Raw genomic sequence first — 121,896 nt, forward strand, 5'->3', positions numbered from 1 at the left:
CAGGGAGAATGGAGAGGCAGCCAACGAGGCAGGACAGATCATGCTGCCACAAATATGCTCCTCCAGCTCGTCAGCCAGCCCACCAGGAGTCCTGAGCTCAGTTTGAGTCAATGCTCTTTAGACCCCTTTCTTCTTAGAAATTCACCAAGAGATTTTTGAGGGAGAAGTAACCCCTATGGAGTCCACTTAAAGGGCAACTCCATGATCTCAACTCAACTTACTTTCTCTAGGCTACTTTGGAAATCATTGCAACAAACGTTTGGAATCTTCCAGCATTTTTCTACATAGGTTACCGAGTGCTCTGTGTTTTACCCCAAGCCACAGCTGACAAGAAGAGCTACCGACAGCATACTAACTTGTTGTGTAGAGCTAAGAGTCTCTAGAAATCCCTTTGGTGCTTTTCAAAGCCATCTTTAGGGTGCAATAGAAAGGTTTGACAGCATTGAGTGAAACTGACCCTTTGCTCCCCTGCCAATAGTCAAGGCAGAGAGTTTCTGGAATAAGATCCTGAAGAGTGCTGCCACCATACCGAGTGGGCCTCAGCTCTAGCACCACCTCCTTTGCTGGAGGCCTACAGAGTTTGAAGAGGGCCGCTGCTAGCTCCTCCTGTAGCCCTGGCCCAACTGGCTCCCTGCTGCTTTTCCCTCCTACAAGGAACAGCCTTTCTTTCCCCCAAATTATACCCATCCTCTATGCCCTTTCAGTATATCAAGTGATTAGAGATCCCTGTTAGTGTAACTTTCGTTGTTGTTTAAAAATGTTTAATAAGAAGGACATTCCCTTTAAGAAAATCATCGCCCCCCCAGAAGTAGAAAACAATAGTAAGGGGACACCAATATGATTGAAGGCCAGAAAAGTGTGATGGGAGAAACAGCAGGAAAGAGAAAGAGCTGAAGAGAAGTGAACAGAAAGCTAAGAAAGGAAGCCACCTCCCCAAGGAAGATAATGGAGTCAGACCAGGGGCAGGTAGGAGCAGCCATCAGAAGAGAAGTCAGATCCAAGGAGACCTGCCACACTAAGGGCTGAAGATGTACTTTGATGGGCTTAGAATGGGCATGGGAAAGTTAGTCTTTGGCGGCAAACTGTAAGGCAGAGGCTGGAAAGACTGAGTTTGGAGGTTGAAAGAATACCAGTGTGGGAAATCCCCGAAGGCAGTTTCTTGCATTGGACTTGGCCATGTTGCTCCTCTTCTTTTTCTTCCCTTTCTGGTACCCTCAGGTTATTTGCACTATTCTCTGGTTCCCACTGCACAAGGGCAGACACTGAGCATGTACCTGAGAGGGCACAAAGCTTCCTTTCCAAATAAGGTTTAGCCTTTTATGGTCCTGAGCTGACCAATGGCAGGATTCACCTAATTCTGGATGCAAGGGCTACACCTCCGAGGCCAAGGGTCCTCCCCTTTGAGCTAGGTGTATAAAAGGTCAAGCAGAGAATCAATGTCCCCTTCCCACTCCTGAGGGTTCATGGGCCTACCTGTTTGACCCTACTCTGGCTTGACCAACAATGCCTTTCTTCCTTTTCTTATCTGGCCATGAAGACTACTGCTGCTGCTACTCTGCTCTGCTACTGCTGCTCTCTCAGGCCGGAGTGTTCTGCTCTTCATCCTTTGATGGACTGGATCTGATTTAACTGCCTGTTTCTTTTCCATAAAGTATCTTCAGGTTCCTTTGTCTTTCCAAGGCTAGGATTACTGCTAATTAAATTCAGACTACTGGGAGTGACTACAATCCTGGGAAATACTGGTTATGGTTGGGCTTAAAAAGCAAAAGTCTAAAGGGTGTGATATCACTGATAATTAAGCAAAAATTATTCTTGGAAGTTATATAAACATTTTTAAAACAGTAAAACTTAGGTAACAATATCCTTGCCAAACAAAAATTTTCACAAATTTTCTACAAAAATTGCAGAGCTACAATTCTAAAACAACAACGAAGGAGAAAAGGAGAACTAGATTAAAGTGTAGACTTCTTACATACATTTCCCCTTTTGTCTTTGTATTGTTATCTTGTTGCCCTTTCTTGAATTTGTGTGTGTGTGTGTGTGTGTGTGTTTGCATCAAGCAACTCTTGCCTTCTCCTCCCCACCTTGGGTCAGCTCCAGTCTTCTCACTTCTGCCTACAGACACTTCACAACATGTGCCCATACTATTTTTGCTGGCAGACATGAACTAAACATGGACCTGACATTCTTGCAGATTCAAATGAACAGTCTTGAGCATCTTCACTCTATGGGGTCCCATGTCCCATTCTGCTGTGAAGCCTCATTGTTCACTTAAGGGCATTCACTGATCGAAACATCTTGCCTGGGTCTAAAGGTGTATCATTAGCTGCCCTTCCAAATCACAAACTCATAGGATGATGGGGCTGAGGGTCACCTTAACTGCCTTCAGAGAGCACTTGTCATTCCAACCCTGAGTTCTCAACTTTTAATCACTGCTCCCTATAAACAGAAGCCTATTTTCCTCTAAGCAGTATTGGGAAAAAAGGTAAAGCAGGCAAAATGTCATCTTTGGTGTCCTCTTTCTAGAGAATATGCCCAGAGTCTCCTTGGCCTCTTTTTCACCTTTCTCCAGCTATCCTCTCTTCAGATCACAGTTTTAGACTGCAGCTACCCATCACCATAACTAGTACCACCTTCAATCTCTGCCTGTGGAAAATTTCCTCTCAGCCTCCTAGGTCCAGCTCAAATGCGACCTCCACTGACAGGCCTTTCTTGATGCCCAACCTGCATCTTTCTCTCTTCTGCAGCCCCAGTGACCTTTAGAATGGTATTTGCTATGGTACTTGGCATTTTCTACATTAGACAGTAAACTCCTTGAGGGCAGGACCCGTGTCTGATATATCTCAGGATCCCCTGCAAGGTTGAGCCCTGTGAACCCTTTCTGAGGCATGCAGAAAAGGCTAAGGAAGGAGGGAGGCTCTAACAATGATACAGTGTGCTCTGCTGGTAGCCTTGAGTGTGGAGTCTACCTCTTCCTAGGACTGGCCTCCCTCTTCCCTCCCTGTCTCAATCCCAGCCATTGCTGAAGGACATCTCTCTTTCACTGTCTTCAGCCAACTGTCACTGTGGAACAGAGTCCTCTGGGAAGGCTTCAGCTGTTAACAGCTTAGAATGTTGCTATTCCCAGAAGTCTTTGCACTGAAGAGAGGGAAAGATGGAGGTGGGGGCTTTGAAGGTGAGGGTGTGAGCCTTTACTCCTCAAAGCCATGTATGTTAGAGAATTTGGGCATGACAGGCTGGGCAAGTGAGGAATTTAGGGGACTGAGAGGGCTATTTATTGACACTCTTTCAATCACTGCCCCTTAGTATTCTGAGTGGGTTTCCTTCTCTCTATGCCTTTGGCTTTTTAAAAGGTGTATGCCCTGGCACTTAGCAGCCCTTAAATAGTAATCATTCTTAGTATTGTCATTACCAATAGATCAAGAATATCAACAAGACAGACAAGTGAAAACACAGAGCCCACCCTAAACACATGAGCATGTGGAGGTGCCAAGTAAGAGATGTAGATGGATTTTGTTAGGCAGAATTTCTGAAAAGAAGTTTCTGAAAGGAAGTATCTGCCTCCCTGGTGGTGGAAACAGTTTGAGCAAAGACAAGGAGGTGAAAACAGCAGGTTGTGTGTGCACAAGGGATGGCCAATGACTGGGGAGAGGCCCCTTCTAAGAGACTGACCAGTAGAGCTGGTTAGATGGCAGGAGGCAGTGGGAGGGGAGTGAGGGGCCAAGACGAAGGAGATATCATGAGGAATTCAACTGGAGTTGCAACCGCACGTGCTGGTGGGTCAATAAGAAGTCCCCTAGGAGCCGGAAGTTTCTAGGCTGAGAGTGAAGAGGTGGAACCTAGGCTCACCAGTGTGAGTGAATCTTGCAAAGGAGCAAGTATGAGGGAAAGGGAAGGGTGTGGGATGCAAGGGGTGTCCCAGTGGAAAGTGTTGGGGATGGGGGTGACAATAGAGCGATAGGAGTGGAACTTCTAGCTCTTCCAAGCTCACCAGTTACAGCAGAAAAATCCAGAAATATAAGGCCAGGAAGGAGGAGAATGTTGTTAGAAACCTAAAGTGTGCTCTACATGCAACTTTGTTTAAAATGAATATTGATGTGGTCTTTAGTTACTGATTTAAAAGATTAACATCTTCATTGTTTTTCTGGATTGGGAGATATATTGAGGGCTTGATAAATGTTGAGTTGAAGTTCCCACTTGGCCATCTCCCTGGTGCTTGGTTTGCATAAATATGAATATATCTCTTGCCTTGGGGGTGTTGCAAAAACCATTACTTTCTCCCAGTTCTTCTCTCTTTAGCTGCCAGCCAGGTAGGAAATATCACTGAATAAAGTCACCTTTCCATCTACCCACCATCACTTAGCTAATGATTAATGCACATTATTGAAGGGGGGTAAACCGTCCTTTGCAGGAGTGTAACTCTCTCCCTATTTTTTCCCAGTCCAACTCGTGTTAATGATGGTTTTCAGTGGGTAATGAGGTTATGAGGAATGTTTATTTCCTTTACATTTTATGCATTTTCCAAATATTCCTTAGTTAATTTCCTTGTTTTGAAGGAAGAAAAGCAGACTGGACATGACTGGAGTCATCACTCTTAGTCTTCCAAGAGAATCTCTGTAAGCCATGAGATTCCTAGTGGCATGACAATACCTCTGTGCCTCCTTTGAGAGAATATCCTTGGCATAATATTCAAGATTTTCAACTTACTTTTTTCAAGATGCATGAGCATAAACTCTACAAGGTAAACTTTAGGATTGCACTTCAAAATTGAGTGTTTACTAGTCCCCACATGGCTGGTTCTCTTCTTTCAATGTAATATCAACTCTTATAGGAAAATGTGACTTGGGAAGATTCCTAAGAATAAGGCATAACCTATACGACTTATGTCATATTTCTAGCATGAAAACTCAGCTAGTGGGGAGAGCAGTCGTATGGTTAGGACTGTCTCAAAACCAAATTCACCCAATACGAATTCACCCCGTGAACACTGCTGCTGCTCACCGCTCCACTTGTGCCCTCATCACTGCCTTCATGCCCCAGTGCTGGGCCAGCTGACGGCTCCCTCTACATCCCCACATACTCTCTGCTGGCCGACTGCTGGGCCTTGCTGTGGCCAGGGGGCCACATCACGATAAAGGCTGGGGAATGTAGAGTCACCTGCAGCCTGTTCTGCCAAAATATTCAGTGGAAGACTGAGCCACACTGACCTCGGACATGAGGAAAAGGGATGTGGTAGGTAGGATTCTAAGGTAATTCTTATCATTCTACCTCTCAGCCCCCAAGATTCCATCCCCTCACCACCATGCACATATCTGTGCTATCCCCCCACCCTTTGAGAATGAGCTGTGCTTAGTCACTCAGTCGTGTCCAACTCTTTGTGACCCCATGGACTGTAGCCCACCAGGCTCCTCTGTCCATGGAGATTCTCCAGACAAGAATACTGGAGGGGGTTGCCAGTGAGCAGGACTTAATGAATATGAGGGAATTTCACTCTTGTGATTATTACCTTGTATAACAAAGGGGATGTTGTAAATGAAGTCAATGACCCTAATCAGTTGACTTTGAGTTAATTTAAAGGGAGATTTCTCTGGGTGAGCCTGAATTAAGCAGGTGAACCCTTGAAAAGAGTCCAGGTTTTCGAAGTCAGAATGATTTCAAGCAGCTGAGATGCTCTTCTGTTGGCCTTGAAGAAGCAATCCTGTCATGTTGTTGAAAGGGCTACGTGAAAGTGAATAGCAGGTGGTTTCTGGGAGCTGAAACTGAATTCTTCCAACAAGTAGAGAGCTTGGAAGAGAAATCTAAGCTGTGGATGAGACTTCAACCCTGGCCAACACCTTGATTTCAGTATAAGCAGAGGACACAGCCAACTCATACATGGACTCCAGACCCATGCAAGAAAGATTTCTATTGTTTGAAGACACTAAGTTTGTGGTAATTTGTTATGTAGCAGTGGAAAACTAGTACAATCAGTAAAGGATGTCTTCTTACATCCTTGAAGACAGAGGAGAATGTAAGATCTAAAGTCCTTTGAGAAGCTTTGAAAGCAAAAGAGCATCCTTGCCAGCTAGAGTAATTCAGTGAGTGGTGCTGAAATATAAAATCAAGCAAAGAAGCCTCCCCCTCTTCCTAAGGATCCCTGAGGTAGGGGTTAAACCCATGTCTTTCCCTCTCATGAAGAAAGCTCAAGTAAGTGGTGCTGGCTGCTGGTCTCTGAGTTCTCCACCCAATAGGAGATTAGTGCAGAGGAGAGGATCCGGAGATGACATTTACACCCTGGGAAGGTATCAACAATGGGTTTCAGTCAAAGGCAAGCCCTTCACTTGTGTCTCTTGAAACTTGGAAAATTTCTTCCCTGAAATTTACTCATTTCCTAGGACTTTATTTCGTGTTGTGCATGCGTGCTAAGTCACTTCAGTTATGTCGGACTCTGTGACTCTATGGACCATAGCCTGACAGGCTCCTCTGTCCATGGGGTTCTCTTGACAAGAATACTGGAGTCGGTTTCCATTTCCTTCTCCAGGGGATCTTCCTGACCAAGGGATTGAACACATGTCTCTTACATCTCCTGCATTGGGGGCAGGTTCTTTACCACCAGCGCCTCCTGGGAAGCCCTTTCGTGCTGTTACTTGCTACCAAAGGCACAGAAACAAGTTCCACCGTTCTGTGGTGCATTTTTTTAAAAAATAAAAGCACAGCCAGTTTGCTTTTCCCCAAGAAGAGCCAGTATTTGGTTTTTCTTTCTTCTTCTTTAAAAAAAAATTTTGGAAGGGTGACACCAGTTTCTTTCAAACTGGTGAATCATTTCAATGTTTAAATAAAGGGTTCAGAGGGATTATTTCTTTAATACTGGGAATAATTAAGAGATTGTATAATATGCACAGGAAAGACAAATAGCTTTAAAAAGAAAACCCTTCATCTCTTTTTCTGATACCATCTCAAGGGCCCTAAGTCTCTACTAAAAACAATAAAACAGTCTAAGTGAAAAAGTTATCTTTAAATTTCAGATCTCTAGTAGATTGCGCAATAGAATATTTTTTTCATCTCCCTAATTTTATTTATTTTTTCTTTTTAATTGAAGGATAATTGCTTTACAGTGTGTGTTGGTTTCTGCCATACATCAACATGAATCAGCCATAGGTGTACATATGTCCCCTCCCTCCTGAACCTCCCTCCCACTTCCAACCCCATTGCATCCCTCTAGGTTGCCACAGAGCACCAGTTTGAGCTCCCTGAAACATAGAGCAAATTCCTTCTGGCTATCTTATTTTACATAGATACTTCCAGATGTCTAAGCTGGGTTTAGAAAAGGCAGAGGAACCAGAGATCAAATTGCCAACATTCACTGGATCATAGAGAAAGCAAGGGAATTCCAGAAAAACACCTGTCTCTGTTTCCTGACTATGCTAAAGCCTTTGACTGTGTGTATCACAACAAAATGTGGAAAATTTTTAAAGATGGGGATACCAGACCATGTAACCTACCTCCTGAGAAACCTGTATGCCAGTCAAGAAGCAACAGTTAGAACCTGGTATGGAACAACTGACTGGTTCAGGATTGAGAAAGGAGTACAGTAAGGCTGTTTATTGTCACCCTGTTTATTTAACGTATACACAGAGCACATCATGAGAAATGTCAGGCTGGATAAGTTACAAGCTGGAATCAAGATTGTGGAGAGAAATATCAACAACCTCAGAGGTAGATGATACCATTCTAAAGGCAGAAAGTGAAGAGGAACTAAAGAACTTTTGATGAGAGTGAAGAAGGAGAGTGAAAAAGCCAGCTTAAAGCTAAATGTTAAAAAAACAAAGATCTGGTCCCATTACTTCATAGGAAATAGAAGGGGAAAAGGTGGAAACAGTGACAGATTTCCTCTTCTTGGGCTCTAAAAAGCAGTGAAAGGAAAGACATCACTTTGCCGACAAAGATCCATACAGTCAAGGCTCTGGTCTTTCCAGTAGTCAGGTACATTGTGAGAGCTGGACCATAAAAAAGGCAGAGTGCCGAAGAATTGATGCTTCGGAACTGTGGTGCTGGAGAAGTCTCTTGACAGTCCCTTGGACAGCACGGTGATCAAACCAGTCAATCTTAAAGGAAATCAACCCCAAATACTCATTGGAAGGACTGATGCTGAAGCTCTGATACTTTGGCCATCTCATGCAAAGAGATGACTAATTGGAAAAGACCCCGATGCTGGGAAAGATTGAAGGCAGAAGGGGAAAAAGGCAACAGAGGATGAGATGGTTGTACGGCATCATCAATGCAATGAACTTGGGCAAGCTCCTGGAGATGGTGAGGGACAGGGAAGCCTGGTATTCTGCAGTCCATGGGGTCGCAAAGAGTTGGACATGACTTGGCGACTTAACAATAGCAATCTATTTTACATATGGTAATGTATATGTTTCCATGCTACTCTCTCCATGCATCCCACCCTCTCAATAGAATATTAAGTGCTGTTCTATTTTGTGAGAAAAGTATGTCACAGTGCTGCTATCACATCCACACGTGGAAACACATTTCAGATATACAGCGATCTAATTTCATGTGACATGAGGAGTCCAGACAAAGGTGTGATTGCAGAGGATGGGGAAATTGCTTAGAGACCAAGTGACCAACCTTGAGCCCAATCTTTAAAGGAAGGTTAATGTCCCATCAGTGATGAGGACTGAGAAGGAAGGGACCGCTGGTCCACGCAGGAAAAAGTTGGGAAGGTTGGAGGCGTCTAGGCATATTTGTGTAATATTAAGTGAACCAGTTATGTTGGAGGTGGAATTCATGGCAGGAAGTAGAAATGTCTGGAAAAGCAAGCAGCTATGGAAAGTTTTGGTTACTGAGTCTAGATCTTTCCTGTATGTAGTGGAAAGCCACTAAAGTCATTTGGATCCATCAAAAGCAAATGTTTTATGAAAATCCATGTTTAGCTGTGTTTGTCTGGATCGATGGCAGGGAGCCGATGGGGAATTTACAATGAAAGTGATAAAGACCTGGCCAAGGCAGTGGAAGGAGAGGAGAAGATAGTATTCAAAATACAATACACACACACACACACACACACACACACATACAAATTCAAAAAGCATGGTGCCTCTCTAGGGAATCTACTGGCGTCATAAGCCTTCAAAGGTTTTGGCTGGGACCCTGTTTGTTTGGTGCAGCCAAGTGGCCTAGGCAAACTTCTTTCTCTTTGCAGAGAAATATAATCATACATGGTCTTATTCTGACATTTTTACAGAATTAGCTCATGCCTAATTGAGAATTTCAGAGATTAAAAATTAGCCACATCAGGAACAGAGCATGGTAATGGTGTGAAAGGCTGCTTCCTCCAGGGCAAGTGTGAGCCAAGATTTAAAGATGCTCTTTGGGTCCAAACTGATGCTGAGAGATGCTGCTTGGGCCCTAAGTTTCCATAGGCTTCCACATATCTTCTTACTTGGCTCCCTGCTAACCTGTCAGTTTCTGGGTTTCCTGTTTCCTCCTCAAGAAATCTGTGTGATCAGCCCTAATGTTAGTTTCATTTTAATCCCTACCATTTTGACATTGTTCTTGCCTACATCTTCAGCAATCAGACTAAGGAGTCACCTACTGCTTAGGTGGATTGTACCTAGATTCTAGTGAAATGAAGAGACACTAAAGGTAAGAGCTAATTATCTGTTGAATACTTACAATGTACCAGCCCCTCTACTAGATGAACGTAAAGTGCTTAACAAGGTGTCTGGTACAGATGGGGCTCAATCAACATTCACTTCTTTTCTCCCTGTTATTAAATTATAGAGAGGGCATGAGATGGTGAAAAAAAAAAAGGAGCCAAAAGGGAGATGGGCAAGGAGAAGCCCTGTCTTGTCTGAATGCAACATGCAGGTAACCCCCACCCTCCTGGAGCAGGAGGAGAAGCTGCTCCTCACCAACCAGTTAGGAAGAAGAGAAGTCTTCCCCCTCTCAGAGCACCCAGCTCCCCTCTGAGCACTGAGGCCTGGGAGGAACTCAGAGGGATAACCCTGCTACTTTGCTACTTGCTGGCTGTCCTCTGTTCCCAAATCACCCTTCTGCTCAGAGGAAAGCGTCTTGGAAAATGAGCCCTCCTTTAGCTTAGCTTTTCTTCCTTTGTATAATAATAGGTTCTGATTTTTAAATTTTTTTAGAGAGGGTGATTAACACTTGCTTGAAGTATACTCCAAGGAGATCTAGATCTGAAGAAGCTGGGACGTGGCTTCCTAGCAGAATTCTTCCTCTTTTGTGAGCCTGTAGATCCCATTGTCAGGGGCAGAATATCTTTCTCCCAAAGTCCTCAAAATGACACACTTGTCACACAGAAGACTGCTATGGCTCTAGTAATGTGAGAAGGGAACATATTCAGACTGAATCTTAGATGCTGATGCAGTAGAGAAAATAGAACCCATACGCAGAAGACCTGGATTCTAGTCTATGGTTTTACTGCTTTAAGAGAAAATCATGTCACCCTTTGAGTCCTGGTCTCCTTGTGTACCACCTAAGAACCACAAATCTTGTCACAGTGTGGTAAGAATGGCAAGATAATCAGCACACTTGCTGATGTTTAGTACTTGTGCTAATTCAATGGTTGGCACCTATTCTTCCTCACATTTTTATCTCCTTTCCCAAATTCAATACTCTGGTCTTACTTTTATGTAGAAAGAGAAGGTAAGTTCTTTCAAAGAGAAAAGGCAGCAAGGCAGAGGCAGAGGGAGGGAGATGTTCATCTTCCTTACGAAGGATTATCTCCTTGGCAGGTGGCCTCCACTTCTCCCACTCTTTTTTTTTTTTTTTTTTAATATAATTGCACTCATCTCACACGCTAGTAAAGTAATGCTCAAAATTCTCCAAGCCAGGCTTCAGCAATATTTGAACCGTGAACTTCCAGATGTTCAAGCTGGTTTTAGAAAAGACAGAGGAACCAGAGATCAAATTGCCAACATCTGCTGGATCATGGAAAAAGCAAGAGAATTCCAGAAAAATATCTATTTCTGCTTTATTGACTATGCCAAAGCCTTTGACTGTGTGGATCACAATCAACTGTGGAAAATTCTGAAAGACATGGGAATACCAGACCACCTGACCTGCCTCTTGAGAAACCTTTATCCAGGTCAGGAAGCAACAGTTAGAACTGGACATGGAACAACAGACTGGTTCCAAATAGGAAAAGGGATATGTCAAGGCTGTATATTGTCACCCTGCTTATTTAACTTATATGCAGAGTACATCATGAGAAACACTGGGCTGAAAGAAGCACAAGCTGGAATCAAGATTGCTGGGAGAAATATCAATAACCTCAGATATGCAGATGACACCACCCTTATGGCAGAAAGTGAAGAGGAACTAGAAAGCCTCTTGATGAAAGTGAAAGTGGAGAGTGAAAAAGTTGGCTTAAAGCTCAACATTCAGAAAACAAAGATCATGGCATCTGGTCTCATCACTTCATGGGAAATAGATGGGGAAACAGTGGAAACACTGGCTGACTTTATTTTTGGGGGCTCCAAAATCACTGCAGATGGTGGTTGCAGCCATCAAATTAAAAGACGCTTACTCCTTGGAAGGAAAGTTATGACCAACCTAGATAGCATATTAAAAAGCAGAGACATTACTTTGCTAACAAAGGTCTGTCTAATCAAGGCTATGGTTATTCCAGTGGTCATGTATGGATGTGAGAGTTGGACTATAAAGAAAACTGAGCACCGAAGAATTGATGCTTTTGAACTGTGGTGTTGGAAAAGACCCTTGCAAGTCCCTTGGACTGCAAGAAGATCCAACCAGTCCATCCTAAAGGAGATCAGTCCTGAATAATCATTGGAAGGACTGATGTTGAAGCTGAAACTCCAATACTTTGGCCACCTGATGTGAAGAGGTGACTCATTGGAAAAGACCCTGATGCTGGGAAAGATTGAGGGCAGGAGGAGAAGGGGATGACAGAGGATGAGATGTTTGTATGGCATTACTGACTCAATGGACATGGGTTTGGGTGGACTCCAGGAGTTGGTGATGGACAGGGAGGCCTGGCATGCTGCGATTCATGGGGTCGCAAAGAGTCGGACACGACTGAGGGACTGAACTGAACTGAATATCTGATTCCATTCTTCTTCCATTTCAAGTACTACTTTGGAAACTCCCATGTCTTCATTTCCCTTTTGAGTTCTGGAACCCCAAACCAGGCTGTGTTCTCTAAGACTATATGTAGTGGACAAAAGGATTTCTATACAGAGTAATCTTGGCAGTTTGTAGAGTTCACAAAACTACAAGTAGTACTTTACATACTGTTTGATAGAAGTGCTTCGTGGTTGGTCCCCCCTAGAGGAGAGAAGCAATTAAAGATGTTTTCTAGAAAGGCAGAGCCCCAGAACAGGTGGGAAATGCTCTCTATGTATTGTGGTTTGGGGGCTAACAGGAGATCTTGAGAAAGAACTAAGTTTGGGTCCTAAATTTCTAGTCCACATTCCTGCTATTCCACTATACCATGAGCTCTTTGAGGGCAGGGGTCAAGTTTTAGGCATTTTTGTTTCCCCAGGATATAGCACATAGGGGCATATAAATACATCTTTGCCAAGTGAACATGTGCAATGAATATCTAGCCAAATAAGGCAGAAAACTTGGAGCCACAGACTCCTGGGAGCTGGCACCACCAGACTAAGGTATATAGGATCCCCAAATACAAGTTCTATCAGTGGGCAGCTACCAGTGACACTCAGGGGAGCACCAACAACAATAAAAAAGGATTCTATGTGTGCTACTAGACTTCTGGTTCCAACCAAATGGAGGAGACACATTGCACTCTCTCTCCCACATATTACAATTAAATACTCTGAACAAGATACCAAAAAAAAAAAAAAAAAAAAGGCAATTAACTGAGGACTCTGAAAAGTAGGTAAAAGCAAAAAGTCTGGGGGGAAAATAAAAATACGATGGATGATCAATATGATAGAAGCCAGTTTCTTGAAATTTTTTTCCTGGATTTGACCCGTCCATGACTGCTGTACAGTTACGAAACTGCATGGCAGTCATGGACAGCAGCAGCTCCAAGAAACAGCCCATTTTTCCGGTCAAATGATCTGAAAAATTGAACCCAATAATCCAGAGAGTGGGAGAAAACCCTGTTCTTTTTTCTCATTTTTTTTTCAGTTCAGTTCAGTTCAGTCGCTCAGTTGTGTCCGACTCTTTATGACCCCATGAATCGCAGCACGCCAGGCCTCCCTGTCCATCACCAACTCCTGGAGTTCACTCAGACTCACATCCGTCGAGTCAGTGATGCCATCCAGCCATCTCATCCTCTGTCGTCCCCTTCTCCTCCTGCCCCCAATCCCTCCCAGCATCAGAGTCTTCTCCAATGAGTCAACTCTTCGTATGAGGTGGCCAAAGTATTGGAGTTTCAGCTTTAGCATCATTCCTTCCAAAGAAATCCCAGGGCTGATCTCCTTCTAGCTCAGCCTGAAGGCCAGAGGCAGCTCCCAAACTGTCCTGCCACCACCATGCCAGCTGCTCAGGTACCTAAAAGCCCTGAGAGAAAACCTCTACCTCTGGATTGAGGAACTCAGAAAAATCCACATAATCCTATGATGGGAAGAGTATGAAGGTAGTCCTCATTTTTTCTCTTGTCACTTTGTTGTGATTTTAAGAAGACCCAGAGTCTCATTACATACCATACAAAATGTCCAGATTGCAATCTAAAATTACCCAACATGGTAAGAAGCAGAAAAATCTGACCATTTATCAAGGAAAAGACAAGATAATGTTGTAATTACTAGAAAAAATTTAAAGCAGCTATTATAACCATCCTTCATGATGTAAAGGTAAACACTTTTGTAAAGAATGGAATGCTAGAACTTCTCAGTAAAAAATCAAAAACAATTTTTTAAAAAGAAAAAGAACCAAATGGAAATTTTAAAACTGGGAAATACATGAAATAAAAATTCACTTGATAGGCTTAATACAGAAGGCGAAAGACAGAAGAAAGTATCAGTAGGCTGAAAGAGATAAATAGAAATTATTCAATCTGAAGAACAGAGAGAAAACGTTTGCAAAATAATGAATAGAACCTCAGGAATCTGTGGGAAGATATCAGATGGTCTAATATCCATGTCTTTGGCGTTCTCAAGAAAGAGGTTGGTAGAGAAAAAATATTTGGAAAAATAATAGCTGAAGATGTCCCCAATTTGGTGAAAGGCAGAAATTTACAGACTCTCCACAAACAGGATAAACTTAAAGAAAACTGAACATCCCTTCCTACCATTTTACCCACCAACACCCTCCTTCTTGCCTGCCTGGACCCTAAACACATCTAGAGTTCTTGACCCTGGTGTCAGGGAAAGAGCACATAAATATAAGACACTTGGGAGATGATTAATCCTGGCTCACTGACTCAAGTGTGAGACCCAGGAAAAACTAGGTCCCCTGCCTAGTCCTCAGTTCCTCATCTGGAAAATCTCAAGTTTGAGCTAAATGGTCTCCTAATTTCCCTTCCAGCTCTAAGATATCCATTAGCAGTTCTTATGTAGACTTTTCTATTCAAAAATGATAACATTATTTATCAAACCCAATGCTGTGAAACAAGAGACCATTGTCCTCCCACAAATTTTGCACCCTTTGTAATGACTGAAATGCATTGACTGTAATGGAGATGCTCATTGAACAGAACCAAAAGTGGAGTTTCAAAGCAACCAGAATGGAGGTCAACTTTCCCCAGCAGCTTCCTAACAGAATATCTCAAGCACTGTGGAAAGGCTGGAATTCATTGCAAAGGAAAGGAAGCGCCATAGGAAATATTCACTTCCAATAATTTCATTTCAAACATCAGCTTTTTCAGATGCTAAAAAATGGAATGGAATGTCCCCATTGCCTTGGATTCCCAGGGTAACATCAAGTCTGTCAGAAAACATTTAATTTACCACGTCTGTAAACACAGTGATAATACCACTGGGGTAGCATCTTACAGTTAATAGAATAGGTCTCATTTCACACATTTTCTCATTTCATCATCACAACCACCACCTTCTCAGGTAGTTGAGAGCAGTCACCTCCTGTTTTCTCAGAGAAAACAATCTGAGAGGTTTTACCCCAGACTATCCAGCACTAAGCTGGAGAAAGAGCCAACAGTCTGGCACCCAATTCTGTGCTCTTTTCCCACACCAACAATCAGAGGCCCGGGGCAATGCCAGAGTCAAGCTGTGAGCTACAGCTACTGGGAGCAGGGCCAGTTACCCCACTTTAGGAGGGCAGGATGTAGTAGATTAGATCCTCTGGGCTCATTCCTCCCAAGAGGAACACAGTGTTGAGAGTCAGCTCCAAGATATGCTGTCCCTTTCCCATCCTCTCATTTGCCTCCAGCCAGGCCGTTTGGCTGGGGAGGCTCTCTGGTATGAGACACACAGAGTTCTCCATCCCCCCACCCTGCATATGAAGGCTCTTTTGCAAAAGTCCAGTCTTCCCTCCCTCCAGTGCCTGTGAACGTGCTTGCTAAATCAAGCAGACTTGGGGATTGATGCTTGCTTCTTCAGGTTTTACCACTGAGGAGTTCTGAAGGGCTTTGCTGTGTGGCCTTGTCATCTGCTCCTCCTCACCATGGAATTCTGTCCCCTCGCATTCCTGCACATTCATTCAGCCTCCAGGCTGCATTGATGTGCTCAGAGGACTTCTTTCCCTCCCAGCATGAGCCATTTTCAGTTCATTTATTTCATTTCATTTTCAAGAAAAAAATACAAAGTAGTCTTCTTTGAGTGTGAATACTGAGTCATTGCACACTGTCATTTCAGAACAAAAAGAAGGACAAAAAGTCATTGCACACTGTCATTTCATCTAGCAAAGGAATAGACCTCCTCTTCTATGTTTTACCCTTAATGACTCATTCAATCTGAATCAAAGCTGAGTAGTCTTGGCTTTGGAATAGGAGACTGGTTGGGGGAGGAGGGGGGTGCAGCGAGTTGGAGGAGTGGAGTGTAGGCATCACATAAGCTGGGATCATGGGCCAAACCCCTGGAACCATATCCATGAGGCATGAAGAGAGCAGGGGGACTGAGAAAATAGAGTGTTTGAATGGTGCTATGCAAAGCCCTTGCTCATCTCTGGTCCTGGTTCTTCCCTCTACAAAAACTTCAAAAGGCTCACATGGGGGGGCTGGGAAAGGACCTCAGGCACACAACTCTTCTGTAACTATGTCCCTGGATCTGTGTGCTTTCTATGTGGGCACTGGAGTCTGGATTCAGGAAATGAGGTTTGATGCTCACCTGCTTAGGAAACTGGACAGGTAGAGAGAGGAAGTTTTGGTAACAGACTTAGGTCTGGATCCCACCTCTGTCTCTTCTTGGCTATGTGACCTTGGAATAAGTAAACTGAGTCTCAGTGTTTTTGTTTGTAAACAGGGAATAGTAGTACTTGTCTTGCTAAGCCCTTGTGAGGATAAAAATGTAACATTTGTGAAGTGCCTTAGCACAATGCTGCTGACGTTTTCTCTTGGACTTCCCTGACTCACAAACAGGACAGTGGGACAGAGGACAGTTTGGCTTGGTGTCTTTGGGCAGCCATTTAATCTCCCTCAATTTCTTCTTCAGTAAAAAGGGATAATATGTGCTTCATAAGAGGATCCTAAGCATTAGAAATGATGGCATGAAGAGTCCAGCACAGTTCTAGGGCACTGTGGCTCCTCAAGTGGTTGTAATTATTTACCTTAGAGATCACTGTCAGGGTCCAGTGCCCCTAGAAAGGGGTCCCTGGGAAGATTGCAGCAGCCCTTAGAACTAATATCAGAGGCTAGAGGCTGGGCCAAGACAGGAGATACCAGCAGATTTTGAGACAGAGTAGATGGGATCAGGGTGCCATCAGCTGGAGCCAGTACCCAGAGGTGTGGGGCAGGGTGCTCAGAGGGCAGGGTACCTGGCAGGACACTTGCCCCTACAGCCAGAGAGGCTGCTCCACACCCCTGGTTATGCAGCTGTGTCTTCCATAGTCTTGGGCTCAAGAAGTCTTTCTGCTGGGTCCGCAGGCCTCACTCAGAATGTAGGCTGCCAGACAGGCTTCTTTAGGGGTTTAGAAATCGTAATGCAACACCCAGGCATAGCACCTCTAACCATGGGGACCTGGATCACTACAAAAACCCACAAGCATAAAAGCATTCCTTTGGGGGAAGGAGGACCTTTTGTCTTTTTTTCTGGTAGAAACTGGGATCTATGGGATTTTGGTCATGCTGGGTTGTCTAATGATCCACAGACCCCTTGAGGTTCCAACACAAGGGGCCTTGGGATGCATGACGAACACTCTACAACTCTGAAAGAGCAATGAGATTCATCTCTCCAGTCCTTCCTTTCATCAAAAGTTTTGGCTGTACCCCCTGGAGGACCAGCTCTTTGTGGCTCTCCCAAGAAAACCACAACCAAACCATCTGCTTAAAAAAACACACAGTTCTATCTCAGTACTTCTACTTGCATCATTGTTCAGCCTGGAACATCCTCTCCATTCATCAAAATCCTACCTATACATAAGACCCAGCTCCAATCTCAACTCTTCCAAGAAGCCCTCTAATATCTTTTCAGCCCACAGCAGTTATCCTTGCCTTTAAATACAGTCATGCAACCATTTTTTTTTTTTTTTCTGGATAGCCCCCTATTCCATGGCTTTGTTAACACCTGCCTTTGTTTAACGTTTTTCTTTATGAATGTTGGTTTCCTCTATCTTTCCTTGTGTCTTACTTCCAATAGTCACCAAAGACCATTGGTTGTGCCTCTCAGCAACATCTCAAATCTATGGACTTCCATCCACCTCTCCAGGCCATTTTCTGGTTCAGGCCACCATCATTGCAACAGCCTCCTAAGTGGTCTCCCTACATCTAGACCTGGCCCTCCAATCCATTCTCTACCCTGAGGCTAGAGGACTCTTTCTAAAATACAACTATGCCACAAGCACTTGATCTCACTAGCCTCAAGATAAAATATAAACTCTCTAACAGGCCTTTCAAAGTCCAGCCCACCTTTCCAATCACATTTCTCAGTATTCCCCACCCCTCTCTTCCACCACCATCACAGAGGCCTGTCTTACTCTGGTCATGATAAATCCTTCTCAGCTCCTCATGCATACTTCTTTGGACATTCTATCTGGATCACTCTTCCTTTCCACCCTCCATGCACCTCACACAGCACTCAGTCTTCAATCTTCAGGCCTCCTCTTCAATGTTATCTCACCCACTAAGCCTTGACCCTCCCCCTAAAACCCCAGTCCAGGTGACATACCTGGAGGACCTTGTCCCCTCCCTCTCAGGGCACTTTTAATTCTGTTTTGTAGTTGCCTGTTCACTGGTCTGTGTCCTCCACTGGACTGTAAGCAGTTTCAGAGCAGGAAGCATGTCTGTACAGTTACTGTTGTATCCCCAGTCTTGGACCCAGCATCTACCTTTAGTAGAATCTCAATAAATAATTTTTTTTAACAGATGAATGAAAAGAAGACTGAATCTGTACATCCACATCTTCAAGGGCAGCAACCATTTCTTATGCTTCTCTTCAGGACCTCGTTCAGGACCCTGTGCATTCTAGGTACAAAGGAAAGGAGGTAATTATTTGCTGTGAGCGAAAAAGTCTCGTTATTTAAATAGCACACTTCTCCATTTCGTGAAGTTTCCCCCTCTCCAGATGGAAGGCTTTAACTACATTCCAGCAGGGATGCAGCTGACAACGCGGTGACCTAAATCTGCCTACAGGGGAACTAGACACGTAGCACCCCCAGCCAGGACTGGGAGACCCACAGAATTCAAGGCCTCTAGAAACAGAATAGGCCACTCCTCCACAGAGGAGCAGAAAAACCCTTGACAGAGTCCAGAAACTCACATTCTAGCCCTGGTTCCTTCCTTAATCATGGGACAACAGGCAAATTACTTCACCTCCCTGGAGTTCAGTTTCATCATTTGTAGAATGTAGAAAGGGAGAAGGGCCAATAATGTATCTTCACTTAGAACTCTGAATTATCATTCCATGAAAAACCATGTCACCACATTCTTACCTGAGGTGAAGAAGAATCAAGATGTTTCCAACCTAAAGATAAGGACACCCATACCATTTCAAACAAGGTGTTTTGTAATCATAATCTTATCTGTTGTATGAGGCTTTGAACTTGGTAGTGAGCTTTCATAACTTTCATTCTTTTAAGTAACTGACAGAGACAACCATATGGTATGTCAGTATCTCTTCCCTCCCTCTTCCCTATCAACTTTATTAGAAATAGCAATATGCTCACTTATAAAGAATATTCCCCAACCTCCCTTACAGCTAGAATGACCATGTGACTGAAGTTCTAGCCAACAAAATGATATGAGCAGAAGTCGCATATAGCATCCAGAACATATTCCTTAAGGGAGAGAAGACACCTTTTGTGCTTTTTCTCCTCTCTTTTATGCTGGATGAATGAGAATGAGATGACTAGGACTTGGCAGCCATAGTGTACCATGAGGTGATGTGCTAAGAATGTTGGAGCAGGAAGACAAAAGGAGCATTTGTTCCTGATTCCTGGAGCCATCATCCCGGCTCTAGGCCAATTCTGTTGGATCTCTTTTCCATAAGAGAGAAATAATTCCTATCTTGTTTAAGATACTATTTTTATTTTCCTGTCACATGTAAACAAACCTAATCCTGATTGATAAAATAATCATCTGTTTTATGAAAGATCCTGTACTATGTACTGTAGGGAATGCAGAGGTACATAAGATTTAGACACACAAGACTTAGGCAAGAAGCTTCTGTCTGGTATGAAGGAAAAATGAAGAAAGGTTAGGTTTTGCAGGTCCATGTGGGTATGAAAAGAATTTATGGGAGTCAAGACCAGAGAATGTAATGAAAGGAATTTGACTGCCAGGCCAAAGAGGTCGGATTTGATCCTATGACAGAGAAGTAGATGACCTTGCCCCCATTGCAAACAAAGAAATCCGTGCTTAGGTTACAGGACTTGCCTAAGGCCTCCCAGCCAGGAAGGGACAGAGTCAATCTCAATTCTCTTGACACTCACACCAGACACTCAGCCTGGTGTCATCCTGCAATTCTGTTCTGCATTTGAAAGGATCTGGAGCAGCAAGAGTAGAAATGGAGGTTCTACACTCTGACATAGCCAGGGAGTTGGAGTGTGCACTGCTCCAATCGCCTGCCCCCCCACCCCCCACCCTCCAGGAGAGAACTTAGGGAATTGCCAGAAATCTAGGAGCCAGACCTACCTTTAAATCTGAGGACTCTTTCTGGGCCCCCTGATTAGCCACCTCTGTGTGGCTACCATGGTGCTACCAGGGTGCTCCTTTACTGTGTAGTAAGCCCTTCCCCAAATGTCAGGTACAGCTCTGCCTGCTCTTTATACATTATCTGATTACTCTCATTTATTTGAACCTAATAAAGTTATAATGTCCATTCCTGTTTTACAGATGAAAATGAAGAAACAGAGGCTCAAGAAATAAAGTCGCCTATCCAATGTTGCTCAGTTGACGGCAAAGTTGAGGTAAAAAGCCATGTTTGTTCAACTCCATAGACCTGTTCTGAGCCCCACATTCTAACATCTCCCCAATCTCTGCCAAAGCATGGAACAGTCTCCTGTTCCTGCTCAGATTCCAAGGACTTACCTGGTTTGATGGGTTGACCAGCACTAAGAATCTCCTGCCAGATTCCAGTTGTGCTCACTCCACCTGCATCAGGAACCAGCATCCCATCCAGGAGTCACACCACCATGCTCTGCACCTGACCCCATGTGGATGAGGCATCTGCTAGAAGAGAGTGGGCCCACAGATGCCCAGTCCTCTGTGAGGGCTCTCAATTTTGTCTGGTCATGGGGCAGGGATATCGGAGTCCTCCCATTCTAGGTTCTAGAGTTCACAAATTCCAGCAAGCTGTTTCATTGGATCAGGGACACTTCGTTCTTTGTGTCCATCCTGTGACTGTCATGGTTAGAATGCATTTGTTCTGATTTGCACTGACATTCAGTCAATAAACAACTGGTCATTGGAACTGAATCTCCTATCACTGCCAGCATTTGCAAAGCTGAGTTTCATTTTGCTGATCATCCAGTGTGTGTCTCTCCAGTAATGTGGTATGTCCAGTGTTCCAACATGAACCGCATATTCCCCTAAGCTGACCACCCTGGCTTTCTTCTGGAAATTCCACCAGAAACACCCTGAGATACTGTAGCCTGCAGAGCTGAAGGCAACGGATAGACCTTGGTCCTTCTGCATCCACTGCCTAAGTATGAGGGACAAGCCCTATGCCAGGCTTTGCCCTAGGCCATCACATATCCACCCCGTTCTTGCCTTGCACAACCTCCCTTTCCTCTGTCCAAACAGTTGCTGTTTCTTTCCAAGCTCAGTCTAAGATTCTCACCTCTACACATGCTCCCCTAATCAGGCTGAAGACAGAATATGTTCACCTTATTTTACTATGACTAGATATATCAGTGATATATCAGACTTAGCCTAAGTCTAGCAGATTTTAATAGTTATTAATAGAATATTCATTCATTTCCTTATAAACACTATAATCAATATTCTTGTTCTCTCATGTACTACTTAAAGTATCTGAAATCATACATGAAAGAGTAATTTAAATTTGTTGAAGACAAAGCTTTCTCTTTATTTTTTAAAATATTTATTTTATATTGGAATATAGCTGATTAGCAATATTGTGGTAGTTTCAAGTGTACAGCAAAGTGATGCAGTTACACATATACATGTATCTATTCTTTTTTCATTTAGGTTATTACAGAGTATTGAGCAGAGTTCCCTGTGCTATATGGTAGGTCCTTATTGGTTATCTATTTTAAATATAGCAGTGTGTACATGTCAATCCCAAACTCCCAATCTATCCTTCCCCTCTACCCATACCCCCAGTATCTATAAATTCATTCTCTGTGAGTCTGTTTTTGTTTTGTAAATAAGTTCATTTGTATTATTTTAAATTAAATACCACATAAGAATGATTTCATATATTAGTCTTTGTCTGACTTACTTCACTTGGTATGATAATCTCCAGGTTCATCCATGTTGCTGAAAATGGCATTATTTCATTCTTTTTAATGGCTGAGTAATATTCTACTGTATAAATTTACCACATCTTCTTTATTCATTCATCTAATAATGAATATTTCTTCCATGTCTTGACTATTGTATACAACAATAAACATTGGGGTACATGTATCCTTTCAAACAATGTTTTTCTCTGAATATATACCCAGGAGTGGGATTGCTAGATTATACAGTAGCTCTATTTTTAGTTTTTTAAGGAACTTCCATAAGTTTTCGATAGTGGCTATACCAATTTACATTCCCACCAACAGTGTAGGAGGGTTCCCTTTTCCCCACACCCTCTCCAAACATTTATTTTTTATAGACTTTTTGATGATGGCCATTCTGACTGGTGTGAGATGATATCTTATTGTAATTTTGATTTACATTTCTCTAATAATTAGCAAAGAATCCTCAAACTACTGCACAATTGCACTTATCTCACACTCTAGTAAAGTAATGCTCAAAATTCTCCAAGCCAGACTTCAGCAATACGTGAACCATGAACTTCCTGATGTTCAAGCTGGTTTTAGAAGAGGCAGAGGAACCAGAGATCAAATTGCCAACATCCGCTGGATCATCGAAAAAGCAAGAGAGTTCCAGAAAAATATATATTTCTGCTTTACTGACTATGCCAAAGCCTTTGACTGTGTGGATCACAATAAACTGTGGAAAATTCTTCAAGAGATGGGAATACCAGATCACCTGACCTGCCTTTTGAGAAACCTATATGCAGGTCAGGAAGCAACAGTTAGAACTGGACATGGACCAACAGACTGGTTCCAAATAGGAAAAGGAGTAGTACATCAAGGCTGTATACTGTCACCCTGCTTATTTAACTTATATGCAGAGTACATCATGAGAAACGCTGGGCTGGAAGAAGCACAAGCTGGAATCAAGATTGCCGGGAGAAATATCAATAACCTCAGATATGCAGATGATACCACCTTTATGGCAGAAAGTGAAGAGGAACTAAAAAGCCTCTTGATAAAAGTGAAAGAGGACAGTGACAAAGTTGGCTTAAAGCTCAACATTCAGAAAACTAAGATATTGGCATCTGGTCCCATCACTTCTTGGGAAATAGATGGGAAAACAGTGGAAACAGTGTCAGACTTTATTTTGGGGGGCTCCAAAATCACTGTAGATGGTGATTGTGGCCATGAAATTAAAAGATGCTTACTCTTCGGAAGGAAAGTTATGACCAATGTAGATAGCATATTAAAAAGCGGAGACATTACTTTGCTAACAAAGGTCTGTCTAGTCAAAGCTATGGTTTTTCCAGTGGTCATGTATGGATGTGAAACTTGGACTGTGAAGAAAGCTGAGCACTGAAGGATTGATGCTTTTGAACTGTGGTATTGGAGAAGACTCTTGAGAGTCCCTTGGACTGCAAGGAGATCCAACCAGTCCATTCTAAAGGAGATCAGTCCTGGGTGTTCTTTGGAAGGACTGATGCTAAAGCTGAAACTCCAATACTTTGGCCACCTCATGTGAAGAGCTGACTCATTGGAAAAGACTAATGCTGGGAGGGATTGGGGCAGGAGGAGAATGGGACAACAGAGGATGAAATGGCTGGTTGGCATCACCAACTTGATGGACATGAGTTGGGGTGAACTCTGGGAGTTGGTGATGGACAGGGAGGCCTGGCATGCTGCAATTCATGGGATCGCAAAGAGTCGGACAAGACTGAGCTACTGAACTGAACTGAATAATTAGCAATGTTGAACATCTTTTCACGTGCCTCTTGGTCATGTGTATGTCTTCTTTGAAGAAATGTCTATTTAGATCTTCTGTTGGTTTTTTTGATTGTGTTGTTTGTTTATTTTAATATATATATGGAACTGCATGAGCTGTGTGTAAATTTTAGAGATTAATCACTTGTCGGTTGCTTTGTTTGCAAATATTTTCTCCCATTCTGTGGGTTGTCTTTTTGTTTTATTTATGGTTTCCTTTGCTATGCAAAAACTTTTGAGTTTAATTAGGTCCCACTTATTTATTTTTGTTTTTATTTCCATTACTCTAGGAAACAGATCCGGAGAAAGCAATGGCACCCCACTCCAGTACTCTTGCCTGGAAAATCCCATGGATGGAGGAGCCTGGTAGGCTGCAGTCCATGGGGTCGCACACGACTGAGCAACTTCACTTTCAGTTTTCACTTTCATGCAGTGGAGAAGGAAATGGCAACCCATTCCAGTGTTCTTGCCTAGAGAATCCCAGGGACGGGAGAGCCTGGTGGGCTGCTGTCTATGGGGTCGCACAGAGTTGGACACAACTGAAGCAACTTAGCAGCAGCAGCAGGAGACAGATCAAAAAAGATATTGCTGAGATTTATGTCAAATAGTATTCTGCCTCTCTTTTCCTCTAAGACTTTTATAGTATCTGGTCTTACATTTAGGTCTTTAATCCACTTTGAATTTATTTTTTATATGGCATTAAAGGATGTTCTAATTTCATATTTTTACATGTAGCTGTCCAGTTTTCCTAGCACCATTTATTGAAGAGACTGTCTTTTCTCCATTGTATAGTCTTGCCTCCTTTATTGTAGATTAATGGATCATAGGTGAGTGGGTTTGTTTCTGGGCTTTCTATCCTGTTCTGTTGATCTATATTTCTGTTTTAAATTTGTTCATAACAAGGTTTTCTGAAGATATAAGCAGATTTTGTCAGATGCAGAAGCACATACAATTCTCGCAAACACATGTTGTAGCATAGTCAAAATAATCATTAAACCTTGTCGACATTCTTAGAGTTTTAACACAATCCTTATAACCTCTCACTGTCACCAATAAGTGACAGCCAGTTAAGTAGCTGAATCCACATGATTAGCAAAGGCTTATTGCTTCATTGGCTACAGCAGTTTCAAGAAAATCATGCAGTAAATGTTTTGTATACAGCAATATGTTGCATTTATATACCCTTCTACACCCTGTTGCCTGGAAAATCCCATGGATGGAGGAGCCTCGTAGGCTGCAGTCCATGGGGTCGCTAAGAGTCGGACACGACTGAGCGACTTAACTTTCACTTTTCACTTTCATGCATTGGAGAAGGAAATGGCAACCTACTCCAGTGTTCTTGCCTGGAGAATCCCAGAGATGGGGGAGCCTGGTGGGCTGCTGTCTATTGGGTCGCACAGACTCGGACACGACTGAAGTGACTTAGAAGCAGCAGCAGCAGCAAACACCCTTTTACACCCAGCTGATGGGCACAAAAGGAACTCTGAAATCTGTACCCTGCACATGTACTAGCTTCTCTTTTAGCCAAGCAACAGCAGAGACTGGCCTAAGTAAGGCTGGGATCCAGGCCCAGTTTACCTCTTAATAGTGTGTGATCTCTAGTAGATCAACACTCTCTGAACCTTGGGTTTTTCATCTGCAAAATGGAAATGATACCAATGCTCACCTTATCTGAGGTTAATCAAGGATGAGAAATCCCTGATAGGCCATGAGCAACAATCAAAGGCCATGAAACAACAATCAAATACTAGTCATTTTTTTCACACACATTTACTTTTCATTTTTGCCCCTGTCAAATGATCTTCTCCCTCTGTGCAATGGCCCAGCTTCTTGGCCCGATCCTTTCTCACCACTCTGTCATGAGCCATTGTTCTTAAGTCTGGGAGCAAACTGGTTGTCTCTGGGGAGAAAAGGGCTAAAGGAAGGTAGTCAAGCCCCCGACGCCTCCACTGCCCATGAGCCCTCTCGCAGGCCCCAGCCACCTGACTCCCCGCAATACAAGTGTGTTTCCCAAACACCTGTGGAAGGAACCTCTGCCTCCACCCCAGCCCTGAGCTGAGTAAGCACTAGGGTGAGCAGAAGAGGCTTGTCATCTGGCTGAGGCCAGAAATCAGATGCACAGGTAAGCCACAGTCCCGAACAAAACAGCTCATGGTCAGGTGCCAAGGGAGTGAGATAAATAGACAGTCCCGGAGGCTCTGTTTGTGGACACTGGCAATTCTTGCAGCGCTCTGTGGCCCCAACAAGCTGAGAGACGCAATGTGCACCATCCGCCTCTTCCTCAGCCCCACTCTGGAGGCCCCCCTCTGCCCTGTCCCTTCATGACCCCACAGCCATCTCCCTCACTGGCCTATAGGAGCCACGAGGTCAGTCAGTGGACAGCTCCATTGCCACACATACCAGGCTGGACCCAGAGGCTGTCCCCAGTGAACGCCTACTGAACTGAGCAGATGGAAACAGAGCGGGTGGACAGCACCAGGGGCTCGTCCTCTGGCCTTGGAGGCCTGCCTGCAAAAGAGCGTGCAGGAGGGACCCTGTCCTGGGAAGGAGGTTGCCTAGGCTCTTGTGGGAGGAGCTCGCTAGAAGGAGAAAAAGGGAAATTCATCAATATCCCATGAATTACATTGAAAGCAACGCTGTTTAGAAAAGAAGCCTGGAAACTGAAATTCCTGAGAGCAGCAGCTAAGCCAGGGAGCACGCTACTCCCGTGTCAGAGGTGAGAGTGTAGAGCTGAGGCTCTATTCCTAAGTCCTGTCTGCAGGGCCTTCCTACTGCTGGCTGCCAGGGCTGCTTCCTGGACTGCAGGTGGACTGAGTGCTGCTTCCTGCCACCTTGCTGGGTTGGGGTGGGGCTCATCTGTGAGTTTGAAGGGCCCTGGCATTCTTGGAGAAAGGTGGCCTGCTCACCAGGCCCTATTCTTTCCTGACCTCCCGCCGAGAACAGATGAAGCTTTCTCTGAACTGTTCAGTCCCTTACCTGATTTGGAAGCATGAAGGGAATATTAAGAAAGAGAGCTACTGTATGCAGAAGCCTGTCTCTTTTGGTACTATATTTACAGAAAGGAACTGCTTTGGCTTTTAGAGTGAAGCATGATGTAAGTTTGTTGCTGCTATTGCTGCTGTTCACCACCCAAGCAGTAAAAACAAATTGAAAATACTAAAATGTCAATAACACTGTCAGATTGCTTTAAAATATATCATAGCCCCCCCCTCCCCACTTCAGCTGTCATTTTTTAAATCCTTGGAAGAATAGAGAACTTTGTGAGAGAAACTGTCATACTCTAATGCTTGACAACACGGTGTCCACCTTCGCTCTCCAAACTCTCCCATCGGGGCCTCGCAAATACCTTTAATTTCAACAGTTTGGGGTGAGACTAGCTCACTGTGTGGCCTTGGGCAAGTCCCTGATGTCAGGACCTCTAGGTTTCTCTTCCACTCTGGAGCCCCTTTCAGTTCCATGAGTCTTTAACTGGTGATCCCATTAGGAAACAATGCAGTTGCTAGAATTATGAGTCTTCAGGGAGCACAGTCCACTTCTGGCTGAACTGTTCCCAACACTGCCGCTTACACAGAGGTTCCAAACTTTCAAGCCTCAATAATGACTCCAGGGAATTCAGCTTTTTCTTCTGTACCAAATGACTGCCGGAACCACAGGGGCCCTGGACAGGCCTTAGCTGGACCAGCAGAAAGAAGGAAATTGACCTTCTGCCCTCCTCCCAAGCTCACTCTTTCAGTGGCCTCCTGGGCTGCCTCCTCTGGACCCCTCTTCACAGCCTCACCACCCCACAAATTCAGCCCCTTGGGCAGCCTACAATTGCCCAGTTTGTGGGGCTTCTCCGACCCTCTCCTCCCCTGACTGCTGAGAAACTCCTAGAGGATCTGCACTTAAGTGGGAAGGAGACTTCTAACTAACTCACACTCAGGTTCGATGTTTCCTCAGGAATGGAAATATGGATGTCTCATAGGAGAAAAAAAGCCATTACATTCCCACAGAAATCAATTTTGAAGAGTTGAATTTGAGGCATCAAAGATGAACCAAGAGAGGGAGATGTTTTGTGGCGCAGAAGGCTTCCAACACCAAATTTCTGGGTTTGGGTTTGGCTCTACCTTGTCTTTAAAAATTGTGTGCTCTTGGGAAATTTATCTAACCACTCTGAAATCTGACTTTTATGACCATAAAATAGCTCTGGAGCCTCTGACCTACGCCCACTCGATCATGTGAGAGCGCTTGCAAACAGTAAAGCTCAGCACAGACAGCATGTCGATGCCCCTCACCACTTCCTCCTGCGTGTCTGGAAGCGGCCCCCTCCTCAAGTCAGCTCTGCCACAGCTCTGCCACTCAGAAGCCCTGGGGAGGGAGAGATGCCAGCCAGCACTTTCCCTTCCAGCCTGCGGATAGTGCTCTGTCCCCTTCCCACCTTCTAATCCCTGTAGGGATCCTCCCACCACAAGAAAACGCCACAGGCAGGGTTTCTGGCTTGGGCTGTAACAGGGCAGCAGGAGACTGGCATGCAGGGCAGAAGAGAGGAGGGTCTGTGTTATGGATAAAACCCAGAGCATGTTTTTTTTTTTTTTTTTTAAACCAAGACAAGAATGTGGTCCTTCTGGCACTGTTTATAGCATCTCTCAGCCCCCTTGAAGACTGGGCAGCACTTCTTGGTGCTATTTTAAAATGAGGCAGCCCATGGAATGGGGCTATTCTCACACTTCTTTCAGTCAAAGGAAAGCCCTTCAACACCCAACATAATGGACACTCTCCTTATTTAAATGTAAACATTTCTCATAGTTTCCCCAAATCAGTATTTATAAATACTATTCTGGCAATTATTCTAGCTATTCCTAATTACCATTAGGTTTGTATGATGATAATGTGCTCCCATATAAGCTTGAAAATATTTCTAAAAATGCTAACAGAAATGAGTGAATTATTTTTTCTTAAAAAGCCAATTCATAGGACACTCAAATATTGAAAAGAGAGGTGCCATTATGTTTATTAAGCCACAGTCTGATGAAATTAAGTAATGCATGCTGGGTGACAAAGTCACACACTGATCAGAGCTGGGGGAGAACTCAGTTCTCCTAATCCACTCATGGCTGGTTGTGAATGAAACAGAAAATAATATAAACTAAAAGGTAATTATGAGCCCAAAAGATAAAAGGCCAATTCAAAGCTGTTTTAAAACAAACTAAACACTGATTTAAATCCAACAGTAAACAAACATATGGAAATTAAATTTAAATGAAAAAAAGCATAAGTGGGTAATGCAAGTTTCAGACAGACAGAGTAAACCCATTTCAGCTGTCCTCTGATGCAGTCTTTTCTTTTTTTTTTTTTTTTTTTTTTGATGCAGAGTCTTTACTGTCAGCTATCTGGATCTCTGTGGGTCATAATTCTGAGGAGGAAATGATTACTGGGAAAACAAAGGTCATAGGTAAAAAATACTGTAACAAAATTCTGGGTCTTGTCTTTGACACAAATTGAAGTCAGAAGTGAAGATGTAACCTCATTTTTGGTGAAAATGACCAGGAAAAATAAACAAAGAAAACAGTTCTTTCTCTGCTTCCCACAAAAGGGAATAAAATACCAAATAAACAAGAAAGACAAGTAATTAAGAAAACTCCTAAGCCCAGATAAACTGGCCCAGTTTGATTGGAGTGGGTGCACACTGCAAAGCCCTTAGAGTGATTCTGAAAAGCACGCTGAGGAGAGATGTGCTGTGGGTGCTTGTAAGAACTTGCAGCCTAAAGATGCTCACCTCCTTCACCATCTGCTTTCTCTGCTCTGTCTTCTTGTGCTCACAGCATGATGCTAAACCATGGGGCTTGTCTCATACTTACCCAACAAGTAACTAAGAGAATTCCTGAGTCTCCCTAGTCTCTCCCATTTGATTCAAGTAGGTGTCCAAATCAGGTTGCTATGGAGTAAGGACCGATTTTACTGAATGCGGTCAGCTCAATCCATAATTTACCTAGCATCTCCTAGCCATGGTTTCCAAGAGGCCAGAGGCAAAGCTCTTCTAGGAAAATGAAGAAAGAAAAAATCCATCTGCAGTAACTAAGTCAAATGGCCAGAACTCCTGGACAACAAAGAATAAGACAATAGCAAAACTAATAGGAACATGACATGGACCTTACAGTAAAAAAAAAACAAAACACAAAACTTGTTGGAATAAATCTCAACTGCAATGAAGTGTAAAACACAGCTAAAGCTTAATATTAAACTAGTAAATCCCAGGTATCTAAACTTTCATTTTTTTTTAATCAAAACTGTCTGAAGTTATGGGAAGTACCTAAAGAAAGGGCCCATGTACATAAGACAGCATTCAAACACAAAGGCACAGGGCTTTGGGAAGAGCCGGTATAATGAGGGGCTTTAAAGCTTGAGTGTCTTTCACTTCATGGCACATCTACCTCCGCCAATGCATCACTGTGAAATTCCTTCAAATAGTAGTTTACTGCATTTCACTGACTCGTAGACTTTTAACCTGGAAATATGAACTGGCTTGTCCATGGCCATATAGCTAGTTGGTGAAAAGTCAGAGATCAAGTCAGTCTCTTGAATCCAAATCTAGACCTGTGTTCCCTACACCCTCTACACCTCTAACTACTTTGTATACACTCCTAATCAGCCAAACTGGCTCAGGTTCTTGGTTTCAGGCAATCAATAACAGATCTTAGATATCTAGCATCTCAAAAGAATAAACACTTCTAGCATTCAGAAGTAAAGTAACCTCCGTGGAAGCTGGCAGGTGATATATGGCACCATATGTCACACTGGTGACAGCCCAGCTCTCTCTGGCTTGAGCTCATTGCTGTTCTCCATTTCTTCCAGAATCAGGTGCCAGGGCTAATTAAATTCCTGATTAAAGCCCAAGGCACCACTAGGGGTTTAGCTGGTGAGCTGGCTGGTTAGAAAGTACAAAACAGTCCCTTCTATTTTATTTCCACAGACACTAGGAATAAATTAGTAGAGCTATCCAATATTCCTTCCACCTGATAATACATCCACTTATTTATTCACTCATCCATTTATTCATTCAAAATTCTTTCATGAGTACCTTGGGACACAGGACACATCAACCTCTCCCCTCAAGGAATTTACAACTCATTTGAGGAGATATGAAATGAATCCATGAAAAGAAGTTAAAATGGAGCAAGTATAGGCAGATCAGGAAGGAAGAGAGAGGTTCCTTGAGGTGGAACTGATCCAGACAGCCTTCATGGAGGAGGCAGAGTCGATAAGCTCCTGGGAGTAACTAAGTAAGAAGCCCCTTGATCCTTCCATCCCTTGGTTAAATAAAGTAATATCTCAATGACACTAAGGAGCAGGACACATCAGCCACTTGCCTAGGGATTTGTTAATCTCTGAAGTTAGCCCAAAGTGAAAGATAATAACCTTATATTACGATCTTTCACTTTGGGCTGTGAGGACCCAGTATCCTCACTGTACAGGCCTCTTGGGGCCAGGCTTTTGACTGATGGATAGAGAAGCATTTCTTCAGGACACTGGATCACCTGGAATAGTGGCTCTCAGTAACATTAGATCTGATGCACTTTTTATAACAAATAATTTGTAACTCTCCCTTTCTCATACTCAAAGCCAAACCAGAGATAAAACAATCTGCCTATACACAAAATTTACCCTCTAAAATCCATAATTTCAAAAAAATATAGAATCATACATTCACTGCACTATATTCAAGGAACAAAGAAAAATAATTTATAGTAAAATGATAAGTACGTCAATACCTGAAAAAAAAAAAAGTGTACACAGCTACAACTGTAAGACCTAATGAGGAGTTGGATGTCTGCACCTATGTGCAGAATGACCATGGATTCAATATGTACGAACGCACACAGGTTCACGTGTGTTTTAAAGGCCACTCAACTACTGTGACTGGCATTGCCATTTGTAATATTATTTTCCAGAATGGTGAACAACCCTCAGTAAAGTTCTGAACAAAATTTACCATGTTCATCCAACCTTGCACTCCTGAGAAATTCAATGTGTGTTAAAGCTAAAAGCAAAAAACAAAACAAGCCCACCTTTGTGTTTATGTATAAAATGAAGTTGGAAGCTCAACCCTGATAGTTATGAATAAGATTTTCACAGACATGAACGTCCAGTTTGTTTGAAAGTCAAGTAAGATAGTCCCTTGTGGTGTAGACTGTCCTGACCGCTGCAGAACATCTGACATTTCTGCCCATGTCCACTAAGTGTCGGTGGCAACCCCCCATCATTGTGACAAATGCCTCCATAAATTCTAAAAATGCCTCTTAAGAGGTGGAACCACTTTCTCTGGGAAGTCTAAATTAGAGGGCAGGGGTGTATTGTGGGGGAGGGGTGTCTTCCAATAGCTAGAGTTAGGGATTTTCTGCTTACCCTATTGCCCTCTATGATGCTTAATTTTATGTGTCAACTTGACTGGGTCATGGGGTGCCTACTATTTGGCCAAATATTCTGGGTGATTCTATGAGTGTATTTTTGTTGCTGTTTTTCTTTCTTCTTTTTTTTTTTACTTGTCTTGAAATCGTTTATTATCAGGGAGGAGGAAGTTACAATAAATTGTCACAGAGTTGGTACACAAACATAAACTTTCTTCAGCATTAGTTATTTTTTTAATTGAAGTATAGTTAATTTTTAAATTTTTATTTTTTTTAACACCAAAAACATTTTGTATTGGGGTATAGAAAATTAACAATGTTGTGGCAGTTTCAGGTGAACAGTGAAGGGACTCAGTCATACATATACATGTATCCATTCTCCCCCAAACCTGTCTCTCATCCAGGCTGCCACATAGCATTGAACAGAGCTCCATGTGCTATGCAATAGGTTTTTGTGGGTTATCCATTTTAAATATAGCAGTGTGTACATGATCTTTCCAAAATCCATAACTATCCCATCCCCCTGAAAACCATGAGTTCATTTTCTAAGTCTGTGTGTCTCTTTCTGTTTTGTAAGTAAGTTCATTTGTATCTTTTTTTTTTTTAATTCCACATATAGGGATGTCATATGGTATTTCTCCTTTTCTGTCGGACTTACTTCACTCAGTATGACACTCTCTAGGTCCATCCATGTTGCTGCAATTGGCCTTATTTCATTCTTTTTAATGGATGAGTAATATTCCATTATATATATATATGTATGTATATATATATATACGTGTATATATATATATATACACACACACCACATCTTCTTTATCCATTCCTCTGTCGACGGACATTTAGATTGTTTCCATGTCTGGGCCGTTGTAAACAGTGCTACAGTGAACATTAGGGTGCATGTATCTTTTGGGTCATGTTTTTCTCTGGATATGTGCCCAGGAGTGGGATAGCAGGGATATATGGTAGCTCTATTTATTTAGTTATTTAAGGAACCTCCATACAGTTCTCTATGAGTGTATTTTTGGATGAGATTCCCATTTAAATCGGCTGAGTAAAGCAGATTGGCCTTCCTAATGGGGAGAGACCTCATCCAGTCTGTTTAAGTCCTGAATAGAGCAAAAAGGCTGGGACTCCCTGGGGTAAGAGAGAATTCCTCCTGCCTGTCTTCAAACTGAAATGACTTTTTCCTGCCTTAGGCCTCAAACTGAAACAAGGCTCTTCCTGGGTATCAAGCCTGCTGGCATTCAGAATGGAGCCACACCATCAGATTCCTGGTTCTCCAGCTTGGCAACACCCTGAGTAATCCATCAGCCTCCAAAATAACGTGAGTCAATTCCTTATAATAAATCTGTGTGTGTGTGTGTGCACATGTGTGTACGCACATGTGTGTATATAGACCATCTATGTATTATCTATACTTATCTATATACACATTATATTGGTTCTGTTTCTCTGAAGAGCCCTATGTAATACACTCCCACACAAGTCTGAGCCATGTCCTTGCCCTGGCCTGCCTCCTGCCTTCTGGTGCCTCCTTCCAGGGTGCCGGGCTCTCGCCATCGTAGCCCTTGGTCCACCCTAAGATACCCTGAAGCACTGTATCAGGAGGCTCCAACTGCAGCACACAGGACCCCACCCCAAACTCAGCATGAAGCAGGCAGTGGCAAACAGGAATAGGAGGGACAGCCAACAAGCAGCTTTTACAACTGATTGGCCCCCCGGGGCTTGGGCCCTTTTTCAGTATCTTCTTGGACACTCAGGTTTAGAGTGTTCTGTGAAACAGAGAGTACCTTTTCAGAAAGACATTGGTATTAGTAGTGTTTCCCAGGAGGCCAAGAAGGCTAGGACCAAAGACAGGAATTTTACAAGGTAGGCAGATATAGAGAACCCCTTCAAATACCACCTGGGATGAAGAAAGTTTCTCAAAGGCACACCCTCTCTCTCTGGGCAGAGGGAATGGCAATGTGAAAATTTGATTAGTTCCCCTTTAGTGACTGAATCTTGTGGTCAGGAAAGAAGGCTTCAGAAAGAAACTGTAGAAAGGGTATTTCATTTTATCAAGTATTTGTTCACTCATTCAAAAATGCGTTGAATGTCTCCTGCATGCCAGGCCTGCATTAAGTTCTGAGACTTTAATGATGAACAAGATGTAGCCCTACACTAAGAAGCTCACTGCCTGACAGGAAGATAGACAGGTAAAAAGGCAATTATAAAATGACGGGATGCACACCAGGAGAAGTAAACGCAATCACAGTGGAAGCATATAGTTGGGGCATTTATCCCTGCCAAGGATGAGGAGGTTTCCCCAGAGGGAATACCAGAGGTGAGATGTTCTGTTTATTAAAGTATAGTTGACATACAATATTTTGTTAGTTCCAGGTGTAAAGCGTAGTGATTCAGTATTTTTATACATTGTGAGAAGACTCTTGAGAGTCCCTTGGACTGCAAGGAGATCCAACCAGTCCATTCTGAAGGAGATCAGCCCTGGGATTTCTTTGGAAGGAATGATGCTAAAGCTGAAACTCCAGTACTTTGGCCACCTCATGTGAAGAGTTGACTCATTGGAAAAGATTCTGATGCTGGGAGGGATTGGGGGCAAGAGGAGAAGGGGACGACAGAGGATGAGATGGCTGGATGGCATCACTGACCCGATGGACGTGAGTCTCAGTGAACTCCAGGAGTTGGTGATGGACAGGGAGGCCTGGCGTGCTTCGATTTATGGGGTTGCAAAGAGTCAGACATGACTGAGCAACTGAACTGAACTGAAGGGAATAAAGCAGTAGGAGACTTGGGCAAAGTTTGGGTGTGAGTTTGAAGTCCCTATGGGCCTCCAGGTAGAGCCCATTGGTAGTTGACTTTGTGGGTCTAGAGCTCAAAAGAGAAGCATAGGCTACAGACAGAGTTTGAAAGTTTTCCATGGTAGGCAGTGGTCAAAAGCTTTGGAAGTAGATGAAGTCACCAAGAGAATCTGAGTCTATAGAGAGGATGTAAGGCAAAACCCAGGCTTTCCTGATGGCTTAGCAGGTAAAGAATCTGCCTGCAATACAGCAGACATGGGTTTGATCCCTGGGTCAGGAATATCCCCTAGAGTAGGAAATAGCAACCTGTTACAGTGTTCTTGCCTGAAAATTTCCATGGACAGAGGAGCCTGGTGGGCTACAGTCTAATGGGGTTAGTCCAATGTTGTTGCAAAGAGTTGGACAAGACTGAATGACTAAGCACGCACACAAGGCAAAATCCAGAAGTATACTGGCCATTGAGGTGAAAAGAAATTGAAGAGCAGTTGAAGGAGGTGAGAAAGAATGCTCAGAGAAATAGAAGGAAAACTAGAATAAAGTGATATCATGGAAACCAAGGGAGGAAGGAGGGACAAGAAGGAGGGAGTGAGTGGCCAAATGTTGCAGAGAGGTTGAGCAAGACTGACACTGAGGCAGAAAAGTATATGTTGTGTTTAGCAAACAAGTCATCGGTGACTTCTTTCTTTTATTTCACTTAATATTCATTACTTATTTCATCCCTCCCCCTATTTGCTTTGTATTAATTAGCTCAAGTTGCTGTTCATTTCTTTTATTTTCCTTCTTAGTTTGGGAGCTGTACCTTTCCATTCTACCAGCTGCCATCTCTTTTGTGTCACTCACAGGCAGACCCATTATATGAAGATGTGTTCAACTATTTTCTCCAAATTCACCATTCTCCTGCTATTTCTCTTCCTCTGCAGGATAAAATCTTTAGAATGCTTTCACTTCCCACTCTCACACAGCAACATGGGACCTGTGGCAAACTTTTACTTCCCCTCTTTCTCCTTTAGTACTTTTAGTTCCAGGCTATTATTAACATTTCCCTTGAAATATGTCTCTTCTATTTTGTGCAATTATATTACACATTCCTAAATGGACTATTATTATCCATCCAAATGTAACTAATTATATATTTTACAGATCCTTGTTCAACAGATTTTTTTCCCCCTTTCTATGCTATGTTATGCTAAGTCACTTCAGTCGTGTCTGACTCTGTGTTACCCCATAGACGGCAGCCACCAGGCTCCCCCGTCCCTGGGATTCTCCAGGCAAGAACACTGGAGTGGGTTGCCATTTCCTTCTCCAATGCATGAAAGTGAAAAGTGAAAGCGAAGTCACTCAGTCATGTCTGACTCTTAGCGACCCCATGGACTGCAGCCTGCCAGGCTCCTCCATCCATGGGATTTTCCAGGCAAAAGTACTGCACTGGGGTGCCATTGCCTTCTCCGTTTCCCCTTTCTATCCTCCCTCCATTCTGAAGCCTTTAAACTGATTCATTCATTGTTTGATTAGCTCTCTTCTTAATATCATTTTCTCTGATAAAAGATGTGGGTGACATGTCCTTTGATTTTTTGCATATCCTCAAATATATTTCTATCGCTCTGACAGGAGGGTAAGATCTTGCTACAGGATTCTCAGTACGCAGTATTTTTTTTCTGGTAATCCTCACATGATTCACTCTAGTCCTCTCTCTGCTTCAAGTGTCATAGAAAAGAAATTTGATGCCCTCATGATACTTCTTCCTCCGTAAGTAACTTGTACTTTCTTTCTGGAAGAGAACAAGCTTTTCTTTTTATTCTCAGACTTCAGGAATTTACCAAGCTATGACTCATTTGTCTTGCCCACAACTTACTGAAACCTTCCAATCAGCAGAGTTTAATTTAGCTTGGAAATTTTACTTCCTATTACTTAAAGTGTTAGTCGCTTAGTTGTGTCTGACTCTTTGTGACCCCATGGACCTCTTTTCCATCTACTTAATTTGCCTGCAGAGCTTGCCTTCTAGTTTCAGAAAGTCTTTTTGTGTTCAGTGCAATCTTTACATCCTAATCTTATTTTTAAAGTTATCAGTGTTCTCTATTGGCTTGGTTTCATGTAAGTCTCTTCTAAGAGTATTGCTGGGCCCCTTAGGTATTATGGTAGTCTTTCCTTTTGTCTGATCCCTGGGCTCAGTGCCAGATGCTAGGGAAGCTTAAGCAGCAGCAGCCCCACAAGTGGTGGGTATTAGTCCCCTTATCAAGGCCACAGGAGGAAGACTTTCATTCCCCAGTTTTCTCTCACTTCCTACTCTCAGGAACAAAGATAAACTCAGTACACCTGTATTTTTCCTCTCCCTCTCACCCAGCTGGTCCCTTTGCCAGGATACTGACTGGTGCCAGATACTAGTGCCTTCTTATGATCACAGAAGAAGGGGCAGTGTAGAGATCAGGTGCTCACATGCCCAGCTTTAAGAAAACAGTATGATTCCATTCGAGAAATCATTTCAGAGTGATATCTGAGATGGATATTACAGTAGAGAGACTTAGGCCCTCTTTCCTATTACAAAAACACCAATTCGGCAACAATTCATGGACAAAATTACCTCAGTGAGAAACCCAGAAGCCAACTGAAAATTTCATGTAAGCCAGACTTGCTGAAGCTAGTAAGGAAAGTCAAAACACCTGTTTGCAATCATTGTTATCCCAGTACAGTTCCATATGACCAAGAAGAGAAACCATAGCTCCAAGTTTCTCCTAGGAAGGAAAACAGCTGTTCCACATGTCCAGTGCCACAATCTTCTTTCAAGGGGGTACTCAGAGAACTGGCTTCTGTCTTGCCAGTCTTGGAGCTCTGACATGTCCAGCATAGTCTAATCACACAGGGGAGAACAGAGACAGCCATGTGGACTGGGAGATACCATGGCTTCTCCTCTCTATTTAGCACAGAGTGACCAAACAAAAAACATAGCTGCCTGATTCTCCTTGGCAAGGGAAAGAGTTGGCCCAGATTTCCAATACCACAACTTTTCCTGGGGCTCCCTGCAGGACTAGCTTCTAACTTGTTTGTCTTGGAACGTTGATGGGATCTGGCAAAATCTATCCAACTGGGGGCTAGTGAAAACAAAGACATAGATTTGAGCTGGCAGTCACCATCAGTTCAGTTCAGTTCAGTCGCTCAGTTGTGTCTGACTCTTTGCGACCCCATGAATTGCAGCACGTCAAGCCTCCCTGTCCATCACCAACTCCTGGAGTTCACCCAAACTCATGTCCATCAAGTCGGTGATGCCATCCAGCCATCTCATCCTCTGTCATCCCCTTCTCCTCCTGCCCCCAATCCCTCCCAGCATCAGAGTCTTTTCTAATGAGTCAACTCTTAGCATGAGGTGGCCAAAGTATTGGAGTTTCAGCTTTAGCATCAGTCCTTCCAAAGAACACCCAGGACTGATCTCCTTTAGAATGGACTGGTTGGATCTCCTTGCAGTCCAAGGGACTTGCAAGAGTCTTCTCCAACACCACAGTTCAAAAGCATCAATTCTTGGGTGCTCAGCTTTCTTCACAGTCCAACTTTCACATCCATACATGACTACTGGAAAAACCATAGCCTTGACTAGATGGACCTTTGTTGGCAAAGTAATGTCTCTGCCTTTTAATATGCTATCTAGGTTGGTCATAACTTTCCTTCCAAGGAGTAAGTGTCTTTTAATTTCATGGCTGCAATCACCATCTAAAGTGATTTTGGAGCCCCCCAAAATAAAGTCTGACACTATTTCCACTGTTTCCCCATCTATGTGCCATGAAGTGGTGCGTCCAGATGCCATGATCTTCGTTTTCTGAATGTTGAGCTTTAAGCCAACTTTTTCACTCTCCTCTTTCACTTTCATCAAGAAGCTTTTTGCATAGTACCCTTTCATGTTGCAGCATAGAGCAAGCAGTGTTTTTTTAAAAAAAAAAAACCTAGTTTCCAGATTCTCTTTAGGAAAGAAAAATGTTACACAGAGTGTCCAATAACCCTAGACATCTGCAGACTGCAAATAACAACAGAAGTGGACTAGCTTAGCATGAAAGACTGAGAGGCCCTCAGAACTGCTGGCCAGGCTAATTGGTGGGTGTCTCCTCCTATACAAGGCCACTCTACTTTGTCTAGCACAGACACTAACACAGAAAGTTGAGGAAAATAAAAAATCACGCAAAGATCTCCCAAACAAGGAAAAGACATAAATCTCCAGAAGATTACCCTAATGAAATGGAATTATATGATCCACGTGACAGAGAATTCAAAATAATGTCATAAAGATACTCACTGGGGTCAAGAGAACAATGCATGAACAAAATTATAATTTTATCAAAAAGGTAGAAAATATTTTAAAAGACCAAACAGAAGTCATGGAGTTGAAGAACACAATAACTAAATTGAACATTTTTCTTGAGGAATTCAGCAACTGACTGATTAAACAGAGAAAGGATCCATGAACTCAAAGACAAATCATTGAAAATAATTCAGTCAGGGGAGCAAAAGGAAAAGAGAAAGACTATAGAAACTTTAGGGACCTATGGGGCATCATAAAATAGACCAATAGCTGCATTGTGAGTATCCCAGAAAGAAAAAAGAGAGAATGGACTAGAAAGCTTATTCATAGAAATAATGACTGAACACTTAGCAAATATGGAGAAGGAAATAGACTTCTAGACCCAAGAAGCCCAAAGAACATTAAATATGATGAACCAAATTAAAAAAAAAAAACCCACATTGAGACTTAATCAAATTGTCAAAATTCAGACACAAAGAGAGAATTTTAAAAGCAACAAAGGAAAAGCAACTTGTCACATAGAAGGGAGCCACCAAAAAACAATCAGTGATTTCCCAGCAGAAAGCTTGCCAGCCAGAAGAGAATGGTATGACATATTCAAAGTGCTCAAAGGAAAAAAACTGCCAACCAAGAATTCTACACCTGGCAAACTATCTTTCAAACATGAAGGAAAGATAAAGAATTTCCAGACAAACCAAAGCTGAAGGAGTTCATCACTACTAGACTCTCCATACAAGAAATGCTAAAGGGAGTTCTTCAAATTAAAATAAAAGTGTCCTAAACAACAACACAATAGTATAAGAAATATGAAAACCTTGGTAAAGGTAAATACATACACAAATTCTGAATTTCTTGTTCCTGTAATGGTGGTAGGTAATTAATTTTTAATTCTAGTGTATACATTAAGAAACAAAAATACTAAAATAACTATAATTTTAAAATATTTTAAAAGATACATAACATGAACAGATGTAAATTGTGACAATAGTAACATAAGGAGGGATCAGGAGAAGTTACAGGGTGGAACTTCTGTATCTGATTGAATTTAAATTATTAGCTTAAAATAGACTCTGATAGCTATGAGATATTTTATGTAAGCCTCAAAGTAACCATAGACACAAAATACCTAAAGTTACACAAAAGAAAAATCAAGACATAGCAATACAAAAAAATCAACAAAATACAAAGTAAGACAGTAAGAGAGGAAAAGACAAGCAAAAGAATTACAAGACTATCAGAAAACAAGAAAATGGCCATAGAAAATCCTTCCCTATAAATAATTACTTTAAATGTAAATGGATTAAACTCCTCAATGAAAAGACATAGAGTGGCTAGTCAGATAAGAAAACAGCACCCAAATACCTGCTGTCTATAAGACACTCGATTTAGATTTAAGGACACACTTAAGCTGAAAAACAAGAGATAGAAAAAGGTATTCCATATAAATGGTAAACAAAAGAGAGCAGAAGTGGCTAATTTTATATCAGACAAAATAAACTTTAAGGCAAAAACTGTTACAAGAGACAAAGAAGTATATTACATAAAAGTGTCACTCTACCAGGAAGATAGATAGATATCACACATATACATACACACACATATACATAAACACACACTCAACATCAGAGCACTTCATCATATAAGTAAACATCAACAGAATGTTTACAACAACTGAATAGAGAACAATAAAAAATAGAATATTTCAATACCCCACTTTCAATAATGGATAGAACATTTAGACAGAAGATTGATAAGAAGACATACGACTGGAACAACACTATAGACCAAATGAACCTAACAGATATACACAGACTATTCTAGCCAACAGCAGAACACATTCTTCTCAATTATTCATTGAACTTTCTCCAGGACTGATCCATATTAGGTCACAAAACAAGCCTTAATAAATTTAAGAAGATTGTTACCTTTTCTGACCACAATGGAATGAAACTAGAAATCAGTACCAGAAGGAAAACTGTAAAATTCACAAGTGTGTTGAAGTGTGTTGAAACTAGTCAACACACTGTTAAGCAATAATAAGCTCAAAGAAGAGGTAAAAAAAAAAAATTAGAAAAATACTTCAAGACAAAAAAATACAACATGTGAAAGTGAAAGTCACTCAGTCGTGTCCAACTCTGTGACCCCATGGGAGTGGATAGCCATTCCCTTCTCCAGGGGTTCTTCCCAACCCAGGGATCGAACCCAGGTCTCCTGCACTGCAGGCAGATTCTTTGCCATCTGAGCCACCATACTGAAACATATAAGATGTAGCAAAAACAATACTAAAAGGGCATTTTATTGAGATAAATACACTACAAATGAAGAAAGATATTAAACACCCTAACTCTACAGCTCAAGAAAAAGAACAAACTAAGGTCAAAGTTAGCAAAAGAATGGAAATAATAAAGATTAGAGCAGAAATCAGAGAAGGCAATGGCACCCCACTCTAGTACTCTTGCCCGGAAAATCCCATGGACACAGGAGCCTGGTGGGCTGCTGTCCATGGGGTCGCTAAGAGTCAGACACGACTGAGCGACTTCACTTTCACTTTTCACTTTCATGCATTAGAGAAAGAAATGGCAACCCACTCCAGTGTTCTTGCCTGGAGAATCACAGGGATGGGGGAGCCTGATGGGCTGCCATCTATGGGGTCGCACAGAGTCGGACACGACTGAAGCGACTTAGCAGCAGCAGCAGCAGCAGAGCAGAAATAGAATATAAAAAATTAATAGAAAATAATGAAACTAAGAATTAGTTCTTTGAAAAGATAAACAAAACTGATAAACCCTTATGGCACCCCACTCCAGTACTCTTGCCTGGGAAATTCCATGGATGGAGGAGCCTGGTGGGCTGCAGTCCATGGGGTCGCTAAGAGTTGGACACGACTGAGCGACTTCAGTTTCACTTTTCACTTTCATGCTTTGGAGAAGGAAATGGCAACCCATTTCCAGTGTTCTTGCCTGGAGAATCCCAGGGACGGGGGAACCTGGTGGGCTTCCGTCTATGGGGTCGCACAGAGTCAGACACGACTGATGCGACTTAGCAGCAGCAGCAGCAGCAGACTAAGAAGAAAAGAAGACTCAAATAAAATCAGTAATGAAAGAGGGGACAGAACAACCCATGCCACAGAAATAAAAGGATTAAAAGAGACTGCTATGCATGATCATACACTGACAAACTGGATGACCTAGAAGAAACTGATAAGTTTCTAGAAATATACAATCTACCAAGACTGCATTATGAATATATAGAAAATATGAACAGACCTGTAACTCATACAGAGATTGAATCAGTAATCAAAAACCTTACAACAGAGAAAAGCCTAGGACTAGATGGCTTCATTGGTGAATTCTACCAAACATTTAAAGTAGTACTGGTGCCAATCCTGTTCAAAGTCTTCCAAAAGATTTAAAGGCGGGGGAGAGCAGTTCCGTATTCACTTTATGAGACTACCCTGATACCAAAAGGCAGACAAAACACCACAAAAAACAAAAAAACTGCAGGCTGACATCCCTGATAAATATAGATGTAAAAATCCTTACTATTAATAACAAATTTAATTCAACAGCACATTAAGATTATCATACACCATAACCAAATGGAATTTATCTCTGGGTTGTAACAATTTTTCAACAGATGAAAATCAATTAATGTGAGCCACATTAACAGAATAAAGGATAAAAATCACATGATTCTTGCAATAGATACAGAAAAATATTTGACAGATTCAATATTCTTTCATGATAAAAACTTCTCAACAAACTAGGAATAGCATAAAGGTACCTCAGTATAAAAAAGTCCATAAATGAGAAGCCCACAGCTAACACCATACTCAATATTGAAGAACTAAAGCTTTCCTTCCAAGATCAGGAACAAGGTAAGGATGCCTACGTTCACCACTTTTAGTCAACATAGTACACTACTGGAAGTCCTAGCCAAAGCAAATAGACAAGAAGAAGGAACAGAAGGCATCCAAACTGGAAGAAAAGAAGTAAATTTGTCCTTGTCTGCAGACAACATGATTTTATAAATAGAAAACCCTATACGCTCCATTAAAAAAAAAACAACAACTGTTAGAATAAACAAATTCAGTAAAGTTGTAAAATACCAAAATCAGTTGTGTTTCTATACACTAACAACAAACTATTTGCAAAAGAAATTAAGAAAACAATTCCTTTACCACAGCACCAAAAAGTTAAAAGTCTTTTTATTAAGGAAGTAAAAGGCTTACATACTTAAAACTACAAAACTGACAACAACAACAACAACAAAAAATCAAAGAAAATATGCACAAATGGAAAGACAGTTTGTGGTCATGGATAACAAAACTTAATATTTTTAAAATGTCCATACTACCCAAAGTATCTACAGATTCAATACAATCCCTATTTAAATCTCAATGGCAACTTTTTTTTTTTCCAGAGATAGGATAAGCAATTCTAAAATTCACACGAACCAACAAAAGACCATGAATAGCCAAATCAATCTTGAGAAAGAACAACATAGCTGGAGGCATCACACTTCCTGATTTCAACATATATTTCAAAACTGTAGTAATCAAAACAGTATGGTACTGGCATAAAGACAGAAATATAGACAATGAACCAGAATAGGGAACCCAGAAATAAATTCATGCATGTATAATCAACTGATCTTTGACAAGGGTGCTAAGAATACATAAAGAGAAAAGGATAGTCTCTTCAACAAATGGTGTTGAGAAAACTGGATATAAATATTAAAAAGAATGAAATTGGACCCTCAAACACAAAAATTAACTCAAAATGGATTAGAGACTTAAATGTAAGACCTAAAATTCTACAACTTCTAGAAGGCAATATAGTGGAAATCCTTCATGACATTGGTCTTGGTAATGGTTCCATGGATCTAACATAAAAAGCATAGGCAAAAATAGATAAGTGAGACTACATCCCACTAAATAGCTTCTGCACAGCAAAAGAAACAATAAACAGAGTAAAAAGATGACATGCTGCTGCTGCTGCTGCTAAGTCGCTTCAGTCGTGTCCGACTCTGTGCGACCCCATGACGGCAGCCCACCAGGCTCCCCCGTCCCTGGGATTCTCCAGGCAAGAACAATGGAGTGGGTCACAATTTTCTTAGGGAGTGGTAAAAAGTATTTGCAAACCATATATCTGATAAGAGGTTAATCTCCAAAATATATAATGAACTCCTACAATTCAATAGCACAAAAACTATTAATAACCCGATTAAAGAAATGGGCTAACTGCTTGAGTAGACATTTCTTCAAAGAATATATACATATGCCAATATATACATATGGCCAGCAGGTATATGAAAAACTGCTTAATGTCACTAATCATTATGAAAATGCAAATCTAAACCATAATGAGATATCATTTCACACTGGCTATCATCAAAAAAGCAAAAGTCAACAGTGTTGGTGAGGATGTAGAGAAATTGAAACCTTTGTACACTGTTGGTAGGACTATAAAATAGTGCAGCTGCTATGGGAAACAGTACGAAGCTTCCTCAAAAAGTTAAAACTATCACATGATCCAGCAATCCCACTTTGGGGTATTCATCCAAAATAATTGAAATCAGGATCTTAAGGATATTTCTGCACTTCTGTGTTCATTATAGCACTATTTACAATAGCCAAAATGTGGAAACCATAAATGTCCATCAACAGATGAATGTATTAAAAATATGTGGTATATACATTCAATGGAACATCTATGTGTATGCTTAGTCATTCAGTCGTGTGTTGCTCAGTTGTGTCTGACTCTTTGCGACTCCATGGACTGTAGCCCACCAGGCTCCTCTGTCCATGGGGATTCTCCAGGCAAGAATACTGGAGTGGGTTGCCGTGCCCTCCTCCAGAGGATCTTCCCAGCCTAGGGATTGAACCCAGGTCTCCCGCATTGCAGGTAGATTCTTTACTGTCTGAGCCAACAGGAAAGCCCAATGGAACATTTACACAGCCTTAAAAAATAAAGAAACTCTGCAATATGAGACAGCATAGATGAGCCTTGAGGACATTATACTAAAAAGGCATCATGAAAAAAGACAGTCATGAAAGACAAATACTGCGTGATTGCATTTATGTGAGGTATCTAAGATAGTCAAGTTCATAGAATCAAGGGGTGGAATGGTGGTTGCCAGAGACTGAGCGGGGGAGGAAATGGAGAGTTTCTAATCAAAGAACATAATATTTTAGTTAAGCACAAAGACTACATCCTAGAGAACTGCTGTACAACATTGTACCTGCAATCAACAATACTGTATCACACACTTAAAATTTGTAAAGCAGGTGGAGCTCATGTTAAGTGTTTTTACCACAATAAATGTTTTAAAAAGAAAGAAGGTAAAATGATACACAAGAGTAATTCATTCCTAATTGTTGTGTAAGATAGTGGGAAAAAAAGAATGAGAGAGAGAGAGAGGGAAAGATAGGTGAGACACAGACCAATATCACAGCTGTGCACATCTCTTAAAAAAAGAAAGCCATTGAAGTCAGGATCTGTAGTCTGACCTGCACTCCCCCTGGCTGGTGGCAGTCCTCCAATGCCTGGTTTCAATCCCCTGGCTCTGTAGATGGAGTGCCATCTTCACCAGTCTTGATGTTGTCAGGAATCCCTTTGGTCCCTCCCACTTAGCCGCTGGAGAGATGAGGCATATAAAATCTTGCTTGTCACTCTGCCTTTTGACCCCAAGAAGAAAAGGTCCTGGGCTCTTAGTCTCCTAGTTCATCTTTCTTTCAGGTTTATTATTCATCTCTGAAATGCAGAAATGATGGTTCCACTACCTAGTCTCCAGGAGATCATATTCTGACATCATTGCTCTCTGTGAACCCACCATAAAATGCCAGATCTAGGACTGGTTTTCTCTCCCTTGAGAAGCTCACACATTCTAGCAGTGAGTGCTTACCCCGCCTTTGTTTTTAAGCCTTGGAGCCAAGTGCCGCTCTAAGCCCTTTTCCATTTCATCAAATTGAATCCTTTCCCTGTCCTATTTTCCCTACTTCCTGCCCATCATCTTGAGCATTCCTGACTGGCCAAGATTTAGGCCCAAAAGGTTCCCACTTTCAATGAAGAGGGCATGGATAGGTGTTGGTGAGGTTACAACAGGATGATATTCAGGCAAATTGCTTACCCAACCTCAGCCTTGCTTTTCCATCTGTGAAATGGTTGTAAGACTTACCCTGCAAACTTCACAGGCTTATTATAGGGCTCAAATAACATGAGAAAGTACTTTGAAAACTGAACTGCTCTACACATATAAAGCTTTGTTTTATTTTTCGAAAACAGTGGTTCAAGTTTCTTAAGTGGGGCTTTGCAGTATTAACTTACTTCCATGAATTTAGCCATTTCAGAACCACTCAGAGCTCCTCTTCATATTTTTCCCTTCAGTTTCTGAAAACAATCACTTCTTTTATTTACTGAAAGACCATAACTCCAGTTGAAAAAGAAAGCTTCTCTTTACAGTGTAACAGGGTTACAATTTAGATTCTACTAATGTTGGAGTCTGGGGCCCTGTCTGTCACCAATCAGGTGGAGATGTGGACACGGAGATGTGCCCACGTCCGCCGTCAAGGAAGGACTTGCTGCAAGGAGTGGGGGAGGTGTGCCTCAGCTTCAAGAGCTGCCTGGCCCAAGGCCACACCCTCCCCAGTATAGCCCACATCTGCCCGGTGACCCAGAGAGACGAGGGAGAAAGTCCAATCATTCTGGCCTGATACAGTATACTGATGGGCAATACTCAATCCAGAGCCTCCCAGTTGGTCTGGCTAAGGCTTGGTAGGACTACACTGAACTGGACTTCTCCTTCTGCTCAGTTCTGCTTGCTCTCTTTCTTTCATAGGTACTGATCCCTAATGAATATCTTGTACCCCAAATTCCATCTCAGCATCTACTCCAGGGTACCCAATCTGTGACAATTGGTTACCATGCACTAAAAGGGCAGGATGGGATTGGTGGAGGGGTATGTTTACTGCAAACAAAGGGAACAAAGAAAGCACAGGAAAGGTAGAGCGGAAATCTGAAATAGCACTACTGTACAACCTGGGACAGCTCCAGTCTATCAATAATTGGGTTACCCAGATGTCTAAGAAACTATAACTATGATGGGTGGAAATCTACTACTACCAAAATCTCATAAGGGACGCAGAATCATCCAGCCTTATTCAGGGCATCTATCTTATCATCTCAGTCCTAGGCATAACATGATTTGGTGGTCTCAGCCTAAGGCACTGAAGGCTGACTTCTCAGAAAATGCAAATGTTACTGGGTATTATACAGAAACCTCAGTTAATATCAAGATTAGCCAAATCATCTAAATGTTAGTCAGGGTTTTATGTTTCAACTGCCTTCAAATGTGCAGTGAAAGAAAAAGTGGCATTTTCTGGAAATCAATGTTTTCTTATTTCATTCAGAAAAATGGGTTTAAAGGCTGAGATTTAGTCTGGTGGGGGTTAGAGGTTATACATAGTTTCAGTAGTGCCAGGAGCCACTGAAAATCCTACAATAAAAGGTAATCTCTGAAAATGAAAATCTGTCACCTGTGGTCCACCAAACCAACCTCCCACCACCCCAACACACACACTTAAAACTCCTCACTGGCTTCCCACTCCTCTTACAGTAAAGACCCCAGCCTTATGAGGTCTAACCCACAGAGACTGGCCCCTAACTCTTTCTCCAGCCTCACTGCACACTCTCCCTTCCTTGTTTCCAGTGTTTTCAATGCTGCAGCCACATTGGCCTTCTTATGGTTCCTTAGGGCCTCACACATACTATCCCCTCTGCCTGCAACTCCCCCACCCAAACTGTCACCTTTTAATGACAACTCACCTTTAGTTTCCAACTCAACCATCGTCAGTTCCTTTGGGAAGCCTTTCCTGGCCCCGTACTCCACATGTAGGATGGGTTCCTCAGTGGTACAGTCTCACAGAATCACAGTCAGTTTTTTCAGGGCATCTATCTCATCATCTCATTTGGAATTATACCCTCACATCTGTGAGATCTATTTGGTTAATCATCTCCCTGCTTATACTGCAGGTTGCAGGAAGGCAGGAATGGTGTCCCAGTTGGCTCTCCATCTTATTCCTAGATCCCGGCACAGTTCCTGGCAGAAAGTACGCACTCAATTTGTCGAACAAGTGGATAAACAAATGTTGAATGAATGAGTGAGTGAACAAACAGGGAAAATGAGAGAATTTCTCACTTCGGTTGGGTGACTTGTTGAAGTTTCTTGGGGTTAAAATGTAGAAATAGGGAGTTAAAAGCAGAGGCGGTTGGGTGGGAGATAGATGTACATGCTGACAAAAATCAGAGAGACTCTCTCTCTAACTGGTGGTAAAGAGGAAGAATAGGGCTGGGGAGGTAGCAAAGCACCATCAGAAGTCACAGCATAGCTGCCAACCTTTGGACCAAAATACCCAAGTGCCAGGCCTTAAAGTAAATGAAAACTATTCACTTCACCATCAGGAGAAAATGCTATGGAATTAAAGTTGGAGTGTATTATTGAATTGAATTTTATACTCCAGGGCCCTAAAGCTAACCTGGAATCATTTTTTAAGACCATTCTATTTAACCTTGGAAAATAAAGCATCTGCCTTTTAATGGAAAAACTACTTATTGTAAAGACAGCACATGATGTTCTTGGCTCCCTTGGTCTCCAGCAAAGGAAACTCAGATATCTCCCCAGGTTCCCATTGTACCTTGAACCCCCTATGTCACCACAACAGGCCAGATTAATAGCTAACTTTATTTTTTAATAATAAGTAGAATGTACCAGCTCATCCAGATGATACTAGGCAGGGCAGTCTACACAGACATACCTGCCTCTCAGAAGCCTCAGGAGACTTAAGAAGCCAAAGATTGAAGGGCTGCCTATAACCAACCTCAAAGTCACTGTATTCAGACAAGAGGCTAAGTTTACCAGCCACTCAAAGTTCTGTTCCTGAAAAAAACACTGACAATCAATTAATCAAATATTCATACTTGGCACAAGTCCCTGCTGTGACAGACACAGTGAAGAGAGGTCCCTTCCTTAAGCACACTATAACCCAACAAAAGAACTAAGATCCAGAAGAACTAAGAAATTGAGTTGAGTAAGGTACCTAAAGTCGCATAAAAAGCAGTTTCTGGCTCAGGTCCATCTGATTCCAAAGCCCTTGCTCAGAACCTCTGAGTACCTGAGGCTTGCAGAGTTCAGGGAGTGGGAAAGCTTGAAGTGGGCATGGACGGCAAGGCCTGACGAGGAAGGAGGTTCTGAGCTAGATCTTAAACAGGGGCAACCCTGAGATAAACCAGAGAAGGAGAAAGATGCGTGTACGGTGTACAGGGCACAGGAAGGAGAGAGGAGAACAGGGAAAGAGAACAGAGCAAAGTCAGCTGCTTGGATACAGTTGGTCTGGGGTGAGGGATGGGTGAAGAGATCTGCCTCGTAGGCCACCATAACATGCCCCAGCCTTCTCCTTTCTTGTAAAACACTGTATTCTTGCACAGAAAGACTTGGAGAGGGAATGGGAAGAAGAATCAGGTGGAAGATTCTGGGAAATCTTGTTCTGAGGTTGTCAGATAAAGCCAGGCTTGTTCCAAGGGGAACTCCTTCTACAGGCTGTGGGCTCTGAACCAGAAGGGATGGGGATGTGTGTGTCAGGCTGCATTCACTCCCGTGACCATTAGACAGGCAGCCTGCCAAGGACAGGGGGGCATGTTCTGTGGCATAAGCAGTTTCATGCTTAAGCTCTACTATCACTACACACACATGATTTAACAAAGCCATGCCCTCACCATACAGCCTTTCGTTCATTCATTTGTTAATCTGCTCATTCAACAGGTAACTGCTGAATGCCCATTTAAGCCAGGGACTGTGTTAGGTGTTGGGAGGAGACAGGGTTAAACAAGATGTGGCCCCTGACTTCAGAAGCTGTACACTGTTGTTAATGGTGGGCATTGGTAACAGATAGTCAGGCAAAAGTAATTGCATGAACATTGGGATAAAAGGACCCTCAAGAGGCTCCATGAGACTCCAGCTGCTTCCTCTGCAAACTGTTTGTCTTGTTCATTTTTGTACTCAGCACCCATTACTGTGCCTGAAATACAGTAGGCACTCAGTAATCTTTTAGTGAATTAAATGAAGATCTTACTGGGGCTGACCTCCAATCTGCCTCTCTGTGACTTCTCCCTATTGGTTGTAAGCCTGACAATTGGCATCCTAAGCCTAAATGAAAAGAGATGAGGACAGATAGCAATTCTTCCAATAGGTCATAGTATGCTGGGATTGGGACACTGTCTGTATCACTTCCATCCCCTACCAGACCTCATGTCCCCATAGTTGAGGTCGTTCATGAAGCACTTGGGCCTTTATGCTTTCCTGATTCCTTATCCTGGATGTTCTTTTAAGAATACGCAAGCTGGTCAGCCTCGATTAAAACTAAGGAATCCAGACCTTGACACAGAACCTTGACAGCTCCAGCTGGCTCAATGGCAGGGAGCCAGCTCCTCCTCTGAGATAATGGGCTGTGGAAACAGCAATCTTGGTTTTAAGTTGTGGCTTCCCACACCACCAGGGCCTCCTGCAGGCCCTGGGGCCCCAGGGAGGCAGTCATTCTAGAGGAAGCTGAGAAAAATGGGGAGTGAAGAGGTCCTGGGAGAGACGGAGAAGTGACTGCCCTGGGGGCCAGGGGCAGGGGTGGTTAGTGGCCTCTGAGGCACAACAAGCATATGACCTAACAGGAGTTGGAGAGAGCTGTGAAGAGGTAGCCAGGAGGTATGAGGCAACTGCCCCCCTCTTGCCTGGAGAGTCCCATGGACAGAGGAGCCTGGTGGGCTGCAGTCCATGGGGTCGCTGAGAGTCGGACACGACTGAGTGACTTCACTTTCACTTTTCACTTTCATGCATTGGAGAAGGAAATGGCAACCCACTCCAGTACTCTTGCCTGGAGAATCCCATGGACGGAGGAGCCTGGTAGGCTGCAGTCCATGGGGTCGCACAGAGTTGGACACGACTGAAGCGACTTAGCAGCAGCAGCAGCAAGGTAAAGTCCAGTAGGGGCCTGGCCACCATCCCAAACCTTCAGCCAGAGAGCACCTCAGAATCCGACCAGAGTGTTCTTGGGACAAAGCCCTCCAGCTGGGTAGCAGCAGAATAAGGTTAGAACCAGGAGTCTTTGTTTTTCCTCCCAGTTTCCACTTTGGAGTTTTTTTTCTCATCACTGTGCTACCTCCCAGATATGGATCTCATGGGAGAGTTCTTGGCCTGTCATATCCTGAAAATCTCCCTTCACAGATGACCCCTGCTTGTCATGCAGGGCTGGGCCTTTCTCCTTCTGATGGATGGCTTTGTGAACCATCCAATGCCAGCTGTTTCCCTGTTTCTATCCATTCTCCTCCCAGGAAAGATGGAGTAGGGTCTTCAGTGGCCACATGAGGCCTTGTGACCCTGGGGAGGAATGACAGGCAGCCTGGGACTCAGCCCAACAGCAGACTGCCCAGGGGCAGTGGGCACATGCCTTGGCATCTGGGCATGCTGATCTTTTTCTCCAGAGAGGGCAGTGTAGGGGGAGGAGGGGGTGGAATCCAGTGACATCTCAGGCTATAAGAATTCCTGCTCTCCCCCTCAGTCTGACCCTCCTTATACCCGTCTGGGCCATGGCAATGCCCACGGTCAGGGCAGTGGGGGAGAAGGAAGGAGAGGCGGGTTTGCTAGTTTGCTTGGCCAGGCACCAGGAGTGTGAGCTTGCCCTCCTCCGCAGACTGTCTCGCTCCTGTCCCCCACTCCGCCGGCCTGTCCCTCCGGGCTGCTCGAACCCCACTACTACTGTCCCCAGCCCGCCCCGCCAGCAGAGCCAAAGGGCGGCGTGACTCACGGCGCTGCCACCAGCCCACGGCTTGCCCGAGCCATATAAAGGCTGCCGGGGTGAGAGGCGGCAGAGCCTTGCCGGACCCGGTCCGAGGTGCCCAGAGCATGGCTGAAGGCGCGGAGCGAGGCCGCGGGGGCGCGAGCTGGGGGCTGCGCGGCGCCCTGGCCGCAGTGGCGCTGCTCTCGGCGCTCAATGCCGCAGGCACGGTGTTCGCGCTGTGCCAATGGCGCGGGCTGAGCGCTGCGCTCCGGGCGCTGGAGGAGCAGCGGGGCCGGGAGCAGCGCGAGGACAGCGCCCTGCGCGCCTTCCTGGCGGAGCTGAGTCGCGCGCCTCGCCGGGCGCCCGCGCCACCCCCAGACCCCGCGAGTGCCGCGCGCAACAAGCGCAGCCACGGCGGGGAGCCTGCGCAGCACATCCGTGCGGAGAGCCACGACATGTTGATGATGATGACCTACTCCATGGTGCCGGTAGGCGGGGTCTCAGCTCCCTTTGACGCCCCCGCCGGGGTGGGCAGCGGACAGTGTAGGGAGAGAGCCTCAGACATCCTCTCTTCCCCTGGCCAGATGGCACGGTGCCTTGGGGAGAAGTCCTGGGTGTGAACCCGCTGGGAAAATTACCTTGGCGAGCACCTTAGCCCATCTGGGGTCAGTTTCCTCATCTGTTAAACGGGGGAGGGGTGAAGGGGTAAGTCTTCCAGCTCTGACGTCGTTCAGACTGCAGATAAATTAGTGGGTAGGCAATATTCTTAAGAGCCTACTTCGTAACTTTGAACACAGGTTTTCACCTTCTGGTGTGACAGGAGCCACAGCGGCCCGAGCTCTGCCTGTGAAATTCGCAGGGGGCCCCTGAGAGCACAGACGTAACATTTCTGGAAGAGCACACACTTCTGTAAAGTGATTCTTTCTCTGACATCATCTATTGGTCTGGCTTTTCACCTGGCCTCAGCTCATCCCACCAAGACTGACAACCTAATAGTTTCGGTTTATGTGAAAACAGTCCTAATTTACCAACCCCTGGGACCTTTTTGAGGGGAAACTTACTTTTGGGTACCAAGTGGTTACAAATAATGGAACTCAACATAGAGCAACTTTGTCAAAACGCAATGTGAAGGTTTGGGTTTATCATGTGGGCTCAAAGAAGTCTATCAGTTCAGTCGCTCAGCTATGTCTGACTCTTTGAGACTCTATCGACTATAGCCAACCAGATTCCTCTGTCCATGGGATTTTCCAGGCAAGAATACTGAAGTGTGTTGCCATTTCCTTCCCCAGGGGTTCTTCCCGACCCAGGGATCAAACCCACCTCTCTTATGCCTCCTGCATTGTCAGGAGGCTTCTTTACCACTAGCGCCACCTGGGAAGCCCCCCAAGAAGTCTATGGAACCTCAGGAAATGTCAGAGTGAGCTCTTCATAGGCTCATGCATCTAGGGGAGAGTCCAGAGCTTTTCATTAGATTTTCAAAGGCCACTGTGCTCCTCAAAAATGATTTCAGAAACACTGCACTTTAAAAAGTCTTTAAAGCAAAGCCTCAAAAATCTTTCTTCCAGTTTTAACTTCATTTGTTTTTGCTGATATTAGCTCAGTAATTATCTAACTATTACACTTGGATCACATTGCATTTCCCCATTCTATTTCATTATCCATTACAGCTGTGATGGATATTTTACTTTAAATTTACAAAGATTTCAGTTGTCATCTCAAGTCAAGTGTGAGCCATATTTCAGAATCCTAGGTGTTTGAAGATAAATTCACTTAATCCTATTATCATAGAAGCTTTTAAATATCTTACATGAGCTGAAGTGCTTTCATAACTACATGAAAGTACTACACACTTCAAGCACATCTTTTGGGAAGGATCACATTTTTCCATTCCTGAGTTCTTTTTTTTTTTTTACCCACATTATCATTTAAAAATCTGGACCCAAGCAAAAATTTCAGAAAAGGACCTCTGTAAAGTGAAAAAATCTCTTTAGGGAAATTCACTGTTTCTCTTGGCTCTCCACTGTGCATTTTTAGGGGTTTGTTAAACCATCCAAGAAGGTTGCACCTGAGCATCAACATTTTATATTTTTAATCCTGCTTTTAAGGTAGAGGCTTATGTATCCAGATTGCATTCTGTTCATCATTAATCCAAGAGAATGCAGACACTCATATCTGTGTCAGTATGAAAGCTGATTTAACTACCACTACCTGCTCTGTTGGAGAAGGCAATGGCACCCCACTCCAGTACTCTTGCCTGGAAAATCCCATGGATGGAGGAGCCTGATAGGCTGCAGAACTTGGGGTCACGAAGAGTCAGACACAACTGAACGACTTCACTTTCACTTTTCTCTTTCATGCATTGGAGAAGGAAATGGCAACCCACTCCAATGTTCTTGCCTGGAGAATCCCAGGGATGGGGGAGCCTGGTGGGCCGCCGTCTATGGGGTCGCACAGAGTTGGACACGACTGAAGCGACTTAGCAGCAGCAGCAGCAGCAGCAACGTGCTCTGTAGCAAGTCAGAGAACAGACATTATATTTATCTGGATGAGAAGCACTTGAAGATTGTCCCCAACTCATCCCCACTTGCAATGGATGTGCTTTGACCTTTAGGAGTCACTGAGGGATTTTCCATGCAGGCCAGGAGAAAGTCACCATCACAGTCCTCTTGGAAGTAGTTCCCAAACAGTAGACTTAGGGTTCACCTGGGAACACATTAAAAATGCAGATTTCAGGGTCCCACCCTCAGACTTGTAGAATTATAATCTCCATAACCAGCTTCCTTAAGTCCCCCGATCTACCCATCTCCCACCCTCCCAACCTCTTGGTGAGTTTGATACAAGTGGTCCAGGTGCCAACACTTTGAGAAATGCTCCTCTAGACCACCACTTCTCTAACGTGCATATGAAGATCTTGGAGATCTTGTAAAAAATACAGATTCTGATTCAGAAGCTCTAAGTTGGGGACTGAGGCTCTGTGTTTATAGCAGGCTCCCACTTATATTGGTGCTGCTGGTCTGAGAACCACACTTTGAATAACTCCATTCTAGAGCAGTGGTTGCACAGTGAAACCATATAGGGAGTTTAAACATGACTGATGCCTAGGACCCATCTCCCAGAGATTCTTAATTAATTGTTAGGAGTGCACCTGAGGGCGGGTGCCCACTCACCAACACAAAGGGCCTTGGCATGCCTTCCTGATGATGGTCAGTTGTATTAAGCACCTCACTCTCCCCAGGTCTCCCTTGAGGCCTCTGCTTTAGGCAAAGGAACAAACTTAACGGTGAAAAGCTTTTTACATACTTTATTGTGACAACATTCTCACCATTCACCTCTGTAGATTTTCCTCATCTTTACTCTCTGTGTTTCTCAGAACAGAGAATTATTCACATGAGGAAACAATTTTAAAAAAGAACTTTCTCAGGGCTTGTAGAGTTGGACATAACTTAGCGACTGAACAACAACAGGGCACCTAAGTAGAAAAATTGCTAAGAGAACTATTAAAGATGTAGGATACAGCATGGATGTAAGTGTACCAACTTCTTAGGGTTGAAGTCTACACTTTATCTCACCTTTCTATATAGCGCCAGTAGGTCTTCAATGAGGATGAGATCAGAGGTCCCCTCACTACTGAAGTCCCATGTCCTGAGAGATCTCGGAACAAAGAAACTGCATGCAGACTAATTTCAGCATTGCAAAAAGTCTTCCAAAAATGGCTCATTTATCCAAGATGAGCCTTCTCAAGCCAACCAGTACTTCTAAGTTCTATGCTTTTGGCTGAAAGTACTTCAACTCAGCATGTTAATTCTGGTTAGCACAGTCTGACCAGAAACTGATTGGCAGCTGTAAGTAATTTTATTAAAAGGACAGAATAACTAATTATTACTTAAGTACAATTAGTTTGGTTGTTATTGTTTAGTCGCTAAGTCGTGTCTGACTCTTTTGTTACAACTCACCAGGTTCCTCTGTCCATGAGATTCTCTAGGCAAGAACACTGGAGTGGGTTGCCATTTCCTCCTCCGGGGGATCTTCCCAATCCAGGAATCGAACCCATGTCTCCTGCTTGTCAGGCAATTCTCTACTGCTGAGCCACCTGGGAAGCCCATTAGTTTGGTACAGCCATTAAATCTTTAAAAGGAAGTATCCTGGAGAAAAGTAATGAAAAGGGTCCTGGGTACCACTGAGCTAGACCAGTAATGGGAACTCATCTGCCAGAAGCTCCTGCAAGAGATGTTGGTGCTGTATAGTCTCCACTCCCTCCCACTGCTCTTCTCACTCCTCGCCACATCAGTTTCTCTCTTTCATCCCATTCTTCAAATCTCACCCTTATTGATGTTCTGGTAGCTTTATCATCCTCCCTAAAATCTTGGGTTGAGCACCCAGTAGGAAGAAAGTTTTACTACTTATAATGTGTGCCTTAACAAGTTCTAAATGAATCAAAAGTTTACATTTAAAAAATGAAGTTCTAAAACTGTTAGAATAAAATATGAGTAAGTTCATTTTTAATCTTGGAAAGGGAAATGAGAACTATAACTCAAAAGCCAAAAGCAAACAATAAATGAATAAATTTAACCACGTTTAAAAAGCACACACACAACAACAAAAACTGCATGACAAACAATTATAAAAACAAACACATACACCATTATCCAAGGCAAATGATAAATGATAGACTGGAAAGAAATATTTGCAGCTCATATCATAGGTACAGGGCTAATCTTCTGCATATATTATATATGCAGATTATATATATGCAGAAGATATATATATATAGCAGTTCTAGAAGCCGATTTAACAAGGTAAGAATTTAATAGGGAAATCCGCAACAGAAATAGGAATCCGGTAGGAATATGGAACGCATAGGTCTCAGGAAAAGAAATGCAAATTTCTCTTAAAAACACAGGAAAAGAACTCTTGATTTAAAAATGCAATTACTGCTCCAAAATATAATTCTTACCTTTCTGAATGGCAACTGCAAAAGTTTGACAACATATTCTGTTGAGGAAACTGAAAGGAAACAGACTTGCTCTTATACTGCTGTTTGGAATGCAAAATGCTACAGCCCATAAGTAAGGCAATTTGGCAATACCTTTGGATAACAAATACATTTACTCTCTCACCCAGCAATCTTGCTTATGGGAATGTATCTTGCACAAGACTTTGTCACCTATGAAATGACATATGCACATAGTTATTCACTGCAGAATATCGGTAAAAACAAAACACTAACATCCTGTGTCCACTACAGGACTAATTAAATAAACTGACGTATATATCCACCGGGATACTAGGTAGCTATAAAGCAAGAATGAGTAAATTCTCTGTTCTGCTATTGGAACAACCCCCAAGATATATTTTTAAATGACAAAAGTGTAAGAAAGAAGGGGAAAATAAATGAACAAAATCACTTACTTAGGGAGGGTCGGGATAAGGTGGGCATGACTTTCACTGCATAGCTCTGTGCATTATTTTGACTTTTGAACCGTGTGATTGTGTTACTCTTATTGTGAGTGAAAAGGCTGCAAGCCCAAGGGTACATGGCAGCTGCCACTGGGCTGGGGGCCGTAGGGCACAGTAGGGACTGTGCCCACCCAAGGTTCATGTGCTCTGTCTAGAGGGGAGGCTTTTGCTGATGGTTGCTGTACATGAATGAGAGCCTCGTGTGCCTGATCTTTTGATTTTTGTCAAGAAAAGTAAAAAATCTGTCTTTTTATGTGAAATCTCTTGGCTTTTAAGTATTGACAAAAATTTTCTCAACATGTTTTTTATTTGACTGACAGTGTGTTGGCCGAACAACACTCACATTGTTAGGGGCTGAGTTAAGACTTGGTTTTGAACAAAATGGTTTTATTTAGTTCCACCACAACCCCCACCCTCACCACTGATTTCCCAGCCTAATTTTGAAAGAATAGTGAAATCTGTGCCATTGTTATCATTGTTGGTGGTTAAGTGGAGTTGATTTTTTGCATTTCATTTGGTTTGGTTGGTTTCATTTTGTTTGGGTTTTGGCTATCCCTAAACATCAACCATAGGGCCTTCTCTGGTATCTCAGTGGTAAAGAATCTGACTGCCAATGCAGGAGACGTGGGTTTGATCCCTGGTTTGGGAAGATACCCTGGAGAAGGAAATGGTGATCCAGTCCAGTATTCTTGCCTGGGAAATCCCATGGACAGAGGAGCCTGGTGGGCTACAGTCCATAGGGTCACAAAGAGTTGGACACAGCTTAGCAACTAAATGTGAGCACAAAACATAAATTATACCTTCAGTGGATGGAGATTTCCAGTCACTGTGGCTTTTCAAAAGCATTTACTGTGGGCAGTTCTCATAGAGGAGATTCCAGCTATGTTAACTAGTAATGCATTGTAGCAAACAGCTTTTCATGATGACCACTCTGAGGTACATGGATCTATACAATATCTTATTTACAGGGGATAAAAGTCACATTACCGTAGTCATAGCTTCTGCTTGCATGGATGCTGTATCTCCTTGAAGGCCTTAGCTTGATCATGGCAGGGGTCACCTGCCTTTCCCACCCCTTGAACTGGGTCACTTCCATGGTGTAAAAGCTGAGGATTTAGATCAGGAGTCAACAAATTATGGCCTAAGGTCAAATCAAGCCTGCTATTTGTTTTTGTGCAGCTTGTGAATTAATGATTTTTACATTCACACATGCATAGGAAAAAAGTAAGAGAAACAGTATTTTGTGACACATGAACATTGTATGAAATTCAAGTTTCAATAACTATAAATAAAGTTTTATTGGAATTCATCCGTGCCCACTTGTTTATGTATTGTCTGTGGTTACTGTCACATGACAACCACAGGATTGCGTAGTCACACCAGAGACCATATGACCCACAAAGCCTAAGGTATTTCCTATCTTGTTCTTTACAGAAAAGTTTACCAACCTCTCATTTAGACAGTGGTCCATGGGACTGGAGGGCCCTAGGCATTGTACCTTTGGAGAGCTAAGCTACTAAATCGGGGTTGTTTAAGCAGAGTGTTAACCTTGGAGTTTAAGCCCCCTGCAGGAGAGAGTCCAGGACAGAGCTGCACTGAGAGTAGACTCACTCTAGAGGGAGGCAGTGGGACTGAGCCAGCCCTCAAGCCTGGTTCCTTCTAAGCTGACTTCCCAAGTCTGGAGTGGATAATGTTAGAATAGCCACCCCTTTAGCCTCATATCTAGGCCTTGTTTCAAACTGCATCTATTTGGTTCAGTTGCAGGGGAGAAACTTATACCCCATTAGGTCCTGTCGTATAGACTGGGCCCTGATGAGAGCTCAGAGGCCTGACAGAGCAGAACAAAATAAGACAGGCGGCCAAAGCAATAACCCACGTGTGGAGCCTGGTTGTGGCGGGAGAGGAGGGCAGGTTCTGTGGCCTTTCTCATACCAGCATGTGCTAATGGGCATTTGGGATGTCACATGTTAATTTGCGTGTCAGAAGCCATGTCCAAGTATCAGTTAAGGGTAAGAGAGAACCTGAAGCTACATCTCAGCTAAGACTGTGTCTGGTGTTGGTACTATGAACACACCTAAAAACTTTGTTCATATATCAGGTCGTGATGGTATGTGAGGAAGACAGGAGAGGGCTGGCCCCTTAGCTACATCCTTCAGACACTTTCTTCATTGATACATATTCTGCACACATGCAGATAAAACCTTCAGTGAAGATGTAGAGTTGTCATGCTTCTCTAAGGACTTATGGAAGAAACAAGTGGGTCGAGACTGAGCATCTGGACCTGTGGGGACAGGGAAGTTGTGTTGGCCGCATGAAAGGCATTGAACTGTCTGGATCTACTCTCAGGTCCTGTGGTTATGCGAAAGCTCCTAGTTTCTTTCTAGCCATAGCAGCAGAGATGAGGGCAGCAGGAATAAGCCCCCTGAGCCCATACAACCTGAGCAGGATGAACCTCCCAGGGCCTGGTGAATTGTCCACTCCCATCTTTTTCTGCTGTTTCCCCGCTCAACCTTCTGAGCCAAGGATAAAATGAACTCAAGGTCATGTTCCACCCTCTGGAAAAGCACCACTCCACTCTGGGGAGATGGCTGAATCCCTCAGACCTGCCTGTCTTTTCGCAGCACTGCCTACTAGATGACAGGCTGAGAGATCTCTGGGTAGAAGGCTCTTTCTGGGTGCGTTGCAGAACTTCTCAGACCATGAGTCTTCCAATGCTGAGATGCTGCTCCCCCTCCACAAAGCCCTTATCTCAGGATCTCTCTTTGGCTGGTCCAGGCTTGCCTTCACGTGATGCTGCTGCCATTATGTGCCTGCCCTTAACTCGGGAGACCTGGAATTCTTTCTTCTTCACGGTCAGGTTCCCAGGCAAATTCTCTCTCCCCAGTGCTTCCCTGAAGTACGTTATGGCAATAAGTAGTGTGGACCTGGGAATCAAGCAGATTCATCCTGGGCCCACAGCTTGGTAGCTGGGCACCTTTGGGCAAGTCTGTTAACTTCCCCCAGCCTCTGTTTCCTCCTCTGTAAGACTGAGATAATAATATTGAATATGCACCTCATAGGGTTGTTTGGAAGTTTAAGGGAGATGATATAGGTAAAGGACAATGCCTGGTATAGCCAGACTTCCAGTAACTGTTCATTGTAGCCATTTCTGAGACTAATCGCTGTGAGTTTATCTTGTAGCCCTCCTTGCCCCATGCCCTCAGTATCGTGTTTCTTGCTTTACTCTTTATCTTCAGTCTCTTCAGAATGCCGAGTTGTCTGATCATATGTGCTGTTATCAGCTGCTGCTTTGGGATCCTATTTTGCCTTTTGAAGCCTAGGGTGGCATCGCACCAACCTAAATCATCTCATCGTTGAAAACAAAACAGACTTAGCCTTGATGTGGCTTCTTCAACAGTTCAGGCTTTCCCAGGGCCTCACCCCTGTTCATGGCCACTGATGACGAGGTTTGACACCCATGAGGAGAGTCATCTTCACCCCCATTCTGAGATACTGGCATAGTTCTTGTGTACTCTTGTTGATTTCTGTTGATGGCAGTTCTGAAAAAAAGTTCTGGATGCTTTCATCTGGAAGACTGACAAAATGTGAGTGGAAGATAGAGCAAAAAACTTCTAAGAAAGGGGAACAATTTACTTCTTGGGGTGGGGTGTCTCATGTTCTCCAGGATATGGGTACCTATGTGGGAACTACCAAAATAGTCCTAGATCTTATAAGACATAACTTATCTGGCGAAAAAAGACATTTTTAAAATCTACATTCTTTAAACTCTTCTTCACTCCCTGCCTCAAAAATATCCTTGGCCAAATCTAGTTGACATTCAAGCTTAATTTACATGCATTTTATCTACAGACTAAAGGTCATGTTGTGTAAAACAAGCTGAAGCTTTTAGGTTGTAATTCTGCTACAAAGGGAGCATTTTTCAGCCCATCAGTTGCTTTTTTTGTGCAGCTTTTTGAGTTGTAACAGCTCTATATTTTAAGTAGATATAATTTACTTCTAGTTTAACTGAAGTTCAGACACAATTTTCTTTACTGAAAGGTAGAGTTAAAAGAACAAGGCCAACTAAAGATCACTTAAAATGCAATTTGTGGAATTGTTCAGAATGCTATAAGCAGAGTAACCCCATCTTCCGGCCACTCAGAAAGTTTCTTGTGTTCATCAAAGTGCTGGGAATTTTGGAGATGCTGCATAAGCTATATGTAAAACTGTGAAGGACTTGGAAATGCGTTGTGGGTAACTGTACCCAAGCTAAAATGATGAGCTAGCAACTGCAAAATAATTCCCCAGTTTTTCAGTGACTCAGTGCTTTTGGGGTCTGGAATCTTTTCACTCAAAGGTGGAAAATGCCTTCTTCCTATAGGCAACACTTGAGGTCCTTGGAATCCATCCTTCTGAACAGGCAGGCCTTTAGAGAAAATTCTTTAATAGTGAGCATCAGGGCAGTGACAGAGAAAACCGGTCCTCACTCAAGTGATGAAGGAAGGTTTTGTGGAGCAGACAGAACTGGAAATGGGTGATGAAGTGTTGATGAGATTTGAGCAGGCAAGGAGGGGAAATCAGTGCAAGTGCAGTTAATAACTTGAGCCAAGGTCTGGGGACAGGAATGAACATGGTTGCAAGGCTGAGAGAGCAAGAAGCTTTCCTACACTGAGGAGTTTGGGCTGTGGGAGAGGAATTAAGGGGGCCACAGGAGAGAGAGCCTTGAATTTCTACTTTTGAAAAGCTGAGAATGAATCTGATGAGCAATTGGGAGAATCTTCCATGGGGCACTCATGAAGGAAGCAATTTTGTAGGACTGATCTGGCTGTACAATACAGGAAAGATTGTACTAGAGAGAGATGAGAGGCAGGAAGAAAGTTAGGAAGTTATTGCCTTAGTCCAGGCAGGAAATGATTCTTTCTAGCTAAGGTGATGGTATCAGAAATGGAGAAGATCTATATCCTAGAAATACCACGAAATAAGGATGAATTGAACTTGGGAACTAATTGGATGTAAGAAAAGAGAAAGAAGCCACCTGGTCCACATCCATCCAAAGACCGTGGAGTGATCAGAATTGAGGGAACTGAAGGGGGTTAGTTTAGATGAGAGAATGCTGCATTTGTTTTGAGATTGAACGTGAGATGAAAATAGAGGAAAAGGGGAAGGAAAACTGAAGAAGGAAAGAATATTCAAGGAAAAGAGAATACCCTTCTTCCAAGAACTATGTGTTCTCCACCAGAGAGGTCTTTACAAATCTAAAAAGTAAAAGTCAGTTCCCAAAGCCTATATAATGACCTCTAGAAAGAATGTTATTTCCCAGATAGTCATTTTTATGTATGGTTCATGGGTTCAAACCATACATATATGCTGGGTATTGAATTTAGGGAAGTTAATTACACTAAGCATAATTTGTAAATATTCATGTTCAAGGTGAACTCGTGCATTCCTTCTTCTGTTGATCCAAACTTTTTAAACCCCACAGAAACAGCATGTTTGTCAAGTCAACAGTTTCATCCAGCCAATGTTTCAGTGCTAACAACATCCACAACTGTTGTGGATGAACATCTCAACCCAGCTGCTGCTGCTGCAAAGTCATTTCAGTCATATCCGACCCTTTGCAACCCCATAGATGGCAGCCCCTGGAGAAGACAATGGCATCCCACTCCAGTACTCTTGCCTGGAAAATCCCATGGACGGAGGACCTGGTAGGCTGCAGTCCATGGGGTCACTAAGAGTCAGAAATGACTGAGCAACTTCACTTTCACTTTTCACTTACATGCATTGGAGAAGGAAATGGCAACCCACTCTAGTGTTCTTGCCTGGAGAATCCCAGGGACAGGGGAGCCTGGTGGGCTGCCGTCTATAGGGTCGCACAGAGTCCGACACGACTGAAGCGACTTAGCAGCAGCAACAGCAGCAGACGGCAGCCCACCAGGCTCTTCTGTCCACAGGATTCTCTAGGCAAGAATATTGGAGTGGGTTGCCATTTGCTTCTCCTTTAAACCCAGGGACCTCCTCTAAATATTTTCTGGACTAACCTCTTATAGCTGTTTCTTGTGCAGAGGGAGGAGGAGGCTGAGCAGGGAGTAGCTTGACAAAACATCTTCACAAATGTTTTTGCTATGTACAAAGAATGCCAAAGGGCACAGTTTGGGATAATGGATTAATTCTTTGTCCACCCCCTCAACACTGGACAAGTTACTTAACTACCATTTATGTATACTTTTCTGACTATAAGGTGAAGATAAGCATACTTAGATAAATATCAAAATTATCTGAAGATGCTTGTTGAAAGGAATAATGGGAGCACAGAATATTATTATTAACAGTTAGTGAAAGATTATTCCAGCAGCACTCCTGCTTCAGAAAAATCCATTAGAGGCCTGGGGGAGACAAGTGATTCTTAGCTCACTTCAGAACACTCATCTCTTCCACCCATAACCTCTTATGCACTTACTGTCTGTATCACAACTAAAACTTTGTTTGTGTACAGTTTTGGTCTCTAATTTGTCATCTCTAGTTACCTTTGTCTCTTTAAATATATCTCACCACTCTGCTACACCATTAGTGAGGTATTTGATGAATATCTCTTCACTGATACAGGCATCTACAACTCAGCAAGGACAAATATAGACTAAGATAACTGCCAGTTTCTGAATCTAGTTTCTTTACACATGAGGAGTTTTGGAGATGAGTCCTGGAGTATTTTTAAAGTCTTTTCTAAGAATTCTTGCTAGCCATCAAATAGGAGTTTGTGTCAGGTATTGGTAAGACTGATTTAGCAGGCCCGCTCTACCTGTTGGAGATTCCTTCATTCATTTGACATGTAGTTACCTACTATATCACAGGCACACCGTGGGTGCACAAGAAACAGTATAAGCAAACCATGCAAATCCCTGTCCTGTTGGGGTTTACATTCTGGGGGGTTGGCGACAGACAAGAGCCAAGGTAAATAAGTAAATTACCTGCAGTATTAGAAAGTGATAAGTGCTATGAAGAACAATAAAGCGGCATGAGGATTAGGGAGCAGGAAGGGGGAGATGCAATTAGAAGTCTTCTGGGTGGGAAAGGCCTCACTAAGAAGGTGACATTTGAACAGAAAACTTGAAGGAGGTAAGGGAGTGAGCCATGTGGAAATCTACGGAAGGGCTGTTCAGGCAGAAGGAAGAGTGAGAGCAAAAGCTCTGAGATGGGGGAGTGTATAGAGAGCACAAGGAACAGAAAGAAGAGGGAGTGAGAGGGAGTAGTAGGAAATGGGGTCAGAGGATAACTGGGCAGAAAAAGGACCAGAGGACCAGTTCATGTAGAGCCTTGCAGGATGTTGTAAAGACATTGGCCTTTGTGGGCGGGGGGTCTTTGAAGGATTTTAAGCAGAATGATATGATCTGACTTGCCTTTCCAAAGGATCACTACAGTGGACTAGATTCTTTGGAGGGGAAGCATGGGCAGTGGTAGCAGGGAAGCTATTTACTTGGCTATTGCAGTGAAAAAACGCTAGTGGCTGAGGGGTGGAATGCTAAGTGGACTCTGTCTAGATATGTCAATGTCAAGCTGCTAGAATTTGCTGACAGCTTAAACATGTGATGTGAGGTAGGGGGCGGGGGGAAGGAGTTCAATGACTTCAAAGTTAGTGGCCCAAGTAGTGGAAAAACAGAATTGTCATTAATGAGCTAGAAGAACTGCAGATGGAATGATTTTGAGGGGAATATCAAGAGTTCAGCTTGGGGTATGTTAATACCAAGATTTCTGTTAGATGTTTAAGTGAAGATATTGAAGAGGCAGCGGAATACCTGAGTCTGTAAGGGAGGGAATCCCTGCTGGCAGTGTACCCAAGAAATAGTGGGGAGGCCGAGCATGCTAATATTCACTACCTGGACACAGGGAGACTCTAACCAATAGTCCATCTACTCCTGAGGTTACTGAGGCTTAGAGAGATAAAACATCCTGTTCAACGTCACAGAGCCAGTGAGTGAAGGAACTGGCACTCACATCAGACTTAACTGTGTCTGACTCCCAAAACCTATGTGCTTTACACCACACGTTTCAGCCCTGGGTGTTATCTTTTAATTCTTTTACAGGGTTTTCATTTTTTTTTTGGAGGGGGGTGGTAATTTTGTTGTTCAGTCTCTTAAGTTGTGCCCAACTCTTTGCAACCCTATGGACTGCAGCACACCAGGCTTCCCTGTCCTTCACTATCTCCCAGAGTTTGCTCAAACTCATGTCCATTGAGTGGATGATGCCATCCAACCATCTCATCCTCTGTCACCTCCTTCTCCTCCTGCCCTCAATCTTTCCCAGCATCAGGGTCTTTTCCAGTGAGTCGGTTCTTGCATCAGGTGGCTAAAGTATTGGAGCTTCAGCATCAATCCTTCCATTAAATATTCAGGGTTGATTTCCTTTAGGATTGATTGGTTTGATCTCCTTGCTGTCCAAGGGACTCTCAAGAGTCTTCTCCAACACCACAGTTCAAAAACATCAATTCAATGCAGCCTAGCCTTCTTTATGGTCCAACTCTCACATCCGTACATGACTACTGGAAAGCCATAGCTTTGACTATACAGACCTTTGTTGGCAAAGTGATGTTTTTCCTTTTTAATACACTATCTAGGTTAGTCATAGCTTTTATTCCAAGGAGCAAATGTCTTTTAATTTTACACTGCATTTTCATTGATGTTTGAGACCACTTTTCATTCAGCACCCCAGTCTCTGTCTGGCTGACCCAGCCCTAACCAGATGTCTCTACTCAAGAGAGCATGAAAGGTTTGTGTTATTTCCATCCAAAGCAGGGGCACATCAATAGCTCCTGGTTTTGCAGTGATATTGCTATGGGCAGGAGAGAGATGGCCAATCTCTGGGCTCCCATGTTCTAGGGATTAGTGGATTATTTGCCAAAATAAAGTTATCTTAAGCAAATAGACACAAAGAGAAAGAGTAACCACATGCTAGACATTTGGTTCCCATAATCTACTGGTTAAAAAGGAACAATATCTGAAGAGCACATTCCGTTCCCAGTTGACTGAGTAATCAATCAGTTCAGTTCAGTTCAGTTCAGTTCAGTGGCTCAGTCATGTCCGACTCTTTGTGACCCCATGAATCGCAGCACGCCAGGCCTCCCTGTCCATTACCAACTCCCGGAGTTCACCCAAACTCTTGTCCATCGGGTCGGTGATGCCATCCAGCCATCTCATCTTCTGTTGTCCCCTTCTCCTCTTGCCCCCAATCCCTCCCAGCATCAGAGTCTTTTCCAATGAGTCAACTCTTCGCATGAGGTGGCCAAAGTATTGGAGTTTCAGCTTTAGCATCATTCCTTCCAAAGAACACCCAGGACTGATCTCCTTTAGAATGGATTGGTTGGATCTCCTTGCAGTCCAAGGGACTCTCAAGAATCTTCTCCAACACCACAGTTCAAAAGCATCAATTCTTCAGCACTCAGCTTTCTTCACAGTCCAACTTTCACATCCATACATGACCACTGGAAAAACCATAGCCTTGACTAGATGGAGGTATTAATACTTATCAAATATCCACTATATGCTGAATGTCATTCTAATGCTGGCAAGGGACCAGATGAGAGAATGGGGCATACAGGAGGAAGACGCAAGAGTTCTTACCAATAGATGCCTATTTAGTTGGGGAGCCAGAACAACATGAAGGAGCACAGTGATGTTGCTGGACTGTAAAGGGATCAGTCAGTGGGGATGGAGGTCTTTGGGGAAGGTTGGGCAGGATTTGGCTGGACTCTGAAGATAACCATTTGAACCAAGAGCACTCAGCCCCAAGCCATCGGCATGGGATGGCCAACATTTGTTACCTTGCACCAACAAATGCCTGGACCTTTGGCTGATCTTCCTGTGGCGCTGCAAGAAGAAGGTCATGCCTCAGTATTTCATCCACAGACATGGCAAAGCCTACCTTCCTATTGGGGTCTGTAGATTGTCATCACCACATCTTGGTCCCAGTGTGAATTCCTGCCTTTCAGAGGGATGAGTCTGGGGTAGCTGACCCCAGCTTCAGACTCCATGAGGGATTCCTCCAACACCTGTGGTCGAATCCTTCAGCAGCTGGGCCAAGGCTTTCCTTGCTTAATCCCAGGCTGATTATCCACTCCCAGGAAGCTGTTTCTAAAGGACTATTTGCACGCACATAATAGCCACAATTTGCACAATTAAGGAGAGCCATACAGTTGTCTAAGAAAAATGGAATTTAAGTTACAAAATAGGTCACATCTGAAAGGTGACTTGGAATTAAACAGCATCCTCCACAGCAAACCAGAGCCAGTACTTGGGGAACGGCAGAGAAGCCATGACAGGACATATTATTTCAGCAGCATGCAAACTGGTGGTGATGGGCAGGTTCGTTCTTTTCCTTTTTTTTAAAATCAGTCCTGACAGTAAAATGTGAGAGGAAGGGAGTTCAAGAGGGCAGCCGGCCTACCACCTGAGGCTTTGTGTGCAGATGAGCAGTGGCAGTACACTGCATTTCGCTCTATTCATCCTGATGAGAAAGAAACACTTTTGATTAAGCCTTTCATTTTTGAACAGAAGAGACTGCTTGAAGCTGATGCAAAATCAACTAGTAAAAATCTAGTGTCTTGTTCACATTCAAAGTAAAACTAAAGCAGAGATTTGCATTTCCTGTTGAATTTCACACAATTCCTTTTGCAAAATCTAAATGGTATAAAAATAGTAGTGCGTGCTAAGTCACTTCAGTTGTGTCCAATACTGTGTGACCCCATGGACCACAGCCTACCAGGCTGTCCATGGGATTCTCCAGGCAAGAATACTGGAGTTGGTTGCCAAGAGATCTTCCTGACCCAGGGATCAAACCCTCATCTCTTAGGTTTCCTACATTGACAGGCAGGATCTTTACCACTAGCTTCACCTGGGAAGCCGCAAAAAATATAGATGTGGTACAAAATAGGACTTGTGCCCTGGAAGCCAGTTCTGGGAGCCCGGGCCAGCTACTTCACTTGATTTCTTTGGACCTCAGCTTTCTCATCCCTCCTCCGCTTGACTCTAGGTCTCTGGGTGTCTCCCCCTGCTTCCTCCCCAATTCCTCCTGGGAGTAGAATTTGAAATCATCTGTCTACTTCAACTCTCTCGTTTTATGGATAAGTCAACCCAAAGTAGCTCCATTCTATTTGTTTTCTATTTAGGGGTTTGGCAATTTATGTTGGAAAAAGAAAAATATTATGATTAATAAACAACTTCAAAATCACTAAACAGCTATTCTAGTTCATTCTACGTTCACTTGTCTAGAAGAAACAGAGATCTGTCCAAGTTATTCCAAGTGATGGGCGTAATGAGGAATACATGACATTGTGATCCCTAGGGAAAGCTCTGTAATTAAAACCATCCTTTGGGCTCTATAATGTTTGCATGCTCTCTTCTCTCACTCTGAATTATTAAAAACACAGCAAGTAAAAACCACCCATAATCCCAATATATCTTTTCAAATGATATAAACTAAGAAGTGAAAATTACCCTTTAATCTCCTAGTCTCAGTCTTCAAGAGGAAACAAGATCTCAATGGTTTGGTTCATGAGCCTTCAAACTTTTCTCTGTGCTTATCCAGACATATCTAAATGTTCTTTTTCAACTAAAAAGTTCTACTGTTATGTGGCTTGTGCTGTTTTCATCACTCAGCAGTATGCTTTCAAGATTAGTACACATAGATCTACTTCATTCTTTTGCATCTGCTTAATAAGTGCCTTATTCTAAAGGAGATCGGTCCTGGGTGGTCTTTGGAAGGAATGATGCTAAAGCTGAAACTCCGGTACTTTGGCCACCTCATGCAAAGAGTTGACTCATTGGAAAAGACTCTGATGCTGGGAGGGATTAGGGGCAGGAGGAGAAGGGGACGACAGAGGATGAGATGGCTGGATGGCATCACTGACTCGATGGACGTGAGTTTGAGTGAACTCTGGGAGTTGGTGATGGACAGGGAGGCCTGGCATGCTGTGATTCATGGGGTCGCAAAGAGTCAGACACGACTGAGCGACTGAACTGAACTGAATAAGTGCCTTGTTGTGTGCGTGTGTGTATGTGTATGTTAGTCACGCAGTCATGTCCAACCCTTTGTGACCCCCCGGACTGTAGCCCACCAGGCTCCTCAGTCCATGGGATTCTTCAGGCAAGAATACTGGAGTGGGTTGCCATTCCCTTCTCCAGGAGATCTTCCCGACCCAGGGATTGAACCCAAGTCTCCTACATTCCAGGCAGATTCTTTACCATCTGAGCCACCAGGGAAGCCCAATAAGTGCCTTACTGATAAACATTTAGATTGTTTGCATGCTTTTGCCATCACAATGTAGAGATGAACATTCTCGTCAGATATCCTTGTATAGTCTTCTTACAAGTGAGGTTCCCAGTTCATAGCATTTTCTTTCTCATAGAGGCTGCAAAATTAGTCCCATCTATTTTTAGTTTCAATTAAAGACAACTCAAGCCAACTGGTGCCAAATTAGCAAGAAGTCCATTATTTTTCTTCAGAGGCTTTTTCCCTGCCCCTGAATTGCCCAAGATTCCATGGGTTCTACTAGTCCAGTGAGACCAGTTCTGTATCCAGAGAGAAAACTGGGAGATCTGGTCAGGCCACAGATGGGACCTATTTGGGCTGTCTTTTCCTTCATTGCTGCCATATGTTATAAAAGTTGAAAGCAAGTCCCCATGTATTGTGATATGTCTTTGTCCACTGCAGCATGACCTCAAGGTGACCCTGAGATGCCACAGCATTTCTTCTGGGAGGATGTCCCCACCTCCTCAGCAAAACTGACCTGAGCTATCCGAGGGTACCATTCTTTATGTTACACCCAGGTTGACAGCCGTGGTCATCTGCTCTCAAGACAAGCTGCCCTTTGGAGACCATTGACATACTTTCCTACTTGAACCCTATCTCACCAGTGGAAAAGTTCTAGGTCTGGAAACAGGTACTGTTCTGTGCACAGGGATACAGACAAAATAGCAAATTCTCCTGCTGTCAAAATGCCTTCATTCTTTGGAGAAAAGGCACAGGTAATAAACAAATGCATACAGAAGCCAAGATAATATTGGATAATGGTGAGTGCTACAAAGGCTGAAAACCTTGAGGTGATGGGGACTGGCTGCTAGGGTTACTCTCAGGTGGGGAGTCAGGGAAAGCCTTCTTAACGAGGTGGCATTTGAGCTGAGGCCTCTGTGAAGATGTGAGCGGTTTATAAGGCTTGGCAAAGACCAGAGGTGATGGTCAGTGTAATTGGAGTCGAACAGTGGTAACAGTGGTGGAGTCGGGGTAGATGGCCTTGAGACAGGGCAGGGCCACGTCCTGCATGGATCCTGCCTGACACCCCCAGGCTATGAGTTCTGAGGCTGTTTTCAGTTCACCATTCTCAAATCGTAAATGAAGATCTAGAAAGCCTGGTATACCAAATATGACTCCTTAACTTGACAAGCTAGGTTTTATGACTTTCAATTTTTTTTTTAATTTTATTTTATTTTTAAACTTTACATAATTGTATTAGTTTTGCCAAATATCAAAATGAATCCGCCACAGGTATACATGTGTTCCCCATCCTGAACCCTCCTCCCTCCTCCCTCCCCATTCCATCCCTCTGGGTCGTCCCAGTGCACCAGCCCCAAGCATCCAGTATCGTGCATTGAACCTGGACTGGCAACTCATTTCATACATGATATTTTACATGTTTCAATGCCATTCTCCCAAATCTTCCCACCCTCTCCCTCTCTCACAGAGTCCATAAGACTGTTCTATACATCAGTGTCTCTTTTGCTGTCTCGTATACAGGGTTATTGTTACCATCTTTCTAAATTCCATATATATGCATTAGTATACTGTATTGGTGTTTTTCTTTCTGGCTTACTTCACTCTGTATAATAGGCTCCAGTTTCATCCACCTCATTAGAACTGATTCAAATGTATTCTTTTTAATGGCTGAGTAATACTCCATTGTGTATATGTACCACAGCTTTCTTATCCATTCATCTGCTGATTTACATCTAGGTTGCTTCAATGTCCTGGCTATTATAAACAGTGCTGCGATGAACATTGGGGTACACGTGTCTCTTTCCCTTCTGGTTTCCTCAGTGTGTATGCCCAGCAGTGGGATTGCTGGATCATAAGGCAGGTCTATTTCCAGTTTTTTAAGGAATCTCCACACTGTTCTCCATAGTGGCTGTACTAGTTTGCATTCCCACCAGCAGTGTAAGAGGGTTCCCTTTTCTCCACACCCTCTCCAGCATTTATTACTTGTAGACTTTTGGATCACAGCCATTCTGACTGGTATGAAATGGTACCTCATAGTGGTTTTGATTTGCATTTCTCTGATAATGAGTGATGTTGAGCATCTTTTCCTGTGTTTGTTAGCCATCTGGATGTCTTCTTTGAAGAAATGTCTATTTAATTCTTTGGCCCATTTTTTGATTGGGTCATTTATTTTTCTGGAGTTGAGCTGTAGGAGTTGCTTGTATATTCTCGAGATTAGTTGTTTGTCAGTTGCTTTATTTGCTATTATCTTCTCCCATTCTGAAGGCTGTATGACTTTCAATTTTGAATTTTCTGATTTTCATCCAAACTTATAAGCATTATTATTACAGAAAAAAAAATGTTTCTGGTTTTCTTATGGTCATACCTTTTCATACCATGTTTTACTTTGATACAATCTTATATAAACCATGTTTGTTAAAGAATATTCCCAAGTGAAGATTGACACAATTTACTGGTAAATATCTAAATTAACTTTTAGCATATAAATGAAGCCAAAAGGTCAGGAAATGAAAACTCCTTCTTTATCACTTTTATAGAAGCTATGCTAACTCCAGACCAGTGATGAACATAAAAGAGAGAAAGGTTAATTTTCCCTATTGATGCTTCTGTTGTTTCCAACTACTTCTCCTGCTGTGATCCCCCAGGCAACAAATGAGGCATTTATGAAGTCTCTAATGGTTCTCTCAATGAACAATTATGCATATTTTAAGAAGATAAATTTTGTAGTGCAGCTGATTGCATTAATTTATGAAAATGACTCAAAGCAGTGAATCGAAATTTCTTCTGGCTATGTTATAATACTCATCCAAGCCACAACAGAAAATACAGTAGACCTAGAATCAGGAAACCTGGAGTTGAGCCCAGCTTTTCCACGAGCAAGCTGTGTGACCTTGAGTAAATGACATCACCTTGCTAAGCCTCTCTGTTCTTATCTATACAAAAGGGAGAGTCCCACTGCCCAATATACTTCAGCTCAGAGAGTTTTGGGGGCTAGGAGGGAACGGTTTGTGTTGGGAGGGACACCTGGGATGTCCTAATGCATTGCTTGGCTGGAGGTGGTATATGGATGTTTGTTTTATTATTCATCTTATACTATAGGCACACATTTTATATTTCTGTGGTATATATGATATATTTCACAATAAATTTCTAAAGTAGTCAGTAGGCACCTGTGACACACTTCACAAACAGTAAATACAGTACAAGTCTTCCTCCAGGTCCCCTAGCAAACGAAATAAACCTATAGAAGACAAAACAAATTTTCCCTTCAAATCAAAACAAGTTTTCTTTAAAAAGAGTTTGAGAGAGAAATCAGCAAAATTTTTGAATAAAACAAAAGTGCATTTTGTCTTATTAAGTGCGGGCATTAGTATAGCTCCCTCCCACCCTGGCTACTCCTCCTTACTTGAGGAGGAGTTTTAGGTTTTAGTTCTCCTTTTTAAGGTTCTCTCCAGAAATAGTCTAGAAAGTCATAGACAAAGAGAATCTGGAAAATAGCAAGAGGGAAAGTGTATAGAAGCATTTTCATATGTACTACTTTTTTACTTAAATGAAAGCATGTTATACATGCTTCTCTATATCTTGTTTTTTTTTGTTTTTTTTTATCTTAGAGATCTTTCAATATTGGCTTTATGGATTTAAATTTAGTCTTTAACCACAGTATTTCATTGTATGAATATGCTACAATTTCTCTAACGAGACTTTGCTGATAAATATTGAGGTTGTTTCTAACTTTTGCTCTTGCCCACATTTCTAAAATAACCATCTTTGTACATATATCCTGTCATACATACATGAGTGTATCTGTAGGATAAATCAAAATATAATGAGTCAAAAGACAGATCCATTTATATTTGAGTAGATATTGTCAAAATGCCCTCCAAAGAGGCAGTGTCCACTTGCATTTCCATCAACACAGTATGAGAGTGCTCCTTTCCTGATACCCTTGTGAGAAGTACTCTGTTATTCTTTTTATTTACAAACCGAAAAGGTAAAAATAGTATTTCATAATTTGATGTGTTTCTTCAACTATAAGTGAAGATAGACACTCTTTTATTTTTCTTCTTTGAGCTTTCTGCCTGGATCCATTGCCCATTTTCCTTTGTTTTTTTGTTCCTTTACTTATTGCTTTGTAGCAGCTCTTTGTATACAAGCTCTTTGCATAATTATTCTAAGTTTGTATTTCTCTTTTGTTATTGTTTATACTATTTTATGTCTTATAGAAATGTTTAATTATTAGACAGTCGAATTTATCACATTTTTCCTATATATAGTATAGGGATCGTTTCTTCCTTAGAAAAGTCTTTTCTACTCTAATACCATTATAAATATTTTTCCAAAGGTCTCCTTCAGTATTTTTACTAGCTTGTTTTTAACTTTAAAATTTTCAACTAATGCTGCTCAATTAACTTTTTTAGTGTAAGGAGTGAAATAGGGATCTGTATTTATGTTTTTCCCTAGATGTGTGTCTAGCTGTCTCAACTCCATTTCCCAATTGATAAGGTTTCTTCCCACAGTTTTGAAATGCCACCTTACTTGGGTTTAAAATTTTCTCTATGTATGAATTTGAAATTCTTAGATGGTAAATTGATAAATTAACTAAATCATTCCTGGCATATCCAAGAGACCATCAAAACAATAGTGTAAATAGAGTTTGCTTATCCCATACCAGGCCCTGTTGTGAGTGTACTGCATGTATTCAATCATGTATCCACATAACCATGCTATAAGTAAGGTAGGTACTATTAGCTCCTTTATAGACAAGGATGCTGCAGCACAGAGAGGTTAAGTAACTTTCCCTAAGTCACACTATTTGTGAATGACAAACCCGTGATTTGAACACAAGCAATTTGACTTCAGGATTCATGCCTTCATCTGTACTTTCTGCTGCCTTCACAAAATAGAAAACGCTTTTGTGTATGCTTCCTACATCCAAGGAGCTGTTCTAAGAACTTCATATATAACTTCACTTAAGTTTCACAGCAATCCTAAGATGTTGCTGCTAAGTAGCTTCAGTCGTGTCCAACTCTGTGCGCCGACCCCATAGACGGCAGCCCACCAGGCCCCACCGTCCCTGGGATTCTCCAGGCAAGAACACTGGAGTGGGTTGCCATTTCCTCCTCCTAAGATGTTAAGTACTACTAATAGCCCCATTTCACAGATAAGCAAATTGAGGCAGAATGGAATTTGTTGCTTTAGTCTCTAAGTCGTGTCCGACTCTTTTGCAGCCCCATGGACTATAGCCCCGAATGTAGCCCACCAGGCTCCTATGTCCATGGAATTCTCCAGACAAGAATACTGGAGTGGGTTGCCATTTCCTTCTCCAGGGGATCTTCCTGACCTAGGGATAGAACCTGTGTCTCCTGCATTGGCAGGCAGATTCTTTATCACTAAGCCACTAGGGAAGTAGAACTAGAGAACAGAAAGAGAGAGGGGGATGGTGTGAGATGAGGCCAGATATAGAGGAATTTTGCTGTATCTTTAGAGCAGCAAGGCATCACGAAAGTGATTGAATCAGGGCTGACCTGATCAGATTTGGGTTTTGTGAAGCTCACAAGCAACAGCAGAGGGGGGAGTGTAATGTGGTGTGTGGAAATCTTGTGTCAGGCTGATAGCACGGTGCAGTGACCATGCATTCCAGATGAACATCCAATGGCAAGTAAGCAGTGTCCCCATGACAAGAGAATCACTGCTCTAAGGGCAGTTTCCACACACCATGCATGGAGCTCCCTAACCCTAAAAGCAGCAATTCATATAATCTACATTTCCAGAAGAAACCGAAACATCAAGGAGTCAAGTACCTTACCCATACCCACTTACAGAGTTAAGTATGTGCTTCAGACTGCTAAGTTCACCAGTCCTGTTTATTCAGATCCACAGATTGAGTCCTTCAGACACTGGGGAGCATCAGCTTGGGTTTAGATTTGGCTGTTCCTCCCCCATCCTCTGCCTTCTTAGGGTTTGATAGAAATCAAGGAGATTCTGTTGATGTCGATAGAAATAGCTGCTGATACAAGAAAAATCTTTATCTTTAGCTCTTTCAGGGGTGTCTTTTCAGTTTTAGGTTAACTTTTCCTCAGACTTCTACCTGTTCTTCTGAAGCTATTTTGGAAATTTTTATAATTGTTTTCTGCTTGTCTGAATAAAGAGCAAGTTCAGGGTCTACTGCCTACCGTGCTGCTGGTAATGGTCCTCTCTTCCCACAGATCCGAGTGATGGTGGACCTATGCAACAGTACCAGGGGCATCTGCCTCACAGGTAAGCTGGCCGGCATTGACCAAGAGCAGCTCGCATGGGGAGTGCATGTGCTGGCCGAAGGGCCTGGGGCAGAGTGAACACCTAGGAACTCCTTAGCTTTATGAAAATGCTTGCTGGTTTACTTGCATACCAGATGTTTTCAATGGGCTAAAACTCAGTAGTAACATAAATTTTGAAAAACAATAATATTTTTGGTATTGCCATAGAAATCCAGCCATGGGAAAGAACTAGGTCTTGGGTAATTAGAAATATGTGGTACCTTGAACTAAGGCCAACACTAATTCCCATTAGTGTTTTAAAAGGGAAAAGAAAGGAAAAAGACCTTGCTAAGTAGTAGAGAGCCCTTACCAGTAGTTATTTCCCCATATCGTACATATAGCTTGAATGGGAAGCTCTAGATGCAAACTGCTAATTAGTCAAGAAAACGTTTTTTATGACGATTTGTCTATGCGGTGCCTACTGTGTGCTCGATGGGACTGGAAGTTGGTCACACCCTGTCCCCTTCTATTCAATGAATCAAAGACAAATAGAAAGGAAGGACGGAATTAACCTCAAGGCACATCAAGCCTTAGGACCTGGAATGGCTGATGGGGGTGGAGCAGGGAAAGAGAGGCATGGTGTTTGGTTTTCTTTGGCTGCAAGGCATGTAGGCATGCAGGATCTTAGTTCCCCTGACCAAGAATCAAACCGAAACTCGTGTCCCCTGCAGTAGAAGGGCAGAGTCTGAATCACTGAACAGCCAGGGAAGTCCCTGGGGAGTGGTCTTGGTGTGATTATACCTGACTCTGGCAGAGATTGGCTTCTCATCTCAGGGGAGGAGTGCCTGCCCACTGCCTTCAGAGCTCACAAGCTCACATGCGGAATGCTGCTCTGGCCAAAGGGTTGGGGACAGAATGAGTACCTAGAAACACTTTAGGTTATGAAAATACACGTTGATTTGCTTTTACCAGACATTTTTAATGGGCTAAAAATCAATTTAAAATTATGAAAAATAATAACATTTTCATTATTACCATAGTAGTATGACCATGGAAAATAACTAGGTCTTGGGTAATCAGAAATGTGTGGTATGTTGAACTGAGGCCAGTCACCCAATTCATCACCCTCTGCCCCAACCAGGCACTGATCACCAAGGACAGGCCCACAGTGCCTGGTCGCAGACACTGCGTTTCCTGTCTCTTTGAAGGGGGTGCAGCATTCTGAGGAAACAGAGGGAAGTTATTTTTGCATTAAAAATCTATTATGGAGAGGTCCAGATCTTAGATGGCAGGGTAGGAAGATCCTGAGCTCTCATCCTCCCATGGACACACCGAAACTACAACTACTTACAAAACGATTATCTCCGAGAACAACCTGAAGTCTAGCAGAACAGATTTTCTAAACTAAGGACAGAAAGAAAAGGACACAGTGAGGGACCCATGTAGGATGAACAGAGACACAGTCTAGTCAAACCCGCACCCCCAGTGAAGCAACCCACAAGCAGGAGGGATGTCACAGCCACAGAGATTCCCCCCGAAGAGCAAGGGGTCGAAGCCTCACATCAGGCTCCCCAGCCTGTGGGACGTGCATGGGGAAGACGAGCCCCCACGACACCTGGATTTGAAAACCAGTGAGGCTTTCATTCAGGAGAGCTGAAGGGCTGTGGGAATCTGGGACTCTGCTCCTTGCATACACATTCATTCACTCTAACTTCCAGCACAGAGGCAGCAGCTTGAAAAGTGCTTGGGTCACATAAAAAGGAGATTCACTGACAAATTTTAAGGCATGTGCTGGAGGGACAGGGATCTGGAGGAACTTCCTCTGGGAATGGAAGCCCTGGCAGACACCATTTCTGTCACTCTCCACCAAACTGACACTGTGTGCCCCACTCTGATGCTCCCCTGAGGACTGACTCCAGCCAGTCCCTCCAAAATACATCTTGCCTTGCCCTACCCAGAGGGCAGCCCTAGCTGGCACCAACCCCCCTCCAAAGCAGCTCCCACTTTAGGGGGCCAGCCCCACACCACAGAGCACTCACAATAGTCCCAGCCTGGCCTTGAAGCCAGTGGCACTGGAGCCAGCTCCACACATCAGCAGGCCCGCAGCAGCGCTCTGGTGACCTGGGGCAATTGCACCATTGAGCCGCACCTTCTGCAGAAGGCCACTCTTCTACAACTAGGAGATGGAGCCAACACCCTTAATACATAGAAACAAGCACAGAGAGTTAGGCAAAATAAAGAGACAAAGGAATACCTTTCAAATGAAAACATAAATAAATAAAAATAACACAAAACACCAGAAAAGGAGCTAAATTAAACGAAGATAAGCAATTTACAAGATAAAGTGTTCAAAGTAACAGTCATAAAGATGCCCACTGACTCGAGAAAACAATGGATGAACTCAGTGAGAATTTCAACAGAGAGAAAATATAGGAAAAAAGAACCAACCAGAACTGAAGAATACAGTAACTGAAATGAAAAATACACTAGAATGAATGAACAGCAGATTAGAGGATGCAGAACAGATCAGCAGTCTGGAAGACTACAGTCTGGAAGAACAGTGGGAATCACCTGATCAAAACACTGAAAAGAAAAAAGAACTTTAAACAAACAGATAGTTTAAGAGACCTCTGGATCAAGAGTACCAACATTTGCATCACAGGGGTCCCAGAAGAAGACAGAGAGAGAAAGGGACAGAAATCCTACTTAAAGAAATAATGTCTGAAAACTTCCCTTGCCTGTCAAAGGAAACAAACATCCAAGTAAAGGAAGCACAGAGAATCCTCCAGAAAGACGAACCCAAAGAGGTCCACACCAAGACACATTGTCAAGAATTAAAGAGAGAATCTTAAAAGCAGCAAGAAAGAAAACCTAATTATGTACAAGGAAACCCCCATAAGACTATCAGCTGTTTTTTCAGCAGAAACTTTATAGGTGGGAAGGGAGTGGCATGATATATTGAAAGTATTGAAAGAAAAAAATTTACAGCCAAGAATACTTTACCCAGCAAGGTCATCATTCAGAATTGGAGACATAAAGAGTTTTGCAGTCAAGAGAAAGCTTGTAAAGGAGTTCATTACCACTAAACAAGCCTTACAAGAAATGTTTAAAAAAAAAAAAAACTTCTTTAAATAGAAAAGACCATAGTTAAAAATAAAATTATGAAAGAAAAACATCTCTGTGATAAAGGCAAACATATAGTAAAGGTAGTGAATCAACTACCAAGGAAGTTAGTATTAAGTTTAAAAGGCAAAAAGTAGTAAAATTATCTATAACTAAAATAATTAGTTCAGTGATGCACAAATAAAAACATGTAAAATATGATGTCAGAAACAAAATGAAGGAAAGGAAGGTAAAAGCGTAATGTTTGTAGAATGTGCTCAAACTTAACTGACCACCAACTTAAAAGAGACTGTTCTATACATAAGTTATTATATGTGAACCTTTAACTAAGGAGACAAAAGTCTTGTACTCAGAAAACTGGGCTTTCCATGTGGCTCAGTGGTAAAGAATCTGCCTGCCAATGCAGGAGACACAGGTTCAGTCCTTGGGTCAGGAAGACTCCTTGGAGAAGGTAATGGCAACCCACTCCAGTATTCTTGCCTGGGAAATCCAACGGGCAGAGAAGCCTGGCGGGCTACAGTCCATGGGGTCACCAAAGAGTCGGACATGGCGACTGAACAACAAAAACAACTCAAAAAACTACATTTCAATTCAGTTCAGTTGCTCAGTAGTGTCTGACTCTTTGTGAGCCCATGAACTGCAGCACGCCAGGCCTCCCTATCACCAGCTCCCAGAGTTTAATCAAACTCATGTCCATCGAGTTGGTGATGCCATCTAACCATCTCATCCTCTGTTGTCTCCTTCTTCTCCCACCTTCAATCTTTCCCAGCATCAGGATCTTTTCCAATGAGTCAGTTCTTTGCATCAGGTGGCCAAAGTATTGGAGTTTCAGCTTTAGCATCAGTCCTTCCAATAAATATTCAGGACTGATTTCCTTTAGAATGGGCTGGTTGGATCTCCTTGCAGTCCAAGGGACTCTCAAGAGTCTTCTCCAACACCACAGTTCAAAAGCATCAATTCTTTGGTGCTCAGTTTTCTTTATAGTTCAACTCTCACATCCATACATGACCACTGGAAAAACTATAGCCTTGACTAGACGGACCATTGTTGGTAAAGAAATGTCTCTGCTTTTTAATATGCTGTCTAGGTTGGTCGTAGCTTTTCTTCAAGGCACTGATAAAAGAAACTGAGGATGACACAAACAGATGGAAAGATGTATTGTATTCATGACCTGGAAGAATTAAGATTGTCAAAATGACTATACTACTCAAAGCAATCTACAGAGTCAATAAAATCCCTATCAAAATGCTGATGTTATTTTTCACAGAACTGAAAAAACCCTAAAATTTGTATGAAACCACAAAAGACCCCACATAGCCAAAGCAATCTTAAGAAAGGTGAACAAAGAACTTCAAATTTCCTCATTTCAAACAGTATTGCAAAGATAGTAACCAAAACTGTGTGGTTCTTTTTTAAAAGAAATATTGGAGCATAGTTGATTCACAGTGTTGAGTTACTTTCTGCTGTATTGCACAGTGACTCAAAACTGTATGGAATTGGCACAAAAACAGACACATAGATCAACGGAACAGAATAGATGCTTCTATCATCAATTTATTATGACAAGGGAGACAATAACAGACAGTGGAGAAAGACAATCTCTTCAATAAAATGGTGTTGGGAAACTGGATTGCCACATGCAAAAGAATGACGCTGGATCACCATCTGCAAAAATAAACTCAAGACAGATTAATGGCCTAAATATAAGATTTGAATCCGTAAAACTCCTAGAAGAAAACAAGAAGTATACTCTTTGACATCAGCCTTAGCAATAAATTTTGGCTCTGTATCCTCAGGTACAAGCAACAAAAGAAAAAATAAACAAATGGGGCTACAAAAAAATTAAAAATCTTTTGCACAGCAAAGGAAACCATCAACAGAAAAGCAAACCAAGCAAATGGGAGAATATATGTGCAACTGATTTATCTGATAAGTAGTTAATTCAAAATATTGAATATATAAAGAACACAATATAAAAATCTATTTAATTAAAAAATGGATAGAGGACATGAATAGACATTTTTCCAAGGAAGACATACAGATGACCAACAGAGACATGAAGAGATGCTCATTTTCACTAACCATCAAGAAAATGCAATTTAAAACCACAATGAGATATCACCTCACTCATGTTAGAATGGCTGTTATCAAAAAGACAACTAAAAATAAGTAATTAAAAATAGAAGTAGCATATGATCCAGCAATTCCACTTCTGGGTATTTATCTGAAAAAAATAAGAAGCTAATTAGAAAAGATATATGCACCCCTGTCTTCACTGAAGCATTATTTATTATTTATAATAGCCAAGATATGAAAACCTAAGTGCCCATTGATATATGAATGGATAAATAAGGTATGGTATAAATACACACAATGGAATACTACTCAGTCATTAAAAAAGAACGAAATTTAAAGCAAAATGGATGGACTTAGAGGGTAATATGCTAAGTGAAATAAGTCTGACAGAGAAAGACAAATGTATCATTTCACTTACACATGGAATCTAGAACACAAAACAAGTGAACAAACATAATAAGACAGAAACAGACTCACGGATACAAACAGGTGGTTGCCAGAGGAGACAAGAGGGAGGGGTTAGGGGATAAGTGAAATAAGTGAGGGAGATTAAGGGGTATAGACATCCAATTATAAAATAGATGAGCCATGGGAGTGTAGTGTCCAGCATAAGGAATACAGTCAATATTATCACAGTAACTTAGTATTGTGAAGGATTACTAGACTTGTGTGATCAGTTTGTAATATATATTAATGTTGAATCATGATGTACTACACCCGATACTAATATAATTTGCCAACTATTCTTCAATTAAAAAAAAATTCTATTATGGAATAAATGCACTGCTCCCACGGACTCTAAAGATAAGCACAAGACTTTGAAGCCATCTGGAGCTTGTGCTGGGGCTCCTCAGTCTAAGGCTCCAGGCTCTGAGGAGGTCCTGGTCTCTTCACAGGGCTGCACTGGGGAAGGCTGAGAAGCCTTGCACAGTGTGCATGGACTTGCAAGAAACCTGCTGCAGTGTTCTCCCCAGGACCTCTCATTACCTGCCCGGTATTAGGAACTCTGGCTGCGTTTGTAGAATGACTAAATCTGTGATTTTTGTAAGTGATTAATGGGGGTGGTGGGCTAGCAAGAAAGATGCTTCCTGGAGGAACTCTGAGTCCAAACCTGACTCTTGTTGGCTTAGTTTAACCTCAGAGAGAAAAGCTGTAATGCTGTGGCTTCTTAGAAAATGCTAATTGAGTTATTACTCAAGTCACATTTCAGCCCTCACAGAAAATTAAATATCTTCAGAACAGCTTAGTCCTTTATTCTGAAACCCTTGTGGCTTAAGCACAAGGATTTCTTACATCTCTGGGAGTCCCTTTTCAGCGTTGCTGCATGTGACAGTAATGAGCGCTAGAGAAATGCTCAAATGGATAGAATTACAGGCACAAAAGCCCTGTTGAGAGGCACAGGAAAAGCCTCTTCCTTTTTGATTTTTATAGTGATAGAATGAGAGCCAGGCTGTTCAGTGAATGTGGGCCAGAGCTATTGAGACCACTTAGGAGAGATTGACGGGATCGCATCTGTGCTGGAGATGGGTTGAGGAGGTTATTCTTTGGCACCTAAAAATGCTTTTCAAAAGCCAGTTCCTTTTTTCATGACAGCTTGAAATTGGGTCTTCTTTTACACAGAAAGCTCTTCAATTAAAACTTAGGTGTGAAAAGTACAAGTTGTATGTACTTTTTTACAAGGCAAGGAGGCACCCAGGGATAGGCCAAGGTGCCTGGATTGGGGGCAGGGAGGTGAGAGGACCCAGGACCGAACAGGGGAGCTTCAGGGGGAGAGGCAGAGAGCAGCGGTCCAGAGGTTACAGGGTTACAAGGATCCCAGATGACACCTTCAGGAAGGGTTGCCAGGACAGAGCCTGGGTTTGGGCCTGAGAACAAGATCTAGCTCTTCACTGGAGGCATATTTGAAAAAGCAGGTGTTTGTGACTTGAGGCTAGTCCAGCTGTGACCAGGAAAGCCCCTCCTGTTCCTGTCCCAGGACTCAGCTGTGGCTGCTCTGGGGACAAGGACAGATGCCGGGGAGCTTTGTGCAGCCTGTGACATCTCGGTGAAGAGTGAGGGCAGTTCACAAGCCAGAGCAGTCAGGCTTTAGGATTTTGCTAATGCAGAGTTTGTCAAATGACATATGGTTTTCTGGATGCATCTTACCCCTGATCCCAGGTTTCCTTGGGACCCCAGAAGCATGTCTTCTGGAAGAGCAGGTTATCGTGAAGAAGGCAGGTCTTGGGTAATTCTTCACTTCCAGTGGCCTCCACATATAGGCTTGTTGGAAAATCTCTAAGTCATCATATTGCTGAACTGCTTGTTGGGACCAACGTGCTTCAAATCCACAGTGCCCATTCTCCTTGCAGAGACATGACTCCAAGTCTGTGATAACACTTCTTATCCTATACCCAGGCATCTGTCGTGGATCACTGTTGCTACCTAGCATGGCCTCAGGTCCCAGGTCATTCTTTTCTGGTGTTGCAGAAAGTTGTACTAACTGATTGGAGTTGGCACTTGAAATAATATCCAACTCTTCTCATTTTTAAGGTTGTCATGGCCATAATCCAAAATTGAAATGCACCAAATAAATGAGATTAGACCAAAGCTCCACTTTAATGGGGCATGTGGGGAAAGATATATATTTTTCCACATCAGGTGCCCTGGGACTGGCAGAATAGCTGGCAGCAGGGCCAGTTGCAGAGGGTGGACCAGCACACAGAGGGTGGGAGCTGAGGCCTCAAAGCTGTAGCCAGTCCAACCCAAGTGGGGAGCCCCCTTCTTAGCATGGAACCTTGTATAAGTGCACTGGCGGCAGGCCCAGGGAACAGCTCTGCATACAGCCTTAATAGGAAAGTGACTGCCTATGCGTGTTCCCAGAGGGTCTGTTATTTCCGAAGGGGACAAGGGTCAGGAGCTGAGAAAGCATCCTGCAAGACAGTTTTCTAGGGGCTAGTTGGCACATGTTGTTTGACATCTGACATTATTATAATGACTCATATTGGGGGCTTCTTCTGGGTGTGAGGGGCCATGAGCAGCTCTGTTGGTATCCTGGGGACCCTGGGACAGTCACCATCACTCTGCCCCTGAGCTCTTTGAAACTGTCATCCTTTCTCTTCTGAAATTCTCTAGTTTCAAGGCCTAAGCATGGACTTCACAGGTGGTGTGCAGTGTTAAAGAATCTGCCTGCCAATGTAGGGGACGCAGGAAATGTGGGTTTGACCCCTGGGCCAGGATCATCCCCTGGAGATGGAAATGGCAACCCACTCCAGGATTCTTGCCCAAAAAGTCCCATGTACAGAGAAGCCTGACAGGCTACAGTCCTTGAGGTCACAAAGAGTCAGACACAGCTGAGCATGCACACGTGCATGGGACCTGCTGGGCTGGCCTCGCTCTTCCTTCTCCAGAGCACTCTCTCTCTCTTTCCTGGTGCTGCTTCTGTCTCCTGCCTCCCTCCAGGTAGGGTGTGTCCCCCTCTCTGCATCCCCAGATTTGGCTCAGATATTTCACTCTTACCTCAAGGCTAGTATCTCCCAGTCTTTCTAGGGTCAGGAACCCCTGTAAGGATAATGACTGATTCTTTTCCCAGAAAACTTTCACATCAGGTCCAGGGGACCCAGGACCACCTGCATGCCAGTAACTTGTGGTGCTTGGTGAAAATGCAGGTTCCCAGGGCCTCATGCTAATTCAAACTGGATCAGAATCTCCAGTTTGGTCCCAGGTATCTGCATCTTTACAAGCATTCTAGTCGACTCTAGGCCTCAAGTGACTAAGAACTGTAGCCGTAGGATGTCAAGGACGTCGGGTGAGGGTCAGTAAACCCTAATCTAAGCACCTCATCATACCAATATCCTTGGCCCTAACTAATGTGCCCTAAGTATACAGCTCTGGCCAGGACCTCTCTCTAATACTCCATTGCACGGCAATGGACTGTCCTGAGAACTCTTGCAACCTACTATATACAGTTGATTCTTGCTTGTTCACCTTTTTTTCTACCAACCTGCACATCTGATTTTGGCTCTATCAGCAGTCCGGATTGACTGTGGATTGATTTCTGTCTGACAGCTACGGAAAGTCCACATTGCATCCTCAGCAGGGCGTTTGTGGCGCCATCTGGTGGTATGACTACAGGCTACCCTGATCCTAGAAAATGCCGTGCCATTTTCAGCAAATCATTTTTGCGCAATATAGGACTATATATATATAAAGCATACTGTCAAACACTTGCTCTTTTGAAAGTTTTCAAGTCTGTCAAATAGGCTCATCAGTATCCAGGCACCGAATCATCTGAGAGGCCTTCTGTTTTGCCTCCAACCAGACATGGAGTCCTGCCCGTTCTTCTGCTGAAAATACCTCTCGCATTTCTAGCTCCCTCTAGAACGCTACAGTCACCAACCACATTTATCTTCAACCTTGTCCCGAGTTTTAACTACAAACATCCTATGGATAGTTTCTCCTCCCCACCCCCACCCCCGCCTCTTTCTCTCTCTCATCTCATTCCCTAGTTGTATTCCATCTACAGAAAGGATCGCAAACGCGCACTGATTTCAGTGTCATCTTCCCTTCTTAAAACTCTACTATGGCTCCGCGCTGCCTTGCAGATACTGTCTATGCTCCGCCACCAGGCCTTCAAGTGTTGCTGTGCCATATCCCTCCGCCAAGTACCCCGGCCTCGTCACTACACATTCCAGCTGGGCCAGCTTCCCTCCTCTCGCTCACCCCTGGACCTTTGCTCCAGTTGGTCTCATGCAGGGGTGCCCAGCCCTCACCCCTGCAACTGTCTCAGGCCCCCTGGGTCTTCAAAGCTACAACTCAAGGCTTACCCTCTCTGAAGTCCTGCTCAGACTGCCCTTTGCCCAGACTGTCCCAGCACCTCTGTGGTTGCTTCTCTGTTGCTCCCTCATATCTCACTGTGGTGTCAGAGTATTCACCTTCCTCAGTTCGATTGTAAACACGACAGATTCAAGGACCAAGATTTCTTTTTTAAAAAAAAATTATTTTCTTAATTTTTTTACCTGCACTGAGTCTTCATTGATGCACACTGGCTTTCCCTAGTTGCTGCAAGCCGGAGCTAGTCTTCACTGCGGCCAGTTCATGGTTTTCTGCTTGCAGTGGCTTCTCTTGTTGCAGGACGTGGGCTCCAGGGTGTGTGGGCTCAGTAGTTGCAGTGCAAAGGCTTAGTTGTGCTGAGGAATGCGGGATCTTCCCAGACCAGGGATCGAGCCTATGTCCCCTGCATTATTAGGCGGATTCTTAACCACTGGACCACCAGGGAAGTCCCAAGGTTTCTATGGGTAGATTTTGGTGCACATAGTAAGTGCTTTGTAAATGGTGGTTTTCTGAAAAGTCACAGGACTTGGATCTTTAGACAGACCTACTCACTCCAGTTGGAGAAGGGCATGGCAACCTACTCCAGTATTCTTGCCTGGAGAATTCCATGGATGGAGTAGCCTGGTGGGCTACAGTTCATGGGGTTGTAAAGAATCGGACATGACTGAAGCAACTGAGCCTGCACGCACCCACTCCAATATTGCTGATTGTTTATGTGGTCAGAGAAACAAAGACCCTCAGCTGTTCATGTTGCAACCTGACTGGTCTGTATGAGTGCTTATTAAGTGGAATAATTGACACTAAAACTGTTTGTGGAGCAATTTATTGTGTTAGATTATGTGTAAATGATTCACCTGAACACCTTAGATCCTTTTTAGGGTGATTACAAATGAAGAAAGGTATTTGTTACCTGATCTGAGCCCTCAGGTTTTCTCAGGCAATTTTGTGCAACAAAATAGAAACCCAGCAAACCAGCTTTTGCTCTCAACTCCCCTGGGTGGCCCAGAGGAGACAGGCTGTCTGGATGAGTGCATTCGGGGCTGCTCCCAGGACAGCTGGCTCTCAGCCCTGCAAATGCAGCACTTCCTGACACCTAGCTGCACACAGGCTGCAGCAGGGCCCACCCACGTGGTCACCAAACCTCATGTAATTAAGTTGACTTCGGAGTCTATGGTGATGCAACTTAGAAATTATTCTTAGTCCACTAGAACTTGAGCAAAAGTGGGTTTGATTGGGCTATGGGTATTTGTCTAATTGTTTTTAAGGCTCTTTGGGTAAATATACTGAGTTCTAAATAAAAGGCACAGGGCAATTCCTTTGGGCCCATAGATGATCAGTATGTTTTAAGAGGGGGAAGATGCTCTTTGTTCTTTGGGTTCGGGAGTTAGCTTACATCTATCTGTGGTTTATCATCTAAATTTTTCTTCTGTTGTAGGACCACCTGGCCCAGCAGGTAAGAACCTATAGATATTCTGAGTTTGCAGGGAGGATGTGGGTGGCTGGCTCCCCAGGATCCCTCAGAAGGGACTGAGGCAGGGAGGGGGGAAGAATCCAGAGGCAGCCTTGACTACAGCTGTGTCCCTACCTTCTTTCTACCGGAGTCACCAGCTCTCCTGCTCCCTCCTACTTGAGAGCCTGCCATCACCATTCCCTATCTGACACTGCTTTGGGTGGTGGTGGGGAAGGTGGGGAAGGAAAGGAAGAAGCAGGATAAGCTCTGGGAAAGGCATTGATGCCTGCCCAGTCTCACTGACTAAAGGAAATAATGTTAACTTCAGTGAAAATTTTTTTCAGTGTTCCCGTTTCCCATGTTTTGATGCAGGGCCTCCCGGAGTCAGTGGGTTACCAGGACACAACGGATCAGACGGACAGCCTGGTCCTCAGGGCCCAAAAGGCGAAAAAGGAGCCAATGGAAAAAGAGGAAAAATGGGTATTTAGGCACAGTTTTTCTAATTAAATCCCTTGGTTGTTTTGTCTCCATCATTGCATTTTGGATGAGCCAACGCTGATGCAGTGGGGAAAAGTGCTGCATCTCTGAATGCAAGGCCGGTTAAGTGTTGCCTGGAAGCCGCTGTGTCTTGGGGCTATAAGGGCCTCCTTTCTGGTCCAACCCTGATGACGGTGTATGTCCAGGCTGCCTGGGAGAAGCAGTGTTCCTGGGAACTGATGTCCACGCCTCTGCTTGCTCTGACACCAACAGACAGATGGAAGGGGCAAGAGTGTCTGTACTGGTACCCCAAGTTCTTTCAGGGGTCAGTTCCTGCCCTAGCCAGGGTAGCTGGACAGAGAGAATGAGAGGTGAATGTGGTCAAGTTGACACCAGAGAGGTAACACAGCCAAATCAGGTTAGCCCTGGGCATTTTAAGAACCAGGGTTTGTACCCAGCCCCTTGCCCTGCATACCTCCCTGGGCAGCCATACAAGGGAGGCTGCAGGAGGGAAGGGAGGAAGCTGTGAAAAGCTTTTCTCTAAGGACGGGCTGTTGGGAGCATGGCTCAGCCCTCGACCAGCTCAGACTCTAGCCTGGACCATCTGACTAGAAAGCAAGGGCTGTGCTGTCCCCGCCACCCTGCCAAAGCCCCGGGGCTATGAATGCCCTCCCCTGCTCCCTTCCTGGGCCCAGGATGCATTCTCATCCCACCCAGAGATCAGTGTAATTGCAGGGAGTGGGAGGAGGGGGCCAGAGCTGGCAGGGCCGCAGAGAGGAACTGGCTTTGTTCTGGGAGCCATGAGAAGCCACAGAGGGGTTTTGAGGAGGAGAGTGACATGATCAGATCTGCCTTTCTGTGATACCCCCACTGGGGAAGGACAAACTCGAGCAAGCATGGGAGCCAAGACAGGGAGACAGTGAAGAGGCTACTCAGCAGGCAGGCAGAAGGGATGCAGGTGGGATGTGCAAAGGTTGATGAGCTGAGTGATATTTTGGGGGTAACATCAGCAGTACTTGAGGAAGGCAAATATAAGTAGGAAGGGGGAGGGAAGCACCAAGGCTGACTCCAAGGTCTTCCTCCTGCCTGACGGCTCTTCCCTAAGATAGTGAGCCCTGGACCGACTTAGGTCCTAGCATGGGATGTGCTCAGTTTGAAACGCCTTGAAATGTCATGAGGAGGTGTCAGAGGGCTTTGAAGATGCAGGTTTGCAGTCAGAGGAGACCCTGGGGCTCAAGGTCCTTAAGGAGTCACCTGAGGCGATGGGCTTTTGGGCCATGAGCCCAGCCCCTTCGGGAGGGAGCCACCCAAGAGGAGAGCCTGGGCCCATCCAGGAGGAGCAGCAGTATCTAGTGACCAAGTAGAAGGGAGGAGCCAGCAAAGGAAGCCAAGGACAGGCTGAGCAGCAGGAGGAACCCTAGGAGAGGGTGGGGACATTCCTCAGCAGGCATGTATTGAGAGGGTTCCCGGTGCTAGTGCGGAAACAAAATAGATGCAGCCCCTATTGTATAGTGGAACTTTCTGTCTTTGGGGGGTAGGCAGACATAAAGTCAACAATCAGATACATCTGTAATCACGGTGTGAGGTGCAGAAAGGAAAGAACAGTATGTTATAAGCAGGGCAGAGAAAGAGGGTCAAGAGGTAATGTCTGAGGTCAGACCTGAGGGACAAGAGCAAGGCAGACGGTGGCCCAAGTGGAGTGCACACCCCTGCCAAGGCCCTGCTGGGGCAGCTGGGGGAGGGGACGTACAGCCAGGTGAGGTGGGAGGCGGGGGCCAGGCCCTTCCAGAGCCTTCTGCATGGTGGCCTGGGTCTCTCTGCCAGCCACATGCAGGATGTGACCCTCAGGGCCAGGGTCATGGCCATGGAGAAGGAGGGGCCATGATGTCAGCAGAGAGCTCCGGGATCTTTAGTGGTTTGGCAGGCAGGGTTGGGAGAGGGGAGGAGTGGGCATGCCTTCCAGAATGAGGGAACAACAAGTGCTGTTTCCATAAACAGGCTAAAGAGCCTGTGTTCCACAGAGATAGGACTGGGTTAGGCTGTGCACGTCTATGGGGTCGCACAGAGTTGGGCACGACTGAAGCGACTTAGCAGCAGCAGCAGCAGCAGGCTGTGCACTCTAGTGGTGATCTCTTAACAATGGTAATATATTAATAGCTGACATTAACTGTCAGGCACTCTACTAAGTCCGCTCTACATTTACCTCACTGAGTCTTCACAACAGCCCCAGGAGATGGGGATATTTGCGGGCCTTATTTTTCCCAGATGAAGAAGTCTCATCTTTCCATTTTCCAAACAGGCCCGGGCCCTCTGTCAGGGCCTGTGCACCGCTGTGCCCCCGCCCATCCGTGACCTGGAGCAATTGCAGCTGATACCTCCTCCTCCTCTTCAAGATCGCCCCTGACCTCCCTGTCTGGCCCCCGCCTCACCAGCTCAGTTACATCCCCTGCTCTCCTCCGAAGCATAGATCCCTCCCTGAACTCCTCTCCTCGTGTTGCTCGCTGTTGTGCTGATGGTCTGGCCACCTAGGGAGAACGTGAGGTCCATGAGAACCAGGCTCCAGAGCCTGGTGCACCCAGTGAAGGCGGCAATCAAGTCATTGTTGAACTAGTGGACATAACATGCCCAGTGTCCAAAAGCTAATAAGCATAAGAGGCAGGCTTGACTCCAGGCCTTGACTCCTGGACCCCTGCTCTTAAACACGACAGCACAGAACACTTCCAGGCTGGAGGGGGTTGAGTCCAAGAGGCATTACCGGAGGTGCCACAGAGCAGGAGCAGGGGGAAGGAAGCCCGGGCACTGGGAGCTAGTGCTATTAATTGTCTAAGGATGTTGCTGAGCCTCATTCTGAGTCTCACCAGGAGGGTGGGAAGGCGCTAGCCCCTCAGAGAAGCCCTTAGGACACAGGCAGGATGCACAGTTCATCAAGTATCCACGTGTCAGGCAGAAAGAATTATCCCTGCTCTGCAAGCAGAAGGGAGCCAGGAAAGGCATTCTGGGAGCACCTGCCTTGAACTCTGACTGGCTTCAAGGGCCTGGGTCTCCTCACCTGTACACTGAGGAGCAGGGCTTCCAACAACTCTAACATGGCTTCTAGTTTTGAAACAGTCTGCTCCAGTGTTTGTGAAGGAGAGACTGTGCCTTGTGTATCCTGTTGTTTGACACAGCTCTCAGCCAACCCCAGCTAAGGCTCAGGAAAGAACTGAGAGAACAGTAGGACATAGTTTCTGTCCATAAGGGCTTGCAGTCCTGTTGGAAGAGAAGATAGTTTATATACAGCATGAATTCTGTAACTGGTTATTCTGATATGAAGATGCTTTATACTGTACAACAGGGAATGCTGCCAGAAGAAAAATCTGAACTTAATTGTGCAGATAATGGACAAATAGGATCCTGTATAGAGGATGAGTTGTACTGTAGAGCTAAGTGTAAAGGACAAGAGAGACGTGTGTTCCACACCTTGGAAATAAATAGAGGGGAAATGGGGAGGGCACTGCAAGGAGAGAAGGGAAAGGCCCTACTTGGAGGCACTGTTCGGGAGGCTGGCCCTGCCTATGAGAAGGGCCCCAGGTGAGGATGGTGGGGTGGGGAGGGAGCAGGGATTTTAGCTCTGTGTCTGCAGAAGGCAGCCGGGAGCCACTGTGGGCTCTTGAGAAGAAGACCAACCTAATGATACCAGAGTTTAGAGCTCCAGATGAACAGTTGTTTCCAGGATATTGAAATATGAAGCTAACCCTCACTTTCTGATCTTAGGAATACTAAGAACAAGAGTGGAATAGGCCAGAGTCAGAGCTTGAAGTCTTGGTTTGGATCCCAGCTCTTCTGCTTACTAGCTGTGTGCACTTGGGCAAGTTACTTAATCGCCCTGTTTCCTCAACTGGAAAATGAGAATAGTAATAGTGTTTTTAGGAGGATTAAATTTATATATAAAATATATATATCAAGTGCTTAGAATAGGGTCTGACACAGAGCAAGTGCTGCATTCGTTTTAGATATTAGGTGGTGGTGTTGTTTCAAAGGGTGGGGAAGGAAATCTGAGTGGAAATGCCTACATTTATTTGAAACCATCAACTTAGATTTAGAGAGAATTGGACTTAAACGGCGTCAGTTTTGCAAACAGCGTCCTTTCCGAAGTTTGACGTGCTATGCCCCAAAACCAAGCATTTTCTTTCTTTCCATCTGCCTCTCACTTTCTCACTCAAGAGTTAATGCTTTAGTGTTTTCTCTAAAAATTGAGTCCCCACAAAAACAGAAATAAACATCCTCCTCCTTATTCGCCCCAGCCTTGGGTCTGGGTTTTACATAACACCCTCAGCTCCCATCTCCTCTGCCTCAGTGGGTGACAGATGGTGCTGCCAAAAATAAGATGTCCTCCTTCACCCCCTGCAGTGAAGATGGCGTTGACCCCAGTTGATCACACAACCCCAGACTCTAAAGCTGGGAAAATGACTTGTTTTGAGTGGGCACTGCTGACGGGAAAGGAAAACAGCAGAAAGCCACACCCAGCACCCAAGCAAGGCGAACAGAGTTTGGCCTTTCTTCTCCTGCAGAATGTGCTGATTCCAAGCCTGCCAGCAGTCATGGGACAGACACTGCCCTGATCCAGGCCACTCAGTGTTTAACAGTGTGCCTGCCCATAGCCAAGTCAGGGAAGGCAGACAGTGCCACATCTGGCTCCTCTGCCAGCGAACGTGATGAGGTGGTGGTGTACTTCTGCACGCCACGGCCAGGGCACGGCCAAGGTGGTTTCACCAACCAAGAAGAGGGAAGACTTTGTGGAGGTGGCGAAGACTACATAGACAGAACGTCCCCTCCCCTTTCTTGAAGAAAGTGATCATGTGCACACACAGCTGAGCGTCAAAATACACCCGTGAGCAGAAGTGCTTAATATCCTGAGCACTAAACACCAGCCCCTGTGCATTATGACAGCTGTGAGAATGTTCTCCTGTTTCACACCCGGCCTTTTTGAGAAAGGGGGAAAATGCATGAAAGGAGGGAATAAAAGAAGAGGAAATCGAACGGTGATGCCAAAGGCTCTTTGTGACTAGAATAAATGCTTGAAAAAGAAAACCCTCAAGTAACTAGAAGATACCATTTCCCTGAGCACTGCTGAATGTGCGTCACACGACACCTTTCGAAGGTGTCAGTTATCTTCGGGTGCATTGTGCTGGCTGGACTCTATGGCAACGTTCTCATCTTTTGTGTCCTTCAGATAATGTGCCAAATTGCCTATTTAAAAGTCTGACAAAAGAACGTCCGCTCGTGCAGAGGTCCCTGATTAAGGGCTTTTCAGTGAGTGAACCTCTTTCCAGAAAGATGTCCTGATAACTGTGGGCAGAGGTGACCCCCCAGCCACGGGATCTCAGTGTGGTGTGAGAGATGCATTGTGGGACCTGCCTCCACCATGTGACTGACTCCACGGCACAGCCTCCAGTACCTACACTGAGGCGCTTCCCTTGCTCTTCTTCACATGCTCTTCCACCGTGTCCCCAGCAATTCCATTGGCAGAAATTGAGCAAATGTTTCCCTGTTTGTTGCATTTTTTAACAGTGATCAACACTTTCAGGTTCTTTCATACGCTGCTGTCTTCCTTGGGATGGTCTGTGTAGGCTCCCTTGACTCTAATAGAGCTTATCACCCCCTCGGCATAGAGAAAAGGTGCTGGGAGTGCCAGTTGCACATTTTAGGGAATAATGGGCTAGGATGGCAGTGCAGGGTATTCCAGCGCCACCTGTGGTGTGACACGATTTATTAATAATAACCTCCCCATTGCTGCAAGGGCTTGAGAAGAGCCAATCAGGTGGGGTCGAGAGGTGTTCAGGGTTGGATGGGAGGTTAATCTAAATGACCTCTAAGATGCCTTCCTATCTGAAATTCTATGATTCTCTTGGGATGGTTATATAGGAATCCTGTGTAGCTGGTAGGAAGTTGGGGGTGGGGATCAGAATTGATTTTAAATCTGGAGGGAGGACAGTGGCGATGTCATAAAATGACATTTGGAGAATGGGGACTCGCCAAGCTGGTGGGGCACTCAGCCAGAACCTTTAAGAAGGGGCTTGGGATTGGCCGCATAATTAGAAAAAGCAATGAATCCTAAGGCCTCTTGGTTATAGAGGTTGAGAGAAACTGACGTTTTTCACTGAAACTTGCCTCTGGCTCTTCTCTGTTACCCGAAATCTCTGCCCCTTTGAAAAATATCTCTGTTGAGTGATATCTCCAGGAGGCTCTTGTCAAAATGAACAAACAATGCCTGCAATGGGATATCATATTAATTTATCCATATCTGGCAGTACCTTTGCACATAGTAAGTAATCACTTTCCCTCTTAGTATCCCTAGGTGCTCCTAAGTTCTAGCAGCTTTTAAATAAATTTTCTAAAAGACAGTTTTAATGCATCCCTCTCCAATCTGTTTGCCTCTGTTTCTTTTTCTTTGCTTTATTGTACTCTATTTAAAGTGACAAGAATAGGTACCATTGTCTTGTTCCTGATCTTAGGGGGAAAGCATTTAGTCTTTCATTATTAGGGACGTTGTTACTGTTGTTTAGTCACTCAGTCATGTCCGACTTTTTGTGACCCAATGGACTATAGCCCACCAGGCTCCTCTGTCCATGGCAAGAATACTGGAGTGGGTAGCCATGCCCTCCTCCCAGGGATCTTCCCAACCTGGGGATCACACCCGAGTCTCCTACATTGGCAGGAGAATTCTTTCCTATCTGAGTCACCAGGGAAGCTCTGGAGATGATGTTAGTTGTAGGTTCTTTTCATAGATGCCCTTTTTCATATTGAGGACATTTCCTTCTATTCCTAGTGTGATGAGAATTTTTATTCAGAATAGGTGTTGAATTTTATCAAATGTCTTTCCTATATCCATCAAGATGATCATGTAATTTTTTCCTTGCTTAAATTATTAATATGCTACATTACATTGACTAAGTGATTCAGATTTTGAATTCTATCCTGGCAGGCAGTTAAGCTTACTGCTCAGTATTTTTAAGGTTTGTTATGATAGATCCACAGCAGCCTTGACTGTTGAGCTAATTTAGCCTCACTACTAAGACAAGTCTTTCCAAGGACTCTACCTCACAGCCTGCCATTTTCTGAGATCCCTCTGCTTTGACTGGCGGGAATGAGGACCCTTTCCTGTTCAAGTTCTGAGAGCCGTATAGTGAGTGGCTTTCTGTTCGTTCTTTTCCCTGCCTGGTAGACTTTCACCTTATACCGACTATTACTCTGCCAAAGACTTGAGGAAACCCCTCTGAAGTTCACCAGAGCTCTTTCTACACAATGACCTCCTCTCTCATATTCTGTCCCATGAATCCCAGCCACCTTTATCTCCCCAAACTCTACTTTTTTGTCTCCTCACCTCAGCGAAGCTGCTGTGTGGAAGCTGCTACGAGTTGGGGCATCATATGATGCGTGAGATTGGCTTCCTTTCTCCCCGGCATCAGAATGCTGTGCTGCCCATTTTGCAATCTGCAATGAGTCACTGCCTGATCTTGACTACTCCTAGTAGGACTGTGGTTCCTGTAGTGATGTCTCCCTGTGGGCAGAGACAGAAATTTTGTCCATTACCTGTTGTTCACACTATCTCCTTCCTTCATAATGCTTGCCCTAAAGCAGTGTGACCTGTTTTGCTATTTTGCTTAAAAACATTTTGTATCCAAATGTCACAGAAAAGGGCATTGGAGATGGAATCAAGATTTTTGCTGCTCACTTAGCAGCCTCTGTTGTAGGCCTTATTTCCAATTTCTACCAAGTGAGAGTAAGGAAAACTGACCAGCCTACCACCCCAGTATTGTGAGGGATACACCAGATAATGCAGATGACAACATCCACTGTTCAAGGGCCTAACAAAATCCTCCAAGTGCTCAGCCTTCCCTCCTGGGATGGGGAGGGCAGATTTCTGATGAGGCTTCCCCTTCTTTCTGCTCTTACTGTGACTGTCCCTCTTGGGGTTCCTTCTATCTCCAACCTGTTGGCCCAGCAAAATGTCTCTAAAAAAAAATTCAACAGAACTACCTAGAAGTATATTCTTTCATGAATTTGTACCTTGCTGCTGTCCTAAAATGATTATGAAGTGTTATGTATTTGGTTTTGCTTCACCTTAAAAACACAAAGCACAGTATTACAAAGTAGTATACCAGAATTTCCTGCACAACAGGCTCATAAATCTTTTTTTTTTCCCTTCAGGGCCACCTGGAGCCACAGGAACTCCAGGGGAAAAGGGAGACCCTGGTGAGCTGGGCTTGCCTGGAAACGAGGGCCCAGCAGGGCAGAAGGGTGACAAGGGAGACAAAGGGGACGTGTCCAATGATGTGCTCCCCGCAGGTAAGGGGCTGGTGCTGTGGTCTTCTCCTGGGGTGAATGGGCCTGGAAACCATCCTGGTTTCTTGTACTAAGGCTGCCCTGGGTCATCTCTCCTTATCTGCCCTAGATGCCCCTCTGTTTCATAGCATGTTTTACAGTCCTGTGCTTTTGACGAGGAGAAAACCATGTGTAATGTAAGCCCAATGTTGGTAAGACCAAATCTGAGATCTAAGCATAAGCAGTTGAGATGAAGCACTATGCCATAGTTGGATGGATCTAGGAAGAAGGAAACTTCCTTTTCCCAAATATCTGTTAAATCCAGCACAATCCAGAACAAGAGAAGTGGGAAATTTCAAAGGACAACAGACAGAAAGTACAAGCTTCAGAGTTGAGATCAGGCCATGTTCAGACCCTTATCCTAAGATTCTTAACATAGGGTTGAGGCAAACATGGTCCTGATCTTCTTTATCTGGTTTCCAGCCCAGGTTAAAAGCAGATAATTGATGTCTGTGGCACAGCAAGCTTCAGAAAGGCAAAGGCATGGTGGAAAGAGTAAGTGACCGCTGATGGTCATGGAGGAGGAAGAGGCAGAATTTTAAAAGCACTTTACTTTGGGGACCATTTGTACTAGAAAAGCATAACTATCCTATTCATGTGTTCAATAAGCATTTTTGAATATCAGAGAACACCATTTATGAATTAGGGACTTTGCTGTAACAGCTGAAAATGGTAATATGAAAATGAGTAAGACATGATATCTGTCCTCGAGAAGCCGGGACGATGGACGTTCAGGACAGTGACCCTGAATCAATGCCCCATCCAGCTTTCAAAATTTCTTGAGCACCTGCCATTTATCAGGTACTGTGTGAAGATCAAAGCACCCAGGAAAAATCAAATTAGGTTTAGCATGCCTTATTCCAAAAAAAGGAGGTTGTGCACAAAATATGTAAGATTTAAGAGGTGCTTTGACAGGATTCATATATATATATATATATATATATATATATATGTGAATATATTTTGAAACTATAAGATCATGTTATATTCAGTTATATGGGAAATCTACACATCCAGAATGTCACACACCCCTATATTACCAAACCAATGAGGGTGACCACAAAGCATTCAGGAAAGCAGCAGCTCTGAGTGTATTCCAACTCTAGAGACCAGGCCAGAGCTCAGTGTGTCCTCTGGCCAGAGGGCAGAGAAGGAATAGGAGGGCTGGACCACATCTGCCATGATCTCTGCCCTTTCAGCTGGGGGCTTAGAACCACCCTCAGCCTCTGTGACCCCTGCTTGCTTCTTCAGTTCTAAAGCAGCTGAAAAGGCCTATTTGGTGGGGCTGGGAAGAGGCAGCTAAAGAGATCTCAGATCACCAGTCAGCCCAGGAAAGGAGTGTAGAACCAAAGGACTGAATATCCCAGACTAGCGGCATCTTTATGCAAATTGCAGAACCAAAGGCCCCTGCAAAGGGCTGTACCCACACGGCCACCTGAAGTTAGAAGTGTGTAGTGACTCCACCTGCTGATGTGTAGGGAAACCAACCATCAGAGCACTCACCCTGGTGACCTCAGTGGGCAGGGCAGGGAGTATGAGAATCTGGAAATGAAGACCCAGTCTCAGAGGGATACACTGCCTGCCCAAGGTCACAGAGCTGGACAGCCGCCCCCGATCTCTTCCACAACATGGAGCAGAGTTTCTCATGCCTGGAAGCATCCTTGGAGGTTTTAAAAACTACAGATGACCAGCTTCTCCATCATTTTGATGAAGTGATCTGGGATGGGGTCCAGGCATTATAATTGTATTTGAGCTCCTTGGGTGATTCTAATAAACAGTCAGGGTTGAGATCTCCCAACATCAGCCAACAAAAAGAGAATGAGCTAAGGAGTGAGACAACCCTGAGTGTTCGGGTGGGGGGCAGCTCTGCTCCAGCTGTGACCTGGGGCAAAGCCCTGAACTTCCCTGAGACCTTGGTCACCCGAGACGCTGCTGGTACTGCCTCACAGAGTACTTGGGAGGGACGAAGGGGAGATTTCTAAATTTCCCAGCACAGTTCCTGGCACCTAGTTGAAACTCATCACCTTCTGTGGGAGCTCCCTTGACCCTGTGTGAGTGAGTGCTGGAGGACCACTGTCCAGGATTCAGCCAGCCTCCCTGGAGCAGCTCCATCTCCTTTTCCCTTGTGTGGAACCCATCTCTGCTTACAGCTCTCTAATCAACTCCCACCCCTGCTTCTCTCTCTCTTTCTCCAGGTGCCAAAGGTGACCAAGGCCCACCTGGCCCACCTGGCCCACCTGGGCCCCAAGGCCCTCCGGGTCCTCCGGGTCCCCCTGGAAGCAGAAGATCCAAAGGCCCTCGGCAGCCAAACATGTTCAACGGCCAGTGCCCAGGTCACACACCCCTGCCCTAGGGAGACACCTCTTCAGTTAACAATCCCAAGCTCTCAGGCTTCACCCAGACTTTGTGACCAGATAGATCCAACCAGTCCATTCTGAAGGAGATCAGCCCTGGGATTTCTTTGGAAGGAATGATGCTAAAGCTGAAACTCCAGTACTTTGGCCACCTCATGCGAAGAGTTGACTCATTGGAAAAGACTCTGATGCTGGGAGGGATTGGGGGCAAGAGGAGAAGGGGACGACAGAGGATGAGATGGCTGGATGGCATCACTGACTCGATGGACGTGAGTTTGAGTGAACTCTGGGAGTTGGTGATGGACAGGGAGGCCTGGTGTGCTGCGATTCATGGGGTTGCAAAGAGTCGGACATGACGGAGCGACTGATCTGATCTGATCTGATCTGATTGCTCCTCCCCCTCTCCACTGACCTGGGAGGCCCGAACAGCCTGCCCAGGGTAAGGACTGGTGGCAGGTTTAGAATTGGGCCTCCTGCCTCCTGCCCTCATCCCTTTTCCTTCACTTGAGCTAGTCGCTCAATCGTGTCCAACTCTTTGCGACCCCATGGACTGTACCCTGCCAGGCTCCACCATGGAATTCTCCAGGCAAGATTACTGGATGGGGTAGCTATTCCCTTCTCCAGGGGATCTTCCCGACCCAGGGATCAAACTCAGGTCTCCTATTTGGCAGGTGGATTCTCTATAAAGGCTGAACCATCACCAGACTATTCATCTTTCTTGCCAGATCCACCGTCTCTGGAGCATGGAGGGCCTGACTGATGTTGGACGGATGGAGACGATGGGGAAATTCATATCGTCTAACTCCCCATAGATACCCCAGTACTGCCATCACCACCTCTAAGCTTTGCTAACAATGCTAGCGACATTGTAGACATAGGGCTAAGTGCTCAGTTCATTTAATTCTACACTGGCCCTAAGATATAGGAGTTGTATTCTGACCAGTTCACAGATACAAAGCTGAAACCCCAGGGAGCTATGTAGTCTGTCCATGGTCACTCAGTTAGTAAGCAACAGCTGGGATTCAAACCCCAGTGTGCCTGCCTGCAAAGCCCCTGCTTGGAGCATTTTCCTTTCGGAGACAGAAATCCACATGTTGAGAATAAGCCAACAAAGGGCAGTTCATTTCAGTCGCTCAGTCGTGTCTGACTTTGTGACCCCATGGACTGCAGCGTGCTAGGCCTCCCTGTCCATCCCAGCTCCTGGAGTTTACTCAAACTCATGTCCATTGAGTCGGTAATGCCATCCAACCATCTCATCCTCTGTCATCCCCTTCTCCTCCTGCCTTCAATCTTTCCCAGCATCAGGGTCTTTTCAAATGAGTCAGCTCTTCGCATCAGGTGGCCAAAGTATTGGAGTTTCAGCTTCAACATCAGTCCTTACAATGAGTATTCAGGACTGATTTCCTTTAGGATAAACTGGTTGGATCTCCTTGCAGTCCAAGGGACTCTCAAGAGTCTTCTCCAACACCACAGTTCAAAAGCATCAATTCTTTGGCGCTCAGCTTTCTTTATGGTCCAAGTCTCACATCCGTACATGACTACTGGAAAAACAATGGCCTAGATGGACCTTTCTTGGCAAAGTAATGCAAGGGCGCCTGATCTCTGGCAGGCCTGGATGGCTTGTTCTTCGGCCAGTTGTGACAGGGGTGGCCATGAGGTTGAGAGCTAAGAAGAAATCAAGGGCCATGTGAATGAAAAGTCCTTCTCAGATGCTGCTATAACTTCTCCACACAGAGATGTTCAGGGACTTATTCCCCTAACTTGGGCCATGAGGAGGCACAACTGGATGCCCGGCTTCCTGGCAAGCAGAGAAGAGGGTCCTGACTGGGGTTTCTTTCTTGCTTGCTGTGGATTTCTCCACCACTTTCCTAAACACTCTTTCATTCTGTCTGGTACACTGTTCCTTCTGGAAGATGTTTGGGTTGGTGGGGGGGCACACACTCAGTTTCAGAGTGGGTGAATCTGAGCTTTCAGAGATATCACCATCATGCCCAGTAAATGGAGCCTGATTATGACCCTGCCCAGCAGTGAGCAGGCTGTTAATTCAACACCACCCTTTCCCTTAGCATCAGCCCTTTGTTCAGCCTCCCTGGGGGTGCAGGCTGAGCGGAACTATCCCCTGAGAGGAGAGGAAGTCTGGCCCTGCTTCTGTGGAATTCGGACTTGCCAGAGGCTCTGTCAGCAGTGAGAGGGGTGCTGGAGAGGTGCCCTCCCAGCCTAGCCTGTCTGCTAAGAGGCTGGTTGGCAGAGGCTGGGCTTCAGGGTTGTGAAAACTGCTTTAAAAGAGAGGCCGTTTCCTTCTGCTCTGCCTCCCAGGAGTGAGTCCTGGCTGCCAGGCATCCAGCGTCTGAGCTTGGCCCTCTCTCCTGCTCCTCCTATCCCTTTCCTTTAACCCCGTCCCACCCCCTCAGCTTCAGAAGCTGGTGGGTAGGTCCTGCACGAGTTAATGAGACCCCCTTCTTCAGATTAAGAATGGGAGGGTCTCTCTGTCCCTCTCTGTGCGAAGCCCAGGCCCCTAAGTGGAAACTCAGGGGGGAACTCGAGAGGCAGGATTGTGTGTGGGGAGTCTAACAGCCCTGAGACCGCTCTCATCCATGGCAGAAGGGCTTCAGAGAGACAGGGCTCATCCAGCTAAAGGAATGTTTGAGAAGAGCCTCCCTATTTTACTGATAAAGACACCTCTCTAGTTTATTCTGTGTGTTTCCCTAGTGACAGTGGAGGTGCTCCTCTCTATCTAGCAGCCACAAGGTGATCGGAAACCCTCAGAATTTGCCTAGGGAAGTGGGGTCCTGGCCTTTCCCAGAAAGCCTGATTTGCTGAGACCTGCGGCCAGCCGGTCTGTGGCCTCTCATCTCCACACTGGCCACACTACCCCCGCCTTCTGTCCCGCTTCTGCCACCTGAGCCACCTCTTCACCAAAGGTCTGAGTTCAGCCCATTTGCTAAGGAAGATGAATCTATGCTTAGTCATAGCCTCAAACCAACTATGAATCAGGTGCCCCTCAAGGGCCTGGGTCTCACAGGTCTTCCAGCAGAAAAAAAAACAGATGGAAAATGGGGAGGGGAAAGGGGCCCCGACCTCTCTGGTCTGGGCTGTCTCTAGGCTTCTTCTTCCTCTGCTCCCTGGCAGTTCAGGAAGACCGGGTGAAATGGGCCACCCCATCATGAGGCTGCTCCCTCATCCCGATCAACTTCCCTGAGGGTGAAAATCCCTCCAGAAAATACAAACTGTGGTAGATTCCCACCTGCCCAGAGTGGCCAGGAACGTGTCAGTAAGTCTTCCCCCCTCCCCCAGGTTGTTGAGGATAGGATAGCTGACTCAGGTGACATTTTTCTATTACTGACATCCTCTCAGGATTGTACAGTCTTAGCAACTATGATCATGAAATGCTTGTTGGGAACTCACCAGGCAGAGGAAAAATAATTGGAAGCATATGAGTTGGTGCTTAAAAGCAAGCAAGCAAAAACTAAGGATGCTTATGGAACTTGAATCTGGAATAAGGTGGCGGAAAGCACCAGTTATAAACTTATATACATCTCACCGTGCCAACTGCATTTGCTCTGATTATCTTTGTTGTTTTAGGTGAGACATGTGCTGTACCAAATGATGACACCTTGGTTGGAAAAACTGATGAGAAAGCCAGTGAACACCATTCCCCACAAGCAGGTACAGAAGCAAAGCATCCTGTTTATTTTTTAAATTATTTGTGCATGGGTCTGCATTGCTGTGTACAGGCTTTCTGCAGAAGCGGGGGCTACTCTCTAGTTGCGATGAAAGGACTTCTCGTTGTGGTGCCTTCTCTCGTTGTGGAGCACAGGCTCTAGGTGCACTGGCTTCAGTAGTTGTGTTGCACAGGCTCAATGGTTGTGGTTCGAGGGCTGCAGAGTGTGGGCTCAGTAGTTGTGGTACACGGGCTTAGTTGCTCTGCAGCATGTGGCATCTTCCCAGACCAGGGGTCGAACCTGTGTTCCCTGCATTGGCAGGCAGGTTATTACCCACTGGACCATCAGGGAAGTCCCAAAGCATCCTGTTTTAAAACTCAGAAATCAGATACCTTAAAGTCATATGAACTAAAAAAATAAAATAAGCACAATGTGAGAGTTGTGAGTCATGTTTCTTTTGTTGCAAAATGAGGACTATAGCCCGGGAGAAAGCGTTTCAGGTAGCTCTGAGAAACTGCTCCAGAGCAGTAGGGGGAAAGGTCAGTATATATGTGATTTTGGTGAAGGAGGAGTACATGCAATCTAGCACATGTTTTTTGCAGAAGGTTTCTGCAAGTCACATGGAGCAGTCATCACCATGAAGGATTTGGGTGCTTTTCTAGATACTTAGAAAGTGAAAGTGTTAGTCTCTCAGTCATGTCTGACTCTTTGTGCCCCATGGACTGTAGCCAGCCGGGCTTCTCTGTCCATGGAATTCTCAGGCAGGAATACTGCAGTGGATTACCATTTCCTTCTCCAGGGGATCTCCCTACCCAGGGATCGAACCCAGGTCTCCCACATGGCAGGCAGATTCTTTACTGTCTGGCCACCATATGAAGAGATACATGACTTCAGTTCAGTTCAGTTCAGTTGCTCAGTTGTGTCCTACTCTTTGTGACCCCGTGGACTGCACCATGCCAGGCTTCCCTGTCCATCACCAACTCCCAGAGTTTACTCAAACCCATATCCATTGAGCCATCACCACACAGGTGATGCCATCCAACTACCTCATCCTCTGTCGTCCCCTTCTCCTCTTGCCTTCAGTCTTTCCCAGCATCAGGGTCTTTTCCACTGAGTTAGTTCTTCATATTAGGTGGCTAAAGAATTGGAGCTTCAGCTTCAGCATCAGTCCTTCCAATGAATATTCAGGAGATCATATTTCAATGATCTCCTTTAGGATGGACTGGTTGGATCTCCTTACAGTCCAAGGGACTCTTCTCCAACATCACAGTTCAAAAGCATCAATTTTTCAGCCTGGGCTCATAAAATCAGCTCCTGAAAATATCTAACTATCTGAAGACTTGTTCTACCAGTCCCCCACTCCCACCTCCACTGAGGACAGAGTGCCTCATTTCTGCTCTCCACCCTTAGCTCCTTTCAGGGGATGTGGAAAGTCAGCAGCTGCATCAGCACATGATTTAATCCTTGTAGAGGTAGGGGGCAAGTGCCAATGGCAACTGCCAATTTGTAGGTGACAATCATAATTGGGAGGTGAGTAACTTTCTCTTCTTTTGATAGAATCCATGATCACATCCATTGGAAGTCCAATACAAGTGTTGAAAGTTAAAGAGACGTTTGGGACTTGGATAAGAGAGTCTGCTAACAAGAGTGATGAACGCATCTGGGTGACTGAACATTTCTCAGGTGCTTTTACTTGGCGGATGATCCATATCTCTGCTGTAATTTTATATTTCCTTTGTTGCCTCCCTTCAGGCTTATCCTGTTTCTGTGTCTGAAATCCTTGCTCATTGGTATAACAGAATTGCTTTTTTTTTTATTTTAGAAAGCCCAAATGAGTGGGCAGAATGCTGCTCTCAGTTGAGCACACTGGGGACAAACCTCACAGTTCAGATAAGAGGGACGTGACCAGGGTGCCTCCACTGCAGCTTTTTGGCAAAGTGTCCAGGAGGAAACAAATAGCATCCTGACTGATAAACCCTTTACAAACCCTGAAACCATAATGAAGAAGAAATGTCAGGGACAATTTTTATTTATTTATTTATTTTTGCACAGGCTATCTTTCTTTAAGGAGAATCCTTTTGGCCACTTTTCTCAGATACCACAGTATCTGAGAGCCCAGGGGAGTGGGTGAGGTACCATCTCGAAGGTCTACTGCATCACACTGTCCCAAACAGGTGTGGTCAGGCATGCAGTGGCCCCATGCCAGAAGAGGCCTGGCCATGCCGACTAGTCAGAGCAATAGCTCAGACATGCTACTTTGGTTTCATCCAGGCTCACTCATCAGCTGGCAGTAACTGTCCAGATGACCAGCTGAAAGGGAATCTGTGACTCTAAAGGGAAGAGCAAGGCCACAGAGGCAGCATGGCCCCCTTGGAGTGGTGGGAGGCGACCACACAGGTGCTCTTCACAATGCAGGCCTGTGGCAGAAAAGTTGATGAAATTGTAGGGGAGGGCATGATACCATTTTCCTGGGAGGAGCAAAGGCAACTCTGGTTACTGTGTTCAAAAGATGGTTCAGGAATCCACGGAAGAGAATCGGCCTTAGGGTTTGGGAGCCTGGGATCTTGAAACTGGACAGGGACCCTTGCGGGACGTCTGACTCTCACCTTCTGTCCTTTTAGCCCTCCTCCCCCGACTCACCTCCAAGCTGTGACTGCCTTTCCCTGGTTTCCCTCCTACAGGCATCAGGGTGAAAGAGTTCGAAGACCAGCCCTCACTGCTGAATGGCAGTTACACGCTCATCCACCTCCCGTACTATTTCCATGGCTGTGGGCACACTGTTCACAACAACTCTCTCTACTACCACAAGGGAGGCTCCAACACCATAGTGAGGTGAGTCCTTCAGGGCCCCGCTGTCCCTCCTCACCCATCCCAGCTGGCACCTACTGTGCGTGGCGCTTCAGTCATACTTCAGCTACTTAAGGGAAGGGACTGTGGTTCTACCCTCTATGTTCCCGGGGCCTGGCGCACAGCCAGAGGTCAGTCAGGGTTTGCTGACTGAATGAACCACAGGCCACAAGGAGTGAGCCCCCATTGCATTTATTGCTGGTCTGGAACCAAGTGTAAGTTGAGGGCCAGAGAGAAGGAGGCCGGGAGTGACGGTGGCGGGGCGGGGGGGGGGGGGGGGGTGCGGGGGACGGTGGTGGAAGCTTTCTCATCCTTTGGGAAAGAAAGAGCAGAGTCCAGGCCTCCCTCTGGCAGGAAGGTGTCACACCCCCAAATCGGTTTTGTTCTGAAAACTGTTGGGTGTGAAGAATTTCATGTCACAGCTGAGATCTCTGAGGACTAGAGACTGCAAGGCCTTCAGGTGGTTCTGTCATCCTGACAGAGCCCTCACCAAGCCGCCTCCACACGCCCTCCATTTTCCCATGGGCAGGAGAGGTGGCCACCCAGGTAGTCGGGGCCCAGGACAGCAGCTCAGGCTTCCTGGCTCAGCACAAGAATTGCTAAAGGTTGTCTGCATGGCTCAAGAAGAAATCAAGTGCTGGGCTTTAGAGGCAGACATCATCTTGGGCAAATCAAGGGAGCAGTGAACCCTCCCACCTACTTATTTGTGACCTCAGAGGAGAGACACCACTTCCGGTGACTTCCGTGCCCTCACTACAAATGGAAAGATGGATGAGAACCTCTGCAGCCCTCCAACTGTACTCCCATTGGAAATGACAATTCCAGTGTTATGAAAGCCATGGTCTTCATCATTCCAAACAAGAGACCTGTATCTTGAGGGAAGACTGGATTTCTTCATGGGCATGGGCTTGCTAGTACATCATGTGGTCAAACCAGCCACATCAGACACACATGTCAGCCGTGGCTGGAGGCACCCCCTCCTGTGCCTCTGCACCACCTCCCATCCTGGGTTCCCTCAGCACCTCAGCACCTCCTGGCTACCTCATCTAGACAGAATCTTGCGCGAAAAGAAAAGATAACTGACCCACCACCCATTCAGAAGCCCTCTCTCCCCACACACACTGCTTTCTGTGACATTTGTTCTCATTCAGTCCCTGCACGTGCATGTGTGCTAAGTTGCTTCATTTGTGTCCGACTCTTTGCGACCCCATGGGCTGTAGCCCACCAGCCTCCTCTGTCCATGGGATTCTCTAGGCAAGAATACTGGAGTGGATCGCTATTCTCTCCTCCAGGGGATCTTCCCAACCCAGCAATCCAACACACATCTCTTTTGTCTCCTGCATTGGCAGCGGGTTCTTTACCACCAGGAAGCCTTGTGGCTGCCATATATATAGAGCCACCCAGGTGGCACAGTGGTAAAGAATCCACCTGCCAAACAGGTTCAATCAAAGCTGGTTTGATCCCTGGGTCAGGAAGATCCCCTGTAGAAGGGAATGGCTACCCACTCCAGTATTCTTGCCTGGGAGATCCCTTGGACAGAGGAGCCTGGCGGGCTACAGTCCATGGGGTCGCAAAAGAGTCACACATGACTGAGCAACTGAGAGCAGTTACATGGGGTATTCTGGGGTGAATGAGGCCCAGAGGAGGATTGGCCACCCTAAGAAAGAGTGGCTTCTAATGACACTAAGCTTGTGTGAGGTTAGAACAACTATACTGGGGCCCTGCTCCAGTGCCTGGCTACAGTCTGGGAGGAGAATCGGAGGCAGACTGGAATTAGACCCTGTTTTTGCTGGAAGAGATGAACCTCATCAAGAAAAGCAACTGTCAGTGCCAGTACCAGACACGGACAGTCCTGAATCCCTGGCATTCAGAGGAAGGGGAGCCCTGAAAACAGAGATGGGCATGAAAGACCTTCTCAAGCCCTCACTCTTGTCTAGTTTCTTTTCAAATTTACTTCAGGATTTCTTAACTGGCTTCAAGCTTGCTGTACTCCGGTGCATGCCCGCAGCTTTGCACCTGTCACAGTTCTTCTGCTGCTCAATGGCGCCTTCTAGTGCTTTTCTTTTCGTTTAGCCTTGAGTCCCTGAATTTTCATTCCTGAAGCTGAATCAAAATCCACTTTTGCTCTGATGTAGATTTGGAGTCTGCCAAATCAAACAGCCTCCAGGAGCTGAGGGGCATGGGGTTTCACGCCATCACTTCATTGATCTACTTGCTTACCAAAGAAAGAAAAGTGACTTTACAGCCATGACTTTGCTACTTCACCTCTCAGCTGCTGACTTCCTTCATTGAGCCTGCTGTGAAACTTTTGTCTTAAAACTCCAGCGTGGAGTAGAGGAATCACCCCCAAACTTGGAGGTCAAAAGCCTGAGTTTAAACTGCTTATCTGTATTCCTGAGCTGGTCACATCTCCTTTTCTCATTAGTAAAATGAAATGACAGACTAGATTATCTTTTAAGGCCCCTTGCAGCTTTGAGAGGAGAAGGCAATGGCACCCCGCTCCAGTACTCTTGCCTGGAATATCCCATGGATGGAGGAGCCTAGAAGGCTGCAGTCCATGAGGTTGCTGAGGGTCGGACATGACTGAGCGACTTCACTTTGACTTTTCACTTTCATGCATTGGAGAAGGAAATGGCAACCCACTCCAGTGCTCTTGCCTGGAGAATTCCAGGGACAGGGCATCCTGGTTGGCTGCCGTCTATGGGGTCACACAGAGTTGGACACGACTGAAGTGACTCAGCAGCAGCAGCAGCTTTGAGAGGGCATATCAGGAGGTCAGCAGACACCTGAGGATTCAGGAAGTGAAGGACTTTTACTGGGGTCACATGGTTAGTAGGTGGACACTGAGATGTAGTCACCAGCCTCTGCATCCTCACTGCTCACAGTGTTGCAGATGTAATAGCAGAATGAGCACAACCTGGAACTTACTAGAAACGCAGAATCCCAGGCCCCACCCTAGGTTAACAGAGGAGCCTAAAAACCACCTTTGTCCATAAAAATGGTGTCTCATATCTACTTTTTTTTTTTTTACACATTTCAGGTTTGAATTTGGCAAAGAAACATCCCAAACTCTGAAGCTTGAAAATGCCTTGTATTTTGATCGAAAATACCTCTTTGCGAATTCCAAGACGTACTTCAATATAGCTGTAGATGAAAAGGGCCTTTGGATTATCTATGCTTCCAGCGCGGACGGCTCAAGCATCCTTGTCGCACAGCTGGAGGAGAGGACCTTCTCCGTGGTGCAGCACATCAACACTACGTACCCCAAGTCCAAGGCCGGCAACGCCTTCATTGCCCGAGGGATCCTCTATGTCACTGACACCAAAGATATGAGGATAACGTTTGCCTTTGATCTGTTAGGAGGGAAACAGATCAATGCAAACTTTGCTCTAAGAACTTCCCAGTCTGTTCTTGCCATGTTATCGTACAATATGAGAGACCAGCATTTGTATTCTTGGGAAGATGGCCATTTAATGCTTTATCCTGTGCAGTTTCTGTCAGCTGCATTACACCAGTGATAGGAAGCATTCTATTCCCCTCAGTAAATTTCAGCTCTTTTCTGGCACCATGTGTGTCCCGATAGGAAACTTGTTTTTAAGGGCGGTCAGTTAATTAGCTGTCATAATCTCATGACACGGGTGCTTACATGGTGTTTCCCCTTTAATTCGGATTCTGTAGGGGGAAATAACAGACTGGAACTCAAAAATGGCTGGCATTTGGTAATTCCTTCACAAACTAGCTGGGCAAGTTACCTCTCCCTCTTTAGGTCTTGTTTTCCCCACTGGTAATATGAAAGGGCTGGCTAAGATGATTGACAAGATTTCCTTACCTGTAGGGAATTCTGTGATTCCTAGCTGTTGCTGCTCTCGCAACTTTTATGTATTTGGTTTTGGATTTTATTTTTGGCTTTTAGCCATGGCTGAGCAGATTTACCTCTGAGCTGATCAGCCTGGTGGCCTGAGCAATGAATTCCTTAGTGCCGACTTATGTTTATTGTCTTGGAAGCTGCACTGACCCTTTAAGGCTGTTGAGGTACCTTATTACCCCTAACTTATTACCTTTCTCTGCTTCTTCACCTGCCACCAGAGCGTCAAAGTGGGCATCATCCTTAGCTCCTGATTACCATGCCAAAATTAGCCAAAGCCAGGAATAGCTGCCTGCACTGAAGCAGAAACAGGCTTCCTGGGTTCCTGTCAATTTCTGACCATTCCGATCTGCAGCTCGGCTCGTAAACATTGAATCTGCAGGTCTTGCAGGGTCTTTCTGCTCTAGATCTGGATCTGCTCTCAGAGTAAATACTGTGCAAGTGGACATTAATCCAGTGAGAACCTTGAGAGGCACTTTGCAGTTTTCAGAAGAAAGGTGCCATTCGTGGTTATTATCTAGAACAGGGATGGGCAAACTGTGACCCTTGGGCCAAAGACAGCCCATTGTCTGTTTCTGTAAAGTTTTATTCAACACAGTCAGAGGCATTTGCATATTATCACAGTCACAGGCGTATTATAGGCTGTGACTACTTTTGCTGTATACTGGCAGTGTTGAATCACTCTAAGAAAGTTGACTAACAGCTCCCCAAACCTAAAACGTTTATTTTCTGGCCCTTTACAGCAATAGTTTGCCAACCCCTGATCTAGAAAAATAAAGTGAGCTTGATTCTTAGAAGGGCTTATTCACCTGAGCCTGTTTGTTATTTTTTTTTTGTTTCAGACTAAAAAGTGGTCATTTATATGCTTTGAGTTTATAGTATAGCACAAGGGTGTGAACAGCATAAAATTTAGTGTCCCCCCCCCAAAAAAAAAGCAGTTAATGAACTGTTCTTACCCTAATGTAGTTTTTCTTTTTAATGTATGTTATCTGGCTTTTTTCTCCTTGTGACTTTTTAAAAATTTTTAATTGGTGGATAATTACTTTATAACTACCCAAAGGGTGGAATGTGATCTGGTCCCTTTGGATGCCAGGAGAAAATCCAGTTTAACTTGCTCCAAGTTCAGTTCAGTCGCTCAGTCGTGTTCAACTCTTTGCAACACCATGGGCTGCAGCATCCAGCCTTCCCTGTCCATCACCAACTCCCAGAGCTCACTCAAACTCAGGTCCATCGAGTCGGTGATGCCATGCAACCATCTCATCCTCTGTCGTCCCCTTCTCCTCCTGCCTTCAATCTTTCCCAGCATCAGGGTCTTTTCTAAGGAGTCACTTCACATCAGGTGGCCAAAGAATTGTAGCTTCAGCTTAAGCATTAGTTCTTCCAATGAATATTCAGGACTGATTTCCTTTAGGATGGATTGGTTGGACCTCCTTGCAGTCCAAGGGACTCTCAAGAGTCTTCTCTAACACCACAGTTCAAAAGCATCAATTCTTTGGTGCTCAGCTTTCATTATGGTCCAACTCTCACATCCATACATGACTGCTGGAAAAACCATAGCTTTGACTAGATGGACCTTTGTTGGCAAAGTAATGTCTCTGCTTTTTAATATGCTGTCTAGGTTGGTCATAGATTTTCTTCCAAGGAGCAAGCATCTTTTAATTTCATGGCTGCAGTCACCATCTGCAGTGATTTTGGAGCCCAAAAAAATAAAGTCTCTCACTGTTTGCATTGCTTCCCCATCTATTTGCCATGAAGTGATGGGACCAGATGCCATGATCTTAATTTTTTGAATGTTGAGTTTTAAGTCAGCTTTTTCACTCTCCTCTTTCACTTTCATCAAGAGGCTCTTTAGTTCCTCTTCACTTTCTGCCATAAGGGTGGTGTCATCTGCATATCTGAGGTTATTGATATTTCTCCTGGCAATCTTGATTCCAGCTTGTGCTTCATCCAGCCCAGCATTTCGCATGATGTGCTCTGCATATAAGTTAAATAAGCAGGGTGACAATATACAGCCTTGATGTACCCCTTTCCCAGTTTGGAACCAGTCTGTTGTTCCATGTCCAGTTCTAACTGTTGCTTCTTGACCTGCATACAGATTTCTCAAGAGGCAGGTCAGGTGGTCTGGTATTCCCATCTCTTTCAGAATTTTTCACAGTTTGTTGTGATCCACACAGTCAAAGGCTTTGGCATAGTCAATAAAGCAGAAATAGATGTTTTTCTGGAACTTTCGTGCTTTTTCTATGGTACAACAGATTTTGGCAATTTGATCTCTAGTTCCTCTGCCTTTTCTAAATCCAGCTTGAACATCTGGAAGTTCACAGTTCATGTACTGTTGAAGCCTGGCTTGAAGAATTTTGAGCATTACCTTGCTAAAGAGTGAGACAAGTGCAATTGTGCAGTAGTTTGAACATTCTTTGGTGCTGCCTTTCTTTGGGATCGGAATGAGAACTGACCTTTTCATTGGAATGAAAACAGGCCTCAGCAGTCCTGTAGCCACTGCTGAGTTTTCCAAATTTGCTGGCATATTGAATGCAGCACTTTAACATCATCATCTTTTAGGATTTGAAATAGCTCAACTGGAATTCCATCACCTCCACTAGCTTTGTTCGTAGTGATGCTTCCTAAGGCCCACTTGACTTCATACTACAGGATGTCTGCCTCTAGGTGAGTGATCACACCATCGTGGTTATCTGGGTCATTAAAATCTTTTCATATAGTTCTTCTGTGTACTTGCTCCTAAATGCCCTTAAATACACATATTTTCTGCCAACTCGATTCTTCAAACATCCTTCAGCCCAGCACTGAGGTCCAGGCAGGGCCACCGAGAGTAGAGAGGAGTCCTGGGGTCCTACAGCCAGGAAGGACACCTAGGGAAATACTTATGTAAAGATTTTTCAGCACTTTGCCCTCACTGAGTACATGCATGTGTTAGGGGGGAGCTTCTGAAACGTTTTCACTGGAGCCTCATCGATTCTCAGTGGCCCTGAGTCCTGGTTTTATACCATATTAGTGGAAGCATTTTAAAACTCAGGGAATGTGCAGATTGAAATATTTGAGTCTCCACACCCCCTGAATAAACCTAGGCAGCTATGAGGGAATTTGTTGTTGCTGTGTTCTCAAAATAATGGGTATTTGAAACTTTTCCCCCCACTTTTTAATTAGATTGGTTGTATCATGTCATCACAGCTTTTTTTTAAAATGTCTTCTTCAGATTCATGTTTTATAACAAAGTAAAATAGAGTTTCGTGTTCAAGATCAATGTGTTTACTATGTGCTGCTCTTCTTTTAAAGTATTTAAAAATATATGTTGGCTGTTTCTGGACACAGGGGACCTGAATATGTATATAATTTCATAGTGATGATTATAAAAGTAATATATACAATACTAACTGTAAATATAGTAACAACCAAAAGAGGTTAGTTATTGAATTAGCCCATATTTCTTTTAGAAAAAGTTTTAGAAACCCCAGTCTTGGTATTTGATTTATCTTGGCACCCTTAACTGTTGGTAAGGAATCATATACTCACTGCTAGAGACGTATAGATTGGGATTTCTTGCTCTCCTTTTTTTTTCACTATGGCGGAGTAATATAAAGACAACTGAGTTTGACCAACAAACAAAAATTAGTGAGTAATTTCACAATAGGGTTGAAAATTTTGTCTTTACAGAGTGAAAAGAATTCAGATTTTACTCATTCTTTCTTGCAAACAGTGCTTGATTTTAAAAAAAGGTTTGCGCTCACTGCTAAAATAGAGTGTACCAGCTAATGTTTTCAAATCAAGATATCATTTTAGCAGTTTACATTGATGCTTATAAGCAAAGTTACTTTAAAGCACTTTTCAAACATTTGCACTTCTGATGTCAGAATCAAACCAGATAATTCCCTAATTCTTCTTTAATCTAAAGCAGATAACTTCCCACCAGAGAGTAAATAGAACCATCCCTCTCAACCTCAGATGTTGGGTGGACCCCATTTCAAAGCATTTTCTTGCAAACTGATATTGTGTCCTTAGCCCAGGTGTTATGGCAAAGAAAGAGTCCTGGGAGGAAAGTTTTAAAATGAGGAGTTCTGATCTTAGGTACCTCCACAGTCTGTTACCTTCCAAGGTTGCAAGATAAAAAGTCAAACAAGACACTAAAATTCTTAAAGAACCAGGTGTCTTTTTCTAACTGCACTGGCTACATTTTGACTGTGACTAGCTGATCACAGAGCATCTAAAGGAGAAGTTCACGACTGAGCTTCTCAGTTTTCATGCAGCTGCTATGACCTGGTGAACCACATCATTAAAAGCCGTAATTTCCCATCTGTAACCACAGATTCTAAGCTATTCTGAACAATGAATGGATCATGGTGAATGTATCTTTTTTGGTTGTAATTTATTTAACTTTAATTAGTCAATAAAAATAATCATTGCTGAACATAATCACATGTTGAAACAAGTGTACTGTTATTATTATCTCATGTTAATTTATACATAATGTTTAGAAGAAAAGATAACCAAAAACCAGTATTGTGGTAGAATTATATTCATATTTGTTGCTCCTCTATTCAAACTCTCATAGTTTGCTGGCTCCTTCTGAGTACTGAAAAAAGTCATTAATATGGATTGTTTTCTCTATCAGAAAACATGAAAAATGTGCAGCTAGTTACTAAAACTAGATACTTAAACAGACGTAAGTGCAATGAAGATTTGTTAGTTTATTGGCTTAGTTTAGGCAACTAAAAAGGACATGATGTTACAGGCTAAACATAGAAGGAATTTTTAAAATTGGATTTGTGTGAATTTGGGCAAGTCTCAATCTCTCAGAAGTTCTGTGTCATCTGTAAAATGTGGATAGTACTACTTACCTCCTTTGGTTTTTCCATGTGAAATGAAAAGTGCTCTAAAAATTATATGATTCTTGATAAATCATAAGTGGTACTTTTCTATTTCAAACCTACAGGGAACCAGAGTGACCCTGTTATTCTTTCAGCCTTATTCAGGGGCTGCCAACCTGAGTGAGAGGTAAACAGCATCAACAGTGTCCCTCTGCTGATCTGTATGACTAGGGAGTTAACACTTCATGCCACCAAAAAAATGGTCCCTTAGTCATCCGGCAAATTTACAGAAAAACTGCCCTCAAATCATGAAAAAAAATTCAAGGACCCGCTGTTTTGACCTAGAGAACTTCTTTATAACCTTCCCCAGAAGAGTCTCTGTTCCTGACAGGACCAGGCATGCACTGCTGATGACTTTTGTCATTAAAATAATACAAAGCAAAAAAGATATAAAAGTCCTCAGAGAAAATAGCCTTTCCTCTTTACTTGGACCATTCAGACTTTGCATGGGATGCTAACATATCCAGTTTTATAGCTGTTCACTGTAAGATTTAAAATACGAAAGAAATTAACCTGTCTCCCTACTTTCCCCTCCAATCTGTCATGATCAGCCTCAAAAATTGAGCTACTTGAACAGTGGTTGTTAAACTACTTTCTAAAAATCTAAAAAAATTAATTCTAAAATTGCTAAAGTCGTGTGTCTAGCAACCTGGCTTGGTTAGTGTTCCTAATTCATTTGCCAAGAAGCCACACACACAATCACAGGGTTACAAAAGGTCAACACTAGATAGAACCTTCACATAAAAACCATTCCAAGCTTCTCATTTTAAAGCCTAGAAAAGTGAACCCAGAGAAGTTTCACCTAACATCACAGCCTAAGTGTCGGTGAAGATAAGACATTGTTTCCTAACTTTATGATCATGGTTTCCACCTTACTCAGACATATCCAAGAGAAGGGTCTGGTCTTTGGAAAAAGACAGTAATTAACTTTGAAAATTTTTTTTCAAAAGGTGTTCCTTTTTAAAAATCTGTATCTAGAGGAATTTGCCAATTTAAGCCTAGTTAGGCATAGAACACTCCCCAACAAAGAATTCCTCAACAGTCATCACCTTCCAAGAGGTAGATAAGTAAGCTGGCACAGCACTGCCTGTTACTCTAAAAATTGCCCCACCACTGGACAACCCTTCCTGCCCCAATTTTTTCGAGACATCAATGTAACTGCTGCCTGGTGCTTACCATCTGTGTGTCATGGTCTCTTCTAGGCAATGGAACACGTTATTTCATTATTTCACTTGAGCATTATTTCACTCGAGCATCATAGATGTTCCAATGGAAAAGTCCTTGTTGCTGTTTTTCAGTTGCTAAGTCGTGTCTGACTCTTTGCAACCCCATGTCCTTCACAATGTCCCAGAGTTTGATCAAGCTCATGTCCGTTGATATCCTTCTTAAATATCATTTACTCTCTCTGGTTAATGTTTTAGTCCTCTGTCCAAGCATAGTAAACACTGTGAGGTACCCACTACATGGATTCCACGTCAGGAAAGACTTTCTGCCCCCGGTGCTAGGAGTGCTGTCAGCACGTAGCCTTCAGCTGTCAGACCCTTCAGGATTTGCCCTGTCTGCAGAGATTTGCTTCACCCAGGAAGCACCTCCTCATCCAGTGATGGATCAGAGTGAGTATAAAGGCTTGGACAATTCAGCCCAACCTGAAACTGCTATAAAGGGCCATTCTAGTACCAGAGATCCCCATGGCTCAGCCAGACCTGTCACTGGGTCTGCATCACAGACTTTTCTTTCTGCTATCCTGTTTCCTTCTCTTCCAATCCTCCCAAAGGTATTGATAGTAAGGGCACTGTTTAATGACACCCTGCTAACTAAGCTCCATCTCAGAATTTGCTTCCAGAGGAACCTGTTGTAGAGTTGCCAGGTGAAATGCAGGTTGCCCAGCTAAACTTTAATTTCAGATAAAGAACAAAATTTTTTAAATATAAATATGTCCCAGAAATGGCAGGGATATACTTATACTAGGGGCTTCCCAGATGGCTCAGTGGGTAAAGAATCTGCCTGTAATGCAGGGAATGAGGAGAGTGAAAAAGTTTGCTTAAAGCTCAACATTCAGAAAACTAAGGTCATGGCATCCAGTCCCATCACTTCATGGCAGATAGATGGGGAAACAGTGGAAACAGTGGCTGACTTTATTTTTCTGGGCTCCAAAATCAATGCAGATGGCGATTGCAGCAATGAAATTAAAAGACGCTTACTCCTTGGAAAGAAAGTTATGACCAACCTAGACAGCATATTAAAAAGCAGAGATATTACTTTGCCAACAAAGGTCCGTCTAGTCAAGGCTATGGTTTTTCCAGTGGTCATGTATGGATGTGAGAGCTGGACTATAAAGAAAGCTGAGCACCAAAGAATTGATGTTTTTGAACTGTGGTGTTGGAGAAGACTCTTGAGAGTCCCTTGGACTGCAAGGAAATCCAACCTGTCCATCCTAAAGGAGATCAGTCCTGGGTGTTCATTGGAAGGACTGATGTTGAGGCTGAAACTCCAATACATTGGCCACCTGATGCAAAGAGCTGATTCATTGGGAAAGACCCTGATGCTGGGAAAAATTGAGGGCAGGAGGAGAAGGGGATGACAGAGGATGAGATGGTTGGATGGCATCATTGACCCGATGGACATGGGTTTGGGTGGACTCCAGGAGTTGGTGATGGACAGGGAGGCCTGGCGTGCTGTGGTTCATGGGGTTGCAAAGAGTCGGACATGACTGAGCAACTGAACTGAACTGAACTGAGTGCAGGATATGTGGGTTCAATCCCTGAGTCAGGAAGATCCCCTGGAAAATGAAATGGCAACCCACTCCAGTATTCTTGCCTGAGAAATCCCAAGGACGGTCCATGGTTACAGTCCAAAGGGTTGCAAAGAATCAGACATGACTGAGCGACTAAGCACATACTTACACTAAAAGTTTTATTTATCCAAAATTCATAATTTAACTGGGAGTTCTGTATTTATATTTGCTAAATCTGGCACCCCTAACCTGAAGTGGTCCCAGAAAGAAGTCGCTGATGCAGCTTTGAAGCGGAATCATCCACCACCCTGTTTGTAACAGGGACCTCATGGCTGACAGTGATTGAGAAAAATAGCCAGTGAGACGAGATGATCCAATCGTTAAAGCTTTCACTGGTGGGAAATTGGAATGATGTAGCAGTGGGAATGGAATGCATCAGCTAGTGTTATGTATCAGGTGTTAGAGATCATGAAGAAACAGGGAATCAAAGGATCATGAAATCAGGTGGCTCTCGCTAAGGAGAAAAGATAATAAGCAGGTGAGAGCAATTGCCAACTGAAAGCTACGTGGAAAGCCCAGGGCCTCCTTAACAGCATGCAAAGAGGCTCTTGACTTCTGCAGTGGAAGGCAGAGAAAGCTGGAGACCAGACTGCGGACTTGAAGACCAGCTCCAAAGAAGCTTTTTGCCAAGCTCCAAAGAAAATTGAGCTCCCAACAAAAGAAGGTTGCCACACCAAGGTGAGGACCTGGCCAGGAAAAGGTTGGGACTCTGCTATTTGGAATGGAGCTATAAGGGTCGGCCGTTTCCAAGTTGCTGTTTGTGGTCATTTAGAAATAATGGGGAAATTCAAGGATGCATTAGATCAAGTTTGTTGGCAAATTTATTTTCTGTAAAAGGCTTGATAATAAATATTTTAGGTTCTGTGGGCCACACTGTCTCTGTTGCAATTCCTGAATTCTGCTGCTGTGGCTAAAAAACTCACAAACAATAGGTCAATGAGTGAGCATGGCTGATTCCAATATAGCTTTGTTTATGGACGTTGACATTTGAATTTGATTATTTTATGTGTTACAAAATGGTTTTAACTATTCTTTTTAAAGATGACTTTTAAAAATTAATCTATTTTTGTCTGTGCTGGGTCTTCATTGCCGTGCACGGGCTTTCTCTAGTTGTGGCGAGCAGGAACTACTCCTCGCAGTGCACAGGTTTCATATTGCCATGGTTTCTCTTGTTGTGGAGCGCGGGCTCTAGGCCCATGGGCTCCAGTAGCTGTGGTTCACAGGCTGAGCTGCCCCGCAAAGTGTGGAATTTTTCTGGACCAGGGATTCTTTACCACTGGACCACCAAAGAAGTCCTGGTTTTAACTATTTAAAAATGTAAAAACCGTTCTTAGCTTGCAGACTGCACAAAAAAGCTGTGGGTTGGGTTTGACCTACACCTAGTTTCAGGTTGCTGAAACCTGATAAAATTTCATGATTTATAATAAATATATATTGGTCTTTGTCTACTTTCTGGCATAGAGCTCCTAGACCTCAAAATTTCCTGTGATGAGAGCCATTAAAGTGTCTTTTGTCGTTAATGAAGTGACTTTTGGAAAGGCCCTAGGTAACATAAATACAGGGACTGCTTACCAGTATAGCCAGCCGTGCTTAGAGGGTTGGAACTTTCAGTCCCACCGCAGCCTCCAGGGAGGGGAGTGGAGTTGGAGGTTGAATCAATCACCAGTGGCAAATGATTTAATCAATCGTGCCTATATGATGCTGCTGCTGCTGCTGCTGCTGCTAAGTCGCTTCAGTAGTGTCCGACTCTGTGCGACCCCATAGACGGCAGCCCACCAGGCTCCCCCGTCCCTGGGATTCTCCAGGCAAGAACACTGGAGTGCGTTGCCATTTCCTTCTCCAATGCATGAAAATGGAAAGTGAAAGTGAAGTCGCTCAGTTGTGTCTGACTCTTAGCAACCCCATGGACTGCAGCCTACCAGGCTCCTCCATCCATGGGATTTTCCAGGCAAGAGTAGTGGAGTGGGGTGCCATTGCCTTCTCCCACCTATATGATGAAGTCTCCATAAAAACCCAAAAGGACACGGTTTGGAGAACTTCTACGTTGGTGAACATGTGGAGATGTGGGGGGCGGGGGCGGCATGAAAACTCCAAGTCCTTTTTGTATGCCTTGCCCTGTGCATCTCTTCCATCTGGCTATTCCTGAGTTTTATCATTTTATAATGGTAATCGAGTAAGGAAAACGTTCCTCTGAATTCTGTGAGATGCTGTTGCAAATTAGTCTCAACCAAGGAGGAAGCCGCTGGAACTTCAGAAGCACAGGCAACTACCTGGACTTGGGTTTGGCGTCTGAAGCAGGAGCACCTGTGCGGGACTGAGCCCTTAGCTGTGGGCTCTTGTGCTATCTCCAGGTAGATGATGTCAGAACTGAGTAGAATTTTAAGACACCAACGAATATCCAAGAACTTTGTAGTGCGAGAAAACTCCCACACATCTGGTGTCAGTAGTACTCTGTTTTGTTGTAGTGTGAAAGTAAAAGAAAAAGCTAGCAAACTGAATTTTCCCTTATTCACCTGGGTTAAGCCATGCTATCCCGAATGGTAATTTTTCTTTCTTACATATACAGAGATCCACTCTTTTTTTTATATTCTTTTCCCATATAGGTCATTACAGAGTTCTGAGTCGAGTGCTACCATAGTAAATCCTTATTATTTATCTATGTTCAAATGATACTTATATTTAAGAACATTTTATTGCTAGAGGATGGAGGTCATTGTGTCAACTTGAAAATTGTTGCACAAACAGCGTACAATACTTCATCTTCTCCAAAGGAATAACACGGTGGTTGGCAACATCAGTGTCAGAGTTCACTTGAGTGCTGACTGTGAGATGTGTACCAAATGCTTCACATGTATTATCTGATATAATTCTCATAGAAAGTCCATAAGGTATAAATGGTATCCACCTTTTCCAGACTAAAAGATATTAAGAAACTCACTCTAAATCAGTTTGTAAATGGTGAAATTAAGATTCAAATTGGAGAAGTCAGATACCAGAGCCCAGACTGTGAGTAACTGCTCTTTCCTGCCTCTCAGAAAGAAGCCTAGGGGTGCGGTAGTGAAGTGGTAGCCAGACTGCTCTAGGATTCCTCGCTGCTTCAGTTTCCTTGTCGGGCTTCCTAGCAGCAGCCTAGCAGAAAGGCAAGCAAAGTTGTCTGAATATATTCGGGTAACCAAAGATGAAAATGACAAGCCCGTTGGCATACCATCATAAAATGATGGGACAATGCAGCCCAGCTTATGGGGCACGTGGTCTGCACTACAGGAAGCCAGGTCTCAGTATATGAGAGGTGTCCATCTGGTAGGAGGTATTCTGCATGCCCCTAATGCCGGCTGAGGGAATCTGGTGTACGATGTCAGCTATCACAACAATAACAAAAGAAAAATGGATGCTTCATCAGCAGTGAACATGAAAAAAGTAGTCCAGAAATAGTGTTGGGTCTCCCATGGAAAACAGCAGGACCTAAAAGAGAATTTTAGTACCCTTGGAGAGGTTCTTAGGGTTCAGGTCAAGAAAGATTCTAAAACTGGTCATTCAGGGACTTCCTTGGTGGCCCAGTGCTAAGACTCTGCACTCCCAATACAGAGGGCCTGGGTTTGATCCCTGTTAAGGGAATTATTAATAGATCCCACATACCACAACTAAAAATTCACATGCTGCAACTAATAAAACCCGACACAGCCAAATAAATGCATATTCTAAAAACTGGTCATTAGAAAGCATTTGACTTTGTTCATTTTACAGAATATGAAACCCAGGTGAAAGTCATGTCACAGCAACATGTGATAGATGGACAACAGTATGACTGTAAACCTCCAAATTCTAAGCAAAGCCCAGGGGAGCCTTTGGGAAGCAGAAAGGTGTTTACTGGGTGCTGTGCAGAGGACATGACTGCTGATGAGCTACAGCAGTTCTTTTGCCAGTACAGGGAAGTGGTAGATGTCTTCAATCCCATGCTGTTCAGGGCTTTTGCCTTGTTCCATTTGCAGATGATCAGGTTGCCCAGTCTCTCTGTGGAGAGGAGGTGACCATTAAAGGAATCGACATACATATATCCAAGGCTGAACCTAAACACGGTAGCAACAGACAGCAGTGGAAGATGCGGTGATCCAGGTGGCTTTGGGAGTCAGGGTGGATTCAGTAGATCAGCAGTAGAGAGGGCGGAGCTGGTTTGGGAAATAATCCAGGTAGTAATATGGGCAGATGGAGGAATGTTGGTGCTTTTAGCATTAGTCCAACAATGATGGCTGCAGCCCAGGGAGCTCTGCACAGCAGCTGGGGTATCATGGGCATGTTAGCCAGTCACCAGAACCGGCCAGGCCTGTCAGGTCATAACCAAAGACAAGGCAACATGCAGAGAGAACCGAGTCAGGCTTTGGGTACTGGAAGTAACTTTTAGAGTGCTTCTAATTCAGGTGCAGCAATTGGTTGGAGATCAGCATCAAATGCAGGGTCAGGCAGTGGTTTTAATGTAGGCTTTGGCCCAAGCATGGATTCTGAACCTTCTGGCTAGGGAATGTTGACTTTGGGTTATGGTTAGTTGGTATAAACTGGTGGGAATTCAAATTTTTCTAAACGCATGGTAAATATATTGTAAAATACGTATTTAAGAATTTTTAAAGTTGGCGTCTTCAGTGTGGAGTATATTCAGCAGTATATCTGGCATTTTTCTTTAGAAAAAGAGCTAAATGAATTTTAGTTTTGTTACATAAAGGGTTGAAGTATTGAGTGTTTGAAAGTGAACTGCTATTAACCTCATTGATAAACCAACACACTACAAAATGTTTCTCCTGCAATATTTTATCCATGGACTTGTGAAGTGAATTATTTGCATGTTTAAAATGGAAACCATTGGTTAGAACTACGTTTTTCTTGTTTTCATTCAAATCCCACCATATCGCTTTTTTTTCCTTGGGAAATCTCCTCTTTGGAGAGCATGGTATCACAGTGCTTGGTTCTTTTGTTTTTGTTTTTTTAGCCCTTGTCTCCTTCATATACAAAAGTACAATAGAAAGCCTTCATTTAATCTTTCCAGTTCATCTCATTTCAAATGTTTATGGAAGAAGCACTTTGCTGAAAGTAGTGCTGTAAATAATTCCACCATAGGAATACTTCTGTCTGTATGCTTTCTCAGTCAAGAATTCTTATCACGCTGCACAGGCTGCTTCTTTGATAGTAAGTGTCTCATTTTTGTACACTACTCTTTATTTCATGGGTTTGTATCAATGCTGTGAAT

The 121,896-nt window shown here is 44.0% G+C and overlaps 1 protein-coding gene, 1 long non-coding RNA gene and 1 pseudogene across 3 annotated transcripts; all 3 read left to right on the forward strand.

Annotated features, from left to right (window-relative positions):
• The first annotated feature begins 18,405 nt into the window (after positions 1–18,405).
• LOC112587827 lies at positions 18,406–22,004 on the forward strand. The gene is made up of 3 exons (XR_003112306.2): positions 18,406–18,531; positions 20,381–20,454; positions 21,698–22,004. It is a non-coding gene; the product is annotated as an uncharacterized LOC112587827 (long non-coding RNA).
• Positions 22,005–50,902: 28,898 nt separating this feature from the next.
• GLDN (gliomedin) lies at positions 50,903–110,227 on the forward strand. 2 transcript variants are annotated; one of them, XM_044925009.1, is made up of 10 exons: positions 50,903–50,957; positions 75,930–75,981; positions 87,403–87,420; positions 87,790–87,897; positions 96,085–96,222; positions 98,454–98,591; positions 102,195–102,278; positions 103,832–103,957; positions 104,956–105,106; positions 108,162–110,227. In XM_044925009.1, exons 2-10 carry the CDS (start codon positions 75,939–75,941, stop codon positions 108,637–108,639), a joined length of 1,284 nt encoding a protein of 427 aa, XP_044780944.1. In that variant the 5' UTR covers positions 50,903–50,957; positions 75,930–75,938; the 3' UTR covers positions 108,640–110,227. The 2 variants fall into 2 exon arrangements, with proteins under 2 accessions (XP_044780944.1, XP_025151369.2); XM_025295584.2 differs by lacking the exon at positions 50,903–50,957 and adding an exon at positions 51,733–52,517.
• Positions 110,228–118,822: 8,595 nt separating this feature from the next.
• Positions 118,823–121,200, forward strand: LOC102414188 (annotated as a pseudogene).
• Positions 121,201–121,896: the final 696 nt, after the last annotated feature.

Source organism: Bubalus bubalis, chromosome 11, assembly GCF_019923935.1.
Source record: "Bubalus bubalis isolate 160015118507 breed Murrah chromosome 11, NDDB_SH_1, whole genome shotgun sequence".
Taxonomy (NCBI): domain Eukaryota; kingdom Metazoa; phylum Chordata; class Mammalia; order Artiodactyla; family Bovidae; genus Bubalus; species Bubalus bubalis.

Excerpts from the sequence above, each read along its gene's own strand:
- GLDN (XM_025295584.2), top strand. The coding sequence starts at position 52,155 with ATGGCTGAAGGCGCGGAGCGAGGCCGCGGGGGCGCGAGCTGGGGGCTG. Across the intron at positions 52,518-75,929 it reads TGACCTACTCCATGGTGCCG|ATCCGAGTGATGGTGGACCT; the intron begins GTAGGCGGGGTC and ends CTCTTCCCACAG. Across the intron at positions 98,592-102,194 it reads GTTCAACGGCCAGTGCCCAG|GTGAGACATGTGCTGTACCA; the intron begins GTCACACACCCC and ends TTGTTGTTTTAG.